This window comes from Ochotona curzoniae, unplaced genomic scaffold (genome assembly GCF_017591425.1).
Source record: "Ochotona curzoniae isolate NIBS_2020 unplaced genomic scaffold, NIBS_Ocur_1.0 scaffold_4505, whole genome shotgun sequence".
Taxonomy (NCBI): Eukaryota; Metazoa; Chordata; class Mammalia; order Lagomorpha; family Ochotonidae; genus Ochotona; species Ochotona curzoniae.
Window position 1 is genome coordinate 35,659,639 of NW_024467118.1, and position 144,179 is coordinate 35,803,817.

The 144,179-nt window shown below is 38.9% G+C and overlaps 2 protein-coding genes across 2 annotated transcripts; both read right to left on the reverse strand.

Moving 5' to 3' along the window:
* Positions 1-25,567: 25,567 nt before the first annotated feature.
* Positions 25,568-38,540, reverse strand: ADAMDEC1 (ADAM like decysin 1). The gene is made up of 13 exons (XM_040965751.1): positions 38,453-38,540; positions 35,130-35,248; positions 34,208-34,284; positions 33,466-33,544; positions 32,047-32,123; positions 31,121-31,307; positions 30,683-30,745; positions 29,883-29,954; positions 29,411-29,580; positions 28,984-29,065; positions 27,856-27,986; positions 26,944-27,118; positions 25,568-25,654 (listed from the first exon to the last, which is right to left on the reverse strand). The coding sequence occupies exons 1-13, from the start codon at positions 38,538-38,540 to the stop codon at positions 25,568-25,570; spliced, it is 1,407 nt and encodes a 468-aa protein (XP_040821685.1).
* Positions 38,541-49,008: 10,468 nt separating this feature from the next.
* On the reverse strand, positions 49,009-93,717 carry ADAM28 (ADAM metallopeptidase domain 28). Its single transcript, XM_040965752.1, has 24 exons — positions 93,666-93,717; positions 90,410-90,493; positions 86,597-86,700; positions 83,819-83,895; positions 80,931-81,009; positions 79,729-79,805; positions 77,968-78,160; positions 75,134-75,205; positions 74,216-74,287; positions 73,019-73,188; positions 72,081-72,165; positions 70,009-70,139; positions 69,391-69,568; positions 67,747-67,836; positions 66,348-66,543; positions 62,880-62,982; positions 61,976-62,135; positions 59,870-59,950; positions 59,449-59,527; positions 56,764-56,872; positions 56,011-56,089; positions 55,115-55,180; positions 54,348-54,431; positions 49,009-49,029 (listed from the first exon to the last, which is right to left on the reverse strand). Exons 1-24 carry the CDS (start codon positions 93,715-93,717, stop codon positions 49,009-49,011), a joined length of 2,442 nt encoding a protein of 813 aa, XP_040821686.1.
* Positions 93,718-144,179: the final 50,462 nt, after the last annotated feature.

Here is a 144,179-nt window from a genome sequence, read left to right on the forward strand (position 1 = left end):
TCAGCTCATCTCTCTCTCTGTTGTATTACTGGAAGTTAGACACATACACATAATCACTTGTTCTATCTTTAAGAAATATGTCTTCTTTTACGTCTCTCTCCCAGATGTCTATCCATTGTAATACATTCTTGGCTTCTTTTCACAGGAAATCTTACATGGTGCTATAGTAAATGGCTTAATTTTATTTGAAAGTGAGGAATGAATAGAAGGAATGCAAGAGGCAGAGAGAGAGAGAGAGAGAGAGAGAGAGAGAGAGAGAGAGAGAGAGAGAGAGATTGAGATTGGTCTTCATCCACTGGTTCACTCCCCAAATGTCCATGATAGCTGGTCTGCATCAGCCTGAAGACAGCAACCTGAAACTCCATCCAGGTCTCATGTGAAAGTAGTGGAGACCCAAGGACTTGAATTATCACTTGCTGCCTTCAAGGGTATGCATTAGTAGGAAACAAAAGTCAATAATAGTGCAAGAACTCTGAGACGGGATGCAGGCATTCCAAGTGGTGCCTTAATGGATGCACCAGACATCTACCTACAGGAAAGTTTTTTGAAGGATGATTACAGATTGTTTCCATTCCCTCCTTATTTGCTCTTGAAGTTACTCTGTCAGAATGTTTATCCTTTTCTCTGTAAAACAGTTCTTGTCAATGTTAACAATGGTATTCCCCGCTGCCTGCTTCACTGGTTGAGTCTCTCAGTTCTGAGTCATTTGATGTTGTGGCAACATTTGATATAGTGGATCACATTCATCCTGAGGGGAAACTTTAGCTCACCACTTAAGGTGCATCTTCTTCATGCTTTCTCACTGCTTCCTTTTTGTCTCTTGTATAGAATTTTCCCCAGCGTCCAGATGTTCCAGATTCCCAGGACAATTATGAAACTTTTCTCTATGTACAGTCACTCACATTTTAGTTTTCACCAGACTTATAGCTGAGATATCATGTAAAATTATAGCTACAAAATTTTTCTAGCCTAAGTTTTCTTGAAGATCCAGTTCACAGAAGGAACTGTCTTCTCTGTATACTCACTTCCAGGTCTAATGGTTGTCTCAAAGACAAATAGAAAGCCAAATTTCTGTTCTCAAGTCCTCTAAACTTGGTATTTCCAGTCTTTTCCAGCCTAATATATTGCTATTTCTGTCTTAGGATGTGGCATTACTTACAGTTATCACAGGCGAACTAACCACGAAGTTAAACAAAATATTTAAAAAATAAATAAATAAAAGTAAGCCAGTGCTGGCATTGTGGTACAGTGGGTTAAACTGGTTCTGATCCCAGATTGCCCCACTTCTGATGCATCTGTCTGCTAATGTGCCTGAGAATGCAGTGGATGATAGCTAAGTACAGAGGACCTTGACCCATGTGAGACACCTGCATGGAGCTCTTAGCGCCTGGCTTCAGCCTGGCTCCAGTCCTGATCCTTGTGGCTCTTTGAGGAGTGAATCAAACTGTTGGAAGTTCTCTCTTTTCCTCTGCCTGTAACTCTGCCTTAACTTTACAGTAAATAAATACATCTTAGAAAAATTGAGCTCCAGAATATGCCACACTCTAAATAGAATCAGCTATATAATACTGGAGGTGGAAATTAAAAGAAAATTTCTACCTGCCTCGTGTTGTTTGTATTATCCAAAGAATCTCATTTTAAACAAGAGGAAAAACAATTTTTTTTCCTGACAATTATGCTGTAATCAGTCATTCTAACATGAAGAACAGTATCCCTAAGCTCTAAACTTTAACAGGTCATTAATAAAGTACAGTGAAAAATGAATATTTTATAAGTTGTCTATAATCTATTCTTACTGTCAGGTCATGGCTTCCTGGATTTAAATTAGAAGATCAATAAAAGGCTTCTTCAAAAAAAGTGATTTCAACTTCAAAGGAACTTTTTGAAGTTTAAATGTCACACAAAAGCAGATTTTAGAGAAGATTAAACAAGTATGAGAATGTGTTGTTCTTCTTTATTGCCTATAAATTACTAAAACAACCTGTGTAATTCAATTTTTATCTTGATTGTTGAGAGGAGTTTTGAGGTTGCACATTCTTGGGGACCTTCTTTATCACCCTTGGGATCAGATCTTTGTAAATTAGTCCACCAGCCGTGTTTGTCTTGGAGCCCGCCCACCCTTGTCCACAACTTGCCTTCTGAACTCTCCCACATGCAGGATACCTTATCAGACCTGACCTGCTCAGCTGCGTTTTCTCTCTTCTTCCTTCATCCTAGCTGTCTCTTTCATCTTGCATAGCAACTTGGAAAACAACATATTGGGTTTTTGTCCCCTGGACTTCAAGGATTGGATTCATAGTGGTGGAAATCTATGAAAAATGTATTCCAAGTAAGGAATGGAAGGCAGCCCTTTTGGGGATCCAAACTACTTTCTCTGAATAACCCTTGTGAGAAAAACATAAAGCAGAACAAACTATGATCCACTCCAGTGAATGAAGAAAAATTATATTTGTAAAGCTGAAAGATCATTAGAGAATACTGACCTAAAATTAAAACATTTAGTCTCATCAGCAAATGGTGTTTGGAGAACTGGAACACTACATTTAGAAGTATGAAATAAGACCCCTACCTTATGTAAAAATCAAATTACAATAATCAGGGACCTAATCCCAGGATCTAAAACCATCAAATAAATGCAAAATAGACAGAATTACATAAAGCTAAGAGTTTTTTCACAGCAAAGGAATACTCAACGTACAGGTAACCAACAGAACTGGAGAAAAACATTTGCAAAGTGTATACTTTGATTAATGCTAAGAATAAATAAAGAGTTCAAGAAATAAACAACAACAAAACAATCCACTTAACAAATGGTCAAGAACATGAACAAGCATTTTTCTAAGGATATGATACTCATGAAAAGTTGTTCAGTATTATTAACCATCAGAGAAATGCATGCAAATCCACAGTGAGGTTTCACCTAATTCCAGTTAAAATGGCCATCATTCAAAAAAAAAAAAAAGGTCAATGCTGGTGAGGAAGGCAGGGAGGGGAGTACCCTGGTGCACTGTTGGTGGGAATGTAAATTAGAACAACCAGTTGGTAGATAGCATGGAAATTCCTCAGAAACTTAAAAATAGATTTACCATATGACCAAGCCATCCCACTCCTGGGAATTCACCCAAAGGAAATGGAATCAATTTATGAAAGATTTATGTCCCCATGCTTGTAGCAGCTCAGCTCACAGTAACCAAGTCATGGAATCAGCCCTGATGTCCCTCGACTGATAACTGATAAAGAATTTTTGGTATATATACATGATGCAATACTACTTTGCCATCAAAAAGAATGAAGTCTTGTGTTTCACAACAAAGTGGATGCAGTGGAGACAATTATGCCCAGTGAAATAACCCAAACCCCCAAAAGAAATACCATATTTTCTCAAATTTCAGGTAGCTAATATACAGAGTACAAAAAATATTATATGTGAATGAATTGATATTGTGAGATTTAAAATTTTTTTTGAAAGGCAGTTTTACAGAGAGAAGGGGAGAGAGAAAGAGAGAGAGAGATTTTCCATCTGCTGGTTCACTTCCCAGATGTCCACACCAGCAAGCTGAGCTGATCTGAACTCAGGAGTCAGGAGCCCAATCCGGGTTTCCCAAGTGGACACAGAGGCCCAGGACCTGGAGAAGCTGAGACTAGACCTGGCAATCACATGGGATACCAGCGGTGCCAGGCAAAGAACTAGCCTGTTGAGCCTCTGTACCAGCTCAGTATTGTGAGATTTGATTATTGTTTGTAGTCTAGTTATTGTTTGCGTCTCTAAAACTGAGGAACAATGGCTTTTCTAAAGACTACTAGCTGAATTCTTTATTTAGTGGAGGATGAAATTTGTAATTGTAGATTAAATTGAAATTACGTCATGGGAAAAATTAAAAGAAATATGGGAAGGAGGAGGCAGGGTGAGAGGTGGGGAGAGAGGAAGGATAAGGTGAAACATACCACTGTATATGGGGCCTGATACGGTAGCCTAGAGGCTAAAGTCCTCACCTTGAACGTGCTGGGATCTCCTGGGTGCCAGCTCAAATCCCAGCGGTCCCGCTTCCCATCCAGCTCCCTGCTTGTGGCCTGGGAAAGCAATAGAGGACGACCCAAAGTCTCGGAACCCTGCATCTGTGTGGGAGACCCGAAAGAGCTTCCAGGCTCATGGCTTTGGATCAACGCAGCTCCGGCTGTTGCAGCTGCTTGGGGAATGCATTGACGGGAAGATCTTCCTCTCTGTGTATCATAAAAAGAAAAGAAAAGTATATATGAAGCATATGAAATTTGTTTCTTTTAAATAAATTTAAAAATTTTAAAGAAATATCATTGTGTAGTGCTCTAAAGTCACAGTACTCAAGGGCAACTTGTAATTCTCCTTGTAGATGAAGAAGTTGATTTCAGGCCATCGATTATACTTTAATTTCACCAGAAAGATCACCAGAGTCAATATCAGGAGCCCTGTGTTCTGTCGCAGACTCACCTTCCTCAGAAAGCCACTTCTGTGTCTGGTCCATGTGCCTTATTTATGAATTTAGACTTTCAAAAAATATATTTGATCTATAAGATCCTTTTAACATCGAGAAGAAATATTTTCTGGCTTTTACCAATTTTACCACTTCTTAGACTTCTGTTATTTTAAGTAGATATTTTCACTTGAATAATAAAAAATTAAATAAAATGAAAAATTGGGATCTTTATGACTATATTTTCCATTTTAAGTAACAAATGTATCAGCTAGCATGGATAGTAACATCATGTAATGATTATGATAATTATAAAATATGAACGCACTCTGCCACCCAATAGGAAGATGTGATTCCTGAGGAATGGAAACACCAGAGCAAACAGAATAGATAATACTATCAACTTTAAATCAGGTAATTACATTATTCAGCCCGTGATATCAGATTTGTCAGCATTATTAGAGCCTTTGTTTCCTCATCATAAAGTTGGGACAACAGTGAGGATTTGTGCAGGATTACGGTGTAATTTAAATAAGATGAATAAATAATTCATAATACATATATAATTCTCTATTTTATTAAAAACTGACATCTTTGATTATTTGTAATATTATTTCCAGTCAGCTTTAATATATACAGTAAGTTCAGTGAAAACAAAATTGTTTACACAGCACAGATTTAACACCAAATACTGACAGGACATGAAATGCAGTATAATTAAATCCCCCCTTTTAGATGAGTCATAGTATTCATTATTCATGCCTTGAGTCTCATGTTCCTACAAAACTATGTTACATCTTCTCACTCTTCAACTCTTCCCTCCCCAATCTCTAATCCGAATTAATGACCTTATATGCTATTTACTAGGCAACACGCACACACCCATACAGCAAAATAAAACAAAACAAGAGGCCATCAAGGAGCCTCTTGAAGCTCTGTCACATCCATCAACCTAGCTAACTGCATTTATATGCTCTCAGTGTTTTATAGGTACTGTGGGTGAAGTAACTATACATCTATGGAATGGTGATGAGTGGTGATGTATCCATTTGTACAGTAGACCTCAGTTCTTGTCCAAATGAAGACCACTGCAGCAACAAGTAGCACACTTCCTATTTCATCCCTTCTTTGTCCTGAAGCAGTTCTGAGTACAAGTTGTGACTTTTTTTTTTTTCATCTGCTAAAAAATTGTAGTAACTCCCTTGAACTCACCTTCTCAATCTCAACAGCTTTCTAATCCCTTCACAACTAAATTCACTCATAATTGTTTCTGGTTCTTTGCCTAATCTCTCTTGAAGTCATGCTCTCTGTTTTTCATCCCCACTACCCCGCTGAAACTAATCTTCTAGGGAACCAAGGGTTTATAATTTTAACTTCAATCTCCAGTCGTAAGAGTCCTGACTCATTTGGAGCTCTCAGCATATCTGATTTCTTACTAATGATCAGGGTGTTTTGTATACTTCTTTACTTGAACGTCAGTCTAGATGATTTTTCTCGCTTACATGCTCCTTGTTTTTGGATTTTGCTCCAAACATTTCTCCTCATTCCTCAGATGTTAAAGATGGGTGTGTCCTGTGGCCACTCTCCTTTCACTTAATCTCTTTTCTGCATTCTCTTCCTCTTTGGGGAGGTTTTGTTGTTTTTAGTCACATCTTAAAACTGAAAATATTGGGCTCAGTGCAGTAGCCCAGCGGCTGAACTTCTCGCCTTGCAGGCACTGGGGTCCCAAATGGGCACCGGTTTGTGTCCCAGCTTCTCTACTTCTCATCCAGTTCCCTGCCTGTGGCCTGGGAAATCAGTTGAGAATGGCCCAAGGGCTAGGGTCCCTACAGCTGTAAGGGAGATCTGGAGGAGGCTCTGGGTACCTGGATTCAGAATGACTCAATTCTGGCCATTGTGGCCACTTGGGGAGTGAACCAGTAAGTGGAAACTCTTTCTGTCTCTCCTTCCCTCTGTAAATCATCTTTCCAAGAAAAATAAAATCTTTTTTTTTTTAGTATTGGTTTTCAAATTCATGAAATCTAGTTATCTGCCATTTTCCTTTTGATCTCCAGTAAGCATCTCAAATTTGCTATCTATGTTATACAAACTTTCAATCATCATAATCATCGTTCCCAAGATTCTTCTGGCTAAAAACATCCTCGTTTAAGAGAAATGACTGTGCTGCAGCTATAGCTGTTCAAATCAAACTCTTCATGCTCCAGTGCTGTCAGCTTGAGCCCAGGTATCTAAGCCTCCCCCAGCAATGGCGTCATTCCAAGTGCTTGAGCTAGCATCCAAGCCTGCAGCCTGACATGGGATGCCACCATCAGAAAGTGCAGACTCAGTCTGCTGTGCCACAGCACTGCCCCCAATATATTTCTTTACTGTCACTTTTTATCAGAATTCTGGTATTTTTCAAGAGAACCAGGTATTTCTCGCCCAATGTTAGATTGCATCTGCATTCCGTTTTACAAGCACGCATCTAGGTACTCCTTGTCTCTCTTCTTTTTTCGTTTATTTATTCTTTTGTTATGTGATTTTTAGTTTCTGGCCAATGCAGATTTTACTTATGTTTTTGATTTAATTATTGTGTGCTAGAATGCCAGGTAGAGATTTGTATCTATTGTTCAGATAAAAATGCCACATCCCTAGTTTCTAGAGTAATCTCACATACAAGGTTGCTTCAAAACACTTGAGAAAAATAAAATAAAATATACGCTAACAAAATAAAAGATTACGCATAGAACTTCAAAATCCATGTGTAAGTTTTCATCTCTCAAATTGTACCTGAACATCTTGAAGACACTTTGTAGAGTAGGCTCTCCGTAAATGTAGTGTGAATTAACCATTTATTTAGAGAAGGCCTTATAGGTATTATACATTAAGGGTGGAGATCCCCGACTCCTCTGCCATTCTGAAGAAGTTATCCTGGTATCATGATGGCCAAATATAAGGAGACTAAGGTATCATGTCCAGTTACCCTTTACATAACTTTTTTAAATCCTCAAGGAAAAAAAAAAGGAGTTCATCGTTTTCCCTTTGGTCAGCTGGTCATTGGACTGGTTGACCTGCTCAGTGCTTATGCTCTCTGTACTTCATTGGCTCACCTGTGCAGATCTACTGTGTCATTCTTCCTTTTCTTCTTCCCACAGATTTAACAAAAATATCTTTTTCACGGTTGACTGAAAAGAACTTTGAGTCTTATGGTCACAATCATAATCACTCAATAACCACCCTTTTCCAGTTGGACAGGAGGTAAATCTCTCTCTGGGGTGAGGGTTTCTCTCCTTCCACCCTTCCCAGAATAACATTCCTCTACCTTCTTCTTGGTGACACTTCTGAAATCCTTTCTTGAACTTAAAAGCTAGCTGCCAGTGCCCTACAGCCAATGTTGGTGCATGAGATTTCTTGAGCGGATTTTTCTCTTAAGTTGCTCTGTTGCTGTGGAATAGTTCTATTTTGTCTTCAGAAATAGTAAGGTCTTTCAAGATAGAAGCCGTGCTTAATATTCATATGTCACTTGGAGGGTATAAGTAGATCTTGTACGTTGTTAGGATTCAATAAATTGTAGTGCTAAGACGATTCATTTATTAAAATTTTATTATGATGCTCGGTTTAGACAATAGGTGATCAATGTTACGGGTTTTCTGTGACTGAAGAGCTTTCCCCTAAAACCCTTATTTTTTTAGCAATCATAAATAGTACGTTAGAGCTTTAGTTAGCCTAAGGTAGCTTAAAATCCCCAGAGTTACATATCACTATGAGCAATTCATGGACCATCAAATAGTAGGAGTTGAGGTCATAGTAATAGTTGTAATAATTTTGAAACTGTATTTATTCTGAAAATGGAAATTCATATGATAGAATCTTTTTCAGTCTGCACATCTAAACTCTGTAGGTTGCCTTCACCCACAACTGTACTTTCAAGCACAGCTAGATCTTTGGTGCTTGAACCAGTAGCACCCCATTAGCCATGGATCAGAGGGCTAGTCTAACCCTCAAGTCTGTGCCACAAATGCCTGACTACTCTGCAAGTTCGCCAGTTCTAGTGATAAAATAAATCTGATACCTGTAGCAGCCATTCTATTCGGCACATGCACATTGAGTTTTATATGTAAAGAGTTTTGAGGAAGTTATAATATGAAATATTATAAGCGAATAATATGAAAAATGCATGGACTTAAAACATTTTGTAACAAACTTGTCTTTCAATTTTACAAGTACTTTGGCCTATGGTATTTATTATCTATCCATTTTACAAATGTGAAAATGGGGGCAGAAGAAATTCACCTGCTCCTGAACAACCAGAATTTACTGAAGCTTTGGCAAAGCCCACGTGTCTTGGATAAATTTATGACCTTTCTGCCATTCCAGCATATCTCTCACTCTGAGCACTGCATTAAACTTCCTTACCAATGATAATCCCCAAACAATTTTTTTCTTATAATATAGACAGCACTTGAAAAGGTTTGAAATTAAAAGATATACTTCCTCACGATTACCATTATTCCAACCATAACAAAGGGAACACCTGGAATTCTCACCATTTGAAACAAAATTTGCATTGAACTATTTGAGATTACATAGAGGGCTCCCATTGCAGGAGGGGGTGTATTGGTAGTACAGGACTAGAACAGTCTGTCTGCTGCTGAATTGGGCTTGCTACGCAGTGCTACTTTTCAACCACTGATGTTATCAGCCAGGATCCTGGAACTCTGCTGGGCACTGGATTCTGTCCAGAGGCTCAAGCTGAAAGCACTGGGCCCTTAGAATCCATTCAGTTTGGGTTTTATCAGCCTGACACCGATTCACAAAATACATCTGTATTTCTTTACTGTTTCTCAAGGCCACAGAAAGGATGATAGAGACAGCTTCTTGGCCCCTAGGCAAGTTCTATGTGAGTCACACCTGGGTCCCACGGTCACCAGTCACTGGATCTACTTGAGCGTACACACCAGGCATCCAAGAGTCTGAGAGTGATCGATACTTGGAGGCAGAGGATTAGCCAATGAGCCATCACACCAGACCCAGAATTATATGCTGCTGAAGAAACATGAACATAATAAGTAGTAGAAATCAACTATGTCCTAGACAAACTTTTCTGTAAAATTAGATCTAAATCCATTACGCTTATTTGTGTATTGAAGTCTTCTTCTAAGTCTAAAATATTTTGTTTCTAATAGGGAGATCTAACTTCTACCCATGCCCTGGCAGGACAGGGAGACTTGTTTTACTCAAAGGAGTACAATTATAAGAATATTTCAAATCATCCTAATGAATTTATTCCCCTAATTTGCCTCAAAATATTTTGGTTCTCTAATTTTACAAAGCTTATTTTAACTTTCCAGATGGCAGTCAAATGAAAACAAAACCAAAATAGCCATAAATTTTGGAGTAGAAATAATGGATTTGATTTTCTTATTTGTTTTCCATGTGTATCCATGTCTGTCTGTGAAGTTGTTTAGACAGTTAGCTTGGAAACTGTTTTCTGTGATACACTAGAACATAGAATTTCAAGGGCTTTTCTTAAGGCAACTTCATGGCTACTTTCCTTGCAAACACAATTTTTGCAACCTAACCATTTATTTCTTTGTAAAGTTAAAAAAAGTTATGTTTCAATAGTTTTGAGGATTTATGAATAAAATTTGCAAAAATTTAAAACTGTAGACTAATATAAAGACCTGGAAACTTAATTGACCTGGAAACGTAATTGATAGTGGTATAGGTAATGGGACATATGTTATGTCCCTGAAAAATGTTCCCAACTCTGAAGATATGAGTTTATGTTTCATGGGAAAATGATGCTCATGTAAGCTGGAATCCCTGGGACATACCTGGCATTCAGTATAGTATAACCTGTCTCCAACAACCAAAGTTGTTTGTTTCTTCCATGTCATTCTACTAAATATAAACAACAGCAGCAACAACAAATCAATTTTTCCCCAATCTATTGAGTGTCTAACCACCCAAATATGGAATTTGTTTATCTCAGATTCATTAAGTTGTCTTAGGATGAGAACTGGAGAGATGGAGTCAGTAATTATTATCATGAAAATATCCATAATATTGCTACAAACTATAATACCTCATATAATTTGAGGATAAAATAAGCAATGATGAGTACTAAAATTCGAAAAATCATTTTTCATAGTCCTCTCCTTGAAATTCAGGTGTACTTTTTGTTATGGTTCATTGTAATTTATATTAACATACATTAAGCTTGCAGTGTAGGGGCAAGGAGATAGATAAGTTTACAACTTAGAAAATAGATACAGAGATAGACTTGGAGCAACATGTTAAGCATCCTGCTTGGATGTCCGTCCTGACTTGTCCATCACATAAGTGATATAAGAAAAACAAACAACTGTAGATAATAAACCTTTCAATTTAGCTATGGTAAATTAAATATTTGACTATGTTAATTAGATAGTTTATTACTTTTCTTAATAACATGTATTCAAGTATTCCATATCTCTGTAAAATTAAAAGCAAATGATTTTACATAAGAAATCAAGGCATGTAATACTAAAGCTGCTAGTTCTTGTTGCTTTAAGCTCTTTTTAGTTTGCTGCCACAAACTGAAACACCAAACACAGCATGCGATGCAGGAGATTTTATCCCAGCAGGAATGAAGGCTGCAGGGATGGGAGTGGAGGCAGAGAGAGAGGGAGAGAGATGCCTTTACTTTTCTTTTTTTTATTTTTTTTATTTTTTTTTAAGATTTATTTTTATTATTTTTTCATTGGAAAGGCGGATATACAGAGAGGAGAGACAGAGAGGAAGATCTTCCATCCGATGATTCACTCCCCAAGTGAGCGCAACGGCCGATACTATGCCGATCCGAAGCCAGGAGCCTCTTCCGGGTCTCCCACGGGGTGCAGGTTCCCAAAGCTTTGGGCCATCCTTGACTGCTTTCCCAGGCCACGATGCCTTTACTTTTCAGAAGGGGACTCCAAGGGAAGAGGGAGAGAGGGGGACAGCAAGACAAAGGAGGGCAGACACGTGGGGTGTGCCTTTTTGCGGCAGGAGGTAAGCATCGCAGGACCATGAAGCATTGGTGGATAGGGCTGTGGGTGGACCACAAGGATTGTTGCATAGGACTGTTGAGGCCACAGGGGATTGGAGATGTGGTGGTGGGTGAGGACCAGGGGAAAGGGGTACGAGGGGGTTGGTGGTTAGGGCCATTAGGTATGGTGCCATGAGGTTACAGTGGATTGGTGTAAACAGGGTTACAAAATTGCAACAAATTGGCAGATAATAAAATCTGAACCAAATGGCACACAAATCTTAAGGAAGCCAACACTTAGCAGGAGCAGATATTTAAAATGGTACTGCGTCCACAATGGTGGGGGTCTTCAGGGCTGTTATTTGAGTCACTCCTTACATTAGCAACTTCTTAATACAAGAAATTTTTTCTTTGTATGATAATTTTTTCCATCGAGGACACTGAAATTTCAAAAACATGTTTGACATACACAGCTCCATGCCTTTTAAATATGTGTTCCTCACAAACTATGCAAGCCTAATGATAATTTGTGAATGAGTAAAATGGAAATTTTCTTCATGATATAAATTATAAATAATACAACTGGGAAATAATAGGTGATCAGGCCAAGGCATGTAACTGAAAGGTACAAATACTTTTAACAAAAACAAAATGCTTGGGATGAGAAAAGAATAAAAACAAGGGAACATAGAATTCTGGTCTGAATAACCATTTATAAATGAGAGAAATAGAATTTGTAGTTAAAACCTTCCCACAATGAAATCAGAAATGGAGCCGCTAAGGCAGAAACCTGCACCCATTTGGGAATCAGCTTAGCAGGCTGCGTCACTGCGCTGCCCCCTCAATACAAACATTTGATAGCTAAACTATAATTGTTATTTTCTTATCTTCCCTCAAGAGTTTCATATTTATAGGAAATGCCTGCCTGTGACCAGAGAGTAAGTTCTTTATTTCTAACAGCAGGTGTCACAGTTGCCTAATAAAAGAGTCACTTGTTTTCAGTGAGAGAAAGGCCAGAAGCACCTCAAAACATGGCTTGAAAATTGGCATGTTGTAATTGTATTGCTAACGAGTGCATTTTCTAATTGTGTTGTATACCTCCAATTATATTGTCTTCAGAGAGCCGGAGTCCACAGTCCCTGGCCTTCCTGAGCCTCTGAACTTGCAGCTTTCTCAGTTAAGGCATGCCCACCTGTGCGGATACTTGAGTGGGTTCACCTCTGCCCAGCAGCAGCCTAATCACAGCCTGTCTAAATCTGAATCAGGGGGGTAAGTGGAACAGAGGTGGCCATGCTGAGGCCAGACCAGGCAAGAAGGCCCCTCCACTCAGCCAGACCAGCTTGGAGAAGCCCTGCTTCCTGGCTGTGTCGGTGCAAAGGCTGCCTAAATCTGCTTCAGTGTCCTTTCTCTTGTCATCTGGACTTCTAGGCAATGTTATGGGGTAGGCAGCTAATTTAGGATCAGGAGTTAGGAAGTTTATGCATATGAAGATACCAGGTTCGGTTGATTTCTGAGAAATAAGTCCTGCCGATTTGGGTTGTGATGAGATACTGGCAGAATCTGAGGATGGGAAGAGCTGAAAAGTTGTCTTTCATCTTCAGTGGTCAAGAATCTTCCCATCCAGCTCCCTGCTTGTGGCCTGGGAAAGCAGTAGAGGACAGCCCGAAGCCTTGGGATCCTGTACCCGTGTGGGAGACCTGGAGGAAGTTCCTGGCTTCTGGCTTCGGACCAGTACAGCACCGGCCGTTGCGCTCACTTGGGGAGTGAACCAGGATGTTTGAAGGAACAGAAGCTTGGGCCCAGACTCCGGTGTTAACAACCTACAATCAAGCTATTGTCTTCACATGGCCATCTCCTGTCCCTCCTCCCGACATCTTCCAGGTCAAAGGCATCTGCAATGGTAACTGCTGATTAGTTGGATGGTATCTTTCAGACCATCTTTTTCTTGGTTCAGTACACTCACTGAACTGTGTCAGAATGATGCAATCCTACTGGAAGTTGTCTAACTTGCAGTCAGCTATTTCATACAGAAGGTGAGTTAGGTAGCAAACTTGTATCACAAAATACCACTTTAACTCTTCTAAGGTCAAATTTCCCACAGCAGCTGCAGTTTCTTCACCCAATTTTTTTTTTTATTCACCCAGCAAAATAAAGGCCTGTGGAAATTGGTCACTGCTATAAAAACGCACTCATAAAATATCGTGTCTGGGCCTTATCTTCAGGTTAACTTGTGAGAATAAGAAAATTCCTTAAACTGCATTGCATCATTTTGAATTAGGGCTAGAAGCAGGATTTTTTGGTGTCTATGAGCCTCCCTGGTTTCACCAAAAGTCTAACTTTTTACATTTATGTTGGTACCACTTCTTTTAAAATAAAATTAGAGCAAAAAAATCCTGCTTATTTTCTTGCAAACCAAATAATGTATTCAGACACAAACCAGTGTCTAGGAACAAGTAGAGCAACAGTTCAGTTGTGGTGAATCAAACCGTAGGGATATCTTTTTCTTTTCCTTGTGACTCTTTTATTAATGGAGGAGGAGAGCGAATTTCAAATATCATTAATTGGCAGAGTCAACAAATTCTTCATTTATACTTGGGGGGGAAAGAAATGCCATATGTAAGATCCTTTTCGATGTTTAAGTGTTTTTTGTCTTGCAACTCCAACAGATTTTCCACTTTGAGCACACGTGTGGCTGTCAGCTAACCTGTCCTACCTGTTATCTCACTGCATAGGAAGCTTCTGACTGTCAGGGAGAGCCTCTTTCTAACACAGAGAAAGGAACAGCCAACTCTCACAGAAGGAAAAACGAAAAGTGAAGAGGGATGGAGACCACAGAGGCCCACGAGCCTGGCCTCAAGGGCTGCCCGGGCAGCCACAATCCTTCCTTGGTAATTCCCAGCCAAAGCCATGACCCTGTCCACCTATCCTGCCTTGCTGTATCCCTTCTCCATGGCACACAAAGCATCAGTCTTCAGGGAAGATGCTAATGAGCCTCACCTGCCTGGGATGGGAGCCCATCTTGTTTTGGTAATGAGTTAGTCCGCAGCTGTTGCCGTTTGTTGGAGTGACTATTGAGTCTGGCTGCTCCCGCCGCCCAGATGCCTCAAGGGAAGGACGGAAGCCCTCCTACCCGTTTGTGGAACCGGAAGCAGTCTTCCCGGCAGCCTCGGAAGCTGTGGACACACCAGGTTCCCCATTTCGGTCTCTCTCTGCTGGCGCCTCTCTGCAAAAACACAACATGAAGGTATGTGTCCTTAACGCTTCCGTTCAAGCACCCCTATTTATTTCTAAAAGACCATATGTATCAGGCCCGGCACGGTAGCTTAGTGGCTGGAGTCTTTGCCTTGCATGTGCTGGGATCCCATATGGGTACCAGTTTGTGTCCCAGCTGCTCTGCTTCCCTTCCAGTTTGCTACTTGTGGCCTGGAAACGCAGTGGAGGATTTCCCGAAGGCTCTGGGACCGGCACCCTTGTGGGAGGCCCGGAGGAAGCCCCTGCCTCCTGGCTTTGGATCAGCTCGATCACTGTGGCCACTTTTGCAGTGAACCAGCGGATAGAGGCTCTTTCTCTGTCTGCTTTTCTCTGTACATCTGACTTGGCTGTTAAAAAAAGAGAACATATGTATTGGAGCCACCTTTGGATTGTCACTTCTGTGTCATCATCCTGCCCACTGTCCCTTACCCCTTCATATCCCTCTTAGCATAATCCTGAATCCTGCATGGTTTGTAAAGGCGGCAGTTAATACCACAAACAGGGAGAAATCTATGTAAACTTACCTCTCCAAGCCCCCTCTGCAGCCGGACAGCATGTCCTGTTTTCCCACCTTGACATATGTCATTGGAGAAAATTTTATTTTTCATCAGTGGTAACAAAACATTAGGCCAAATATTTTCCTATTTAGAAGCTTCTCTGTCCCTCTCCCCATTCCTTGGCTATTTGCTGCCATTAACAGATCGAAAGTGCCTGATACATGATTCATTCTTTGTGGATTAAAGCCCTGTAATATTGAACTTTTATAAGCAGCATTTTTAACCTCTTGGTGTATACACAAATGCATGATGTACATTTTAGTTCTTTTCTAATGGTTTCTAATATGTATTACCAATATAGTAGGGTAATACAGGGGATGAAAAATATTTTTGTTCCTCATCCTTCGTGAGTTCTTAGCTGGTGATTTCCTGAAACAAAGGAAAGATTAAGATAAAAACAAATTGATATTTAGTAACATGTGTTTTAGTCTACTTTGCTTTGCTCTAACAAAATACTTGAGACGGGGTCACTTATAAAGGAAAGCAGTGTATTTCAACTCGGGCTTGTGGAGACAGGAACCCTTGTGGCCCAGCTCTGACACCTGCTGAGCCTTGGGAGAGAGACTTCTTAGAGAATCTTAACATAGCCGACCACAAGAAAAGAACCAAGAAAGTAGAACTTAATGTTTCTTCCAACCCACTTTGAGAATAAAGCCTCTCCTGCTAAGACTTCCTCCTGTGCGAGCAACCTTAGTGCACTCACCTGGGTGCCTTCGTGACCCCAATTAGGCCTCTCCGCAGCTCTGCTGCATTGAGGATGATGGCTCCAACATATGAACTTTGGGGAGACTTACTGAAACCATAACATGCTTCTGCATACATGGTAGAGGATACAGAGGAATTGTTGGAATAGATCTCAGAGACTTCAAAGAAAGACCCTGCCAGCCACCCCAGTCCTTTTCCTGTTCTGCAAAATTCCCAGTCATTGCTTGCTATAAGCATTCCTTCCCTTAGGTCACCGGTCAGTTTTCTTTTGGGAAGGGAGGGATGGAAGAAAAGAGGCCAGGGGAAGTGAGCAAGGCCAGCTGAAGGAGGATTAGCTGAGGGGGTTGTGGTGAAGGTTTCAGGAACAGCTGAGGGAGGCAGTCCTGGCTGAAGGACTGAGCCAAGAGGGATGGAGGAAGATACTGATGACTACAGTCGTGGAAGAGGTGGGATCAATAAAAGGGGAATTTTCAAATGAAATCTACGTGGAAGCAACCAGGGAACTGTGCAGGATGACAGAATAGTGGAACAGCTTTCAAGTGGAAAAAATGCAGGGCTTTGGTGGCTAAATCCTTGCCGGAATCCCATACGGGCGCCAGTTCATGTCCCGGCTGCTCCATTTCCTGTCCAACCCTCTGCTTGTGCCCTGGGAAAGCCATAGAGCACAGGCCAAAGTCTTGGCACCCTGAAGCTGAATGGGAGACCCAAAAGAAGCTCTTGGATCCAGAGACAGCCTGAAATGCCTGCAACAGGAGATGGCTGTGGTTGGGATTACTTCTGAACATTTTGACTTTCTTTTATAGAAAGAGCATTCCTTGAAGCTGACATTGTGGTGTGGTGTAGTCAGTTAAGCTGCAGTCTGCAGTGCTGGCATCCCATATGGATCCAGTTTGGAGTCCCAGCTGCTCCAGTTCTGCTCCAGCTCCATGCCATGGCATGGAAAACACCAGAGCATGTTCCAAGTGCTTCGACCTCTGGACCCTGGAAGGAAATCAGGAAAAAGCTTCTGACTTAAGCCTGTCTAGGTTGGGGCTGATCATTTGGGGAATAAACAAATGGATGGGAAACCTCTTGCTGTAACTGTTTCAGATAAATCAAACAAATCAGCACCCAAGGAAAACAAGTCTTTACGTGAGAATAGGAGGGAGACTTAATGAAGCTGTAATGGGGCACTCTAATGTCATTGTAGTGTCACTTTTGTCAGCAATACTTCCTCACCCTTTTGGAGCCCCTTCATTTCTCAGGAAAGGTCTTCAAAGTAATGTCCCCTCCATTTCCTAGCTCTAGGTCAGCAGCTATCTTCTTGTTTAAAAAGATTTCTTGATTTGGAAATCCAAATATGGAACTAGAGAAAGAGACCAACCTTCCAGAGCTGAGCCGGAGTGAAACTAGCTGTCAGCAGCTGCTTTCTAGTCTCTTCCAAACACTGGTGCCATCTTCAACTACTCTTAAGGCTTTAGCTGGGAGCCAGATTTAAGTGGAGCAGTTGGGACTCAAACACATTACCTGTGTGGGTTGTTGGTGTTACGGGCAGCAGCGTAATGCACTAAACCACAAAGCTGGTACTGTCACCTGTGCACTTCTTACAGGTAATTGTATATGCTTCCACCATATGCAGCATCCCGGCTCACTCTAACATCCTAAGGCCGCTGGTTGCCCAGAATATCCTGTCGATGTGTCCTGACCTTACTCTGCCTGAAGGGAGCGCTCTGAGCAAATGCACAGAGGCAGACACAGGCCTGAAGTGTCCCTTGGTCGCTGTGGTCTCAGACTTGGTTAGATCACTTTTTTCATCTTTGGTGGCTGTGTTGCAGGTTGTGTGTAGAGCAAATGAGCGATTGTAAAGTTGTGCAATGGGATTTTCAACATTGAGAAGCCTTCTGGGGCTATCTTCATAGTATTGTGTCTACAGTTCATTTCAGCTACTTTACTACTTGAGGCAATGTGATGTTAAAAGGAATTTAGGAGTTACCCACTTTCCAGCCCTGTTTGAGTTCTATTAAGTGAACATTTTTCAAACATACAAATTTAAAAGCATAGTGATTCTTTCCACCCTACACTCCATCCTGCCTACATTCCCCGCCAACCTTATTCCTTCTTTATCATTTTTTTGTAATTTCTAAATGGAATATTTTATCAATTTAAACTTTTTAACATGAGCAGATTTCGTGTATCACACGAATCATATTTCTTCCTCTGCTCATATTCCACACCCACCCACCCTCACTCCTTTTCATATCATAATGTTTACAATGGCATATTTTCATTTCACTTCCTAATCATAGGGTTACAGCTGCATTGTGTAAATAAGTCAACCGCACAAGTAGAAAAAAAAAGACAAGCACTTTTTTTTAGAAGTCCAGACAAACGCTGTAAATAGTAGTTAAATCCCAGGATGGCAATCACAACCATGCAGTACAGTGGTGGCTGTGGGTTTTACATATGGTGCCTTGATTGTGTTGAGGAATGTTTTCTCTGAACCTGATTTTCTTAAGATTTTTATCATGAAAGTATGTTGTGTCAAATGCTTTCTCTGCATTTATTGAGGGAAACATGGTTTTTATTGTACAGTTTGTTAATGTGATGTATCACATTTATTCATTTGCATATGATGAGCCTGCCTGCAAGTCAGAGATAAATCACATTTTGTCTGGGTAAATTTCTTTTGATGTGTTAGATACAATTAGTATTTTGTTAAGGATTTCTGCCTCTATTTTCATCAGGGATACTGGTCTATAATTCTTTTACTGTTGTATCTTTCTCTGGCCTTGGAAATAATGTGATGTTGACCCTATAGAGTTTGGAAGGATTCTGTCATCGGTGATTTTGAAAAGTTCACAAGGAATTGGAATTTAGTTCTTGTTGAAAAGTTTGTTAGAATTGAGGAGTGAAGCTATCCCGCCAGGGCTTTGCTATGCTTTCTTGGAAGGGTCGTTAGTATTGATTCAAGCTCTTAGTTATTGATCTGGTTAGCTTTTCTGTGCCTTCGTGACATCTTAATTTAGGTAGATTGTGTCCAAAAAATCTTTCTACCTCTAGACTTTTAATTTTTGGTATGTAGATGTTTGTAGTAATTCCTCGTGTTTTGTATGTCTGTGGTGTCAACTATTTTATCTTCCTTTTTCTCTGAGTTTATTTTTTGGTTTTCTTTATTTCTGAATATTTTTAATTTAGCTGGAAAAAGAGGTATCAGTTTTTCCTCCCAAAAAAAACCTCTTCAACTAACTGATCTGACATATTTTTCAATTTTTATCCTCATTTTAATAATTTTTGTACTATCTGTGGGCTTTTCTTTCTGGTCCTTTAAGTACATTAGTAGATCATTCATATGATGGACTTTACCTTTTGAATATGCAATAGTTGCTATGAACTTCATATTGGTTTTTACAGGTCTCCATAAATTAAAATACATTGTATTGCCATCTTAATTTGTTTCCAGCAATTTTATTTCCCCTGTGAGTTCTTCTGTGGCCCATTGTTCATTCAGTCACTATGTTCTTGCATTTGTCTAGATTTTCTTGTTGGGTTTCAAACTCCATTCTCTGATGTTCAGAAAATATACATGATATAATTCCAGTTTTTTGTTTTTGTTTGCTGAAGCTTGCATGTAGTCTGTCCTAGAGGAGTAGGTAGCATGAACTAATGAAAAGGATGTGTATTCTGCAACCATGGGATGAAATGTTCTGTATGTCATTGCTTTGGTCTGTTTGATCTATAGTATAGATTACCCTCTTGTTCCTTTGTTCTTCTGTCTAGGTGTTGGAAACCAGGGTGTTGAATTCTCAGTTACTGTATTGGAGTCTTTGTTTCTCTCAGTTCCAATTTCAATTTTTTAAAAAAGATTTATTTTATTTTACTTTTTTATTGGAAAGGCAGATATACAGAGGAGAGACAGAGAGGAAGATCTTCTGTCCGATGATTCACTCCCCAAGTGAGCGCAACAGCCGATGCTATCTATGCCGATCCGAAGCCAGGAGCCTATTCCGGGTCCCCCACACGGGTGCAGGGTCCCAAAGCTTTGGGCCATCCTTGACTGCTTTCCCAGGCCACAGGCAGGGAGCTGGATGGGAAGCGGGACTGCCGGGATTAGAACTGGCGCCCATATGGGATCCCGGGCGTGCAAGGTGAGGACCTTAACCACTGCACCATCGTGCTGGGCCCCCAATTCCAATTTCTTTGAACAGCCAGGTACTGTGTCATTGGTGCATTTCCCTTTAGTCACTTCTTGTGGAATTGAACACTTAATTATTTAATGCCCTCTTCATCTCTGATTAGTTTTTGTGTAACTCTGTTTGTCTGACACTGGAATGGCTATACCTGCTTTTCCTTTCTGTTGGAATAGAATAGCTTTCAATCCTTTCATTCTGTGTGTATGTTGCTGAGGTGTGTTTCTTTTAGGCAGCAAATAGAATGTTATTTTTATCCACCTAGCTGGTCTGTGTCTTTGCATGGAGAGTTTTGGATTATTTGCATTCAGTTATTGAACAGTAATGATTTAGTTCCTACCATATTTCCATAAATACTCTTGGTGTTTGCTTTGGGTTTCTTTGTAACTTTACTAGGAAATTCTCTACCTTCAGTCTTTGATTATGGTGATTATCACTCTATTTGTGTGTGTAGCAATTCCATAAGCATCATTTGTAGGAGTTGGTGAGAACGGACAAATTCTTCCAATTTCTTGTTGTGGAAGCTCTACTTTGCCTTCGTGTATAGATGAGGCTTTTGCTTCTTATAGTGTTATGGGATGGCCATTTCTCTTTTTAGAATGTTCTAAAATGAGAAATCAGCTGTTAGTGCAATTGGAGATGCTTAGAAGTTAACCTGCTGTTTTTCCTCTTGCACATGATAGTTTTACTGGGGAAAATTGGACTTATGGTGTATCGTGGTAAAGATAATTTCTGATTGTATCTGTTGGGAGTTCGTGGTTCTTCCTATACTTGGATGCCCCTTCATATTATCCCTCCAATTTTTATAACTATTCTAAAGTCATTAATAGTGGTTGGTATAACTAGTTATTTTAATTACTTAATTTCTTGTCAAACTCTTTGTGGTTGAAAAATAATCACCCATTTTATTTGAAATACTTGTTATTTCATTTTCTAATTTATACAAAATACTGAAAAGTTAATTTAGGGAAACAAGTACTTAATGTAGAAAATCTAAAATATGTAGCAAATGCTATTTAGGTTTTACTGTTACTTCTGTTTGCTCACTAGTTTAAGAAATGTGCAATAAAAATACCCAATTTTCAAGTTCTAAAAATGCAATATGTCACTCTTGGCTGAGAATGTTGTAACTGAGGAAAATCCCAGCAATCCATTTACTTGCTATTTCTCAAAGGTTTATTCTTCCTGGATGTTAGTATTATGTTCTTAAAATGCCAAAAATATTTGCTGAATTGGAACACATATGAAGAAAATTAAATAAGAATGTGTGCAAAGTACAGGGCATGATATCTGACAGTACACAGTATGTTTCGCCATTCAATAGGCTGTGAATAGCTTTTATCTGTAAGCACGCAGCTTTATGGAAATAACACTTAACACATGGTTACAACTGAGGATGAGGGAGAGACACATTGCTCATTCTTATTTCCTCTTCTCCCTGTGCCTTGACTTCTTTCTCCAATTCATGTTCTTAATTCCAAATTCTGGGCTGTATTTCTTGAATTCCATCATTTCTAAAGAGCCAAGTGAGTCCATACTTCCCTGGAGCTCATCCTAAATTATTTTAGTCACGTGGGTCCCTGTTGCCCTAAATATCCGTAGCTCGAGGCTTGGCCCACATAAGCTGTCACCTAAGCATTTGCTTTCTTATATTTTTCTTATATTTCTTACATTTTTAAATCAGATCTTTCATACACATGTAGCTATTATCTTCAAATGTAGAATTCTTCCAGGGGAAATATTCTCCCCACATCAGACAAAGGTATTAGAGTAATATATTAGATGTACAGCATGTGGTCTGTAAGCTTGACTCTATATTTTTGTTAATTTGTAGGGCTGAAACTATAGTTGACTATATGTGCTATGAGGTTAATATGTGCTAAAGGTTAAATTTGCCCATGTGTAAACAGTTAACAACTTTTAAACAACTGTTAAACAACTTTTAGTTGTTATCTTTTCTTTTCTTTCCTTTTCTTTTCTTTTTTTATTTGAAATGCAAAGTTAAAGGCATGCACACAGGGAGAGAGAATGAAAGATCAAAATTGGCCTTCCGTCTTCTGGTTCATTGCCCAAAATAGCCACAATGGCTTAGGCTGGGCCAGTTTGTATGATTTAGGGATTGGCATTTGAGTTCTATATTTGCCATACATTTGTTGTAGAATCGTAGATAAATGACTTCTCTACTTCTGTGTCCACAGGCTCCTGCCTTACATAGCCGATGTAATACGTTAATCATACCCCATTCAATGATGGGAACAAGCTCTAAGAAATGCATCAGATGGTCCTGTTGCTTTGTGAATATCTGTACTTAAATGATGCAACCCACTGCATGCATAAGCTACAGGGCATATGAATACATGTGGTTTGTTGCAATGTCATATGACATATGATTCTGTTTGTCATGGATGTCTAAATACGAGATGTGAAAATATTTTTTAAAACATGCTAGGAACATGTGTGGTTGTGCTTTTGCTTAAGTTAATACAGAAATCTGCCTTTGAAAAGAATTGCTGGATGTAAAACATCACATCTAATTATTAGACTGCATGTACATTGGCAAGCATCAGAAGAGAAGCATGCAGATGTCGAATACAAACATACCAGACAGCTGGGATTTCCAACAATAGCACTTTTTTCATAGGAATAGGTTGATTTTGTTGTTGTTTCTAGATAATTTTGAGTCTTGACAAGCTCAGTGGAAAACATTGGTGTTAATGCACTATTCAGTGATACATCGATGACCCAAAGGCTTTACCATTTACCAAATTTCTAAGTTGATCTTCCAAAGAAGTGCGTGGATTATTACAAATGAAGAGGCATTTCAACATGGAAATTTTTGTAAATGGACATTTTAGCTGGGCAGTGACTTGGAATGTAGATAACTAGAACCACTTGGCTGAAGATGCCAGCCTCCTCCAGAGTATGCACTGGCTTTTGGTGCTAGGATACTACTAGGTGGATTTGAGGAGCATCCTTCCCACTTCATTCCCATTCCTGGCCACGCATATTCTTATAACTACTTGCTAATAATCCTAATCAATATAAACAAACCAAATTCACAGTATTAATTTTACCATTGTCATTTAAATGCAGTGTTAGTCATCTCCAGCATCCCACTGACTTTATTTTTTGCAGTACAAGGAGCTTTATTCTGAGAGTCCAACACTTGATCATGACTCCAGGAATAAGGATGTCCAAAGAACCCTTTTTAAATTGGAGGAATGGGCTGCTAGTGTGTAGCGACTAAGAGGCAGCTGAGAGCATGGAAAGTCACAGGTGTAGCTGGAGTGCCAGCAATGGCCTACCCCTGGCTTCATCTACAATGCTGCCTTTACAGCGAGGTGACAAAGGGTAGATAGCCAGTATGTGCAGGCAAGTCTTTCCAGGAGAACCTTCATTTCAAAATGCAATGTTTAGAAAAATCTAAATTGCTATTTACCCAAACAAGTATCCTAAGAAACTATTTCCAAAAAAATGTTAAAAAATGTGACACATGATCCACTGGATGTAATTGTTAAGCTGCTGGTTAGGACACATACGTCACATAGAGGAGTGCCTGGGATTGCTTCTGGCTTCTGCTCTGGAGCCTTGCTTTCTGCTAACATGCACCCTGAGAGCAGTGCAGATGAATCGGGTACTTGGGTCCCTGCCACCTACATAGAGATATGGCTAGAGTTCCTGGCTCGCAGCGTCAGAACAGCCTGGTCCAAGCCAGTGAGGGTGTTTGAGAAATAAGTGTATAGGTTTGTGAGCGTTCTGTCCCTACCTTCCACAAGAAACAGTTACAAAAAAAAAAAAAAAAAAAACCTCTGCTAGTCTTTCTGTGACTGGCTTCAAGTCATTTTCAGTTGAGCCATTCATGGATGTTTGTACCCTCCTTTTTTCCTCATCTGTTTATTTTTAAGCAGATTCATTTACTTGTAAGATTGTCAGAAATAGAGAAATCTGGTTCAGTTCCCAAACAGACCCCATGGCCACGGCTGAATAAGGCAGGAGTCGGGGACTTTATCACGTGTCCCATGTACCAGGCTGTCACCTGCTGCCTTCCCAGGTGCTTTAGTAGGGAATTGCTGTGAAGCAGAGCACCCCAGATTCCAACCAAGCCTACACTTTATGGGACACTGGTTGAGGCATATCCCACTGATTGACAATGCTGGCCCCTGTCCTCAGGGTCTCTATGGCAATACCGGTTACTAGCTAATGACAAAATATCTTAATTATGAAAGAATTTGTCAACAAAGTAAATGGACAGGGCTTGAAGATATTTTTTGGCAATGATCACACAAAAAAGCATCAAGAAGTTACATTTTTATTGGCTTGAATGGCCCGTTAAATCAATGCATGTAGGAAGCGTTTCTGGCAGGCTCCATTACATGAAGTAAACAATACAGACTTCTCAAACTTTATATGTTGCAGTGCAAGATTATAGGTGATAAAGTAAAACAATCTTTATAGTAATTATTTTTGACATAGGAAAATGCTGTTTTACAAGAATGAGGCAAATTTAACACTGGTATGTAAAAGAAGGCTTCAGTATACTCCGCTTTGTGCCAAAAGTTCCTTCAACCTGCAGGCTTCTTGTTTTTTCACGTGCTAAAGTACACGTTATTTCCAATTTACAGTTTAGCATTGACTCTGAGTAATAGTGGTTTTGTTTTTCCACTGCATCGGTCAAAGGTTGTTTTCTTTCATTCTCAAACAGCAGAGCTAAGCTGTAGCTTCATTGTCCTTAAAAATAGGCAGTGTTTCTAATTGCATCCATTTACCTGATACTTGATTTAAAAATTTGAAAAGTAGAATGACAACGAGAAAAATGCAAGTGTAGAAAATCTAATAAAACACAGGGTCCACGGCATGGCGAGTGTTGTTGAGTTACCCTTGGTCAGCTTGCGTCTCCTCGAAGCAGGATTTGCTTCATTTTCTGAGTAAAAGCAAAACAGGGTGTTTGGAAACAAGGGTTATTATAACTTATCTAATAGAATAGTCATAAACACTTTCTAGAACTTAATGTAACATCTCTGTGAGATCACATGTTTCCTTGCATTTTAGAGATGACAAAATTTAGCTATGAGGCTGTAAGGCAAGTTATTTGTTGTGGGCAGAGCTAAAAATAAAATTTTTCCATACTCACTATTCAAACTTAATTTACTCTTAGCGTTAAAAAATGCACTTTTATTCTCCACTCAGTTTTTTTAAACCAAATTTATATCGTAACAGGAATGCAGATGATGGTTAGCCGAAATGTGAGAAGTCCTGATCCCCACATATCATAGATGCCACTCCTCTCAATACTCAATACAGACGCTCCCGAGGTATTTTTTGTCCATAAGCTTGTTTTCTGCCCCAAATTGAGTCACTTTAAAAATATTAAATTTTGTTTTAGCATGTGATAGAACACAGTGGCACATCTTTAAATATGACAAAAATATTTGAGTACTGGGAAGAAAAACCTTACGTGACAGGCTTTCGAGTGTCTCCACAATCAGTTCCAGGTTTGAATTTGCACGTCCTGGCCTCGCAGCAAGCATTGGTACAAGCCTGCGAAGCACACAGTGCAATGAAAGTGGGTTCAGCAGTATCTCCCTGTAGAGTGAATCGAATTCTGGCACAAGTTGGCAATGAATTTTTTCTTTTTGAACAAAATTACTCTTTTGTGCACATTTGCATGAAAATGATGCAGATAACTTAAGGAGAAGAAATGTTCTGGGAAATAAAATCTACTTAAAGGCCCCAAATAGAATTTCCCCAAAATTGCCCTAAGTAAATTTAGCATTGAAAATATTATGTACAGACTACTTTATGACTTCAGAAATGTTTCTGTGCTACTGAAATGATTTGGAAATACAGAAAAAAATCTTAAAATATCTAATTTGCTTTACTAAGATTTCATGTCCAGTACAATGACTGATAAAGCACCCATAGTTCTTTATGACTAGAAATGCAAGAGCTTAAATAAATACTAGAAAGATCTATTAGTCAAACAGCTGTGTAACATTTAAGTGAAATTTTCTTCAAAACAAACATTATGGAATAAATATAAAGCCATTATATTAAGAGACCTAGGGGGAAGATACAACAAATGCTTGAATGACAAAAATTAGTTGTTTAAAAATTCAACAGCCATTATGAAATTGTTGAAGCATATAGCAAATAAACTGAACAGGATAATGAGATTTTCATATGCATCATGGCATTCATGTAGCCAATAATACAAAGTATAAGATAAGCATGATTTTTTTATATTTTTACAGAAATTCCAACAAATATCATGCATGAAAAAATACAAAAGTCTAATAATTGAGAAGAAAAAAAATCGCTTTCACTTAAAATGTGATATTTTGCTACTCAAAAATATAAGAATCAATTATTTAATTTTTAAAGATATCAAAAGTAGTAGTGATTCAGTCTAAACTATAGTAAAATAATGCACAGCATGAAGAAAAACAAGAAAATACTTTCGAGTTCAAATTCAAAATGTGGGAAAACATTAATTTTACTTATGACTTTCCATAGAAATGTGAAGGGAATCTCATGTTTTAGGATAACATTTTATGTTCTGAAGATGTCACAGGCCTTTAGAAAAAAAATATTGATATTGGGTATTTCAATGGAATCTTAGTTGTATTTGTGGCAAACATATTTTATAAAACACCAGTTATATTATGGAAAAACTGCTATACAAATTCTGAAAAATAATTCCAAGGCACCAAAACTATGAAAAGATTTACCATAAAAATGCTTTGTAAACTTATAATCAATAACATAGCGTGGTGTGTTTCAGAAATATGTGGACAAGTGAATATGATTACTGTAAAAGAATCTCTTACCCTAGGAGAGCCACAATCACAGTCTTCTCCCACTTCCAGTAGTTGGTTCCCACACACTGAGATTGTCCCATTTCTAGGAGCTGATAGTTGCAACAGGCACTTCGGTTTTTGAGATAAAAGGTAACTTTCAAAATGTGTGCGGCAGATTGTACTGAAATCCTTTGGGAATTTTGAACTGTAAGCAGAAGAAAAGTTTGGTCTATGATACTGCTAGTTGTGTATGATTTATAAGAATCTGACTTACATAACTGGTTCAAAAGAAATTTCAAGTTCAGTAATTACAGGCATATTCAGAGAGTGATCAAGCATGCATATTCCGTGACTAAGAATGTTTCCCATAGATCTAGCTGTTGCTCTAGAATAATTTAAATCACTGTGTGCATTTAGTACCATCTTAAATGATAACAGTGATGAATATGTGGTTTGTTATCATCCACTTACCTTTCCTAGAAGTAGAGGTAAGTGACTTCAGAATGAAGGAGTGAAGGGAAATGATCAGGGTTCTAGGCTCTAAGGACATCTTCTCCTCCTTAATTTATGAACACCTCAGAATGTTTAGCTCTATCCTCTGTTCCAAGCCATTGCAAAGTGGCTAACAATAATATAAATAATCGTGTAAAGTAGGGTGATTGATCCATAGAAATATGAAGAAAATTTTGGTGCCTTTATTAGGCTAATCGATGGTGATATTAATCAATAAATTCTTTTAAAACATAGTTCACATACTTATAAATATTTGGGAATATTTGGAAATCTTGTAGGAGCTCTATAATTTATGGAACACCTATGTATAAAGAGGCTAGTGTTTGAGCAACATACAGGCTTGGGTCTGAAATTCATGCAAAACATGAATACATAGACAAACATCTGAAGAATTGGTAATATTTCTTCTCTAGCATGACATAGTCTCACCTCAGATACTGATTCATTACACAGCTGCCAGAGGGACACTTGGTGTCATATGGGATATCAGGCATGCCAAGTACATGGCCCAACTCATGTGACATCACTCCCACAAGAGCTACGTTATTCTTTCTTTCAGCCTGGAAAAAAGCAATATTTATTTCATTTCTCATTTTTTTTTGCCAGTGTACAGTGTTTAAACACATAGTGTGAGAGATGACAAACACAAGCCCTAAGGCTCTTTCCCTGTTTTCCCCACCTCTACTTATTACAATGAAACTGTTAATGTGTTTTGACAATATGCGGATGAACTTTGTATCATTGTCTAGACTTACAATGTCATGATTCACTTAAATAGCAAAAGGGGAGTCCTTTTATTTTGGAGTAGAGATGCATTCCACAACACATCTTTACATCCAGTTTACTGGTTTTCATTGCACAGTTTATCTATGAAAATATATGTATATAATGTTTACCCATATAGCTATTTCATTTATATTTTGTATTAATGTTGTCTTGTGTCACAGAACATATTTGTTCTTTTTGAATTGGCTTATTTCACTGAGCATAGTGAATTGGGACCATTTTATTGCAAGCAATAGGATTTGATTGTTTTTGGCGGCTGAGTAGTGTTCCATAGAAGGATGTAACAGTTTCTTTGACCATGTCTCAATGTCAGGATGCACCTAAATAGCAAAATGATGCACTTGTGACTGAAGAACTCTCCTGTTGCTATTGAGGAAAACAGTGATGGGAGGAGGATGGGACTTTGAAAAAGGAAATCCCTGAGCCTAAGGAACCATACCATGAAAAATAAAAATTAAAAAAAAAAAAAGAATGAAAAAAACCTAAGTTGTTGAATGATGATTTGAAGTGATTGAGTCCTGTAAACACAATCACAGAATCCATGATTAATTGTTTGTATAGCCAGTTACCATACGTTTCCAGTGAACCATGCAGTAAAGGGTGAAGTCTTCTAGCAGAGCTGTTGTGAGGGGGATATTCTGTTCAATAAGCCAAGAAATCTTTTTAGAATATATTGATTGCTCTGGCACATCCTCACTGTGCCAACTCTGCATTTGGCATTATTCATTGAAGATACAGAACCACAGGGAGACATATTACAAGCTTACAAACCTCAATAACAGCAACCGAAGATGAAGAACACAAGGAGTTTGAGGCTGCCATTCCAACACGCCGGTTGTTGAAGGCGACTCCACTGTGTGAAAGTCAGACACACGCTCAGTCTCAGGCTTTAGAACCATTAGCCTTTGTTAGGCTGTACGTTTCCCTTGTTGACCCATGCTTTTCCTTTGCCCCAAGCCTCAGGAAAGCTTCTATCATCCCAGAGCATTATAGGGATCAGAGCTGGCTATCTTACATTAAAGAGCCCATTTTATTGATTTGATAGGGGCCGCTGGAGGGAATTGTTAAAGGCAGAATGTCAGGCAGTTGATACATAAATGAGGAGAAAGAATTGAGTGGAAATCCCTGCGGAGGAATCTGGAGGATGACCGTTCCCTCAGCCTACTTAGGACCCCACCAGGGCCGTGCAGATGCTCACCTGAGAAGTTGAGCATGGTCATGTACCATCTTTTTCCCCAGGTTAGATTTATGCCATTCCAGGAAGTTGTTAAACGTGGTGCCTATTTTGGACTCCACCTTGATCTTATCACTGTCAGACCAGATTTCCATACCCACCAAGGTCACTTCAACATCTATGGTATTGTAAATCTGTGGAAAGAGCAGTTTTCTTCATGAAAATCTTGCCTGTTTCCTAGTTGTTTGAGTTGGGATTGATCAGTGATGGGGTGGCTAAGTGATGAGAACTACAAATGATAAACTTCCATTTTGAACATGGAAACCGAGAACTTGCTTTTGCTGCTCATTTGTGTGATTTTAACTTGACGTTGAGACTTCTCATGCTAAAATTTACCAGAACTGTTGGCCATAAGGCGCTGTGATCCTTACTGATGAGAGCAAGTGGAACCCACAGGCCCAAGTAAAAACACAAGTTTACATTAACAATGTCTTACCACATTGAGTAGGTTCAGCACATCGAACACAAAGCTTCTCATGCGAGTTATATTTCCCTCATGTATCTTGTACTGTAAAATACAAAGCAAGAAGTAAAAATACAAAATTAAAGTGAGAAAGCTAATGGGATACAGTTTCACGTTTGAATAAAAAATGTTACATGTTAATATACTTCATTATATATTGTTAAGGGCTATAATTAAGGGCTCTGTTTCCATTAATTCTCTTTTAAGCGAATCTTGGTAAGAGAAATTGAGACATTAATATAAAATTGTTTTTAACTTTTCAGTTGAATGTTATTTGTGTAATATTTATATTAATATATTCATACTTAATGCTAAAATATTCTACCATTCTTAATGTCTATTTTTAGATAATTCCTTATAGCTATATATTAACTTTTTGTAGGCCCCTTATGCCTGTTTATGGAACCTGAAATTAAGATATTTTATTTGTTGCAAGAACATTTTGAAATCCATGTCTACAAGGGGTCTTCAAAAATTCATGGAGAATGTATACTATTAAAAACCTATACATACATGTAAAATTTGTTTTCTCACAAAGCAAACATCTTTTAATTATATTTTGCATTAGGTTTTTAAGGTCCGTTGGTATATTACTGGTTCTCAATATTTGATAGATAGCTATTTCATGGAACAAGAGTACAAATATTGCTGAAAAGGCAGAATTTCCAGTATGTTCAAGTTTGCCTTATTAGCAAAAATCACTCATTGTTTGCTTCAGCTTAAGTTACTTCAGCGTGGACTAAACTGGCCCAAGTTTAACATCTCATACTTACAAAGGTATTATCGAGCACCAAAAACAGGTCAAGGTATTTTTGTGCCTGAAGAAAGTCTTCTTGCTTTATGGAGGATAAAAGAACATTATAAAGTTACTTTGATTCTGAAAGACCCAAAAGCTTACAAAGAGATCTAGTCTCATATATATAGCCTTTACTCAAAAACCTTTCATTGAAATAAGACCTCTTATTGAAATTAAAGTTTGTCAGTATTAAAGCCTATATTATTTACTCAAAATCTCAACAAGGATTATAAAGACAAATTCGAGATTTGCATTATGAACCATGTGAATATTTTCCATTAATTTCTCCAGAGCAAAATTAATCTACAGATAATTTACAGCATGTACACCTGTTATGTGTTGCTAAGCACATCAATAGATCTATGTGATGATGAACCCCTTGGAATACAAGATGATACAGGAAAACCCTGCTTACCTTTGCACTTGTGGGTGACCTAGACTTTCGAATAGGACCACGTTTCCTGCCAACATGTCTCACCCCACACGTGTAGTTGGCTGTGTGCAGTTCCTCATTATTGTATGTAAAGATAGCATGTTCTGCCTGATCCGTGCCTTTCAGAGGCTGTATCAGATAGCTTTGATGGTGGTGTGTGAAGTATCCTCTGAAATACACAGACCCGTATCTCAGGATTCCCTGGCACACAGTGTTGCAATGCTCAGCAGTGGTTGACAACGCTGCCAATCCATCCCAGTCTCACAGTACAGCCTTCACTCGTAGGCATCTCAACTACCTCTTAGTAAATTATAATTGGTATTTGTCACTGTTGGAGCCTATCTTATTTACTCAGAGAAATCTGGAACAGGATTACCAGGGGAAATTTGAGATTTACACCATAAGCTTGGTAAATAGGTTTTCATTATCCATGTAACAAACACTTATTGGTATATCTAAGAATATGATGAGAAACACAGTATGGGCATATCTAGATAATAAGTTCAGAAAAGAAAAAAATCTTAGTGGTTAACCCTGAGGGCTACAGTTAGTGTTAGTAGTAGTTTAAACAATCTGTTTTGCTTGGCAGTTAGAATGCCCATGTCTTATACTAAAGCACTTGAATTTTGAGACCAGGCTGTGGTCCTAACTTCACCCTTCTCCTCTTGCAGACCCCAGGTGCAGTTATGATATGTGGATTTTTTTGCAAAGTACATGGAGACCTGGATTTGAGTTCCCAGCCCTCGGCTTTGTCCTGATCCATTATGGATATTTAGGGAGAGAAACAGTGTTTAAGTGATTGTTTTAATAAAAAGTACCATAATATTAAGCAATATAAGTAATACTCAGACTGATCCCTGTGTAGCAAAATGATGCTTGCTCTGTACTTGTTTTATTGTGGTTCTCACCTCAGCCCATCACAGGTGCTGATGCTTGCCACAGAATCCTTCTCATTTAGGATGCGTCCTTCATAGTAACAATACTCCTGGAGTTGGAAAAAGACTGAATTCAATCTCTCTGTGTACACACATGTATAGTATGTATATACACACACACACTTCAAGGATGAGAATACACCAGAGTTATGCAGAAAAATGCTATCACGACTATACAGGACAGTTCAAGTAATAGTTATGGCCAAGCCAGTTTCCAGAAACAAAGAGCATGAGAACCTCAGGATTTTCTGAATCGCTCCGTAGCTGAGCTGGAAAACTACATGTTTAGAGGCCAAGATGCTTTTCTGGCACTACTTTGTCCCTCAGGAAAGTCCAGAGCTATTGAACCCGAGTGGGTCCATGATGAAGGAAGATGTTACCTCTGACAAGTACCCAATTCCCCTGGGATTTACAGTACTACTATGGGAATCTTGGAATTATTTTTCTGTTCAAGAGCCCAAGGGCTCTGTGCATCACCCAGGAGTAGAAAGAGGAATTCATATTCCAAGACTTTGTAGATCATCAGAGGCAATACTGCCACTGCTGAGCATACCGAACTAACCAATTTGGTCCTCCAGTTTAATTGGTCTTTTAAGGGAATTTCTTTGGCAGTCTCAAAAATCCACACATGCTTTGAGTCTATCAGCAAAGTAGGGGCCACAAAGTTAATCAACAACCACTCATTCAAAAAGAGTAGGCTTGTCTCGATGCCTGAGATTTTGTCTGTGCATCTGACTGTTTTATACCTTGGAAGAAAACATGTCATCAGAAACGTTTTCTGTGGAAGACTTGGGAAAGAGTATTATGTTCATGTGTTCTTAGCTGTTTACCCTTGAGTATAAATTTATTAGGCATTTTCCTCTGAAGACAATATGGGAAAACCCTACCTATCTACAAAACCAAAATTTTGAAAAATTTTTACAAGGGAGACATGATTAACAGCATAGATTAAATTATTTTGTGCTTGCTTCTTGTTCTCTGATGTTTGTCATGTTTCTCTATGGTTTATATCTACCATGGCCTTGGAACCTGATGATGGTGAAAAGAATAACAATCTGAGCAAACAAAATTTTAATATCTTGTTGTTAATGCCATGAAAAAATGCTGTTTATCTTCAGAAAATAAAACATGAAGTCTCAGATTCCTAATATTGTTTCTGATCTATGGATAAAGTTGTTTAGGGGCCAGTAGATGTCTATATTATTCTAGAACTATGAACCTTGAAAGATTCTGAAAACAAGCTTGTAAATGCTGAGTGCAACTTTCTATCTGCTATTTCATTAGTCACACAGGAGCATCTTGTTTTCAAATACTGATTTTTAAATGATTATTTGATGAGATTAAACAGTTAGCAGAGCCCATAAAATGTTCCAGAAAGCATGGATACCGTACCAGGTCAGGAGGGCTGGTGATGATTTCCTCCCCTCTCGGTGAATAGAAAGTTTCAGTGTAGTTTGGTCCCAGGAGATGCCTGTAGGAAGTGGAAAGGCGCAAGGTACAAATAAAGGCTTATGTTTCTGCCATGCCCTTCAGTACTGAAGGAATAATAATGTCTAATGACATGGTTGACATTCTGACCCATGACCCTGTCCCAAAATTGGAACAATGCTGCTGAAATATAAAGTATACCTCTCAGATCTGATGGGAGAAATCTTCTGTTTCAAACAAGTGACTTTGCGATGCTTCACACCATGACTACAACCTTTTTGGTTATGGTCATGTCATCATGGACTATTACCTACAGGGTAGGATTTGCTAAATGCTTAGATCTGCACAGAACTTCATTTCCTGACACACCGCTTAAGGCTGTGAATACTGAATCAGCCTTGGACATAAGTCCTTCTAAAAGTAATGTGAACTGCTCCAAAGTTTCAGGTGTATATGAGCATAAAGGATGATCAGCACGTTCTCAGGTTGAGGGAAAATGTCACTTATATTTGGAATTCTCTGTTTATACTTTGTATATGATTTGTTGAGAGTGTAAACATCTTAGATTATTTCAGACAAAGCAAAATCAATTAAGACTCAAATGCTTCAGGTCTTCTGTCTAAAACTACACCAACTGGGGTCAAGATTTTTTTTCCCCACATTTTAATGCAAGGAAGTGATGACCCTTCTAGAAAACACAACTTACTTGGTTTTCTGTAGCTGAAGAATGATTTCTTCTCCTTTTAAGCTAATCTGATATTTAATTTCAGATTCATACTTTTCCTGGAAATATTTAATGAAATCATTAAGTCAAACAATTTATATTCTGAGCCTGTCAAAAATAACCATGACATATTTAACATATTTCAGGATAATAATTGCAAAAGCATAGGTTGTAAAAGAAGCTGTTTTATGCCTTTACAGTAGTATAAGATACAACTTAAATTTTATTGAGATGAACTTTGAAAGAAACTAGTTTCATTGTAATAACCCATATTGATTAAATTGTGGTATGAATTGTAGGAATTTATAATTTGATTTAGTGAAGGATATACTGTCTTGTGAACCCAACTAAATCACCAGTAGTTCTGTGGTATAATAAAAAGACATACATTTTTCTCATTTTAAAAGAAAACCAAACACATTGAAGGAAAGCAACCAAAATGCTATTAAGAATCAAATGTCATAGTCAAAATGTTAAATATACTTTACTTCATAAATTAAAAAACCTTGATTATTAAGTGTTAGTTCGTCATAAATGATAAAATGGTTGAGAAAAAGCATTTCTGCAGGGGGAGAAGGGTTGGAGCAAAAGGGAAAATGTGGGTTTGGCGAGCTGGAAGGGAACACGTGCTGATAGAAATGGCTCTGTTTCCTGGACACTTTTTTTTCCCATTCTCTCCTTCAGAAATGTCGAAGCAGCTTTAGCCTTTCTTAATTTGCTTGCCTGTAAAAGCTTTGGAAGAAATTGTGTGTTCTCTCCTGACGGAAGGGAGCTACATAAATGGGCTTGCAGATGAAGCTGGCAGATTCCACGTTGACAGTGACGCCGCTTCTACAAGTGGAAGCCTCCTTTACTGTTTCTTCTGAAATGACAAGGTTTCCCACAGGGCGTGCTCTGTGCTTACCTCATCCCCGTGCCTTTGTGTCCCGTTGCTCTCAATCTCTCTTTTGTGTAAACTGTGTAGTTTTCTGGGATGGACTACTTCATAGAGCGTTAATTCAGATGTTTGTTTTGAGCCTAATGCTAGAGGAAGAGAGAGCATTGATGTAAAGGATTTTAAGATTATAGTTTTTGAACTTTTGTGTTTTCTTTCTTTTTTTGGAAAAAAGCAGTGAAGACTGAATTGCCAGTCAGATAACACGCATTTAGAAGGCAGTTCCCCGCGTTGGTTTTTTGTTTTGTTTTTTACATTTGCTTATTTTTAATGGAAAGTCAGATTTACAGAGAAAAGGAGATTCAGAGAAAGATCTTCAGTCTGCTGGTTCATTCTCCAAGTGGCTGTAACAGCCAGAGCTGAGCTAATCTGAAGCAAGTAGCTTCTTCCAGGTGTCTCACGTAGCTGCCCAAGGCCTTGGGCTATCCTCTTCTGCTTTGCCAGGCAACAAGCAGGGAGCTGAAAGCAAGGTGGAGCAGCCAGGATATGAACTGGTGCCCATGTGGGATCCCGGCACATGCAAGGCAAGGACTTCAGCCACGAGGCTACTTGCTCCCCCTAATCCTCCATATTAGTTTTTTGACAATTTTTTTTTAATCTCTCCTCCCACAGTGGAAAAGCATGATGAAACAATTCTTTGGGCGTTCTTTCATCATGTGCAAACTCTGGACTTGGAAAGGTAAGTCTCAGATTAAGAACAGGGGTCGTGGGAGCCTGGACCTGCCTTCCTTATTACATTATCTCTACATTTATCGTGCTTTTCGAACTTGTGGATTTTATCTCAATGTCCTCAGATTTCTGCTTTACTTCGAAATGTCTTTGCGTTTCACCTGTGTGGTAAAACCCCTTGAGTACTCAGCTCACTCTAGGCAAGCTTCTTGTTAATTCCCCAGTACAATAATGATTCGTGATGCTGTTTTTCGCATTTTCATTTTTCTCTGAAGACTTAAATTTCACAATAAGATTGTAGTATATTCTCCTAGAGACTTTTTAAAGTATAAAAGTAATAAAAGTATAAAGTATAAATGTGTCAAAGTATGGAAGTATAAAAATGTTTATAGACAGTATTAACATACTAAAAATTAGCGTTTGTTAGACAACTTCTCGTTAACAGTAGAGAAAGAATGGTTCATGAAGCCAACATTGTCTTATATCCTCACTAAATGATCCTGTAGAAGGCACTTTACCTTTGAGTTACTTGTTACTAAGATAATTTTGGTGAAAAACTTGTATAAGAAAACATAAAAATATTTAGTGCCATTCTAGGAAGATGAAAGCATATCTTTATTTTTCTTTTAATTGCTCAATCACCTACTTAAGATCTGTCATATTTTTAAACACATTTCATACCGCAGTGTGCTTGAGGCAGTTTCATTGTAACAGAGTGAACTTAGGGACACAGTGATTATACCCTTGTTTGATACAGGGAGACTCTGAAGGACAATCATAAAGCTATGATTCTTTCTTCATTAGTTCTCTAGATTTGCTGCCCTGAGAGCAGCTGCCCTGAGAAAGGTTCATTACATATTAAGGCAGAAAATATAGACAAGTATTAGTAACTGCTCTTTTATCAAAAGGTATTCTGAATCCAGCAATGGAGTGGTAATGGACTTGAAATTAGAGTGAATTTTCATAATACCTCATGATCACTCTAGCAATGACTTGTAATTTTGGAAAAGCCCCAGAATGTTTTCCAACCTCTCTACAAACGCTGACTTTAGGGGCACCTTGTAAGAACAGACTACAGTGTTGTTTACCAAAGGCCTCTTAAGGTTTCATAAAGCAAAACATAAATCCAATAGTATCTTTTAATGAATAAAAGATGAAAGTCAAGACCAGTCTAGTGAAAGTTAACTTTTTAATACTCAAAAACTTTTAGAGATAATGGATCAGCACTATACTTTTACTTAACTATATTGTCTCAAATCACTGCCTGATTTTTTAACATACGGCAAAAATAATGTAGCATTATATTTTTAGGCAGCGAGCAAATTACAGTTAATCTTAGGTTCTTTTTCTGAATATAAAACTGAAATATTCTTCAACACACACTTATTGAAGTGTAACTTAGCTTGAAGTTGTCAAATAAAATCAATAGAGTACATTGTGTTACCTACCCCTTTGGAATTTAACTCAATTGGGAAAATACCTATTGAATATAAAATATCCATTACATGTGTTGCCATAATCAAATCAGCAAGTTAGATGGTTGCAAATGCCAGGATGATTAAATATACTAGAGCTAAGGGATTCTGGATCTTTGGGCACAGGTGAGAGGTATAGTTCTAAAATGGGCAGGCATTTGTCTTTTCTCCTGAGGAGTTGCAGGTTGAAGTTTTGGTGGTGGTGGCCCTTTCTGCTTGCTCTGTGTTGATCCCTTTACCTAACAGAGTGCTGAGCCTAAAATGGAATGAAAATATGCTGTTTGAATATTAGGAAAAAAGAAATCGGCATTTGATGTTTTACGTGTTTTTAACTAGTGATAATCTATCCAGTAGTAAGGTGATAAAATCAGTATGCCTCGTTTGCAAGTAAAATAAGTGTGTGTATGGGGTTATCAGATGAATAATCCCCAGAAACTGTTATTTTCCAGGACTGCTCATTTTGACCCTGTCATTTGTGAAAAACGTTTCTCAAGGAAATTCTTATAGTAGATTTTTAAAACCTTAAAAAGATGCAGTGATTGGAATAATATTTTGTGTTGATTTATTTTGGAAAATATTCCAACTTATTTTGAAACATACTAATTTGAAAATTATGCCAAGTTTTAGAATATTTTATATAATTAGAATTTTCATCAAAGATATTGGCAGATATACAGAATGGAGATAGGGAGGCCAGTATATAACAGATTGACAGATAAATTCTCAATACTCAACATCATGGAAGATTGATTTCAGGATACTCGTCAAATACCAAAATTTATGCTTGGTCAAGTTTCTTAGGTAAAACGTCATTTAAACTATGCTCACCTTCCCCTACATCTTAAATAACTTCTAGAAAATTTCTGATATCTAATACTATGCAAACAGCTTCACATTGTACCATTTGGGGAACCAGGACAAGAAGTATTTGTTCAGTAGAGATATAATTAGTTTTTTGAATATTTTTGATCTAAGGTTGGTTGAATAAGCAGATACAGAGCACATGGCTGCAGGGAACCGACTGGACGTAACTTGCTTGAACAGAGAATAGACCAAAGCACGAGCAGCATGTGTCCTCAGACAAGGCTGCTTCAAGCACTGATGCGGTCATTGACTTTTGCATTAAAATGCCAGTAGAGCTGTACTTACCTTGAGTTTGGAAGATGAGCCAGAGCACAGAGAGCAGGACCCAAGTCATGCTGGCAACTGCAGGTAGCTGAGACATCGCACAGAGCATGAAAACGAGGTTGTCCAAGCTGTTTTTATCTGCCTCCACTGCCCTTTGGATGTTCAAAAACAAAAAAAAAACTTCAATCTTAATGAGATTCGGGAATTTTTTTAATGGTATTCGGAAATGAACAAGAAATTGCAATGTCAAGACCTGAGGATGTTTTTCGTTTATGAGACGTATTTATATCTGGTTATAGCTCACTAAGGACTTGCATCTGGACAACTGCTTATCCTGGATGTGGTTGCAAGTACTAGGAATTTATGAGCTGAGGTTGAATATTTATATCCTAACCCAAACTGAACCGTCTCTACTCTTGTATCCTTATATTGATACTAGTATGTGCATTTAAAAAATACCTGGATGTGTTGTACACATTTTGTGAAGCTAGCACAGAGAGCACCAACTCGAAAAGACCTTAGCCAAGTCTTACAATCCATAATGTGTGACTGTCTCTGAATCTCAGTGTCTTTATGTGTAAGAAGGGATTAAACTCCTTAGGTTTTATCTAAAATCATATACACTTTCACATACAGACATTTCTAAACAAAATTGTAAAGAAATGTTCAAATTATCTTTGACAGTGTTAACATTAAGTTACACAGCAAAGAAAGGATGTTTGAAGTGTGCTATGAGTTCTGCTTCAGAAAGACAGCAATACTTTTCTACTTCCAGAAAAATGATATTTGGGTATTAGAAAAATTATACATTTTCATGATCATAATTGTCAAAAGAATACAGAAAGGAGTCACCAAATGACTCCACATTAAAAAAATGACTTCAGTGCACCAGTCTTTGGCCTACCAGTTAACAGTCTGGTTTAAGGTCTCCACATCTTTCTTTAGAATATGATGGTTCAGTTCCCAGCTCCAGTGCCTACTGCAATATCTTGCCAATGTGAACCCCAGAGATATTAATATGGCTCAAATAATTGGCTCTGTGCACGCATATGAGAGACTGAATTCCTGGTCCTTGCCTTCTGTTGCAGCCCAGTATTGGATGCTGTGGAATTTGGAAAATGATTAGTTAGATAGGAACTCTGTTTATCTGTTTTTTCCTCTTTACTACCACTCTGCATCCAAAATACAAACACAGTAAAATTTAACCTTTGGACAATGTTTTCACATTTTATGCACTAATAAAAAGTGAGTTGATACAGGGTTCAAATAATAATCTTTAGCACAGCAGAACAAACATTTCCAAAATGTTGAAACCCACTAAGGCATCATTTCTTTAGCATATGGATTTGTGTGTGTGTTATATATGATTACATGTAGTAATTTGGATTTGCAGAACGTCAGTGACAATGTAGATGTCTGTGATGGGACTTTCTTGGTGTAAGAATCAGCCTTCCAACTGGCCATCATGATGTCTTGCTAAGGCACATGGGAATCTTCTAGCATCTGATTCCAAATTTTAAAATCCTCTTTCTAGGGCTGTTCATCCTTTTCTCCTCCCATGCTTTGGATTAACAGGGATTTTTTCTCCCCTGTATTTTGTATGTATTTTAGGGGTTCAAAAATAGCTTACTTACGTCCTTTACAAGTTGCTGTTAAAATTTAATGAGCCTAACTTGTATCTCTATTATCAAATAATACAGTGCTGCAGGTAGCTTAATTTGTACCTGTGTTTTTACCCTTTGCCACCTCCACCTTACATTGTTGTAATGACATATATTAATTTTACCCATGTTTTCATTCTCAGTGTTTACTCTTTTAGTATTTTATACTCACTATTTATTCAGTAGCATTAAATCTCCATGTGTTTATATATTTTCTAGAATTTTTTGAATTGTGGACTGCAGGCTTCATTCCCTGGTGGTCAGTTATGTAGCATTGCTTCAGGATCTTTACATTTTCTGAGGCTTGATGTATGGCCCGGTGTGTGGTCTATCCTAGAGTAGGTTCCGTGAGCTGATCCAAAAAAATGTGTATTCTGCATTTGTGGAAGGAAGTGCTGTGTAGATGTGAATAGGTCCTTTCGGCCCTCGGTATAGATTAACCCTGTTGACTTCTTTGTTAATTTTCTGTCTAGTAAATCTGAGTATTAATGAAATTAGGGTGTTGACGTCTCCAATATTATTGTATTGCAGACAGTGTATGTCTTAGCTCCATCCACGATTGGTTTAAATAGCAGATTCCCTGGCATTGGTGCACATACATTTACTATTGCCACTTCTTGTGGAATTGGTCCAGTAACCATCATGGACTGCCCTTCTTAGTCGCTTGTGTGAGCTTTTGTGTTAATGTCTCTTTGCTATCATTTCATTCTTTCACTGCCGTGATTATCATTCGCCATTTCTGTGTGTAGCAAATCCTTAAAACATCATTTTTTAGGTTTGTATGGATGGTGGCAAATACTTCCGATTTCTGTTTGTTTTGGTAAAGTTACTTATTTCACCTTTGTGAATAAGAGTTGTGTAGGTTACAGTATTCTGGGTGTGCAGTTTCTTTTAGGTCATGGACTGTGGCATTCCATTCTTGTGTAACCTGTAGGGTTTCGGAGGAGCAGTCACCTGTAAGTCTGATTGAAGATCTTCTGATAATCACCTGGGTCTTTCCCATATGCATTTGAAAATCTTTGCTTTGCCAAGAAAAATGACTATAGTGTGTGCCATGGTAAAGATGTTTTCTGGCCATGCCTGTAGGGAGTTCTTCTGCTTCCTCCTCTTGGATACTCCTTTCTTGCACCATGTTGGGGAAGTCCTCGCTTACTATTTCATTGAATAGGTCCTCTTTCAGCAGCAGATTCCTTAGTAAGTCCTTCATTAGAGTTTTTTTGCATATCCTTTATATTTCATGTTTTTCCTTTTTTTTTTGAAATTTCTTTCATCCTTACTGTTAGTGACAAAGAGCAGGTTTCGGATTAGAATCTAATTTTTAAGTGTTTTGAATGAATTTCATGTATTTCACAACACAGATTGAACAGCATACCAGTATTTTTCCTTCTTCCTCATTTATTTTGTCCTTACATTTTGTAAATGTCACTTTTTTCTTTTCAAAAATCACCAACTTAACACTCCAATAGGTACGATTGAGTCCCATATGAGGTAGAAAAGAATCTATTTCTCAGGAATTTTTACTAAGGCTACAGCAACAACAATTCCAAGAATTTCTACCTCACTAATATAAATTGAATTTTTGGTACCCTTTGTTTTTATCACAGATCAGGGAATATATATGATATTTGTCTTTCGGGGACTGGCTTATTTGAGCATAATGATTTCCAGTTGTCTACATTTAGTTACAAAGACCAGATTTCATGCCTTTTTATGGTGTTTTATGGCTAAGTATTATTCCATATTGCTCACGTGCACACACACACAAACACACAAACACACACACACACACACACACACACATCACATTTCCATTATCCAGTCGTAAGTTGATGGGCATCTGGCTTAATACCATATCTTAGCTATCATGAAATGAGCTGCTATAAGCATAGGGGTACAGATAGCTCTCTTATATGCTTACTTCATTTCGTTTAGAGAAATTTCAGGAGTAAGATGGCTGGGTCAATGGCAGATCTATTTTCAGATGTCTAAGGAATACCTATATTGTGCTTCATGATGGTTGCACTAGCTTTCATTCCAAACAACTATGGAAAAGATGCCTCTTTCCCCACATTGTCTTCAGCATTTATTGTTTTCTGATTTCTGTATGATAGCCCTTCTAACAAGGGTGAGGTAAACCTCTCTAGGGATTTTATTTTCACTACTGGTTTATAAAGTTGAGAATTTTTTCATATGTATCCATTGCTCATTTGAATTCCACCCCTTGGAAAATGCCTGTGCATGTCATGCTTGTTTTGTTCTTGAATTTCTTGAATTCATGAAATATCCTGGAGCTTAATCTTCTATCAATTGCCTAATTTGCAAATATTTTCCCCTATTCTGATGGCTACCCTTCAGCTTGTTGATGGTTTCCTTTGCAGTGTACATGCATCTTAGCTCGATGTAATTCCCATTTCTTTATTTTTGCTTTTATTGCCTGTGCTTCTGTGGTTGTTTCAAAGAAATCTTTGCCTAGGACTATGTCTTTCAGAGTGCTCCCATTGTTTTCTTCTATTTCTTTGGCATCAGATCTTGGATTTAGATACTGAAATCCATTTAGAGTTGACGTTTGCGTAAAGTGTAAGGCAGGGATTTTATTTCACATTTCTGTATACCTATGGCAATTTCCCCAGCACCATTTGTTGAAGAAATTACCCTTTCCCTTGGGATTGGTTTAGATTTACTTGTCAAAAGTTTCTTGGCCGTAGATGTGTGGGTTCATGTTAGAGATGAACCAACAGAGAACATGAAAGGTCATGCAGAACTTTTATTATTATAGCAGGGTGGCCATCATCTCGCAGGATGACTCATTGAAACAAAGTGAGAGGTTTTTATACTTTTACAAAAACGTAGTGCAAGTGCTGGGAAAGCAGGTGTCCAGAGCACAAATTAGCACAAATTAGTTTCCACAAGGTTAGTGTAGCCCATAACAGGTCCAAGCAAAGGGCAAATCAATAGCTCTCCTGTGGGGAGAAAAGAATTAGGACACATTCCAAGAGACAACAAAACATGAGACTGAGTTCAGGTCTTCCATGACTCAGGCCTGTGTACAGCCCTGTGTGTGCCCAGGGCAGCCTCTGCTGCATGTCTCCTGGAATGCCTGCCAGGCATCTGCATCAGGTCATTTCTGTGACCTCTATGCTGTGTCATTGATGCTCTGGCCTGTTTTGTGCCAGTGTCAGGGAATTTTGATTACTGTCATCCAGAAGTAATCGAAATGCCTAAAGTCTGATCATAGTAATAGCTCTAGCTTTGTTTGTTCTTTCAGTTTGCTTTAGCCATCCTGGACCTTTTGTGTTTCCATGTAAATGTTAACATTGTTGTGTATCAGATCATACAGTATGTTTCTTAGCCATGTAATTGTATAAACAGGGCATTGATCTGTGTGTGTGGGAGTTCTGTATTTCCTTTACTCAAATTTCTGTTTCAAGTTTTCAGCTGCTATTCCACTGAATAGGTCTTCTAATCCATTCTTCCCCTGCCTTCAGGAACTCCTCAGACACATCATTTGATGACATCACATAATTTTTGGCACAGTTTTTGTTATTGCTCATTTTTTTTCTTGATCTTCGAGACTTTTGAAGATTTGTTTTCTAGGTCACACATTCTTCTGCATCACCCAGTATGTTTTCTGGCTTCTCACTGCATTTTTTTATTTGGTATATTAAATTCTTTACTTCTGATACATCAGTTTTACTTTTCTTAAATCTAAAATCACAGGAGCATTTCTCATCCATGTTGTATATGGATTTTTTAAAGATTTATTTTTTATTGGAAAGGCAGATATACAGAGAAGAGGAGAGACAGAAGAAAATCTTCAGTCTGCTGATTCACTCCCCAAGTGGCTATAATGACTGAAGCTGAATCAATCCAGAGCCAGGAGCCAAGAGCTTCCTCCTGGTCTGCCATGCAGGTGCAGGGTCCCAAGGCTTTGGGCCATCCTCCACTGCTTTCCCAGGCCACAAGCAGGGAACTGGGTGGGAAGCGGGGCCACCGGAACATGAACTGGAGTCCATGTGGGATCCTGGACATGCAAGGCGAGGACTTTAGCCACTAGGCTACTGCATTGGGCCCTGGATTGCTTTTTTAACTCACACATTTGTTTCTCACTTTTCAGTAATACCATTAAGTTCATTTTCAGGCATTTCATCAATCTCTTCATTTCTCATTCTAATATTAAGTTCTGTTGTGTTCTTTTGGAGGAGTTATAGTTTCTGGTTTTTGTGTGTTGCTGGGATGCTCCTATTTTTCCCCTCTAGTGGTTTTTATCACTAAACTATTCCTCTTTGACTTGATGGAGTTACTTCTCCTTAAGTGGATATCTGAAATGTGTGTTAGCTCTGGGTAGCATATTCTGCTCTGTGCTCAATGGATGAAAGTCCAGGAGACACCCAAGGGTGTGACGCATCTTTTCTTTTGTCAGTTTAGTGGAATCACTGCCTCTTTTCTTCTCTTTTCAAGGTTATCAGTGCCTGAGTTGTGGCCCGAATTGGCTATAACCCCCTACTAGCACATGAATGGCACAAAAACCTGTGCACTTCTCCGTGCGCCCAGCAACAGAGCTACACTGCACACACTGTCACATAGTCGTCACAGGACTTCCGCAGTCTGTGCACAGGTTTCTCACAGTCACAGGGTGTTGAGGTTCCCTCGGCCCTGTGAGTCAGCCTCACCATGCAACGGCCTGCCCGGCAGCAGCTGTGCCTGAAAGCGTTGCCTTGGTAGCTGTGCTTTTGTACCTGCCTTCTGGGATCCTGGAATGGTGAGGGTTTGTACACATCTGCGGTCCCAGAGGTGTGCGCCACCCCCTGACATCACAGTCAGCGTGGGGCATACTGTTTATCGTTTGAACAAAATGGCTTAGCTGTATGCACCTGTGACTTTAGTTTGTCTCCTGCCTGTGTTTATCTAACACCAGTAAAGGTTCCTGGGAGAATCAAAATGATGGTTTCCTCCCACTGGTCCTGGAGTTTAGCAGGACAGTGGGATAAAGCAGTGTGCCCCCAGCCCGTGGTGACCCACTAGAACCCGTTCCTCACTGAGGCTCCTGTGTGGACCTGCGTTCAGGTGTGAGCCGTGAGCTCCTGTGCCGCCCAGTGCCACCCAGTGTTTGGCTCTCCTTATCAGGATCTGCCCAACGCACAGCATAGTGTGTCTTATTCAGGGTGGTGATGAGCGAAGGCTCACAGCCTGTGGATGATGTCGGGGCATCATCTGATGATTTCTGAGCTCTGTTAGCTTGTGTTTTAGAGCTTTCACTGTTTTTGGTTTATTTTGTTTTGTTTGCCAAAATTTTATCTGTTTCAAAATGCTGTCTTTGCTTCGTTCTTTTCATGTCCCAGCGTAGCCTGAGATAGCTTGGCCACACCTAGTCAGCTCTCTTGGATCTTCAGGATGAGAATTAATGCTACAAATTGTTCCTGTCTTTGGGCAGCTGCTGTTGCTAATGACAGCTCCAGTTAATTTGTATAATGGATATTATTTTTATTTATTATAGAATTAGTATTATCCTGTCACTTAAACACTGAGAGGATACAAGGTTTGATTTCCTAGTAGTTATTACATTTTTTTTCTTGGGCATTCCATGTGGACTTTGATGCTAGGTTGCCAATAAGCTATTTCTAAAATAAACTCTAATTATAAGGCCGCACCCACAGATGGTCTTTATAAATGGAACATGTTTGCTCATTGTGGTGGTGGACTGTGGAAGGGGAAGCACAACTGGATAGTTTGAGAAAGTTAAAATCGGGTAAATCCATAGGTGTGTACCAAGTCAGAATTCATGTGCTATGATGTGTTCCTCATTACTTGAACATAAAATCACTAACACATCCGGGATAAAAAGGGTGATAGCATCCACAAGTCAAGTTACAGGAGGGAGACAGTGCTAACAACCTTGAAGAAAAAGGTATGCATGGGAGAGATACCTTGCTCGCAATGTTTTCGTACTTGCTGATTGATGAGCTACTGAGGGAGGGAGGGGAGTCGGGAATGAGTTCTTGGGTTCAGCTTGTGCAAGTGTTACTTTTGTAGATGATAGCTTATATTACCTGTCAGCCTTATAGGTAATTTTTGTTCAGTTAAACACTGAACAAAAATACATTTTGGAATAAATTTTATGCCATTGTCACAGTGAATTTAAATATTTCAAAATGTTCTAGTCATTCATCTGTTACATCTCAGAAGGATAAACTTCAGTTTATTTATTTCAAAATTGCCTATAGTGCATATACATTGCTCAATTTAAGTTTTTGTAAGTGTTTAATGCATAGGAGGATGGAACATAATGGGTTAAAGATGTTTATTTGTGGAACATGTTTACCATGAAAAGATTTGAAAACTGTTTTCTGTGGTGCTGGTTTTATGTGTCAGATAACTTATTATCAGCCTGCAAATTAAAGCTGTGGAAATGACAGTGGAGACAGTGCTTACTCAGTACATCTGGATAAAATAAATGGCAAGTATGTGGAGACTAAGAAATACAACTTTCAGGAATAACAAAACATAGAACTTAAGTCATGACCATAAAACTAAGATTTTGTGGTCAACATCCTGATTACAAAAATTTTGGTCCCATAAAGTGTGCAACTTAACATTTTGCAGTGTTTCATAAGCAAGTATTTTTTACTTTGGGCACATGTTCAAGTGCTATGCTCCTGGAAGTTAAAACAATAACACAGACTGAAGTTAGGGTAAGCCCTTGTACAAGAGAATTTTTCATAAATCCTTACTTGGTCATCACCACAGGACATAAGTAGTCAAATAACCTCTTAAAAGTATATACTTCTCATTTTTTAGGTGACTCAGTGGTTAAATGATTTATTTGATGTGGTTAATTTCAAAATACCTAGAGTCTCTTGTATATTTCCTAAGTCATTTCCCATTTTATCTATTTTTTTTAAAGATTTATTTTTTTGGAAAGTCAGATATACAGAGAGGAGAGACAGGAAGATCTTCCGTCCGATGATTCACTCCCCAAGTGAGCGCAATGGCCGGTGCTATGCCGATCCGAAGCCAGGATCCAGGAACTTCTTTCCAGGTCCCCAACATGCATGCAGGGTCCCCAGGCTTTGGGCTATCCTTGACTGCTTTCTCAGGCCACAGGCAGAGAGCTGGATGGGAGGTGGAGCTGCCGGGATTAGAATTGGCACCCATATGGGATCCTGGCGCATTGAAGGAGAGGACCTTAACCATTATGCTATCACACCGGGCCTATTTTTTAATCTATGCTTTAAAAAAAGGATAAGGCAAGTCTATGGGTGGAGATAAATTAAAACAAAGAAATCAAAAGTAGCAAAGAATTACAGGTTCATTACAAGTAGAGTATAGCCCTACAGGAAACAAGATTTCTGTCTTAAGAGCTGTTCTTGTGCTACTCACACATGGAAAGGTCCCAGGGGTGAAAGTGAATTGATAAGTAGCCTTTGCATTTGCTACGAACTAAATTTGGCTTTTGAGTCCAGGGTGAGCTTATCTAGACATCTGTACTGCAAGGCTAAATGACCTGCTTCTGCATGAAATTTCTCATGAAAACATGGTGATGGCAATGGGAAAGTAGAGCAGGTAAAGGAAAAGTTCAGCAATGATAGTTGTAAGCAAGCAACGTTTATTAGCTGTGTATATTTCATTATCACCTGTAAGAGAAAACTCAGCTGTCTTCTAAACAATGAGATAAAACTATGACAAAGTCCCAGCCGGTAGCTGCAGGAATGAATATACTAGTTGGACAATATCATTGACAAGACCATTCTTTGTCGGCACTCACACTCAGCAGATATTTGTTGCACTGGATATGGCTCTGGCAATATGAGGTAGGATGGCCATGTGTCAGGCATGCAGAGAAGGATGAGTAAGTATCTTCCAGGAAGTTCCATCATAGTTCTTCTCAACCCAGAGGTGAATGGGGAGACAGTTTTACTCTTATCTCCCAATAAAACACTGGTAAGGAAAGTGAGACTCTTCTGACTTAATGAAAGAGATTAACATACGATATGCAATGGACAGCTGAAGAGAAATTTGGGGTCTGAAGGAAAGGAAAGGTTGGCAGATAGCAACCACACTACCACTGGCTCACTATCAGCTATCGCCAATATTTTTTTCAGTGTTGAAAAGTCATAATTTTTAAAAACAGACTTTGGATGTTTATGCAAGATCTCGCAACTTTTAAGTACTGGTCATGCATTCAAAACATCTTAAAATACTGTGTGACCAACATCATCCAGGGCATCAGTTTGCAACTATTCTTTTATAGTTTATTTAACTTATTAACTTATTTAAGAAATTAGAGTTTTAGTAAATGAACTACTTAAATGTTAAATTAATTTTACTGTAACTTCAACAATAATTGAATTATACACATGTATGATAAAAAATATTTTATTTCATATTTGGAGGAAAACTCAGATGATATAGCTAACAAGGGCTTCAAAGGACAATGTAAGAAAAGGATATATAAAACAGTGTTTCCATAATTTTGTTTTTAAACTGAAAGTTCTGACTTGACAAATGAGTAGCAAGATCTTGATGTTTTTAATTAATAAATATACAAATTTTCCTTGTTTGGAGGATGATTCCTTGTCAAACAAATCGATGCTTGGAAAATATTGAAGAAATAATAATCGACATCACAGGAAATGGGTGTGTCCAGGAAAATTAGAATCAATGGCAAGTAAAATGATTTTTTAAAATCTAAGCTTATATCTATAATAGAGAATAGATTTTTAAACCATTTAGACCCTCAAGAGTATATCTATTTGTAAAAATTGTACTTAATTTAATCTCCTTCAAATACAAGTTTTAAAAACTGGTTAATCTCCCCAGAATTTAAAGTAGTCACAGTAAGCAAGTATTTCTCTTCCGTGCAGGTTGTCCATTATCCGCTCTGATCATTTACCCTTCCAGCCTGGTGCACTTGTTGCCTCACACTTTCAGATTCGAATCCTAAAAGAGACAAAAGGTCTTAGAGGATTAATGTTTCCTGAAAAATTAGATACTCTACATGATATAACTTTTAAATATCGAGAAATTAAAATCAAGTAGAGAACTAGACACGCATCAAGGGAAGGAATGAGAAATACCACGTGCAGTATTGCTATCCTGGTAACTGGCATTGTATGACCAGCATGACATCCAGAAGACTATTAAGACATAGGTGACTTTTCGATGAGACATGTCTTCTATTTTTTGCAGTACTTAGGGGATTTTGGAAAAAATGAAGAATGTACAGCTTATTATTGCTTTCTAGCAAGATTCTTCTGTCTCCCTCTTCTTGGTTAGTAGCCAAACTTGAAGCAAGACAATGTTAGAACCCAACCCACAACCCTGCAGGAGTCCTACAGATGTGTGCTTCAAAAAAGACATGGTATTTCTCTTCCTGTTGCTAGGCATGCTATAATGTTATAATTTGAGTATGAATCTTACCTTACATGTAGATTTTTGTTTATCCTTGAAAAAAGTAGAAAAATTGTTTTTATGTCTGTGCCATATTAGATGCAAAAATAATGTTAGGACGTTAGCAATGCTGTATTTTCCATCTTAGCTGTACTACTTTCAGTGAACGTACTCTTACTCATTCCAGTTTATCTATGTAAAGTGAAAAACTGCACATATTTCATGATAGATTTAGAAACACTGATAATTCGAAGCATATTCTTCCTGTAGTCTGCATTCCTCAACCGCTCATTGTCCTGCCTGATTTCCTGCCCCCTCCACCACCTCCTGTTTTTAAGTGGCTTGGTTTCATTGCACTTCCAGAAACAGAGGAATAACACTCCTTTGGGTAAAGATAGCAGCACAGAGCAAGTAGGAAAAAAAAAAAAGCCTAATGATCCTCAGTATAAAGAAAGGGAGGAAGCAATGATCAGATTCCAGGATGTCAGTCATATTTGGATAGATGACGTTTTTGAACACTGTTACTTGTCTATTTGAGACTGGATTCTTAATGTATAATGGTTTCCAGTTGCATAACACTAATTTCATTCTATTTTTATGGCTGAGAAGTGTTCTACATAGTGTGTATACCATGTTTTCTGTAGTCATCAGTTGGACACATGGGTTGATTCCATATCCCAGCTATTGTGAATTAAGCTGCCACTCTGTCACATGCTGATTTTATTTTGTTTCGCTAAATTCTCAGGAGTGGGATGTCTGGGTCATACGATGGGTCTATTTTCAGGTAACAGAAAAATCAGTACTATATTGCATAATGGCTGCAGTACGTACATTGCCACCCACAGTGGATTGGGTGCCTCTTTCCCCACATCTTCACTCGCAGTCACTGATTTCTGTATGATAATCATTTTCATTGAGGGGAGAGGAAACCTCACTGTAGCTTTTATTTGCATTTCCTTATGGCTAGTGAACCTGAGTATTTTTTTCATATCTCTTTGGGCCATTTCAGTTCAATCCTTTGAAAAACACCTGTTCGTGTCCTTTTCTCTTTTTGTAACTGGATTCTTTTGTTCTTGTTGAGTTTTGGAGTATTGGTAAATCCTGGGTAAGTATTCTTTATCTGTTGCATAGATTACAAATATTTTTCTCAATCTGTTGAAGCTTCTTCACTGGTTGTAATCCCATTTGTTATTTTTACTGTAATTACTTGGGTTTTGGGGGCCTTTCAAGGACAGTTTTTGTCCATGTCTATTTTTTATAGAGTGTTCCCACTGTTTTATTTCAGTAATTTGGTGATATCAGGTCACAGATTTAATCCATAATCCATTTTGGGTAAGCTGTAAAGTAGGGTCTAGTCCCATAGTCGTGTAGAGACCCAATTTTTCCAGCATCATTTATTGGAGAGACTCATCTCTCATGGAACTGATTTTGGTTCACTTGTCACAAATCACTTGTCCATAGATGTGTATGTTACTGGGATTTCTATGCCATCCTGTTGGTCTCTGCATCTGTATTGGCTTTCAACTGCTTCTAATACATCCTGAAGGCTGGTACTGTGATGCCTCCCGCTGTGTTAAGGATTGTTGCAGTGTTATGATTCCATATAGATCTGAGAATGTCATAGGTATTTTGATAGGGATCACATTAAACCCATGAACTTCAGAATACATATCAAGATCTCCTTATTACTGCAATCTCGAAGCATCAGATTTTTCCATTTTTGATGTTCTGTAATTTTTGAGATCCCACACTTGCTTAAATTCATCCCGAGATACTTAGATTTTTGTAGCTGTTGTGAATGTGAGTAATCTTACAAGATCTTTCTCACCCATGGAATTGTTTATGTATACAAAGAATACGGACCTTGATATTTATTTTATTTCTAGCAATTTTGCCAAACTCTTAGGCATCCCGCTAGTCTTAGTAGAACACCTTGTTCATGTTAGCTGCCATCAAAGGGATAGCTTGACTTCCTTATTTCCAATTTGTGTCTTTTTGATTTATTTTTCTCTCCTAATCAGTCTTGCTAAAATGGACTATATTGAATATCAGCTGTGAAAATGGACATCCTTGACTAATTCCTCAACTCTGTGGGAATATCTCCAGCTCTTATCCCATTCAGTATTACGCTAGCTGTGGGTTTTTGTATATTGCCTTGATTGTATTAATGTTCCTTTATACCCAATCTCCTTAAGGTTTTTATCATGAAAGAGGTTGTCTTATCAGATTTTGTACGTGTGCAGATCATTACTTGTCTTTTCACCGTGATAATATACTGAATCGTACTGATTCATTTGCACACAGGAAAGGTCCCTGCATTCCAGGGATAAATCTTACGTAGTCCCAGTGAGTGATCTCTGTCGTGTGTTGTTCGATTAGCTAGGATTTTGTTTAGGATTTTTGGGTCTGCACTGGCTTTATACAATGAATTTGGGACAGTCTCCGCCATTTTAATTGAATCGTTTGAGAAGAACTGGAATTAGTTCTTCTTGAAAAGTTTACTAGACTCCAGCAATAAAACCCATCTGGTCCTGCACTATGAATTATTGCTGAGGAGTCTTTATTTTGGATTCATTCTGTCTTAATTATTGCTCTATTTATATTTTCTTTCATTATTATTCAATTTAGGCAGATTGTACATGATCCAATCTATCCATTTCTTTAAGGTTTTCAAATTTGCTGGCATCTAGCAGTAGTAATTCTTGTTGAGTTTGCATGTCTACAGTGCCCAGTTCATTTCCTTTCAAATCTTTAATTCACTTGTCTTTTCCCCCATTTTTTGGTTAATTGGGCCAATGGTATATTGAATTTTTGTAAAAACAAAACAGCGCTTCAATTCACCGATTTTATATATTTAAAATTTTGTCTGTTCCCTAATTTTGATATTTCTTCATGAATTTGGTTTTTTTTTTAAGTGCTTGGGATGCATTCATGGGTTACTCATTTGATGCTTCTGACTTATTGATGCAGGCACTAATTATTGTGATCTTCCCTATTAACACTTCTCTTGCGGCAGTCCATATGTTTGGATATATAGATCAGGTCACAGACTTAATCGATGTTATGAATTTCATTTCCCATAGTTTTGTTTTTCCTTTTGATTTCTTCTGTGACTCACTATACTTCCAGCAGCAATGCTGTCAAGTTCCCCTGTGTTTTCAGCTGCCAAGCACAATGATATTCAATTCATACATATTTACAACAGTCATTTCTTGTTGAATTGATCCTGAAATTATTGCCTAATGCACTCTTCGCCTCTTGTTTGTGGTAAAGTTTATCTGATATAGAATGATTACACTAGCTCATTTTTCCTTTCATTTTTTGTGAATCTTTGTTAATAGGGTGCATAACAAAGAGAATTTATGCAATTTATTATCAGATTCATTAGCAAGGCAACAACTTGGTCCTACCATTTTTTCAAAACTATTCCCATTGTTTGGAATTAATTTGTATCTGTACTAGATTTTCTACCTTTGCATTCTTTCACTGTGATTATTGTTCTATTTCTGTGTGTAGCATATTCTCAAGCTTCATTTTTAGGACTGGGCAGGTAGTGGCAAATGTTTTCCATTTGTTTTTTGGAAGGTCTTCATTTCATGTCTGAGCTCAAATGAGAGCTTTTGGTATTCTGGGTTGGAAGAATACTATACCCAGAAATGCTCTCCTTGGCCCCAGCGATGGAAAGCACTGCCGTTACCAGAACCAGCTCCCTCTGAGTGCTCCACCTAGTGGCTTGCAGAAGGCTGAGGCTATGTGCTTGTCTCGCAATCCTGGATACAAGGGCTGCCCTGGCCAGACTCAAACAGGTAGGGAACACAGATTTATTTTTCTAACAGAACCTGCTAACCGCATGCCTCCACACCAGGCCAGGTCCACACCAGGGTTGCTGTACTTGACAACCTTGGCCTGTGTCTCACCAGTTGTCCTTCCTGGAAGGTCTAGGCTGCCTCCAAAATGTGGTTTGTGCCTGTTGGTCTGGGTGCTTGGTAGGAAAATGACATGCCAAGTCCCTTTCCCTACTCTGGTTCCTGCCCAGAGTCAGTGTAGTCCATAGGACTACACCAGGTCATGATACCAGAGGCTTTTTTTATCTGCTAGAGACTCTTGCAGTTGTCTATTCTCACCTGTCTGCAGTGGGGATTAAGGATAACAGCCGATGTAGGTGAGCTGCACCTCAGTACTGGCCCACAGAGTTAATTGTAAGCAGTGTTTCCAGGCTCCATCTTGTCTGTCAGAGTTCTGAAAACAGTTTTTCCTTCATCCCAGAGCAGCCTCAGTCAGTGCTACACTCTCCTAGTTAGTCATCTTGGATCCACTAAGGCACTTCAGGCTCCTTTCAATTTTACCCAAGTTTTGTGATCCAGTTCAAATTGCATCTACTCAGTGGGTCTTCTTGTTCGGTTGAAACCTGAAGCCATTCACTTTTTCCTCATGTTTTTCTCAGTATCCATCACTTAGCTAACAAATTCTTCAAATATTATTTGTATCAAACAATTTGACATTTTTAGTGAGCAGTTACTCATTTGCACACAATTTTCCTAGATAATCTTTTTTATACCCTCCTCTTACAGAAAAATAACTCAGTTTTAAGTTTAGTTATTTTTCTAACAAATTACATTATTTTAGAAGGAAATCTGTAATAAAATTAATGCCTTAAATCAATTAAAGGAGACATTTACTTTTTATAGTTACCTAAAAGAACCATTATTGTTAATATAACTATAAAACATATGACGATTAAATAGTTGGTAAACTTTGCTTTTTGAGATCCTCTAAAATAAATGTAATTTTAGACCTGAGGACATGTCCTGATAAACTATGTATTTAGAAGACATGTTCTCACTGGGTGCAGGCATTGAAAAACTCACCAGTGGCCAGCTGATATTTGCAAGGAAAGAAGATGACACAGATGTAGGAATTGGCGGTGGTGGAAAATCTGGCTTTGTAATTAGCTAGTAAGAAGATAAAAAATTTAAACTCAAAGATGACCCTGCCCATGATATTCTAAACATGGAAATGATTCCTTTCATTTAGATGCACACATACACTTCACATGTCTGCTGACACTAAATTTCTATGTGAAGAAGAGGATTATTGTGGACTAACTGTTCTGCCCTGTGAAAATTCATGTGCTGAAGCCCTAATCCCCAGTGATTTTGCAGATACTCACTTGTTGAAGGAGGAGCTCTCAGGATAGGATTAACCCATCATAAAGAGAAGCACTCTCTCATGGAAGACACACCAAGAAAGCAGCTGTTGATAAACGATGAAGCTGCTCTCTTTGCATCTGCCAGTCTCCTGAATTTGAAATTCCAGGTGTCCAGAATAGTGAGAAATAACTGTTGATGGTTTAAGCCTTCGATTTCATGGAAATTGTTCATCAGCCTGAGCTGTCTAAAACAGTGTTACTCAGTTTCTTTTTCCTAAATAACAGCAGCTTCCCAGGTACGGAGTGGACAGAGAAGAGACATGTGGTCTTAGGGCTTGCATTTTCAAAATATCTTTAGAAGACTTAGTATTTAATGATATGCATGTCTCAGCATTTTTTTTCTAAAGAAATGATTGTACAGCATGTGTTCTCTCTAACTAGCATTTCCTTGAACATGAACTTGGGACATAGAATTTGTCAACTCACAAAAGAAACTGGAGGCTCATTGCAGTCTGCGGCTTGATCAGACACATGGAGCTTCATCTGACTCATCTAAAAACAAGAAACATCATTGCTTAATGCAGCGATCAGTTGCCTAAATGCAGCTTCCAAATAGGTACTTTCTCAAAGTTTGGAACTGATACCAAGAGGCCAGACAATAAATTGCTTGACTCAACTAGTCAATTGCTCTAGAGTAATAGCCCTGTAGAATGAACTCTTGTCTCCATCAGAGGTATTACTACCAACATTTTCATTAACACCTTTAACTAAAATATTTAGTCTGACAAATTTTAGAATATAAAGGTGATACACATTGCTACACACAGATAGCATTTTATCTGTAGGGAAATTTACTTAATGAGGGATGAAGAGTTAGAATTACATGTAGAGACTGAAGACCCACATCTGTATTGCTCCTTATTTTGTTTTCCTAGATTTATTTATTTCTGAAAATCAGAAGATCAATTTTCCATCTGTCCACTGGTTCACTCTCCAGAAAACCAAAAATAAAAGCCTCTTGCAGGTCTCCCATGTGGATAACAGGTGCCCATGAACATGGGCCACCTGCTGCTGCTTTCCCAGGCCATTACCATGGAGCAGCTGGGGCACATATAGCATGGCGGCACCACAGCCAGCAGTCACACCCACTATGCAACAATGCTGGATCATGTTTTCTTTGTTATTTTGTATTCCATGAATCCCAGGAAAGTAGCCTCTATATATTTTTGGCAATCTTCTATTTCACAGGAAGGAAATGATATCTTTAGAGCCAGTCATCCCTACTATATCTAAAGCAAATGGAGAAATTTCAAGCTCCACAGCATATGAGTACAAAATTTTAAACTGGTACTGCAGCAAATACAGGTCAAAGTATAACTCACCTCTTGAGGTCGAACAGCCTTTGCCATTTGTGGTTTCCTCTTCTGCTTGGGCGGCTTACTGCCAGTGGTAGGTAGTGGCCTGTCAGTTAAAATGTCACATTTAGCAGTTCCTCTAGCATGATCGGAAAATGCAACAGATGATGGCCAATTTCCTTTCCCCTTACAACGTCCTTAGCCACTGACTGAAATTGCTTGGGCCTCAACAGCTTCTTCCATTGTTCTGGAATTCATAATCTACACATATTCATGCTCCTGTTTATTAAAAACTGGATGAATAAGGGAATTTTTAAAGGTGCTAAAATGATGTGTTCAAGACCATGATTTTAAGTCAGATCGAGGATTAAGGCTGTCTGTCATTTTCTGGGGCAGTAAACATATTTGTGACCCTCACTTATTCTGTTTGTTCCCTAACTTAACAGATTAAAGCGTGATTTAAATGAACCCTTAATCTTGTAAAGTGCTTCATAAGTTACTGTGATTTATGCTTATGAAGACAAGATGATACAGAAAAGTTTAGTATGATGCTTATCGCACAGCTCAATAAATGATATTGTTTTGTGATAATAAAGTAAAATTACTTATTAGTCACCTTACTTGTAACTAATTAACAGCAGACAAAAAAATTTCATGTCTTACCCTTGGGTTCAAAAATAATGTATGTGTATGTACTTCAATACTTAAAGTGAAGGCCGTGTCTCTGAATTTGAGGTAAAATATGGGCCAGGGAGTCCCCAGAGCACAGGAAAGGCTTACTTCTGCACCTTCTTTCGTTTTCCTCGGGCACTTTGGTGTCGGATTACAATAGCAACCACCACGAATATGACTGCCAGTGGGAACAGCACCCCAATGATGATGGAGAAGTCTGCAACAAAAAGAACGTAGTAAACAAATGAGTAAAGGAAAAATAGTCTTGATTCATCTAACAATTACTTTAAAATCCTATTTGGAGTGTGTGTGTGAAAATAAAGCTATGGATCCGCTGAGGTTAAAAATTATTTGTTACAAGCATATGTATTCCCAAAAGGCTAAATTTTCATGAAACCAAAAATGTCAGGAAAAATACAATATAATGAGAGACTCAAAAAGAAATTTAAACCCTGGTGCTGGTAAGTACTATAAAATTTGAGTATGCAACATAAGACATTCAACACAGTTTGCTGTGAAATGAACTGTTACTTCCATTTTGCATTGTATAGAAGGCATAACTCAGAAAAGGGAAGCAAAAAGGATTTAAATTGCTAAGTATAGAGAAGAATTTTTTTCTGAAATAAAATGTTTAGATATTCAGAATATAGAGAATTTAGACAAGTTAGTTAGACCTTGTACAAAATGTCAAAAATCATTGTACAAAACCAGTTGAATTTATATTCTATGAAACTTTTTCAATAAATGATTGAGTATATAATAAAAATCAAATTCCTAGAAACAATTGTGGCCCTATATACATTTCTAAAACAAATTCAAGGAGACTGAGTAAATGAAAAGCTGTTTTATGTTCATAAATTAAAAATGAAAAATTTACATGTGTTCAATTTGCCTCAGATTTGTTTATACATGTAATTTATCCCTAATTAAACTCCTAATGGGAATTATCTGCTGTAGAATCTGATAAGACATGCAAATAGTAAAGGGTAATAGCCAAAGACATCCTCAAGAGGAACAAGCTTAAACAAAAATATTACAAAATTTGCATTACGTGTAGTAAAGCAAAGTATTAAAATAGTGCTAGGAGCCAGTGTTGTGGCACAGTGGTGTACGCTGCTATGCTGGACACCAGGATTCCTCGTCATCGTGCAGTTGGAAATCCTTGCTACACTACTTCCTCCTCCCCTCCCAGCCACACTGAACAGCCAGGTGGAATTCTGTCTCCTGACTTCCACAGGGTCTGCTGTTATGGTTGGTTACCATTTCATTAGTGAACCCCAGTGGGGGGAAAAAAATCTCCTTGCCACTCCTTTCCTGTCGCTCAAATAAATCTTAAACATTAGGCTAGCACAAATACAAAATAATAGGTATCTCCAAGACACATGGGGATAGTTGCTTTTTGAAGAAAGCATCACAAAAGAGAATGATCCAGGAGAATTATGCATTCTTCCACAATGAAAATGTAATTGTACCCTCATATCATCTACAAAGCCATTCCGATATTATAGAATAAAATTAGAAATGGTAATACAAGAATCCTAGAGGATAATGCACAGGTATGGGCTCACAACTTAGTAACCTCCAAGAAAAATGATTAGTAAGTCGGTTGCTTTATAATGAAAATCTGTCAATCACATGACACAGTCAGGAATATGAAAAGAGAACAGGATGAGGGAAGAAATTTGCATAAATGTAACCGAGAAAAGCTAATATGAGCAGATCAAGAACATTAACACCTAAAAAGATAAATGGAAAGTAGACAACCTTACAGAACATAAAAATGCTTGAACTAATACTTCAAGAAAGAGAAAATCCAAATAACATAAAAAGGAATACATTGCATTTTATTGTTAGTTATATAGAAATGTAGATTTATAAACCTTAATGTACCATCACTGCTAAACTGCCAGAACGGCTTGATTTGGTAAGTCTACTAATTCAAAATGGTATAGCAGTTGGAAACCATGGGTGTTTAATTCACTGCTGCTGAAAGTATGAATTTGTACAATCTCTTTGAAGTAATGATTTAGTAAAGTAAAATATGCTGGAATATGATAGTTATAATAGTCTTAAAACAGCCATAAAAGCAGTAAAAAACAAAGGTCATATATTTATAAATTATGCTAATTATATATACAATATCGTAGCATGCCTTGCACGATAAAATATGTGCTACAAAAATTAACTAACTCCTGCCGCATGCTAGAACACTGAAGTCATTCAAATAGAGGGGAGGAAGAGTTTCAATCATCTTAAATACATCAAGTTCAAAAATAGAAAACCCGAAGCATACTGTTCAGGAATATCTTTAAAAAAAGAACACTGTAAAGAAAATAGCCAATGTGTTCTAATGATTTTGTTATCAGTTGGCTTTTAGAAGGAAGAGGTTAGCACTGGAAAGGGGCTGGAGGGCGGGGGGAAGGTCTGAAGGTGTGTGCTGTGGGAAAGGTGTGTTTGGGGCATTTCATGGGTGTTTGGGGCATTTCATGGGTGCTTATTTTAGGATAATAATTGGGTTTTCCTGACTGTCTTCCTGTGTCCTTTTTCACACTCAAAATATGATATTAAAGTAAGCCCAGTTGCCGATAGTTGTGTGTGACAAAACAAAGTAGCATTCTTAATTTGATTCAAATCAAGGGATTCTTGGTATTGGAAGCTCATATCTTGGATTTAATATCTAAAACACAGAAATTACAACAGGAAAGAAGAGGCAATAGGGTCTTACATAATACAAAAGAAAAGCTTGGAAGGAGAGAGCAATTTTTTCATGCTAGATGTGTCATTGTTACCTACGGGAGACCATGGAGGAGTCATCGCAGTCGGGAGGCGCCCATCCTTCCATACACTGACACTGGAGCTCGTGGTCACACACCTAGGGGAGCATTGGTCTTGTTAGTTTCCCTTAGATTGGCCCCAAAGGTCAAGGCTCTGTTCCTTCACACTATATTGCATTCTGACAGAGGGATAACTGCCAGTCTCCAGGCTTCCACCTGTCTCTGTGATGTCACTCTTGGTACTCGGTAGAAATTTATTACTGAGCAGTGTTACTGAGGATCTAGACCAACTTATTTCTGAATATTCTAATGTATATTAGAAATTATGTATTATATACATTACATATATAATTGTAATGCTGAAAATATTAGTTTAGCTTTACAAAATTGATCTAAGAGAAGACTCTGCAAACTTGCAGCAATGTATTTAGAGAACTCACAGCGTGTCCTTTGCACTTGGCGGAGCAATTGGTGGATTTGTAGGCTCTCTCAACATCCATGCATTCTGCATTTATGCAGACCTGAAAGTAATGTGGCAAATACACACTGACATTAGTAGGCGGTAACTTCAGTCCTACCACTGACGCACTGCAGGTTCTCCCTCTTTGTCAGGACTGCTGTTGTGAAACTCACCTTTTTAGTAGGGGAAGTCTCAATGTATTTTTTAAAGGAAGATGGGTTCTACATCATTTTGGTAATAAACTTAGCAAGCCAGCTTTAATGAAGATTTCCGTTACCGCGTAAGTCACTGGCTCCAGTACTTGTGTCCCTGCCATCTTCACCGAAGACCTCAATGGCGATTCGGATTCCTGGCTTCAGCTTAGCCCAGCGCTGGCTGTTGGGGCCACTTTGGGAGTGAACCAAAAGATGCTAGATTTCTCTCCGTTTCCACTATTCTCTCTGTGACTAATTCATTCTTGCAAATGTCTTTTTTCTTAAGATTTTTTTTCCGGGGCTTGGTGTGGTGACCTAACAGATGAATTCTTTGGCTGCAACATTAAAATCCATGTTCCCTGGCTGTAGTCCTAGCTGCTCTATTACCCATCTTAGGAAAGCAGAAAATGTCACGAGGCCTTACACCCCGGGACCCATATGGTAAACTGGAAAAAGCTCCTTGCTCCCAGCTTCAGATTGGCCTAGCTCTGGCCATTGTGACTATCTGAGGTGTGAACCAGTGGATGAGACATCTCTCTTTGTCACTCCTTCAAGTAAAGTAAAATCAATCTAAAAAAAATTTTACTCATTTGAACGGCAGAGAGAGAAAGAGCTCTTCCATCTGCTTGTTCACTTCCCAAATGGTCACAACAACCAATAGGTCAAGAGCCCAAGCACTCAGGCCATTTCCCATTGCTTTCCTGGGTGCATTACCAGGCATCTGTGTCAGAACAGCCTTGACTTGGACGGGTGCTCAAATGGGATGCCAGTCTGACAGACATCGGCTTTATCCACCATGCCACAGTACCAGCCCTAAGTATTTTTTTTTGAAAGCTTCTCAGAAAATGATATGCATTCTAACTATTTTGGATGGCTAAAATTTCCAAAGTTTAACTATCCAGAGCTGAGTAAATAGTAGCCACTTAAAGATTATTCAAAAAATTCACATATGCATGAATGAGTTGCAAAAGCACTACTTTGAAACCATGCTCCAAAGGAACACATGGAGGCAGCCACCAGCTGGAGCGTGGTTCCTTTCCCACAGTCTACTCTCCAAAAAGGAGCTCTACTTTTATTTTGTGCTTTTTGGTTTCCTCATGTAATTGCATTTGAATAAAATGTTCCACTGCCACAAGTCAGAGTGAAAACAGTAAATATCCAACTGTACTGAAGCTTCTATTCAAATTCCAAATTTCTTACCTTGCATGGGGATGATGTAGCTTGCCAAAAGCATCTGAATGTTTCAGAAGCACATGAGTGTTCACCTTGTCAGAGTGACCAGCTTCTTCCCAGTTTTAAGAGGGAGTGACAGCCTTCTCCCATCCCCCACACCCAGTGTCTAACATGTATAAAGGACCTGTGCTATATACCCTGAGCAGCCACTTCCCTCATAGGGTCACCCCACCATGAGCAAGTAGGTCCAGGCCTTCTCCCACCAGACACTCTCCCTTAACAAAAGCCTTTGCCAGGAGTAAAAGCTCTTCTCTAGTGCCTTGGAACCTGGCAACTTTCATCTCCTATGGGTGATGAATCTCCTCATTATCAAAGCCTGTGGCTTATCTAAAGCCCATCACAGCATGGACTTTCATTGGTTTTGCAGACTTCATTTAGGAAAATAAAATATATTCTGCTATCTGTTATCAGCATCTTCTTAAACTCAACATTTTCAAATTCCATCTTAATATTTGAAAATATTCATATTGCCTAGTCTTGCTGTTCACTATTCCCTGTCATTTGGTGTCCCAAATTTGAGTCCCTAATTGTGATACCAAAACATGGAGAACACAATAGCTGGAAAATAAAGCAGCTAGGGAACACCTGAGAAGCAAAAGAACAGAATACAGAGTACAACACAGAGACTATCTTGAGTAGAAGCCAAATTTCCCACTTACCTTGTTAGTCCCACACTTAGTTCCATTGGCCACCATCCCTATGTCTTGGCTTGGGTCCTCGGGGTCAAATGTTTTACATGTCAGGAATGTGACTATCCGTCCTTTCCAGGGCAGATTATCAGAGCCCCCTTGACAGAACAGTTTTCCACACATGGCATCACTAAGGAAAACAGCAAAATGTATAACAGAACTCACACTGCAGTGTATACAAATGCAAAAAGGCTCCATGGCTCTCAGTATTTAATCACAGTTCTCCCCATAGCAGAAACTTCCAGTCATATATTCTCTTAGCCCTCAGTATTAGAAACCCTGGGTATTAGCAAACTATATTGTGATACAAATAGAGCCCTCATGTGAGCTTTCGATGTTTCCTCTTACTGTATCCTTGATGTACTTCAGTCACAAGTCTTAACCAAACAATGCAAGGATTGTACTGGCCATTAATCTGATAGATAAACATTTCTTCTCCAAGATTTATAAAGAAAATTCTATTGAGAATATGAGTAGAGTACACCAGAAAGTCCAAGGACAGATCACCCATCAGGCCTATGTTCGGGTGCATATTCCATCACAAAAGTTCATCATGGCTTCATAGTGACTATTTGATAATATCAGTGAGGGAGATGAAGAAAGGGATCAGCAGTGGGACCCTGGAGTGTTAGGGAAATACATGGTTGCTCAATAAACGTTTCAGAGATACCCACACTCATTTTGCCAATTTGCTTCATAGTTAATACCTAGCCCAAAGCATGGCACGCAGTCTCTCAGTGAATGTTTTCAGAAGACTGGTGTCCAAATTTCCACCCTCTTAGGTTAAAATAAACCAGTTAGTTAAAATTTGTGACTGGAAGTATGCCATTGCCCTAGTCTCTGAACACAAGTCACACTCAGCAAGTTTGCTTACTTTGCTTTGCAGGGAATGAGTGTGTCGTCCACTTTGCGACAGTATCCGTACTTTGACCCACCTTCATTCCGGCTATAACAGGACTTATCTGAAACTTTGGTTCCTGGTTCAGTAGGATCATATTTGAAAAGAAAGATAAGAAATTCAATGCTGAAAAGGATTAATCAAATATACAATAGGAAAAGTATTATTTTGACATAATTCTATTGACCATTCTCAGAAATGAAGCTTCTGACTTGAAATCAAAGGAACTGTCTGGATCTAAAAATAATCATTTAACTATTTTGTTATTAAAAACAGGAAAAAATTTTGCTATGGCTTCATGGTTATTTAAATGTTTGGGAACATCTGCATGATTTGCTGCCAGTAAGAAATCTGTGTAAATATGAATCCCAAGCCAGAGACACTGCAGTAATGTTAACAGTGTCTAAGCAGATAATCCATTGCTGGCTTGCTGCTCTGAGCTACCAAGACAACCATCAGCCATGCTTTGTGAAACTCCTCCCATTTGGCAGACACAGGCTTCGGTACCGTTTACTTCATTTTCCACGTAAGCATCCCAGAGTCCCATCAGCAGGCAACGGAACACAGAAGAACTCAGGATTTAAGCAACACTGAGCAGCAGCTTGGACTTGGAAGTGACTACCCCACTAGGTTTGCTCATGTATGAAATTAGCATTGATAACAGTGCTTACCTGATAGAGTTGTTAAGGATTAAGTACACATGAATTTATATGAGCTGTAGATACAGTGCGTGGTTAATAGCATGGACTTGGTAATTATTTGCCATTTTTTTCAATTTATTGGTAAGAAAACTGAGAATCATTAAGTCACAGAGAACTATAAACCCGGCTTGCTGTTCCATTCTGTCTCCTGGGCCTTCATTAGCAGGAAGTTGGAACCAGGAGCTGGAACTAGGCATCCAGCTCTGGGACTTGTTGCTGAACGTGGGTGTCCTAACTGGCATCTAAAACATGAAGCCCCATGCCTGCCCCCAATATTATTTCTTGTAATAATAATAAGCTCAAGATATTTAAACTTTATTGGACATTTGTCTTTTCCATGATGAATTGCCAGTTTATGCCTTAGCCACATTTTTTTTCTTGGAATTTCAGCTGATTTGTACAAGTGATTTTATATGGAGAAAAATCATGATTTTTATCACTTGGATATGTTAGAAAACTTCTCAAACTTTGCAGATCCTTTTAAAATAAACTTGTGTGCTCTTATGAAGAGTAAACATTGTAATTGTATTTTGCAAATCTACTTCTCTGGTCTTTATAATTTCCTTTTAGTGCATGATTTTAAGTATCTTTCCCATATCAATATCAGATATTCAATATTAACTCACAAATGGAACATTAATTCGTCATTTTTGCACATTTCCTAAAAGAAGGCTCTATGGGTTGGACTCACTGGCAATGTAGCTGTGAACAAGATTGTACTAGGAAGTTCACATGGAGAAGACAGATCACTTTTTCTTTTGCCTCACTCCACTAACATTAATTTACTGCACTCACTTCATGCAAGATCATACAAGAGATATTCAGAACTTCACCCTGCTGCTAAGAACCGTCCCTGCCCTCAGGGTTTGGTGAGCCAAAAAAGCACTGGGTCTTTAACCAGAAAGCCAATTTTATTGTCACTTTTAATTTAGTATATCCGTCCCCAGGAACTCTAAACAGGAAGGCTGAGGCTGGATTCCAAGGCACCAACGCACTTCCTGACATGCCGGTGGCGTTGATCTTTGCTCCTGCAGTTGTGTCAGCCTGCCTTCGCTGGACACGGAGTCTCACCGAGGAACTTGCTAGGATGTCATCTGCTTAATAACTGAAATTTATTTTTTTCTATGTGTACTGCTGTTTTCCTTGATCTTACTTTAGGTGTATTTATAGGAATTATGAAAAATTTTTAGCATGGCATGATTCGTTTCAACCATTTTAGAAATACATATTTTCACTGATATAAAAATCTTTCATTTCAACAAGAATCTTAAAGTATAAGCAGAGAAAGAAACGACAAACAGATGTAAACAGTACATCTGCCTCATACTTAGGAATTTTAAATACTCTGCATTTTAGATTGACTTCATCAAATTGAAATTTTACTCTTTTAGAACATGCCCACAGTCATACCCACTTGGAAAGTACTGGTCTATTCTCTGCTTCTGAGTGTTCAGCGTGATTCGTTTCCCACACTGATGATCATATGACATAGACTTACCCTTCTAACCGAGTTACTTAAGACAATTTATACTTCAGATTATATCTTCTAGAGCTCTGTAAGTTATAAACTTATTTTAAAAGTTTTCTTCTTGGTATCTTCTTGTTTTCCACAATTCTGGTAAACAAAGTGACATCTTCCCTCATAGTTCTATATTCCTGCTCCTCGCTCTTCCCCCTTCTTACCTCCTGTCCCCTCAGCCACCAAGGTAAACACCAGTCCAGAGAGACAGACACACAGACACACACACACACACACACCCCTTTCCACCTCCCCTTCCAGGGATCTACTTAGGTGAAAAAGATGCTGCTTTTGCTAGGTAAAATAGAGCATACCCAGTTTAATTTGAATTTCATATGAATGAAGTTGGGTTCGTTTCGTCTTGTAAAAATATACATCAAATATTGCATCGGATATTCTGTTAAGAAAACAGGAGTTTGGTTTACTTTGAAATTAAATTTCTTTAGATTTATTTACTTGAGATCCAGAGAGTCAGAAAGAGAAAGGGAAGAGGGGAGAGAGAGTTCTCATTCACTGATTTGCTCCCTAATCGAACAGAACAGCTGGGGCTACTCCAGAACGCAGCTGGGAGCAGGCAGCTGGTTCCTGATCACCCAGGTGCGTGGCTGGGACTCTACTTGAATCATCACCGGCTGTCTCCCAGAGTGGACAGTAGCAGGGAGCTGCAGTCAGGGGCGGAGCAGGCACTCAAACACGGGATACAGTACCCAACCAGCATCAGCCACTAGGCCACTCACTCTGCTCAGTATCTAACAGAGACATCCTTATTTTTACCTGGTAAATCTAACAACTCTAAAACTAACCATCAGTCTTACTACTGTTTTTTTTTTTAAATATTTTATTTATTTGAAAGGCAGAAAGAGAGAATGTGTTTCCAACCTCTGGTTCAGTCCCCATGTATCTGCAACTGCTGGGGCTGGGCCAGGCTGAAGCTAAGAACCTGCTACTCCATCCAGGTCTCCCACACAGCTGGCAGGGGCCCCAAACACTTCGGCCATCTTCTGCTTTTCCAAGAACATTAGCTGGGAGCTGGAGCAGAAGGAGAGTGTCCGAGACTTGTACATGGGCTCATGTAAGAGGCCAACACTGCACGTGATGACTGAACCTGCTGTGCCACAATGCCAGCCCCTATTCGTAAGTGTTAACGTGCACAGCTTCTAAGAAAGGGAAAAGGATAGTTCTTTGCCCACAATTAATGGAGGAGAGAGGGGTTTGTCACCTTACCTGCTCCCCACAGGTCCGTGCACTGCTTCTGCAGTGTGGGACAAGTTCCCATCAGACAGTAACCCTGCCCATTCTGGCAAGGAGAGCCATTGACTTGGAATCTGTCTTTGGGGCAACCAGTGGATTGACCATCACACATTTCAGGCAGGTCACACTCATCTTTCGCTGGTCTGCAAACTACCCCAGCCTTTTTAAGCTATAAGAAAACAGAAAGAGGGGGGTTATTTGTCAGTACCACATTTACCACCTCAAATTCATACAAATAACATTTTCCATTTGGCCTTTTTGGCCGTGGTACTGGGATGTCGTTTTATGCCAGTTTAACTTGCAGTCCATCTCCTATCACATCGCTTCTGTTGATTTACTGCTGCCCTAAGTTCAGACAGTTTATGTTTCCTCAGCAATTATCCTACAAGTTCAGAAATACTAGGTAAAGTTAAAAAGTAAAGAAGAAAAATCCAACACTGTCATGCAGAGCAGGTAGCTGCTTCTCTTTTGTTGAATGCATCTTTGTTGGGATTTTCAAAGAAGATTTAAATCTATATTTTCAGATTTGCTAGTGAAGTGAATCCTCTGTATTAAAGAAGGTAAATGTGTAAACACCAGATCTGCCACACTCAGACGCTTTCCCAGGCACCTGCATTTCTACTCTTTCTTTATAGTCGCAGATATTTATTTAAACTCAGTTATTCCCATGACACAATTTTTCAAGAGAGAGAAGGTTAAATATTCATTTAAAGTATCAATTTTATTGTGACTTATTATTGCAAATGGCTTTTGTTTTCTAAGAAAAAAAAACCATAGTAAAACTAATTCTGACACTCCTGTCTGGGGACACACATATATCCCTAGCTGCTGTGAGCACACGTGTTGTCATTACAGCCACAGTCAATGTCCCCATAGCAGTTACAGCAGCACCCCAAAGCTGCGGCTGGAGCTTGCAACACCCTCCTTATTCAAACTCTAGCGCTCCAGCCAAACCAGCTATCTCCTCATTAGAAAATTCCTTCCCTTTATTTCTAAATCAGAATCAAGGCTTGATTTGATTGATTTTTTTGTTCATAAGGTCTCCCCGGTTGCTCCACATTCAATATAATTCCCTGCTAATGTGCCTGGGGAAGCAGCCCAAGGCCGTATCAAATCCTTGGGGCCCTGCTCACATGTGAGAAACCTGGAAGAAGCTCCTGGCTACAGGTGTAGGCATGGCCCAGCCTGGCCATTTCAGTGTCGTGAATTGAACCAACAGATAGAAACTTCAACACTTCTTTTCAAATACATAAATAAAATCCTTTCAAAATACTTAAGAAAAACATTGTTTTGCACATATCCTTTAACATAAGCACTGACCATAAGCAAAACCAACCATACTTATTAAAATGGAATAAGATGGTAATCTTACTTGGCATTTTTCACAGCATTCTCCAAAAGCACATTGAAAACCTGCCTTGATTTTACATGTTTTAGCTTCACAGCAAATGTTGGTACATTCCTAAGAGATCAGAAACAAATTTAAATGCTGGATTTCTCTTTGGTCCTAGTTCAGTACAAGTCATAATGTAATGTTTTCATCACCTAACATACTTTGGAAGAGTTTGAAATTATGTTAGTTGAGAAAAACAAAAAGTTTAACATTAAGAGAAACAGATTCTGGAGCAACTAACGGTTTGTTGTTTATCTTTATTCTACCTTTACCTTTAAAATAAGCTTAAATGTCTTTTCTAGATCCTTCAGTCCCATAGTAATAATAAAGATGAAGATGAGGGAAAATGAAATAAAAAGGATCATATGAAAATAGAAATCACATAATTATAGAATATAATTATTTCAGCTCATTACTAGTAAATTGTCTCTATGTGAAATTTTGACATATAGTTTTAAATTCTGCTTAAAACAATGCATACCAACTTGGTCTCCCTGTCTTGAGCAATCAGAAACCTACATGCATAAGACACTGGAGGAATTCCTATTTAAAATCTCTCCGCTTCAGCTGTCTGGATTCCTACAGAAGACTGATATTTTTAGAATTATAACATTTAAGATGAATACTTTTGCCTTTAATGCAAATAAATGTACCATGTGTAAAATTTAGTCTTTCTCATAGGATAAATACTTTTGTGAGTCTACTTCAAAATTAGGGGAACAATCCACTGAGGGCTTGATATGTCAGTCATATGAATCGTTAGCAAGGGGAGGACAATGTCTACCCAGCACCTCTGTGAGAAGAGATGGAATCAGGTTAGTTTCTTCTACTGGGTCATGAGCTACCAAAAAGTACTACTTCCCCGTGCTCGCTGATGTTGGGACTCCAGAAGCAGACACTTGATCCACCTCTTGATTCCTCCATTGGTTATCTCTGTGCATTTGAATAAGGAAGCCATTGATGCTCTTTGAACATTATCACAGTGCTGTGCTTGAGGCATAAAGAATATGCTGTGGCCTGTAGTGTCAACATCACATATGGGTGTGGACTGGAGTCTGAGCTACTCTACTTCCAATCTAGCTCACTGCTAATGTACTTTGTAAAGGCAGAAAAATGGTCCAATTCCTTGGGCCCCTGTGCCCAGCTGGGAGACCCAGATGAAGCTTCAGACTCTTGCCTTTTTATGGCCCCAGTCACAGGCAATACAGCCAACACAGCTATTTTGGGATGAACCAGTAGATAGAAGACTTCTCCCTCTCTATCTCTGTAACTGCTATTCAAATAAATAAATAAATAGATCTTTAAAAAAAAGAAAGAAGTCATGTTCTCCTAAGATCCTTGAAAACTTAGCTAAAAAGGAAGAAATGAGGACTCAAGAGCCAAGTTGGTATGTGGTCCTTTAAACAGGAGGGAAGATGGAACAGGGTCCTGAGAGGGAAATTAATGCAGTCTGTTAAATAGTGTAGAGTTCCTGATCATGAAACTACCTGGACAAATATCTCCAAGTAAACATAACCTAAGTCACAAGAGACATCTAACTGTAGAGTGAACCACGCATTTCTCTTATGGCTGATCTCCCTAGTAATTTAAAGCTAGTTCATTTTAAGAAATAAATGGTAATACCTCAGGGGTCCCACAGTCGCAGTCCTCTCCTAATTCTACCAATTGGTTGCCACAGATCGGTGTGGATATAATATCTTTCGGGGATGGAACATTAAAGATGCAATCTGATAACTTGTCTTCAAAGAACTTGTCATAGCTGACACGGCTGCAGGAACTGAAGTCTGTGGGGATATAGAAGCTGCGGAGATAAGAGAATGCCTCATGTCATGCTGTGCGTGTGGGCAGCAGTGTCCCACTCTGGGTTATAGTCATAACGAGCTGCCAAAGACTGAGTCCAATCTACTGACAACTGCTAAATCGTGAGTCCATTTTCTATACAAACTAATCTCTGAGGGTGGATACACTCTGGATTCAAAAGAAAATGCTCCAATATACCAAAGTGTAGCATCCAGCCCACTTTGAATAAAATTTATTTAAATAACCTTGGTCGTCCTTAGCTCATTTGGATGCTTGTAAATACCTGAGGATAGAAACATTTTTTATGATAGTGAATGCACTTCACTTTGAAGGAATTCATATTAACAATATTTCTTCATCCTACACACAAAAAATGTTCTAATGTCTGGACAATGTGCTGAATCAAAAACACACACATTGCATGTTCCCAGAGGGCCTCACCTTAGTGATCTGTCCATCACACATATTGTAGAAGGGCACTTGCACACGTAGGTGTCATGATACATTCCAAAGTTGTGGCCCATTTCATGGGCCATTGTCCCTGCCACTCTGAGAAGGTTGTCACTGTGATCCTGAAGGGAAGGGCAGAAAAGCAGATGTTCTCATTTTCAAAGGGCATTAGTTATGTGTCTACTTTTCATTATTGTTTCTATTGTTAAGTATGGGGGCTGCTTTTAGCTGAAACCTTCTCACACCCCCTTTCTCTCTCTCTCTCTCTCTCTCTCTCTCTCTCTCTCTCTCTCTCTCTCTCACACACACACACACACACACTCCCTCCTGGTACTGAGCATTTATAATGTCTGTATTGATGGCCTTTAATACATGCAGTGATGGTCTTTTCCCCAATGAGTAGATTCTGTACTGAGGAAAACTGGTTTCTTGCTATCAAGCAGATTTTCTTCAATAATAAGTTATTAAGAAAAAAAACTTTAAAACAGTGATTCATTTCCTTTCTCCTTGGCATGCATCGATACCGCCAACTTAATTTTAGATGTCTTTGATGTGTTATGCTAATGGGAATCTAAAATTTGTCATTACGTCTTACACCTTCACCAACATCACTCTCAGTTCTATCGCTGCCAAGAGGGGTCTGTGGTTCTAAGTGATGCTGGAGCAACAAAGCAAGCGATGTAGGAGAAAGACCTCTGCTTTTTGTTTTTGTTTTTCAGTTTTTGTTGGGGCGGTGACAGGAATGTGTCAGTAACATCCGATTCCTGAGGCAGTGCTGGCTTTGTGGCACTGTGGGTTAATCCTGTACTAGTGAAGCCCACACCTCAAAGTACCATTCAAATCCTGGCTGCTCTGCTTTGCATACAATTTCCTGCTAAGAAAGCTAGGAAAGCAATTTGCTCCCTGCTATGAACATGAGACACCTAAATGGAAGTCCTGTCTCCCGGCTTTGACCAGCCCTGTCATGGCCATTACAGCCATTTAGGATGAAAGCAGTGGGTGGAAGATCAGTCTCTGCTCTCCTCCCTCCCGCCCCTCCTAGGATTTAAAAGAGCTAAATACTGTAGATTAACACAATTAACATATATAGCATTTTGCAGTCAGCCTCAGAAGATTTACTTTTCACATTAAGTGGCACACTGACCAAGAATAAACCTCAAAAAACATTTAGAATACTGAATTAGTGAAAATAATCATTAATGGGAATCGATCAAAAATAAATTAGAATATATTTTTATCTTTAATGTAAGTATAAAAGATTTGAAACACTGGGTGCAGGTAGCTCATAGGAAATTTAAATGCAGAGTAAAAAGGAAGAAAATAAAAGCAGAAGTCAGTGAAATTGAGGCCAGGAAAACCTTAGAGAACATTAATGAACCAAAATGTATTTTTTTGACAGGACCAATAAAATGGATGAATACAGAGCTGCTGTGACAGTAACAACAATGACAAACAACAAACATATCATCACAAAGAGATTCTACAGATGCTGAAAGGATAGCAACTAATGTTACTGACAAACTAGTTCCAACTTAAATAATGGGCGGCTTTCCTTTAAACGAATTCCTAAGGCTCCCTCAAATAGGACTGGACAATTTAAATAGCAATCTCTTGAAGAAAGAACACTTATATAAAGACCTTTCAATGAAGAAAACTCCACACCCATGTGCTCTTATTTGTATAATATATCAAACACTCTAGGAAGGAATAATAGTAAATCAATTTCCTGTAAAATCAGAGTTGAGAACATAATTCATTTTGTGTGGCCAATTTTACTATGATAACAAAGCCTAAAACTCAGTAACACAAAAACCCATTTTACAGAAATGGAAACTGCAGATTAATATCCTACATGAACTTGGGTGCAGAGACTCTGAAGATAACATCAGCATGTTGAACAATATTTTGAAAAAATTAACATGTTTTGGCTAAGCTGAGTTTATCCTGAAATGAAAAATGAGAAACATCATAGGAATAAAATAACTGGCAAAGTACAGTGATCTTCCTAGATTCCAGAAAATAAGAACTATGAATGAGAATCAGCTGCTCATCTTCAAACAGACCTGAACAATCCCAACAGAATGATATGGAGAGCACATGGTGGACATGAAAGCAAGACCCACAGTTGTTCCTGAAAGTTCTTTTGCCCTGCAGGAAAGGCGAATGGATATAATACATTATTCTCAGTCATATATTTATAGACAATTCATGTAGAGCGCTAAACAGCAGAGAAATACATTGTTAACCATATACAATTAAAACTGTCTTCTTTCAATATCTCAATTTGTGGGAGGCATTTTTTTCCTTGGAATGGCTTGCAGATCAGCTGAAACCCAAGCAACTGGTGTAAGATGTCATTGCATTCATTCACATTGATCATATGTAGAATGTAACCCTTGTCTGGGGCCAGCATGGTGTAGTAGGCTAAGCTCTCGCCTGCATCCCTCACACCCCATAAGAGCATGGGTTCTAATCCTGGCTGCTTGACTTCTGTTCCCAAGCTCCAGCTATATCAGCCGGGTGGCCTGGCTTGTGAATGAAGAAACCCAATGAAAGCCATGATTTTTGCGCTGATTTTTAATACAAGTAATACAAGTAAATAAATCTTTAAATGACCTTTTCAGCACAATAGAGTAAGTGTGGCATTAAAACAGTAATTTTCCTTGAAACCTGCTACTCTCTCTTTACTAGACCCTAAAGTCAACCCTTCTAAAAAACAAACTGAATTTAAGCCCCTTTCTATTAATTAAACTTACTTTGGTAGTCAATAAAAGCACATTTAGGAATCATTGCTAAATTATCACCAATCTTTAAAAAGAAAAAATTAGATAAAAGGATCGCATTTACACAAGAAAATGAGTGTAGTTTACACTTATAACCCCCTATGTGTATATTCTGTCCACATAACTCTGTAGATTAAGACACCACTTAATTTTGCCAAGACTTTTGAAATGCTTCTGTTAAGTATCATGGGTACATGAAGGGGAAAGTCTGTACATACGTGATTAACTGAGCAATATCATGATGCTTTCTTCCTAAGAGGACGTTAGCTCTCCATGTAGAAAAATTTTCCAAAGTGAAACTTGCATTTGAAGATATTTTTATCTTATCTTTATCACTCCAGATTTCCACACCAACCAAGGCCACATGAGTATTGAGCTTTTTATAAAGCTGTTCAGAGGGAACACGTAATAATGACATTAATTTTTTAATATTTCCAATGTGTCTTATATTTTCAAACCTTCATAACAGCACTGTAAAAAAAACCCACTTGTTTCCAAATATAACTTAAATAGAAATTACATTCTCTTCTTGCAGGTACTAAAATACGCATAGAAAATGAAAGGCAAACCCCGCAAAATATTTTGAGTCTGTAAATTTTGCTTGCTTATTTTAACAGCCAGGACAAACTGAGACAAGCTTTCCTTGTATATGAATTCACCAAATTCCATGAATTAGTGCTAGCAGTTCATTCCTCTGGCTTTCCATTTAGTGTGTTTACTCATTGTTTCCTCAATTTTCTTTAAGTTCTTGGCATAGCAGGATTAGCCAACATGGGTCAGTGCTGCTGTGAGCATTAGAAATGTAGCATGCTCCATGAAAATGTCCTCAGCTGGGAACTATGCCAGCACATGGCAGATCTCTTGTCTGCCTCTGTTTCTTCCTTTTCAGAACAGATGAAATAGATCTCATCCGTGGTTACATAATTGAAATGAGATCTGATGGTCTATATCCACATCTTAACTGTTATTTTCTACCTTTATGATTATAAGCAAGTTGTTTTTACTTCTCAGAATGTAATCCCACGGTTGCATGTTAGATCCCAGGAATGCCTTAGTTAAGGTTGTTCTGAGAATTAATGCATACAAAAGGTTTTAGTGAGTCAGAGGTTGACATTTTTTTTATGGTTTTTTCCCCCCTTCTCTGAAAAAGTTTTCTATTTGGGATTTCATTTCATCACTTTCTCGTTGCAGCTCAGGAGAACAAAAGCTTCCCAACAAATCATCTTGAATATTGCCATGGATAGATGTATAGTGGTGGCTAAAACATGAGAAAAGTCTCTGCAGTGGGATAACAAAATTAAACTGAGACACAAAGTTGTGCTCCTCCTGCAGGACCAGGCAAGTTCATGTGCATTCATGAAAAACCCAGTAGTGCATCCCAGTCAGCTGTTTATATTTCATACGGTATATCATACCATGTTGACGTAATTGGCCATCTCAAATACCCTTTTTCTTATTTCCTCTTGGTTTCCTTTGTACTTTTTAAACTAAAAAATATTAAAGTGGAACATGTGCATTAAAAGAAATTGATACAGTTTTTACGGCATAAAGAATCATGCTTATGGTAATCAGTGGTTACAATTAAGGATTGATTATTAAACACTTAAAAGTCAAACATTGAATTCTTAAAGCACTTTATGAGTGGAAATAATGATTTCTTTTGTTAATGTCTTTGTTCAGTGTAAAACTATGTAGTTGTTTAGAATACATTTCTCTCAATTCCATGATTTTAAGCTCCATATAATCATTGCAAGGAATAGCATATTCAGGTTAAAATGATAAATAAAATGATAAATTCTGTACAATAAGAGGACCACCGATTTAAGACATGAACTAATTAATGTATTCACATAGCTCAAGATTTTTCTTTTGAAGATTATACCTGTGGACTTTTTATTGAGAAAATTCAATATATGAAAAAGTGTTCTTACAAAAGAAGCTAAAATAGTAACTGCCAGGCACGATTTGCCTTTTTTCAGAAGATTCCGTTCCTTTTATGTTTAGCACTCATGCTGAGCATAAATTGTAATAAATAGGTGAGTTACATGTTCACAAAGGATGAGGTGGTCAAAGAAGTCAAAAGAAAGTGAAATTTAGATTTTCAGACATCAAGATTAGAATGGCATATGGTTAACAATTCAATTTATGCATATCATAGCAGTAGCCTATTCCTGGAAAGAAAAAAATCATATCAACTTAATTATGAATGTCAAATTTCATAGGCTAAAAATAATTTATAACCACAAATCATATTATTTTTAAAATATGACTCAGACATTTATCACAAAATGACTAATCTTATGTAGAGGGGCATTTTAAAAATACATACTTACCTCACCATTATCCAGGACCACATAATATTCTATATATTTCTTACGCTCTTGACCTTTCTTGTTATCCGATTTCTGAAACAGAGAGTTACTATAGCAACATCTTTCTCTATAAATCCTTTTATTTGATACATGTAACTTTATCAGAGATATGTTGATGTTTAGGAATAAAGGCAAACATTTTTAACTCTAAATGAGCAACAAGGGTTATTTATGGACAAGGGGTTCAAAATGTTGGAGCCAGAAAGAGCATCAATAATATTCTTCCTTGAAAGAAAGGATGTACATGATAACTTAAGTAAGCAAGGGGATCTGAACTTGAACTTCAGGTATGCTTGAACATTAATCCCATCACAAAACTGTAATTTTTGCCTATATCCAGGGTTTTCCTTATAACCTTTTGGTGCTATCTTGGTAAATAGCCCATTTTGGCCATGCAGAGTGTCCATACACTGCTGTATCTGATCTCTCCTCAGACTGGTTTCTTTCCCACATCCCACACTTTCCTGCTTTCTGTCCCTTCATACCAGCACCTCCCAAATTAAAGCATGAAACTCTTCATAGTGGATTGCCCCACTGAAAAGTAGCAAATTCACCATTCCTCAAAAATAGTACATTGTCAAAGATAATGTTAAGTTTTGTTTCTGGAAATGCTTATCTTTTACCAGATGAGTAAGCTTCCTTACTTTGAACAAATCATTGAAGGCAGACTGATATTATTGAACAAACTTAACCTCTCACTCCCCACAGGTACAAAATATTTGTTAGTCTTACTATGCACTGCTACTGCTCTGACAACTAGGAATGCAGCAATGAAATAGACATGATCCATCTGTGTAGTATATTCACAACATGCATACAAATTCAGATATACCAGATGGTAACAAGTTCTATGGGGCAGTTTACATGGGTGACAATGTTGAATGACTAGGTAATACTTCATGGTTAGAGAATGCTTTTCCAAATTGTTATCTCTTAAGCAAATCACGTAAAAAAGAAAAAAAAAAAAAAGGAAAGCCAAGCGAGAGAAAATTCTAACCATGACCAAAATAATTCAAAAGATTCTAGAGTCCATTGATATGAGTTTGAAATATAACAAAGCATTTCTATTGGTTAGAGCATAAGGAAGGTGGTTAATCAAGAAATGGAACCTACAGCGTAGTAAGATGCTTGAGCTGCAGGTGGGGCCCTAACCCCATGGGGGTTTGTAACTTATAGTAAGGTGGCTTTTCTACTAAATGCAAGGGAAACCATTAGAAGACTTTAAGTAATACAAAAAAATAATATGAGTTTCCGGGAATAAAGCATGTCATTATAAAAATTAAAAAGAGAAAAAAGGGGAGAGGGTGAGGGATGTATAGGAGGGAGGATAGAGTGGGATGTATCACTACGCTCCTAAACCTGTATTGCAAAGTATGTGAAAGTTGGTCACTTTATATAAATAAATTAAAACTTTTTATAAGATACAATTATCAGGACCTGATGTGTAGAGGATGGTTCTTACTGAGAAGGGAAAGGAGGATAAAAACATTAGTAGAGGCTTTGGCCATGATTGTTTTGGGTAGTAGTTAGGAACACTTAGAAAAAAGGATACAGCAAGAGACCTGGAATTTGTGTTGAGGCACTTGCTGATGGATACTCTATGAGAAGGAATGGAATAAACAGAAATCAATGGTGCTATTTTTGGATTTGTACTTAAAGCAGTACTCAAACTGGAGGAATAGAAAGAGAAGTGAGTTTCATTCGGTTCTGCAAATTTGTGGGGTTTTTGTTGTTGTTAACCATATTCAGGTTGTCATATTAGATATTTTTTGGATACATTAAACCAGTTAACCATGCACATCTGACTTTTAAGTAAGAGCTCAGGGCTGGAGGTATACATCTGATGGTGATGAGTGTGTGGTTGCTATTAAATGTGACAAGGAAGAGAATTACTCAGGGAAAATGCATTGAGAAAGCAAAGAAATGGACCAAGGACTGAACTTTGTGAAGTTCCAGCGGTCAGTCAGAGAAAGGTTCACAGAAAGAAATTGAGAAGGCATAGCACTAATGATGGGGGAAGCCAAAACAGTGGGACATGATGAAAGGAAAGCTACTTCCATGTCATCCTCGAGCCAGGTGGCCCCGACCAAGGTGAGTCAGGAGGTTGACAGGCACATTAACATGTAGCCACGACTGGTTCTCCTTAAAAATCACTGATGGCATTCAAAGCTACAACAAAATAAAATTTTATTCAAACCAATTTTAGGAAGTTCTAAATAGATTCTAATTTATTGAATGAATATGGCGAGATTTGAAGTAGATGCTGAAGAAAATCTAAGTATTAATGATAACGGTATCTTAATATAGACCTTACATTTTAAATCATACAACTGTACCCCTTTTGTTCTGTGACTAGAAATAGCTATATGTAAAAGAATATTGTAAGAATCTAAGAAAATAGATCCCATGTCTATTTTCTTTACAATATGGCCCCAGTACCTGAAAAAATACGTTGAGAGTATTGTTGGACATATTCTTTAAAGACCCAACAAGATTCTTAATTTTAAAATAATAATACCTTACAGTTTTCTGATTTCCTTTAGGTGATACAGAAAATTATGACAGTTGTCTTGATGTGCATAAATGATATACTTCTTAATCCTTGTACATTGCATATAGAAGAGATGAATCAGAAACGTATAGCATTATTTCATGATAAACATCTCTATAACCTACTGATGCGGTAATGGACTATACAGTGGCTTTCAGTGGTGTTGTTAAGTTCTGGAACCCAGGGTACCCAGAAGATGATACGGAAGTGAATTACAAAGAACAAAAAACAGAGTTATACATACGACCAGCCTGACAGCAGGTAGGTCCCCATTCTGGTGTGATCCAGGTGCCTGCAACACATCCTTCACTCCACAGGAGCTTTGAGTCTTGTTTTCATCAGCATCATACTTGGAGAGTGCGTGCGCCTGTTCATCATGGTTTGTGGGACTTAAGGGTTCAATGAAGTACCTTTCGTCTCCTTGGCTGAAGTAACCCCTGAAGAATATATAGGCATTCAGACATCTTTAAAAACACCGCATCCTTAGGGGCTGATATTGTGGTGCAGCTGGTCAAGCCACAGCTCTGACATCAGCATCCCATATGATTACTGACTTGAGTCCCAGCTACTTCATGTCTGAACTAGCTCCCTGCTCATGTCCATAGGAAGGCAACTGGAGGGTGGTCCAAGTGTTTGGGCTCTTCCAACTCTGCAGGAGATCAGGAGGGCAATCCAAGTTCCTGGCTTTACATTTGGTTTGCATTGATTCCATTTTCAAAATAAGAGCCCCTGTAGAATTTCTAATCAATGCTGCAACAGCTTAACTCTTGCATGGAGACTACTGTGAACTTGCAGCAGAAGGTGCCTTTGGAAATTATTGAAATTTGTTTTCTCTGTAAGAAAATGGAACCTTTCAAGGAGAAGTGACTCCTGTAATGTTAAATGGCTAATCCATGTCATTTTTAGCACAAGAAAGGACACGACCTGTGTGCTACATGTTTTCATGCTGTATCTAGGCTAAAGGTACACTGCAAATTGAAGTGAGTTTGTAGTATCACAAGAGAGAAAACCCAGATTCTATCACTGTTGGCTGTGATAACATGGGAAAGTGACTTAAACTCCTATAACTTTGGGTTGTGCATATATAGAATGAGAATGACAAATGTCTGCCTAAATAGAACAATGGTAGAGATTTAAACAGCATGAAATGCACATGATCAATGCATAATATCAGTTTCTTCTCAACTCCCATTGCTGAAGCCCTGGAGCAGGATTTATTCAGTGTCTATTTGTTCCTCACTCACTATTCTTGAAGCAGTGAACTGAAGGCATGTGGTTAAAAACAATACTATGTGGACCCCATGTTCAAGTGAGGACAAGAATGAATGAGTACTAAAAAATAAAAGGCAGTTGGTGTAGCAGTTAAGACACCACGGCAGCCAACATCAGAGTGCCTGAGTTCAGTGCCTGGCAGCAGCATCTGATTCCAGCTTCCTGGCAATGCAGAGCCCGGGAGGCAGCAGAAGATGGCACTGGTGACCTGGGAGATGGGGAGTGACCTTAGCCCTGGCCTGGCCCCCAGTGCAGCAGGCATCTGCAGAGTCAATCAGTGGATGGGAGTTCTGTCTCTGTCCACCCTTCTCTCTTTCTGCCTTTTGAATAAATCTTTGTTCTCCTCCCCCCCACAAAAATTCCCAGAATGTGTACAATCGTATAGTAAATCCATAATACTTATGAAGCATTAATTGGCATAAAGAAAAATTAGAACATGTACATACAGGAAGAACTGAATACCATATTTATGGATGGTGAGTACCAGAGAGGGACGGTTATCTAAAGATTCTCACACTAGGATTTAGACACCCACATTTTAAGAAACAAGTAACTAAAGACAGTTCACATGTTCAATGGACAGACTTCTGTCAAAACAAGTATCATTTGTTTCACATTCCAAAATTGTGTTGCCATTACAGTTCGCCTCCACTAATTATACTTGCGCTCTTTCAGGCATTATATAATCACATACATAATCACAGATACATACAATACATTCATGGAGCTTTACCTCAGACCCCTGCACGTGCTGATGCTGGCATCCGAAAATTTTTCATTAAGGATGTGTCCATGATAGTAACAGTCATCCTAAAGGGAAAGAGGAAAGCATCCTGTAAAGGAAAATTCATGTGATTTTTGCACTAAGTATTAAATTTGAAGTCTAACCTATGGTGATGTCATACCATTGTCAGCTGAGTAAGTCAATGCATGTTAAATATTTCGTTATGTAAAAACTCCATTAGGAGTTGCTGGTGCAGGTTAGAAGTATATATATATATATATATATTTTTTTTTTTTTTTTAGGAAAAAATGGTTTTACTTGTGAAAGTTTAAAATAGGAACCCGCCAAACAGTTTGTACTTAATTCTCCCCCTTTGCTGGCTGCTTATTAAAATTTTTCCTGGGACTGATGTGGTAGCCTAGTTGCTTAAGTCTTCACCTTGCTTACACCTGGATCTCATATGAGCTCCAATTCTAATCCTAGCAATCCCATTTCCCATCCAGCTCCCTGCTCGTGGCCTGGGAAAGCAGTCAAGGATGGCCCAAAGCCTTGGGACCCTGCACCCATGTGGGAGACCTGGAAAAGAGGCTCCTGGCACCTGGCTTCGGAGATCGGCGCAGCTCCGGCTGTTGTGGCTGCTTAAGAGTGAATCATCGGACAGAGGATCTTCCTCTCTGTTTCTCCTCCTCTCTGTATATGTGACTTTCCAACAAAACTAAATCTTAAAAAACATTTTTTTCCCGTAACGAAGACCTACAAGCTTTTTCCAAATGGATGTTACTCTGATTGTTTTTTTATTTATTTTTTGATGAATGCAAATGTTACAATTAATTCTGGATTAGCGCCATGTGGGTTACTTCCGTTTGGAACAAAATGCTCATTCTAACAGTTTTCCCAGTGGGTGTTCCTCGATGGCGCTTCCTGTGTTGAGGCACTCCCACACACGGCCATCTGCTTCACGGCAAAAGAAATTAAGACAGCAAGCCCCTTCCAGCTGCTCTGCAGTGGGGCATCCTTAGGCATAGTAGTCAATGAATTGCTTTATCTGTGTCACAGTGTTTAAAAACAAAGTATGCATTAAGTAGTCACTACCCAAGAAACAAGCACCAATGCTGTAAATGCAGTTTTATTTCCACTATTTATTTGCTTGACAACGACAGTGTGTTTAGGCATGTCACACAGCAAGGAGGACCCTAAGGGGACTGTAATACCATGATTTGTGGACTCGTGTTGACTGCTTTTCCACTGGAATTATAGTATGTCTCTGTGTAGCCTGGGGCAAGGAGGTTCCTGGAGGAGGGAAGAAAGAAAACATGGTGCTGGTTATTTATGTAAAGAGCAAAGTCCAACAGTCACAGCGAGAGTTTCCAGTGTGTGTTTTTGGAAAAGTTTTGATGGAGAACTTCCCTCTAAACCCTAACACACATCCAAGGGTGAAACAGATACTTGAAATGGAGAAGCAGAGAGGGGTGGGGACATTCCTACACGGTGCGGAATGATAACTTTTTTTTTAATTTCTTCATACGTGCTTCTGTGTCCTTGTCTGAGGAGTGGCTTTGGGGAGAAGCAAAACTGAGAAAGTGCAAGCTGATACCAGTGAACGACGCACACGATCCTTGCCGCTTTGGGATAAGTGCATGTCAGCCAGTTCTTTTCAGTTAGAAGTGACAAATAACCATCGTGACAGCAGGGTCATTATGAAAAACGACTTGAATTTCATCCTGTCTTTCCGGCATTTTCACTAAGCTTTATTTCAGTTACTAGAAAAAAAGGCTGAAAAATAATTGATGTAATTGGCTATATATATGTATATATTCAGGAGTATTTTATCTATATATAATTTACTTCTCTAAGGTGTAACTGACCAATAAAACTAGTATATATTTAACGTCTGCAATGTGGTTGTTTGATATAGTTACTATTAGTGTGGGGGGGGGAGGGAAGATATTTTCATACACTCATCGAATTTCAAATATACAGTACATTTTTATTAACCATAATCAGTGTGTTATATATTAAGCCTATTACTTTTATAACCAAAAAAATGTGTTACTTTTATAGCTGAGAGTTTGTATGCTGTGGAAAATTCTCGACGGGGAGCATCCCATGATTTCCTCCCTCCGGCCCTACCCCTGGCAACCAACATGCTACTCTTACATGTATTCTCTTCTTTTGGAGTCCACAGAAGATTAGGCAGTCTGTGTCTTTCTGTGCCTGGTTAATTTCACTTTCCATAATGTCCTCTGGGTTCATGCCTATTGTTACAGATGGCAGCGTGTCCTTCTGTTGAAACTAAGTAACATCCCGTTGTGTGTGTCTGCATATGTTCACACATACACACATGCACACAACACAATTCCTTTATATATGGCTCTTTCTAAAGACACTCAGGTTGTTTTCATGTTTTGGCTACAGTGAATCAGTTTATATTTCAAAGAAACAGAGCCAAGAGAACCTAACTAATTTATATGCATAAAATCTCATCTCTGGTAGGCATGTTAATAATATGATAGGCATTATTTAATCTAATTCTGAAAAACATTCTATGAGAGAATATTTCTCTCTGTTTTCAGAAGAGATTAAATAATTCAGAACACCGGGCCCAGCGGCATGGCCTAGCGGCTTAAGTCCTCGCCTTGAACACGCCAGGATCCCATATGGGCGCCGATTCTAATCCTGGCAGCTCTACTTCCCATCCAGCTCCCTACTTGTGGCCTGGGAAAGCAGTCGAGGACAGCCCAAAGCTTTGGGACCCTGCACTTGTGTGGGATACCCGGAAGAAGTTCCTGAATCCCGGCTTCAGATCGGCATAGCATTGGCTGTTGCACTCACTTGGGGAGTGAATCAATGGATGGAAGATCTTCCTCCCTGTCTCTCCTCCTCTCTGTATATCTGACTTTCCAATAAATAAATGAATCTTTAAAAAAGTAATTCAGAATGCCAAGTATCATATTCAGATCTGTTTGAATCCAAAGCCTTTTGTGCTGATACCACAAACTACAGCCAATTGTTACACAAAAGATATTAATCTTGGGACGAGGGAGAAAACTTAATCCTACATAGGATGATGATGCAGAGATTGAAGCATTAAACATGGAATTTGAAAATATATATATATATATCTTCTTTCCAATAGTTTAGAAATAGGATGATCAAAATCTGGATGGGAACTGCAGGAATGAACTTTGAGGAGAAATATTGTTATGGACCAAATGAAGACAATTAAGGAAAAAAGAGGACAAATGCAATAATTCAGAAAAATGACAGCTCAAGGGGCACCTTGGAAGAGGGGTAACTATTGTTGGGACCAGGTCTGGTTTTTATCATATACATTTTAGTTGTCCTGGAATATGAATTTATCACTAGATAGTTTGTTTTTCTAGTAGAAAATGCTATTTTGTTTGAGTTTTATCAAAGGAAGAGAGAGTGAGAGAGATGGATGGAGGGAGAGATTCCATGACCACGTCCGTTCCCCAAGCAACTGTGTAACATCAAGAAACTGGGCTGTGGATGAAGCTTGATGTGACCAAAACCAGGATCCCTGAACTCACTCTGGGTCTCCCACATGGGTGGCAGGGACCCAAGTACTTGAGTCGTTACTTTCGTCACCACAGATGCACATAAGCACCAAGCTGCAATCAGGGACAAAGCTGGGACTGGAACCCCAACGGTCTGACATGAGACAGACACCCCTATACTGATACATGGACACTGGCCAGCACAAATGGTCTTAAAATCTACTGTTTTGACGTTGTAACAACACACTGTAGTAATACAGAAGAAAATATAGAAGTTATATTTAAGTATACCAGATCCTTTCTGCTATGCCAAGAATAAATGAAACTAGTATCTACCCATACTGCATTCTTGGGTTTTAGTCCTAAAATACCCAAATACTGTACTAGTAAACTGTTGTTTTACCCAGTGTACTTCTGCTTCAGCAGAAACATTCATTGAAACCCTTGGATCAGTTGAGAGCAAAAGCTGAAATGGAATAGTTCAGTTTGTGAGAACTGTATGTAATAACACCCAATTAGGACACTTCGCACAACATAACTTTACTGTTGGTGAGGAGAGCATGAGCGCTAAAGACACTTACTTGTTTTTTTTCAAATAGAGCACTGCGACTTTTCCATTGACTGTCATTTTATACTTTAATTCAGTTTCAAATTTTCCCTGCAAAAATGCACAAATATTTACTGGTGACTTAAAAACATGCAAACATTTATTTCGCTTTGTTTATTCACTTGGCTATGTTTATCACTTTAATGATTACCAAAAAATGTCTGCTTTTCTTTAGCACTAGCCAAATGTTTGTTTATTCCTGTTTTAACAGATTGAACAGCTTTGGCAACAACACTGGATATGTTATCTGACACTCCTATCCATGCCATTCCACGTGTATCGTTTGAGTGCTGGTTACATGAGAAATTAGAAATGCAACTCTATGCAAGAAAAAGTGTTCCCTGCTGTCAGAGTGCTCACAGCCTTAAGTCATAATCATGACAAATGTGTGTGATAAGACACCTAGTATTTTAAATGCAAGGAAGGCTTCCTTGAGGCTGCAACATTTCACAGAGATGGCAATTACCTGAGTGAAGTGGGAAGCTCAAGTTCATCTAAAAAAGAAAAGTTTATGTACATACATGAAAACCTCAATCATGTCTCATGGATGCTGGGTTTTTTTTCCAGAAAAAAAATATATTTATTCATTTTGAAAGTCAGAGGATGAGACAGAAAAGGAGATCTTTTATCTGTTTGTTGATTCACTAGATGTTAGCTGCCACACCTCAAACTGGGCCAGGTTACAGTCTCTCACATAGGTTTCAGTGGCCATTATCTTGGAGCTAGATGAGAAGTAGAGCAGCTGGGAAGTGAACTAGCACCCATGTGGGATGCTGATATTGCCAGCAGCAGCTTTACCCACTATGTACAGTGCCAGCCTTGATGATTCTTTATGTTGAGGACAATTTAAGACTCTGGAGGAAGGGCTGGCTTTGTGGTATAGCAGGTTAAGGCATGATCTGCAATGCTGGCATCACATGCGGATACTGGTTAGTGTCCCAGCTCCTGCACTTCCCATGCAGTTCTGTGTTGGTGTGCTTGGGAAAGTAACTGGAAATGGAGCCATTAGCTGGACCCCTGCTACCTGTGTGGGAGACCTGGCTAAGGCTCCTGGAATGCAGCCTGACCCAGCCCAGGCTACTGTGTCCACCTGGGGAGAGAACCAGCAACATGAAATTTTGTCCTGCTTCTCTGACTCTTCCTCTCTAGCTGTAACTTTTTCTTTTGGACAAATACATGTGTTGTTTCATTTTGTTTTTTAAAGAGTATGTGAAGCTGATAATATGAGTATCACAGTAGGAGTGGGGAAAATCATCAGGAATAAACGACAGTCTCAGACCTTTAGCAAAGAGAAATATCTCATATAAGCAATGTGGAAAAGGGGAATTGTTTCAAGTGCAGACTAAGAGGAGTCCATAGTTCTACTGACTTGAGAAATGGTTACTCTAGAGTGAGATTTACAAAGTATTTATGGGGTGCAGGGATTGCCTTCATTATATGGTAGTCAGGTGTGTTAACATTTTTGGATGTTTTGTTCATTGAATCTTTACAACCTTCATGTAGAAACCACAATAACTTGTAAGAACTTGCACCTTAAAGTCAGCATTATTATGAGAAAACGTGCTGGAGAGAAGATACACTTTTAATGGAAAAAATACATTAGTTTTGTGGCAAAAATATAATTCCTCTATCCATTCTTCAGATAAGTATGATATGAAAAAATTAGGTAATCTTGAAGGGCAAGACTGAAGTGTCAGACACACAGCAAAGGGGGCACAGATCTAAAAATGTGGAGGGTGAGGGAATCATGGAAAAGATAACTAGGGCTGAATTCTGAATGGTTATAGATAGATGTCAAAAGTCACATAAAACTGCCATACAAAATAGAACACATTAATTATATTTGAATTTCAAATAAACAGCAAATATTTTATATGCAAATCTTAATGTAACATTTAGGACATGCTTATACTAAAAACATATTTGCTCTTTACCTAAAATTCAAATATAACTGGGTATTCTTGGCTTCTCTTTGCAAAATGTGGCAACCCTTACATGGAAGATTATATAAGACTGGGAGAAAGCCTGGGGTTCAGTGAAGAAAGGAGATGAAATTCCACCAGCGGGGAAAGTCAAATGAATTATTTTGGAATATAGGAAGAAAAAAATGTGGGACATGAAGCCACAGTCAACCTTGAAAATTTATCATAGGAAGTAGAATATTGTGGGCTGCATAGGGTCACATTACAGCATTCTTGAGCAGGGCGTTGATACTTATTTCCTGATTCAAGTTTCATAGGCATTATTGCAAGTTTTCATCATGTACTGTAAGAATTCTCATTTTTATCTCTAAGAATTTAAAGGGATCGTTTTGTGCATCTAAATTTACAGAGAGACTTGGCGAAGCGAAGATATGAACATAAAGCTGCCCTCTGAATTAATTGTTGCCTCCCTGTGATGACAAGGTGATAGACCAGACAGCAAGGAAGAAAGAAATTGCATTGAATTTTTTTTTCAGGTACATAGGATAAAGTCTCATAAAAGATTAAAATATTTATCTGCAATCCTGGAGAGCTTATTTTATGTCGCAGATCACTAACTTGTTACATGAAGCTAAGAGTAGAACTCTGGGTAAAAGTGAAGTCTGAAGAAAAGGATAAAAAAATATATAACAGTATCACTTCAAAATGTAATAGTCACAAAGTCCACCTGATCCATTAAAATATAACCATATAGACATCTCACTTGCATCTCTCATTCCCCATTTTTAATGTATATCAAATCAAGATTCTTTGATAGATCAAAGCTGTACCTGTTGCTCTGGATCTTTGAGTTCCCTTTTATGGACTGGATGAAGTCTTACTGGATAAACCACTTCATACTTCTTTATCACAGGAAGTTCTTTTATAGCATTTACTGAGATGGGGGGAACGGGGGCAGGGGAAGAGGGAGAGAAAAGAACAGACTTAGCTATTCAAAAGAGAAGTTCTTGGCTAGTTGGTTATGATAATCCTTCTTTGCATTCCAAGTGATCAAAGCCACCAGCATGCTTTGAGTGATTAGTTGCAGTTATTCACATACTGATACTTTAAAAAAATCAATACAAACACAAATCAAAACCCTTCTCTTTCTCTTAAGTCTTGAACCTGTATTCTTTTTAGCAGAAACAACACTTTTTAAAAAAAAGATTTATTTACATGCAAGGCAGAGTTACACACAGCAGAAAAGGCAGTCACCAGCTCATTCCCAAATAACTGCAGTAGCTGCAACTAAGGCAGGGTGAAGCCTGGAGCCTAGAACCCCATCCAGGTACACCACATGGGTCCCAGGCGCTTGCACCATTTGCTGCTGCCTTCCCAGGTGCACCAGCGGAGAGCGCTTTCAGAAATTTAGCATCTGAGAATGGAAGCAGTGACCATTGACCTCCTGCACCACAACTGTGGCCCACAAAACCATCTCTTGAATTTCCCCATTTCAGTGGTATATAGCAATGGGCTGCCATATGAGGACATAGCAGTAGTTTATACATACACAAATATCATCATCATCATCAAGGCAGTAGCAAAATAACCTACTATGAAGCCAATCAGTCCCAAAAGAACTGCATAGAAGCACCATGTAAGCCAAAGTCCTCAAAATAAAATAATGCACGCCATCTCTGATTCTAACACATCATCTTAGATTTGCCAACAACAATGGCATATATCAAGACACCAAGTAACTATAAGAGCCTTTTTAAATTTTTAAAAATATTTCTTAAAGGATTTGAAAGGTGGAGTTGCAGAGAGAAAGGGAGAGAAGAGAGATTAAAAAAATTTTTTTTTAAATTTTCATTGGAAAATCAGACCCACAGAGAGAAGCAAAGACAGAAAGAAAGATCCTCCATCCACTGGCTCATCCTCCAGTTGGCTGCAACAGCTGAAGCTGAGCTAGCTGCTCAGAAGCCAGGAGCTTCCTCTAGGTCTCCTATGTAGGTACAGGTCCCAAGGCCTTGGTAGGGGAGAGAAAGAGCAGAGAGAGCAGGAGTGGGGGTGGGAGGGAGGGAAGGAGGGAGATTGCGAGGGAGGGAGGAAGAGATTAAAGAGAGAGAAGGAGAGAGAGGTGCAGAGGGAGAGAGATTGAAGAGAGAAGGAGAGAGTCTTCTGTGCAATTGTTGCACTCCTCAAATGATTCCAGCAGTGAAGGCTTAGCTGTTCACTGTCCAGCAGCAATGGACTCGGTGCACAGAACCGATAACAATACATGTGGACTACTGACTGATGGTCAATAGCCAAAATTTATAACAGCATCAGACTTTTAAAAGTAGGTTGTCAGGCCCGGCGCGGTGGCGCAAGTGGTTAAGGTCCTCGCCTTGCACGCCCGGGATCCCATATGGGCGCCGGTTCTAGTCCTGGCAGCTCCACTTCCCTTCCAGCTCCCTGCCTGTGGCCCGGGAGGGCAGTGGAGGACGGCCCAAAGCTTTGGGACCCTGCACCCGCGTGGGAGACCCAGAAGAGGTTCCTGGCTTCGGACTGGCATAGTATCAGCCGTTGCGCTCACTTGGGGAGTGAATCATCAGTGAATCATTGGACAGAAGATCTTCCTCTCTGTTTCTCCTCTCTGTGTATCCGCCTTTCCAATAAAAAAATAATAAAAATAAATCTTTTTTTTAAAAAAAGTAGGTTGTCATATAGGAATCAGAGGATGGTGTTCCAATCCATTTCCATTTCAACAGCAAGAGATAGCTCCCAGTACACAATCAGTTCCTCTAGCAAGTCCTTTATCTAAACCTGTAGACCAGGAAGTTTGCTGTCCATCTCTGTATCAACTGCTCCAGGCCTTCCAAAGGAGATTCAACTAGCCTTTTGCAAAAGATTCAAGATGTCTTCCCACCCTTAGCCATGCTGAAGCCAGCAGCCACAGGACATCAGGGGACCAGCAACTCAGTTCATCTGCCAGTGCTTTCCCAGGCTCATTAGCATGTTACTGGATTTGATATGGGGTGGCCAGGACACAAATGGACATCCATTTAGGATGTCAGTATTGCAGCTTGACCCGTTTTACCACACTACTTTGGCCTGCAAGAGGTTCTAATAGTACATTAAAGAATGGCTTGGCATTAGCAATGGAATAAACTTTTTTTTCTTTTTTTTTTTGCAAAATATAAAAACGAACATTAGAGAAGTACAACCACTGGCCTGGAAGCTTTCTTTTGGTAGTGGTTTGTTTAATTTTGAACCTGCAACCATCAGTTAGGTATGACTTCAGTAGGAACAAGAGCATAGGGCTAAAACTCTGTGTCAAAAATGGGGTGTTAAACTAATAAACAAAATAGCTTTCTTGCAGTTTAAGATTTATTCTGAAACAGTTTCAAAAATATTTAGGGCCTGGCGCGATAGTGTAATAGTTAAGGTCCTTGTCTTGAACGCACCAGGATCCCATATGGGTGCCGGTTCTAGTCCTGGCAGCTCCACTTCCCATCTAGCTCCCTGCTTGTAGCCTGGGAAGGCAGTTGAGGACGGCCCAAAGCTTTGGGACCCTACACCCATGTCGGAGACCCGGAAAGAAGTTCCTGGCTCCTCGCTTCAGATTGGCACAGCACCGGCCATTGCGGTCACTTGGGGAGTGAACCATTGGAGGAAAGATCTTCCTTTCTGTCTCTCTTCCTCTCTGTGTATCTGCCTTTCCAATAAAATAAATAAATCTTTAAAAAAATATTTAAAGGCATGGCCCTGGTACCAGAATACTTTAGTTTTTTTTTAATTTGGTTTATATTTTCTGTTTGAAAGGAGGGAGCATAGAAATTGGTCTTTAATTAATGTAGTTTATAATATTATGTGAATAAAGACTCCAGTATAACCACTTGGAAAAGGCCATGGTCAATTGAAGAGGTCAACATTACTAGTGTGATAAAATGCTCTTATTTGTCACACTTCAAATATGACATCACAGGTTTGCTGAGTTACTTATTTCCTGTTGTCACTGGATACCTGTTATTACCACTAACTTTGATAGCGGAAAATAATAAAAATTATAGGAATTTTTATAACAGAAGCTCAACAGTGTAAAGGAATATTAAGTTTGTCCTTTTACATTTAGTGTAACATTTCAAGTTATTTCGCAACAGTAAGATGTCAAGAGGTAAGAAAATTACTCTTGCCAGAAATTTAACTGATGATGCTGGCACAATTTCCTGCTGCCTGTTTTAATTCAGAGACAGGAAACAGGCACACCATAAGGCACCAACATGCTGCCCAGTGTCTTACAGTGTTTAATCAGCACAATTAATAAAGAACACATGAAAGTCCAGTTTCACCAACATTGAAGCCAGAGCAACTCTTTAAAATACTGCATTCCTGGTTTCCATCCATAACATCAGGAAACAATCAATGCTGCCTGTAGGTCACAAATAATAAGCCACCTAATTCTTTGCATAAAAGCAGAAAATGGTAATATACTATGCCTAGTTCAGAAAGAGTGTGAAGGAAAAGTGTGTTGGTCTAGCTAACACATTTCCTAATATGCACACTAATTTCCATGTTTCCGGCTTAGTGTCTGTATCTTAATGTTTCATGAAATCAGAAATTATTAACTGATTTTTAACACTGAACTCAAGATATGTAAACTAGTCGTCAAATTTACACACAGCTCACTGACAGCAAACACTTGCAAGTGGCAATCAGACAGAACCAAAGTTCACAGCAAAACGATTTAGTAAAAGGTACAACATCTGCATTGAAAATCCTCAGCCCATGCCCCCTTCCTTAGTCTGAATGGATGCCCAGCTCTTTCTATACCCTTCCAACAGGATGGATTATTTAAAGAGAACAGACACAGTTTCTGGTAGAGACCCCTACTGTCCTGAAGAAAAGATCTCTGAAATAATGAGACTTGACATATAGCAAATTTCCTGGCAATTATGGGGATATTGCAAGCCAATATTTTTTGGTTAGTTCATCCTCAAATTAAATGGAGATGATGCAGCCTTTTCCCAGCAGAAAAACATCGGGGCTAATTATCCTGAACACTGCAAAACAAATGCTGCTAACTGCTACCCAGGGATTATACAGATCCAAGGTGTAACACAATATGTTCTATTAATCTATTTTAATGCTTGCTTTTCCTCTCCTACAGAACTCATGTGAAATTGATTTAAGCAGCAAAAATGAACCAAGATAAAAAAAAATGTTAGTTTTGAATTGGATAGCTATTCTTTCATGTATCATTAGTTTTAGAAAATTTAAAAGCAAGATTAATATAACAAATTTATTTTGGTCTGTACTTCTAATTTGATATGTTTTGGGGGCCATTTTGGAGATTAGGACATTATTGGTACATACTACTGGAATTTTTACATGTATTTGAATTTGTCCAAAATGGTGTAAGGGAATATTTTTCCTAACTGAACACCCGACATTAAACATGGTGAAAGGTTTATACAATAACACTGACTTTCTGTATTATTCCAATTTTAGTGTATGTTCTGCCAAAGCCAGTATACTGACTGACTTTCTATGACTCTGCAACCTCTTAAAGTACCTTAATATTTTGGAACCAGTGTAATGCACCACAGGCATCCCCTATGGGTGCTGGTTCAGGTTCTAGCTACTCTACTCCCAGTCTTGCCGTCTGTCAACGTGCCTGGGAAAGCAGTCGCATATGGTCCAAGGACCTAGACCCCTGCATTCAGATGGGAGACCAGGAAGAAGCCCCTGGTTCCTGGCTATCCACTGGCTAAGAACCAGCCATTGTGGACCTTTGGGGAGTTAACCCTTAGAAGGAAGATCTCCCTATTTTTCTCTGTGTTTCTGCCTCTCTGTAACTGTGCCTTCCAAGTAATAAATTAAGCAAGCACTTGGTATTTTAAACTTCATTCAGTAAAACTGAGAAAAAAAACCTGATGAAGATATAAATCCTAATTTATTACCTAGGAAGATTAAATTGTACTCTGAGTGTTGGAGTCTGATGGGAAGGCAAGAAAGAGACTGTGAAAAGGCCTGTCCACTCTGGATTTTCTTCATGAGTACCACCAGCCTCTCCCATTTGTTGTTTTACTTCTTCCTACACAATAACCCATCACAGCCTTTTAAATATGTGTTCCTTTTCTTCTCCTAGAATGAAATCCCATAAGCCATTTTCACCAGGGGATTGTGAAGATCCTGACAAGCAGCTGGCCTTGTTTCGCATCATTATTTTACTTCAGTACACAAGAATTGGGTAGAAGTCACAGTCAGTGGAGCATATGTATATTTTTTTTGGATGACTAGGGGAAAGGACCAAAGAGGAAGAGGAGGGTGTTGGAAACTGCTTCGCTTCTTCCATTCTGATTAGAAAATAAGCCACATAAAAAAATGAGGGATAATAATAAGACTGATATTTCAGTGGCCAAGGAAATATCTGAAATTAGAAGGTAGGAGCTCAAAGGGGGAACAGTTTTCCATTCAGGACGGAAGATAAAGTAAGGCACAGCTCCCTTGATCTACCAGTTCTAGCACTTGTTTCCACACCGTGTGGGTGGAGTTATGCCACACTTCTAGATAACAATTCTGAGACATTGTGCCTCTTGGTGCCATACTGTGAATGTGTACTGCAGTGAAGCAGAAAAATAGATTTGGGGGGGGGACGTTGAGAGGGAGGTTAGGAATGGAGAACAACTTCACAGAGAAAGCTGTGCTATGTGCAGACCCCAGTAGACTCAGCTGATCCTTACTCTCCCGACAGAAACCTAGCATTCGTGAATCATCAGAGGGAAGATCTTCCTCTCTGTCTTTCCTCCTCTCTGTATATCTGACTTTGCAATACAAAATAAATCTTTAAAAAAAAAAGAGGAAGAAAACCAACATTGAGGCAGTTCTTACGCATCAGCCAGGAGTGGGGTCTCAAAATGTTGTTCCTACAATTTTGAGGAATATGTGAGAAAGGAACCCTCCCACTAAGATGGGCTCACAAAGTAGGAATTTTAAATCAATAATTGAAATAGCTACAATCAGCTCAATATTTAGAAATACTAGGAAGGAGGGATAGAAAAATCATTTTTAGTTACCAAGTATGGAATGGGTACAAGGGGGGAGGAAAATCGTTGTTAATTTGTGTTTATTCCCAGGTCAACACAGATATTTCAGACTCTGCTTTGCCAGGAAAAGGTACCCAAGGAATGTAGCTAATGTGCCGGCTGAAATCAACTCTTGTAATAGAAATACACTGAAGAAATATATTGCCCCATCTAATGTAACAAATCTAATTTTGACCATTTACCAGAAGTGAAGAGACATTCCAGATGTAATGGGAAGTAGTAGTATTCAACTCTTACATTCAACATTTGATATAAAAATAGAGGTGAATTATCAATTTAAGTGCAGTACTACTTTTTAAGTTTCACAGTGATTTATTAGTACAATATTGGTGAACTGTTTGATTAGTCACACCTGTTATCACCAGTACCTAAAGGACTGTGCAGAAAAATGTGCAATCCAAAGAAATGGGAGCCCACCTTGCTCCAGTAATAGTATGTTTCAAAAATTTACACGCGGTGCTATGCGATCAGATCTGTTGCCTCTTTGACATATTCTCTTGCCAGAGTGAATTTTAACCAAGTCATTTTTTGTCTCAAATATTATTATTTAGGTTATACCGCTTAACATCTTCCTTTTCATTTCTGTATATTCTCAAACAGCAAATCAAGACCTCTCATTTCCTTTCCTTCATTTTGTATTTGTGCCCCTGTTTTGCCCCCAAAACAACAGATCAGAAACCAGTCCAACTGGTTGGGAACATGGGTGGGAAAAACAGAACTAAATCCCGACTAGTACAAAATATCCCAGACAATGAAACTACCAGGAGAAGACACTAAGCCAGAAGCTCACTGCCTTGCTTAACCAACCCCGAAAGAGCCCCATGCCTACCTGATGCCACAGAGAGGGCGATGGTGAGTGTCAGCAGCAGCCCTGGCCCCATGCCGGTGCTTCCAGAAGCTCCTTGCATGCCCTTCTTCACTCTCAGACCTGTGCGGCTCATCTGCCCCTGTCTCCTCTCAAGTGAGACACAGTGAAACTCCCTGCTTCACTCTTGCCTGGGCTTCAGGAAGTGTTTACCAAAGGTGTTACTCAACCTGCAGGCTGTGGTCCTGCAGCAGTGGCACGGCAGGCGGAAATCCCAGCCACCTCCTGCCTCTCAGGTTTCTTTATCATAAACTGCTGGGATTTTTTTTTTTCTTTCCTTCTGTGTACTCCCTTACTCCAAAGTAGCAGTCCTCCACTATATGACTAAAGCTCAGTAAGTCACAGAGAGCCAGCTGGGGTGAGTGTCTGAACAAATATGCCCTCTATTTATCAGCCATCCTGGGTGTGTTATATATGCAATATATATGTGCAAGTCTGTATATACCCTTATACACATGTGGTTTCATAAATCGATTTCTAATTATCTTAGGTTTTGTTCCAGCACGGCGAGGCTCCCGGGGCTCCTAAAGCATGCTGAAATAAAAATCTCTGATAGACAAAAGCGGCAGCAGCCTTTCAGGCCCTCGGGGATATCCGTGTATTGTAACTGAGAACCAGAGAAAGGGAAAAGGCCTTCAAGACCCAACGTAGGAAATCTCCAAAGAAATTTCAGGATCTGTCACTGTGTTCCTGAGACTCAACTGTCAAGGCCCAGGACTCACACTGCAACTAACAAAATAGCTAATAATAAACGGCCTGCTTACTAAATGTAGGTAGTTCCCCAGCCTAGTATGCTTGTAATCATAATGATTCTTTTGACACTTCTGTGTTATAAATATCATTTCTCTCCTGTTTTGTAGATGGAAAAACTTGCGTTTAAAAAGATTTTAAAAATTCAAAAGATAAGGAGTCAGTGGTATTTTCTGTATGGATTGTATGGATTTACAAGATTAAGCAGCTTGCTCAACTCATTCTAGCAAAGGGCAGAAACAGAATCTGTATCAAGCGTAGCCTGAGGACTCAGTCATTTTCTCCAATGCTTCCCCACTGCTTCAGCTGACTGATACATCCATTCTTATTCTTACTGATAAAATTAGTCTGAAATAGAAATGACTGCAAGAATAAGGTATTACTATAAGCTGCGTCTATGGTCAGCAAAACTGCATCCCATCTCCTCTGAAGCACATTCTCACAACAGAGTTATTTCAATGGAAAGAACTACTTCTCATGCTCATGAAAGCAAGGGCCAACAACCAAAGTGGAATTCCAAATCTAGTTACTGAACATTTCAAACATCAGGACTAAAACTTCTATACATTTCTTGCCTTTTCCACCCAACCTCAATGGCTTTGTCTTTCAAAAATAACAATAGAGACACATCTTTTAATTATTACATATGGTGTGTCCATTAATTCAACGCATGTGGATTTCAAATTTTTTTGTACTGCAATAAATTCCTTTTTTTCATTTTACTTGGATATTTTAAAATAGCCCTAGATGCATGGTTATTGGACTCGTCTTTGGAGTGGAGGAACCAGGAACCCAGAAGTAAAAGGATGAAGGAAAGGAAACAAAGGCCCAGCTGGGGCAATTGCCTAAGATTCACAGATTGGATCTGATTAAACAGATGTAATTGCTGTGTTGTCTTTCCTATTTATTTTATTCTAAGACTTAAAAGTAATATTTAAAGTAACGATTTCAAACCATTAATTTATAAGAATGAAGTATCTGGTCTTAAAAACTTTTTAGGATGGGCAAGGATGGAAGCAACAGAAGAACCTCCAGGAGACACTGCTTCAGCTACACAACCAAGACAGCAACCCTCCCAAGGCCTCCACTCACTAAGGGTAGTTGAGGGAGCTGCACATGAGTAAGATTATAACCTGTCTTAGGGGACTTCACAAGCATCTCCTTCCCTCCCTGAATCTTCACTCTTCTTTCCCCAGTTGGATTATTCCAAAGAATACCTCATAAAATAAACAGCCAATGGGGTTGGTTCTCAGGACTGCCAATGGAAGAAAATAATTTAGACCCTATCTGCTATCTCCAGATTCAGGCCAAGGGGAAAGAAGGAAACCAGTGACTGATCGGATACTAAAATGGGTATGTTGGTTTGCACTGACACTCGCCAATCTGCAGAACACGTTGGAGAAGGACGGATCACCCAAGAGAATGGGTCCTTTCTGAGTTCTCTGACCACTGTAAGAGATTACAGTGCATTAGATTCTTGAGTCATGTTTTATTTCACTACAATATTATTCTTGAAATTGGTCCTTTTTAAGTAGCTAATAACTGAATGTGAAGATTGGGCAAGTTATAAAGAAAGGAGCTTTGTCTAGCTCACAGTTCTGGGGGTTCTGAGGACTGTCCCTGCTGAAAGCCTTGTGGCTAGCACGGCTGAGGCAGAAGAGGCAGCATGCACGCACTTTTGCCTCTATATCCTCTGCTCTCCCTCCTGTTTCTTTTAAAGTCAATGATAGGGTACCACCTGATGAACACCTCCCAAGGGATCTGCCTCTAAACACTGGAATAGCTCTGGATGTAACAGGGATGGGATTTAAACACGCAGATCCAAGCCTGGCACTATGCTCTGAGAACTGCCCCTGGAACAGAGAAACACCATTTGCTCAACCCAGTGGCAGTCAGTGAATGCTGAAGCACATATTTGTTTTCCAAGAACCCAAAAATACCCTAAAATGGAGTCAGCATTGGCTTTTATGAAACCTAGGCTCTATCATGACTGACTGAATTCCTTCTTGCTGCTCTACACACACGTCATATGTGTGTTGAAAATGTATATGATCATGCTTTATTTACACCTAGAATAACACAATAAACAAAATGCAAACTTAGAGTTTGAGATTAATGTCCAAAGTAGATTAATTTCAAAGTTAAGATTTTAGCATATTTTCTTATATTGTAAATAAATACTTGAACCTCCAAGTATCTTCCTAATGAAGATATCTGGAAAAAAAAGAGTGGCCTTAATGCATCAAGATGACATTAGTGATAGAAGATAAAGCTGAAAACTTACAAAATATGAAGATGAGTATATGAATTATTACAAAAATAGTCAAATATTAGTTCATAAATCTATAAGCTCCCATATTTTATAAAGCTGAACTATTCTATTAGAGCAAAACTGAGGAAATAAAGTTATATATAAAATGAAACTAAATACAAACTTTAGAAACCTACTTGAGAACAAAACAAAACAAATCCTAATATATTTAAAGAAGCTATTCTTGTGTGGTGGGAATAAAAGTAGTTTTATCATTTATGCTATGTTAAATTTAAACAGCCATCAGTATTTTATAGTTTAACAATTATGCAAAAATAAACATGAAGGAGTAAATATTGTACAAAAGTACTCAGACAAGTTTTCCTGTCCTACGCTGATAACTCTCTTTAGGACATGGCAGTTATTGTTAAATCCTCAAGACTTCAACACAGGGCCTAGACGATAGTAGCTACTGAACCAACATTTACACACCAAACTAATGACTGAGTGAGAAAGGATCATTCTTCATAAAGCAAACAAGCCCTTGAAACCACAAGTCAGGCTTGGTGATCTTCAGAGAAGGAGAAAGAGTAACCTCCAGGTCTTTTGTGAACAACCAGTTTAAAGTCTAGGGCTTACTATTTTAAATTATCATGTTCCCACCTGTGGTAACGCATAGTGTGATCCAAAGAAAAGCCAGGAATTTGTTTTTAAGCTTGGTAAACACATTTTCACAAAAGAATGGCAAAGGATTTGAGTATCACCTTCCCATTACTATGTTTATATAAGGTCTGTTTTCTTGAGTAGGTATTGATGTAATGATCAAAAACTGCTCTAATCCTGAATTGTTAGCATGTCTTTAAGACATAATCTAGCAGATGCTTGGGACATGAAGGGATCTTTCCTCTTATCACACTGCATCTAAGTTTAAAAGCAATGAATAATCTGATCAAAGTGGATGTACCAATTGCCTAATCTAATTCAAGCAAAGCCTTATAGATCCAAACAGAATGAGGACAGTTATTTCCTATCTTTATACATGTCGTTCTATGATTTCTGTACTCTTTACACTGACTCTTGCTCCCATATGATGTAAGGACGGAAATGATAAGCTAGTATGTGTGTCTTGACATGTCAGGAAAATTTAGGTGGGTCTGGAATGTCTCCCCCAAATCCTATTCTTCATTCTGCTGTCATGGGTAAAATCTTCTCAAATAGCTCTCATTACACAGCCCAGGCACAGTTCCTGCTTAGCCCTGAGTAGTGAGCTTCAGTTCTCACATACAGAATTGCTCCTGTGAGCCAATCACATACATACACAGGAAACAGCAGGCACCTCGCCCATTTAATACTACAATGTCTGCCAAATTGGCTCAAATGGCTAATTCTCCCCTTCCAAGTGTCGCATCCTGGCTGTTCCACTTGGGATCCAGCTCCCTGCTTATGGCCTGGGAAGGCTGTGGAAGATGGCTCAATGCCTTAGAACCCCTACCCATGTAGGAGGCCTGGAAAAAGCTTCTGGCTTCTAGCTCAGCTCCACCCTTTGCAGCCATTTGGGCAGTGAACCAATGAACAGAAGACCTCTGTCTTTCCTTCTCTCTGTAAATTGTTTTTTCTAATAAAAATAAGTGTATCTTCAAAAAATACTACAAAGTCCAAGTCCTATAACTCTGACTGTTCACTGTGCTCAAGAGCAAGGCTAATGTGCCTCTGCATGATATATGGCGTCCTCTTTCTCTGTACTGTGAGAATTTGTGGCATAAACTGTCATCAATATCATCTGCCAAGTCCATGTGTCATTGTGTTCAGCCATGCCACAACCCTATGATGGGAATCCCTCTCTCACAACAGGAAAACAAATAAAACCAAGATATCCTGACACATGCACATGTACACCTGCAGAGGCAGCGATCTCTTTCTATTGGCTGTGCATCATGTTTGACTTCACAGGTGGACTTTCCACAGAGAAATCTCAATTCTCCCATTTATAAATCATAGTGCAAAGAGGTTTAGGTTTACCATCCCTATCTCCCTGCCTATGAAAATCTGTTCTGACCACAACTCTTCACCATCTCAATTAACCTCCGCAGCTTGAATTTAAATTCCATGAGGATAGGTAATTTTTCAGTAATTATTCACCTCTAGCTACTTTAATTTCTCATCTCTTGCTCCTTTAACTGCACAGTGCAGTGTTACTCCTCAATTTTTATTAACGATTGTTAATATAATGATTTACAATTTTGGCAATATTTTATACTCATTATAATTATACACACACACACACACCCCTTTTACAATGTTATTAGTAACCCATTGGGTCCCTTGTATCCTATTAGCAAGTAGCTCATCACAGCCCTTTAACAGACCCTTTCACTTTGGGGATTATTCAACAACTGTTATGTATTCACATAGTCAAGGAATGCCATGCCTTTCTAAAATACTGAGGAGGGTGGGGAGGAGGGAGAGAGAGAAACGGAGAGGGAGAAAGAGTGCTGGATTCTTACTGAGCTGTTTTTGTAATTGCTTTGTCACATGGAAGGAAACTGACTTATCATTGCAGAAGTATTTATAGCATCTGGACCTTTCATGTCAGAAAAGGTGATTCAAACACTGCACTAAGGTGCTTAGTGCATTTAAAGAATTTCTTTAGTTTTGTTTGTTTGAAAGGTATACAGCAGAGAGAAAGAGTTCTTTCATATGCTGACTCACTTCTCAAATTCCTACAATAGCCTGGGCTGCACCAAGGACTTCATCTTACTCTTCCATGTGGATGACAGGGAAACAAGCAGTTAGATAACCAGCTTACAATATCAGGAAGCTGGGTCACACTTAGTGGAACCGGGCCCCAAAGCAGCACTCTGATGTGGAGTGTGGATCTGCCAAGCCCTGACTTTACCACGGCACCATAATTCTAGCCCCACTTAGTTCACATTGACACGACTGGTTATTATTAACCTCAGCTTGCTCACTGTGGTACACCTGGGTCTAACGGAGCTACCAATAGGAACTAAGTATTATTTCATGTCTGAGGCTTCTCTCAGTTTCACAGAAGTGTTGTTTAATTTTTTTAATCTAAATTCCAGATATTCAGCATCAGTTTCCATTATCTTCACATTATTTAACTAACAGCTTTTGTAATTGATCATTAGACCCTGAAATATTTCCTAAGTTTGCTTATTGGGGTCTTATATCATTAATGGGTCTCCCAGGAATAAGATATATTACTATATGAACTCATAGAAAAACATGATTGAAATTTTTATATTTTTCAAGAATTAAGTTACACAAAACTACAGAATATGCTGACCAGTGGGAGATCTAGGAAAGCACTGATATTACATCCCATTTGCCGTGGTATTCCTTTGGCAAAATTCTTTCTTTCTTGGAGGTTAATCTTTCTATTCAGGCCTTTAACTGAACAGATTTGGCCCAATCACATTACAGAGAATAGTGTAGTCTACTTTGCTCCTGTTCTACTGCTTCAAAATGTTGACCTCACCTGAAAACTACCTTCACAGACACATCTAGAAATTTTTCGAAATAACACTTTTAGATATAGTACCCTATCAAAATGATGCATAAAAGTAACTATCAGAGATGCAATTTTTTAACTTAAGGCTTTAGAATAATCTAAAAAGATTTTTCTTTCCATACTCAAAATATGTTGAAGTTATTTTATTTAAAAAAAACATAGCAAAAATATATGCTTACTCCATCTACTTTTTCATAATTAAGAAAATCCTCCCATTTGTGGGCACATCTGAATGTAGCTTGGAAGAGAAATGTAACTAAATGTCAAAGAACTGATAAACAGTTTGAAGGATGTAAGATTTGGACTCCTAAAAATTTTTGATGATGAGTTGTATATGTAAGCATAGCTCAGTTGTAATACTGAAATGTTTGTTCACACACTATTCTAGATACTGGTAAGGTGTACTTTTAGATGAGATTTACCATTAATTATATAGACTATGAATAAAGCATGTTACCCTCCATCATGTGAATGGGTGGTATCTGATTAGTTGAAGGCCTTAGTACAACAGAGAATGACCTCCACTGGGTTAAATTAGTCCTTCCAGAAGACTGCTAGATGTCCAGCCTGACTACCTACCCTACCCTGTGGACTGCAGACTTACACAGTGACACTGCCATGTAAACCAGTTCCTTAACATTAATGTCTCTTCGCACTGCTCCCACCCCCAGACTACTGGTCCTGTTCCTCTGGAGAGTTGGGACAAATACCAAGTTTATCTTTGTTATAGCATTCCAACAGCAGTTTAACATATTCCTCGTTCTACCAAGGCATAATGAAAACAGAAATTATCCAAATAGCCGTGCAAATGTTTTTTCCAAGAGTTGGGAAAAACAAAAATTATTCCAGTAAATATGTTTAGTAGTCTATGCTTATACAATAGAAATGACAGGTCTCATAAAACCAAACATATAACAGCTGTACACAATTAATACAAACATTAAAAACTCGACCCAGAATGCTGAGAGGAGTGACAGACATCCAGGGAGCTATTTTTGTAGAAGAGAATCTCAAAATAAATTCATTGACCATCAGCACTAAATATATCTTTCATATTAACTATAATAACCATAAAGTGGTTTTTGTTTTTAGCAATGAAGTCATGGGTAATTTCAATGATATATAGGCAGAGATATGTAGCTAGAGCTGAGTAGAGTATGCATAGAAATACACTGCTTAAAGAAGATGTACTTTGAGTAAAAGGGGATGTATCAGGGTAAATTTTCCTAAAAGTAAAATGAGCTGCTTTATAGATTCAAGGAAAAGGGAGTAAATTCCAGAGTGAGAATTTTCTCACTGGAACTTAGATGAACTGAGATTGAGAAAATGATGAATTACAAATGATTACATGTATAGGATAATCAAATACCGAGTTGCAGTGAAGACATACACACATAATGGAAAGCACTTTTCTACAAACTACGAGTACAGTCATCTAACAGGAGTGAAGGCTTAGGGCTAGGAGAGGTATTTTAGGAGTAAACTGGATGTCTTTGCCAACATATTTAATAGGTAAAACCAGAAGCAGGAATAAACCTTTCCATCCAAGTTGAACAAATGCAAAATAATGAACTTAGAGTTGCTGAAAATGTATGTAAAACTGAAAGAATGAACTACTGCTCTGAAGTGGTCAAAAAGAAAAGCAAAGCAAAAAGAAAGCATGTCAGCAAAAATAACCCCATGAATGGTATGTCAAATGATTAGGAGGCATATATGGCTCCTCAAAATATTTTTCTTTTAAAAAACCATATAGTAAGCAGAGAAAATCATAAGGAAGGAACATACGGGTGTCTATGGATGTCAAGGGTATGTTTTTGTAAGCAAAACATGCATTGGAAAACCTGTGGTGATATTATGTGAACATACTGAGGTATCATTTTTGTTAAATTCTGTTTCTGGCCCTTGGAAATCCAAAAATCTCCAACTTGCATGACTTAAAACACAGTTACTGACCTGCAGGTTACATTGTCAATTATTAATCAGGAGATATAGGTCATCAAAGAGAGCTTCCATTTAAACTGTGGGAGGTTATGTCAAATTGTGTGTCCCTTCTTCAGACCATTCAAAATCAAAACCTGACAACTTTTAACAGCCACCCATGCAGCTATTTCCCATCTGGTTGTACCAGTGTGGGCTACAGTTGGTGCTTTACACAGATACACAAAAAAAGCACAAATTTGTATCTATATATTAGTATTTGCATGGCAATGTGTCAGTGTAAGGGAGGAAAATTCAGGTAAATGTCTAGAAGGCTAGGCAGATAATATTCATATGAGTGATAAATATCAGAATAAGAACATATTCAAGTATTTATCAATCATGAAAAATTTGCCAAAATGAAAAATAGTAATTTTACAAAATGAATTAGAAATCAAAAGCTCTTTAAGATGTATCATGCAAAGGTGGAATATTTTAGGACCATAAGCAGGTCAAACATGAATCCATTTCTGGGTAGCTTAAGAAGACACAGTATAAATACTACCAAGTGTCAAGGATCTGAGAGAGAAAAGCTTTGCTATTGGGTTACACAGGTTTTGTCTTTGCTACAGATGATCTCAGGAAAGAGGGTTTGGAAGAGAAAAGTCTGTGAAATGACTTCTAAATGCTGAGAAATCTGCAGTACCAGCTTAGAAGTCACACAAATAAGAAAGAATAAGTCGCACTTCATAAGAAAGAAATGTTTACACACAGAGAGTAAAATACAGGAATGCAATAAGAAACAGAACAATTGAACAGTGTTTCTCAATCCTGTTATGTAAACACTTGGTACCACAAGAGTTGTGAACCATAAGCCAGCAGGTATATGTTGTTCTTGGCATAAATGAGCAAACAGGACGTGGTGCTAAATGAGGCAAGTTTTGTGAACATTCATTATGGAAGGCATGGTGAGAAAGCTAGAAGACAGAACAGTGGTGTGTTGGTTTTCAGATAAGAGTTTAGGATGGACCAAAGTCATTTCTATCTATTCCATGAAAGATAATCAAGGATGCTGACATGCTTGAGAGGACATATAAAGGTCTATGAGTTAATGCTGTTGGGAATAAGAATTTAGAAATTGAAAGGGAGAAGACAGACCTAAGGAAAGTAAAGACTAAACTAGGAAAATAAAACCTGCTGCTTTTCTAGGTTATATGAACCACAGAAGAAATGCTATCTAGTGTGGCAAAGGTCCACAGAAGAGCTACTTGGGTGGGAACAAACTGCAGTCAGTCTAATGACTAGGGCAACGACTTAGTAGGAGCTTAGTAACTACATGGAAAAGGAAGAGATAAACTTATAGTTCTTACTCAATGTGTTAATTGCAAATGCTTAACAACTAATTTTTTTAAAAAATGAATATATAAATTTAAGATAATATCTATGTATTGGCATGTACCATGTACATATAATTCTTTAAAATATCTGATACTGTCTAGAAATTCTTCAGCAATTCAGTTGATTTTTTTTTCCTCTACGATGAATTTTGTTGCACTCTTGATTAGTAGAGCTTTATACTGAATATTTGTGTTTAAACAACACTAGCGGAAATGATTCATCATTAAGCTAATCCCACTCTTGCCAAAGTGGGCAACACACAGGCTTGCAGCCAAACTACAAATACCAGATGTTAAATAAATTATGTTGAAGAATGTTACTTGAGCCCAAGTTGTATGAAGTCTAAACAAAACATAGGAAAGTAAATAATTTACTACATGGTGGTACTGTGAGGACTTGGAGAGGGGGAATACACATTTATGGGAATTTCCATAGACCATACAGCAGTCCCCTGCAGGATATCACATAGAGAACAAAAATATAAGCATGGGAACTCAGTTCTCACCCATTACTTCAGTGCAGAACCTCCTCTCTGTCAGAACTTTGCAATCAAGAATCAGAAGACGAATCAGAAGATACAGGTTTAATGACATTTCATAGGGAAGAAGATGGCACGGCACTCAGGAGATTTTATTTAGTCCTTTGGTCCAAGCAAAGAACAGCTGTCGTGGTACCACATGTTAAGCTGCCCTTGAGACAACCACATTCTAGCAGGTGAGGGCTCAGACGGTTGTGCTTCTGCTACCACTGTTGGAGTCCTGGATGGAACCTTCTCCCAGCTTGACTCTGGCCCAGCAATATCTGCTGTGGACGTTTGGGGGAGTGAATCAGCAGATATAAAATCTCTTCCCCTCCCTGTCACTCACACTTTCAAGTAAAAATAAACACAATTTTGAAATGGCTCCTTTTAAGACACAACAGCTCAGGATGAAGACATAAAGAGAACACATCTGCTGGTTACTCCTCACTTGTATACAGGAATGAAGCCTGAGAGAGGAGTCAGGAAATGAGAAGGCACTGAGAATTCAGCACTGACACAAGGGGAAGGGTGTCTGGGGACTTCCAAAGCTGGTAGTTCCTGCCGCTTCCAGATGGGAGAGAAGGACTTCACATGCCCTGTATGCGCACAGGAGGAAGTAGTTGGTGTGAGACTACAAAGTGAGTCATGACTAGGTCATGTTTTATCACTTCTTGCCAAAGCTCCGTCTCAGAATCCATTGTTTATCACACCCACAATTTTCTCCCGAAGCCTCCCTATGTGCTACCCTCTCTACCCTCTCTGTGCTCTTTACTGGGGTTCTAGTTTCACTTCAGCCTGTTAATGTTCCCTCTGCCTGAATTTCAGATGACACTTTGCATGAGTATGGTCTTCAAGGTCAGAACGGATCGTCAGGAGACCTCTAGCAGATCACTGGAGCTGAAGCTAACCGGAAACCGGAATTTCACTCTGTTGCTGCCAGATGTGCTGGTGTGACTGGGTTCTGTCTTGCTTATCTAAACATCATTTTTGAAGACTTATTTGTCAATTTGAAAGGCAGAGAAACAGAGGGAGAGAGATGGGAAGTAATCTTCCATCTGTTGGTTCACTCCCCAACTAACCTAAATGTCTCAGTGGAGCCAGAACGTCTTCTGAGTCTTGCTCAGGGTTGGAATGAGCCAATTCTCTGATCATCACCATCTACCTCCCTGGAAGCATCAGCAGGAAACTGCATTGGAAGTGCAGCAGTTCACACTAATACTGATGCTCTGATACCAGAAGCCGGCACAGAAGGTAGTGGCTTAATCTCTACTGTGCCACTTCAGTCCACTCAAACCCATTCTTAACATGAAGGTTTTCGATAGTCCAGATTGGACCATGTTTAATACAGACCAGAAGTTTTTATTCATGTTGACAATGTCTATTTTGTCAAAATTACAAGGACTGCAATGCATCTAAAAGCATAAATCTAACTTTTGCTGGTGTATTTACTAACCATCTGCAATACCAAGTTTAAATTTAAGAATTTTTACATTATTTTAAATCAATTTTTAAAATTTATTTTTAAAATCTGCACAATATAAATTGTGATTTTTCTCCCAGATTTTTTACCGAAAATGTTGGGAGAGAACAGTGTCATTGAATATGCCTATTAAACTATGTCAAATATATTAACATAAAACCAGAAATTTGACCAACAATATTCTCCTATGCCTGATGACAAGCACACATAGAATATAGAGCTTTCAGAAAACATTTGATTTTTTAACTATTTGGGGTAGAAGAAAGTGAACCACGTTTGCTATCCATTTCTGCCTGGCAAATTACTCCTTTTGAATGAAGCAATTGAAACAACTATCTGTGAGCTTTGTTCCCTTTCAAAGTGTGGAGGTTTTCTTGGACTTAGCTAGAGCATTCTTTCCCGGGTCTCTCATGAAGATGCAGTCAGACAGGGTTCCTTCTCTTCCATGTCTGGAGGCTGACCGCTGGCTATAGCTGAAATCCAGCCAAATCAGGCATCGCCTGAATCTGAGGACATTTTCAAAGTATTGCATCCTTTTAGGGAACGTTTCTCAGAATACACTTTGGGAAATTTAAACTAACTTTAGGGCCCAGTGAGGTGGCCTAGCAGCTAAAGTCCTCACCTTAAATGTGCCCGGATCCCATATGAACACCAGTTCTAATCCGAGCAGCCCCACTTCCCATTCACCTCCCTGCTTGTGGCTTCGGAAATTAGTCAAGGACAGCCCAAAGCCTTGGGACCCTACACACATGTTGGAGACCTGGAAAGAAGTTCCTGGATCTTGGCTTCTTTGCAATAAAAATGAATCATAAAAAAAATTTTAAGCTAACTTGTCCAAATCTTACAGTGATACAGTACTATTACTTCTCATTTTAATTCTGTTAGCTGTCTGAAAAAGTAATGTACAAAAAAGATCTTCAAAATGATCATGGAAAATATAGTATGAAAAAATTAAGTATCAAATTCAGCACTTTGCCCAAACTCAACATGTTTTAATTCCATTTTCCATAAACTTTTAAAAATAGCCTCATATTTAGGTACTTTGTCACCTCCTGTATTACCACAGCTTGATGGGTACATGAACACAAACCTCTACTTTCCCACCGTCTAGACTAATGTTTATCATGAACTGGGCCAACCCTGGAATCTTCTTGAACTCTTTCTTGCTCACTGGTTGAACACCATTCCTGGGATGTCTATACATCTCAGTTTGTGACAACTTCTACCAGCCTCACCTAGTTGTAGAAAGCACCATCAAGGATGGTAAATTACTCACTAAATCTAGCACTGGCAAGACTTCCTCTCCAGATGCACTTTTTATATCATGTTTATTCCTTTTCAATATTTTTCGCAATGGCCAGACTTCAGGAATGTTCCAGTCTAAATATTCATTCCTCTAAGTGTTCTCTTTTATGGTGAACTCCGTGTTCCTCACTCAGGTGGATCTTTTTCAAACATCAATTTAATCTCTTTTTGTAAGATTTCAGCAAGCGTTCTGCTGATCTCCTATAGGCTCAATCCGTCCTGTGCAGCAAATACGTCAGTACTAAACATTGTAGGATACACATGACAGTCAGTTTTTCTCCACATCTAGTAGACGTTATTAGGTGTCACTGTTTCAACAGCAAGTGACATTGTCTGCCTACTGGAGTCATGGTATCTTCAGTTTGCTTTCTAGAGCTTTGTGTTGCCAAAGTTGTGTTTTCAACATATTTTATGGCTGCATAATCCTTTACCAGCCATAAGCCAACATCCAGTGCCTTTAGATTGTGAATATTATGGGGAGGAAGCAAAGGGTATGCTCTGATGTCTGCCTCAGTACCTCTTCCTTTGCTAAAGGAAAGGGAAAATGATTGGGCATAGCCATTCTAATATGATACAAATTAGACTTTACAAAAACCCTTAAAATAGACAAAGGAGGGCATTATATAAACAGATAAATTCAATAAGAAATCTCTATAATAAATGTATAAACACCAAATGCCAGGGCACCTGTTTATGCAAAACAAATTTAATGGATCTAATGGGAGACCTAGACTCCACTACACTAATAATGGGGGATTTCAATGTTCCACTATCATTATTCAGCAGATCAAACAGACAAAAACTCAGTAAAGAAAAAAAGAGCTTACTACACCATAGATAAAATGGTCCTAATTGATATCACAAGAGTGTTTCATCCCACAAATGGAAAATACACATTATTTTCAACAGTGCATAGAATCTACTCTAGGATACACCACCTGATATGCCATAAAGCAAACCTCAGCAAGTTCAAAAGAATTAGAATCATACCATTTACCTTCTATGATCATCATGGAAAGAAGCTGAAAACCACCAAATTCAAGAAGCTCCAAACAACCTGCAGCCATGTACGAACTATACAACATGCCAGTAAATGAACAGTGAATCACAGAATGAAGCAAAGGGGAATTTTTAACAAGTCATGAAATTGGGCCCGGCATGGTGGCCCAGTGGTTAAGGTCCTCGCCTTGCACGCCCGGGATCCCATATGGGCGCCACTTCTATCCCGGCAGCCCCGCTTCCCTTCCAGCTCCCTGCCTGTGGCCCGGGAAAGCAGTCAAGGACGGCCCAAAGCTTTGGGACCCTGCACCCGCGTGGTAGACCCGGAAGAGGCTCCTGGCTTCGGATCGGCGTGGTATCGGCCGTTGCGCTCACTTGGGGAGTGAATCATCAGACGGAAGATCTTCCTCTCTGTCTCTCCTCTCTGTATATCTGCCTTTCCAATAAAAAAATAATAAAAATAAATCTTAAAAAAAAAGTCATGGAATCAAATGCAGATGACAACATAAAAAAATCTAAACATGGGGTACAACAAAAGCAGTGCTAGGAAGGAAGGACATGCTAGTTGGTGCCTATATTAAGAAGTTAGGACTTCATCAATAAGTGATCTGTCAGTGCATCTTAAAGATCAATAAAAACAATTGTAAACCAAACACATAATTAGCTAAAAGAAATAGGTATAATTTAAGAAGTAAACACAATTGAAACAAAATGATGCTTGAGTGAATTGAGAAAAAACTGCTAAAACAATATGCCATTAGCCCAGCTAACGAAAGCCAAACCAAAACAGAAAACCAAAAAAGCCAGAATCAATAAAATCAAAGAGGGAAAATGTAACCAATAACACAACCACAAATGTACAAAGAATCATCAAGAATTACCACAAACAGTTGCATGCCAATAAATTGGAAAAATCAAGAAGAAATGAATGTACATCTGGACACGCACTTTCAACTGAAACAATCATGAGGCCATCCAAAAAAAAAAAAAAAAAAAAAAACCAGCCCTAAGTGTACCCAATAACTAGGAGAGAGACTGACTCGGTCATGAAGACTAAGATTGGACAGCTTTACTGCTAAATGCTACCAAACCTTTCAAGAAGAAGTAATTCTAATTCTTCATAATGTATTCAAAATAATGAAAAGGGAGGCGATCTTTTCAAACTCCTTCTAGGAGGCAGCCTTACCTTACTTCTAAAACCAGAAATAGAACAAGGAAAGAATTATAGACCCATATCCCTGAAGAACAAAGTTGCAAAAATCTGTAACAAAGTAATAGCTAACTGAGTCTAACAATATATTAGAAAAATCATCCTCCAACACCAGGTGGGATTTATTCCTGGTATGCCGGGATGATTCAACATATGCAAAACAATAAATGTGAAATACCCCATTAGCAAGCTGAAGAATAAAAACCATAAGCTTATCTCAGTAGTTGCAAAGAAAGCATTCATTAAAAAAGATCATCCTTTCATGTTAAAAATATTAAATTGGCTATAGTAGGATGACACTTCAACACAATCAAGACCATATATGAAAACCCATTGTCAGCAATGTATTGGCTAGGAAAAGTTGGAGGCATTTCTGCTAAAATCCAGAACCTGGCAAGGATGCTCAATGTCACCTCTGTTGTTCAATACAATCCTAGAAGTTTCACCCAGAGCCAATAGGCAAGAAAAAGAAAGTATACAAATTGGAAAGAAGAAGTCCAGCTATCCTTGTTTGCAGATGACATGATCCTCTATGTAGGAGAACCAAAAGACTGCCAAGTGACTATGGAGCTTATAGGAAGTTTGACAAGGTTGCACAATTTAAATAAACACACAAAAATCAGTGGTCTTTGTAAAAACAAACAATTCAATGGATGAGAAAGAACTTGTAAGATCAGTTGCACTCACTGTTGTAGCTAAATAACCTAGAAATAGGGATTGATGCAGTGGCAAAGCAGACTAATCTGCCTGTAGCACCAGAATCCCATCTAGCCAGCAATTCTAGTTTTGATTGCTCCATGTATGAACCAGCTCCCTGTCTATGGATTGGGATAGCAGCAGAGGACAGCTCAAGTCCTTGGACCCCTACAATCACATAGGATATCCAGAAGAAGCTTCTGACTCCTGGTTTCAGATCGACTGAGCTCTAGCTATTGTGGCCATTTGGAGAAATAATTAGAAGACAGAATATCTATTTCTATCTTTCCTTCTTTCTGCAATGTTTGGCGGGGTGGGAGGATCAGCAAGATAGCTAGACAGGCTAATCATCTGCAGTGCTGGCATCCCATATGGCCATTGGTTCATCTCCCAGTCACCACTTCCCATCCAGCCTATGGTCTGGGAAAGCAATGGAGCATGGCCCAAAGCCTTGGGACCCTGCACCAGCGTGGGAGACCCTGAAGAGGCTCCTGGCTTCAGATTGGCTCAGTCCCGGAGTGAACCAGGAGATGGAAGATCTTTGTCTCCATTTCTCCTCTCTGTAAATCTCCCTTTGTCCAACCCTGATGAGGAAGTACCCTGTGGTGTGGCAGTCCATCTGGAGACAAATCTAAGAATGCTCAAGATGCCACTGTTCTTTCCCTTGGTATTGAAATTGCAGGTGGACTCATGACTGACCTCATCAAGCTAACTACTACTAACCTTAACAAGCACATGCAGACTGTCCCTATTTACTCTGACAATCAAAGTGGTGTACTCATTCAGTTATATGAAGGTGAGTATGCTATGACCAAGGATAACAACCTGCTTGGCAAATTTGAACTCACAGGCATACTTCCTGCACCGTGTGATATTTCTCAGATTCAAAGTCATTTCTGATATTGATACCAGTGGCATCCTTAACATCTCTGCTGTGAATAGCAGTACAGGAAAAGAGAACAAGATTCTTTCCATGCCTTTGCTATTATAGATTATGCTGCCATAAACATAGGATTACAGATCCCTTTCTCATATGAAGACTTTATTTCCTTTGGATATATTCCAGAAGTGGGATAGCTGGATCATATGGCAGGTCTATTTTCAGTTCTCTTAGCACTCTCCATACTGACTTCCAGAATGGTTGTATTAGCCTACACTCCCACCAACAGTGGGACTATGGAATTGTATCACAAAATAATCCAAAAAACAAGATCAGAATTCTTTCTTGCCATGTACTATCCCACTTGGTGGTATCTACTGTAGACACCTGAGCTCTAACAATACTCAAACTCCTATCCCACTTCAAGCTGCCCCTCCATCCTCTTTCTTGGCCTCATAAGCACACCTTCTCTGCACCTAAGTGCCCCACTCCCCAAAACTCCATGTTCTCTAAAAGCTAAATGAATGAATCCTGGAAGAGAACTATATTCTTACCAGGCATTAATGATGTTGACTTTAAAGACAGAAAGGCAAGGAGCCAAGGAATGTTGAGGACATCCTCTCATTCTCCAAGCCAAAGCTGGGAGCAGCTGGTCCACCCTCAGCCCTCAGCTCAGATCAACAGAAGAGTAGGTGGAAGATTGCTTTAGGTACTAGTTATACCTCAATGGAGCATAAATAGCTTTAAGTGTTTCTTCCTTGAAGATAGTCTTTGAAGACGAAAAAGAAACATAATGCTAAGTATCTGAAATTGGAGGTGAGAATGAGAATGGAATATTGTCAATGATGGCTGAAGATCTGATTGGAAATATCAAGGATGGAAAGATCAATTACACAGAAGTCCCTTTAGAGACCTAGATCAGTGATATTTAGCTGTTCTTTGATTCATCAAATTCTTAGTAAATATGAAGACTTTAACCCACATAAAAGATTCTGCATAGCTTTCATGTAGTCTCTCAGTCTCTTGAAGTATGGTAGTTTAAGTGGTTCTTGGCTCCGTTTCAAAAAGCAGTGTTCTAGAACATATGCTGATTCCTGAGATCAAAAGTGGCTCTAATCATGTTGGCAAGGAGTTCTACCCAACCGTGTTACAATTGCTGTCATCACCCCCTCAGCCTAACCACCTGAAACAGAAAAAGGCCTTGACCTCTGCGAGCCTCCTACATCAATTGTGTTTGTCAGGAAGCCTTGCCAGATCATAGAATGGATACGGGAACATTTCCCCCATTTCCTAGAACACGATCTTCCTAATCTGCATTGACTTTACCAAATGTCAAAGTCAGGCAGGGAAGACGACGGAGAAAGAACAGACTTCAAGTTGAAGATCTGGATGCTGGCTGGGAATCTACACAACTGCATGACCCAAAGAATTCATTTAAGCTCTTCACATCTGATTTCTTTTCTGTAAAATGAAAGTCACATGTGCCTTAATTTTCCTGTCCGTATTTTAAATGTCTACAAAGTTGTTGGTATCACCTAGAGACTGAAGTGTATTGGTAGATAACCAAACGAGGAGAGTCAATTCAATCAACTTTTTAAGTTTCAAAGTTAAGAGCTGGCTCTAAAATTTTTCATAAATCCTATGTTCAACCATCCCTGCATACCATAGATAAATCCCACCTGGTCTAGGTGAGCATTGGCTGTTTCTGTTGATAGAAATTTAAGCTAGTATAACCACACTGCAAGACAATATGGAGATTCATCTGTTATCAGGAAACAGATCTACCATATGACCCAGCCATTCGACTCCTGGGAATATATCCTAAAGAAATAAAATCCACATTGGTGAGTTGCTGGTAACTCCATATTTATGCCAGCACAATGCATAATGGTTCAGATGTGAAATAAATCCAAATACGCATCAAGTCTTGACTGGGTAAAGAAATGTGGTACATATACACTATGACTACTCAGCCATAAAAAATAAAATCATATCATTTGCAACTAAATGGACCCAGCTGGAAACCACATTATGCTCAGGGAAATCACCCAGTTTCAGAAAGTCAAATACATATTCTCCGGATCTATGACAACTAATACACAATGAGTACAAAAACAATCTCCCTGAATAAGATTGGCATATTAGGAATTAACTGCTGTATTCAGGAGTCTATGTTTATGAGTAATAGGATTTTCATTTTACTTCCTCTAATTGCTATGCCATGATATCTTTAAATGCTGGAGAGTTAAGCTTGTTGCTGTGAGGTGAATGAATATACTATTGTAATAACTTGAAAAAAGAATAACAATTAGGGATGTTAGTGAAAAATATGAAATGACCATGTTTCTATAATATATGTTGAAGAATGTGGATTCTATTCCTTTTACTTAAAAATAACAGTAAAAATATGTCCATAAGGCAAAAGGCATAAGAATTCAACTTGATTTAAAGAGTTGGGGCATGCTAATTTGAAAAATATGCCTTCCATTTGAATTTATTCTAGGGACAGCAAGTCCAGTTGTTCTACTTCCTATCCAGCTCCCAGCTAATGCGCCTGAGGAAACAGAGGATGACCCAATACACGGACCCCTAGCACCCACATGGGACGACACCCAGAAGGAGTTCCTGGTGTTGGCCTGGCCCAGTCCCAGTCTTTGCAGACATTTGGGGAATACACCAATAGATAGATGCTCTCTCTCTCCCTCTTTCTGTATGTATACATGTGTATATATTACTTTTTCATATTAAAAAGAATGCATTACAGAATATTAAACATCTGCTAAAAACAGGCTTGTCACACGTATGTTTAACTCATTTTCATAGTATTCCCAACATGTCATGCTGGATAATTCTGGGTACTCTGTCTTATTTTTCTAAATTTAACTCTTTACGTTTCTAACAGAGCAACAGACACCTCAATCTAAGGCTATTACAGTGATGATAATTAAATCTGTTACATAACTATTTCTGTGTAAATTGTGTTTGTACCTTTACATAAACTCATATGTAACATAAAGTTCATCCATTTTGAGCTGATCTAAATTCTCCAATATTACTATATTAAAAAATAATGCCTTGCATATATATATCTTTATAGTTACACAAAGTTCTATCACTAACTTTTTTTATTATGTTCATGAAATACATGTCTGATAGTGAATTCTAAATTTTGAACCCTCCTTTGTAGGTTTAAAGCCACAATAAAAATCAAGGAAATTAGTATCTACTTAAAAATTCATTCAAGGGCAGGCATAATGTTACAGTGGGAAGCCACTGTGTAATATGCTTGGATCTCATTTCAAAGTGCTTGCTTCTGGATTCAAGCAATCCCCTACTTGAATCTAATTAAGTATGCTACTAATGAGCTCCCTGAGAGACACAAGACGACTGTTCAAGTACTTGGGTCCATGGCACCCACAGGGGAGACCCAGGAGTTCTTGGCTGCTAGACTCACCCTGCCTAATGCCCACTGCTACAGCATTTGGGGTTTCACTGAGGGGATCTAAAGCTTCCTCCTCTCTTGCCTCTCATATTTCTGTGTCTCTGTCTCTCTTTCTTGCTCCAGCTTTTAAATAAAGAAAAATAAACAAGCAAATGACTGTAAAATGTTCATTGAAATTAGGATTAGAAACTTTATATTCTAAGGTTTTTAATGATGTGTTTCTAGTTTTACACATGGCTGGTATAATCAGTAAACCACACCAGCACATTCATTTTCAGCAAAGGATTGCATTGAAAAAATGCAATTTAATTCCCAGTCCTGCAGTGAATGGAGACTATCCGCTTACGGACTAATCATTGTATGAGGATATAATATGTTGGCAATAAAAGAAAGAAACTGGATTTTCTTGATGAGCCAACATTTTCAGTCATGTTGCTGGAGGCAGTGCCAGTCAAACTAATGGAAAACAGAATGAAACCAGCCATGAAAATCAACCAGAAGAATAGTGGCCGATTCTAAGACAATCCAATTTCAAGGTAAAATTGGAAGTCCTGGAATTTAATGGAAATTTCATAATAGTAATTCTAAGTTTCACGAGGAACTTTCCAAAGTTGGAAGCCAGCTTCCTTAAGGTTTACATTTCCATAATTCTTGGCTCACACTGCTTTAAAATCTCTCAACTCTTTTCTGGCTCTTCTCATACCACTTCCAATCATGTTTCAAACAGCAAGCAATTCCTTAGAGCTTGTCTTGAAATCAGTGTTTGTCTTTATCAACTAACTGTTGTTACTACCAACATTTATCATAGAATTAAACTGTTCACATTTCAAAAGTGACCCAACTCATATTTCTGGAAGAATTCTCAGAATGAACAGGTAAGCTAAACTTGTAGGGCTTACTAGTCATGAAGAAAAAAAAATTGAGAAACAGGAGGTAGTAATGAAGGGGAAAATATGTATTTTTGTGTTAATTTCATGTTCCATTTTCTTAAAGATACCACAGCTATGTCTAGGCTTAGAAATAAAAGTCAGCAAGTAAGGCTTTTTACAATCTTTTTGCTCTGTTGACAGCAACTCAACCATTCAAATTTTTTTTCATATTCTATATTAAGTACTAAATATATTTATGAACATAGTGAATATTCATTGGTTAACTACTATATAGGAAATGTATTAGAGGGTTTTTTTGTAAGATTTATTTATTTAAAGAGGCAGATTTTTGGGGGGAGAGAGAGAGAGAGAGAGAGAGAGAGAGAGAGAATGTTCAATATGCTGGTTCATTCCCCAAGCAGCCACAATAACCAGAGCTGAGCAGATCCAAATCTGGGAGCCAAGAGCTTCTCCAGGTCTTACACATGGGTGCAAGAACCTCAGGCCTGAACCACTGTCCACTATTCTCCTAGGCCATAAACAGAGAGCTGGATCAAAAGCAGAGCTGCTGGGACATAAACCAGAGTGCATATGGGATGGCAGCATTTATACACAGAGAATTCACTGACTGTAGTACCACACTGGCACCAGTGTTACAGGTTCCTGATGAACGAACCAGTGTTGTAGCATCCTGAGTCATGCCATGGCTTGGGATGCTAGCATTCCATATGGGCACTGTTCCATGTTCTGACTGCTCCACCACTGATCCGACTCCCTGCTAGCGGCCTGGTTTTCAGCCTGGCCCAGCCCTGGCCACTGCAGACATCTAGGGAGTGAACTGGCACATGGCGGATCTCTTTCTCCCCTCCTCTCCCTCCCTTTGTAACACAATAAAAATAAGAATAAAACAATAGGTATCCTGTAAAGTATTTTTGACAAAGGAGATTTCTGATAAGACAGAGATAAACAGCACATAGTTGTTGCTAAAGCTTAATCTTAAGACAATTTTTATTTATTTTAAATATATGTGAGAAGCAAAGACAAAGACAGGCAGACAAGTTCCCTCTAAATGCTGTAACAGCTGTTGTGTGCCCAGGCCAGAGCCAGAGGCCAGAAACACAACTCAGTCTTCCCTCTGGGTGGTATGATTCTAGTTATTTGAGCCAGCACTCTTGATGAATCTAACTGCCCTGTGCCACAAAATTGCTGTGTGCCGCAAAATTGAAAGGTACTTAAGGTAAAAAACAATGAGATCTTGTACGAAGGAATTTCATGGAACTGGATCCACAGCAGAGCAACTGGGACTTAGATCTACACTCTACTACGGGACGCCAGTGTTGTAGGTAGCATCTTAACCCAACGCACAATGCCAGCCCCATTGTTACATGCTTGTTTCTTCAGCATTCCACTGTAATTCAGAGATGATATTCAGCTATGTCCTAAAAGCATATGAGATTAATAGTGTGATCAATTAACGTTGGAAGAGTTCGTTAAAGTACCATTAGTATTTTTTGGTGACCATAGCACCTATCTCCTTATCCTAACATGTAAGATGCAGCTGTGTTCCTACTTGCAGATTTGCTCAACTCACAATTTCTGGACATATCTGTAGGTTTCATCACCCACGCTCAGCATTGCAAGCTTGTCAATATTGCAGAAAATGCTGCAAAAAGCTGCCTACCACACTCCTATCCTCACCCTCCACATAGTGCCATTTTCACCTTTAAGAAGTTGATGAATGACAACGCTGGACAGTCCTCCAGCTAAGAACTTTGGCTAATCTTTAACCTTAGAAGAACCCACTGTGTAATTCTGTTTTTTTACTTAAGACGAGTGAATACTACTGCAACAGTTATTACTACCTGGAGAATTTGAGAAATGTTATGGAAGTATCACAATAAAGAGCAAACCTTTTTTTGGTGATTTAAATATCTGATTAAATGTGGTGTTTTACTGTGTCTGTGTGAAAACTGAGGCAAGTTAAAGATCTGTTAATCCACACTTTCATCAGAAACCTGAGTACAAATAAAATGCACTTCATCTATGAATTTATCTTTAAAATTATTTTTAAAAATTTATGTGAGAAACAAACCTACAGAACGGACAGCCTGCTTCCCTCTATTGGTACCCCTCATAAATGCTCTCAATGATCAGAACTGGCCGAAGGAAGCTGGGACTCAGTGCAAGGCTCCCATGTGGGTGGCAAGAACATAGCTACTTGAATCATTCTGCATCTCGGCGTCTGTTTCAGTGCGAAGCTGTAGTCAGGAGCCAGATGTAGGACTCAAAATCAGGATACCAATGTGGGAGGTAGGCACCAGGCTAAGCATCTGTTCCAATATGTATTTCTCATTAAGGAGTTCAGATAAACATTGAGGTTCGTAATTCCAATCAGGGCTGCGCGTTAGAATCACCTGGAGAGCTATTAAAAAAACACCAGTGCCCACATGCTACCCCAAGCCAATTAAATCTGATGCCCTAGGGATGGGGCCCGCGGCCAGTGTTTGTTCAAAGCTTCCTGGTGACTGCAACGCACCAGACTTGAGAAGCGCTGATCCCAGCCGCTCATGCCATGAGGCCGCTTGTTCAGTTATCTGAAAAAAATGCTTCCTTTAGGGCGGTTGTCTTCCCTGCTTCTCCACTTTGTTTTGTAAATCACCCCCTTGTCTTTGAGTAGATTGTTCCCACTTCCCTGTTTCACCATTGCCATTGTTTTCCTGCGTAGGGCCAACAAGTTTTATAATAAGAAGTGACTCATTTTTGATAAATATTGCAATAAAGCAAAAGTCCATTCTTTAAATGCGTCTGAGAAAGCCACCCACTGGAAACCGAATACCAAAACCTAAGAGCATCTGGCTCAAAGCGGATAAACAACAAGCTGTCTTACAGGAAATGTTTATCAACACTTTTAGGAGAAACATTCAGGAAGGTTCAAGTGTTGTCCGTGCTGACGCCTTCCCAGTCAATAGCCTTCATTCCACAATAGAAAAGATCTGTCACAATTCAGTCAAGTAGCAATATGTATTTTTGATATCTGTCATGCACATTTCAAAGTGGATTTTGTTAAATCAATGTATAAGAATAAAAGTACAGCTGATGTTAATTCAAATTTGCATGGAGCCTTTGCAAAACACGAAGGCAAAGAAAATCAATTGCTTCTTGTAAGTCACTTCCTCATATCTGATTGTAACCTACTGAAGCTTGATCCCTATTTAAAATTTTGTGTTATCCTTGGAATCATCAAAACCAGAGAACACTGGATTATCTGTAAAAATTAGAAAAGGAAGGAACACAGGTAGTGACCAAATGCCCCAGCTGGCTCCCCACTGTCATTGAGTCACATCACAGGTACACAGCTGGGTAATAATAATATGCACATTCATAATGTTTCATACAACCCTGCTTCAGAAAGTTCCCATTAAACTGAGATGTTCTGTCAAGACCCTGTTTTTACAGGACATATTATTTGACTATCCAAATCCCACACTGATTTTTCTTTCTCTTAGGAATATCTCAGAACAATAAGTTCAAGTTATTTTAAACATCAATGATCTCCCCACATATCTATCTTATTCCAAACCAACACCTACTATTTATATAACTTCTATTTGCCTCAGTTTTCTCATGAAAGTAATGAGAGCTGTATCACTAATTTACTCTCTAAATTCAGTGAGAATCTAGCATACAGATTAAGAAATGGTAGTAATAACTTCAATTAAACCGAGGACTTTTAAGTGGTTTAGTTATTCCCTAGTATCTATCACGGTATGTATATTTTCTGATTTACATTTTAAACAAGAATGATTGATTCTATCTTCTCGCATCCTGGAGACCTAAGAAGAATAAATGCATTTGTGTTACTTAAAATTTATTAATTACTTGAAGGGGAAGATGGAGAAAGAGCTGCCCATCTATCCACAGTTTCATTCCCCAAGTTGGAGCATGGCTTGGGCCAGGGACACTGCTTTGGGAGTGGAGAACTCCATCGCAGTGCCTCTGGGAACTGGTGGGAGGAGCAACTATTTGAGCCATTTTCACTGCCTCCCACAGTCTGCAGCAGAGGAAGCTGGACTCAGGAAATGGACCAGGACTTGAACCCCGGTCCTCTAATGTGGGATACAAATGTCTTTACTTCTAGGCCATCAGGCAACTACCATTTGTGTCACCGTAGTCCTGACTTTTGATGTAAATGTGGGCATTGGTTTTGAGAAGTGCAACTTTACGGTGAATGACTATGTCTCAAAGTGAGCAAAAAATGAAATTACCAGCAACACTTTTGAGAAAAACATAAAGTGAATATGTTGGCCTCTGGCTATGAAACCCAGGCTAATAGAATAGTTTAATAGGCAGATGACACAGCAGATAGCTACTTAATATGACTAAGAATATAATTGACTTTTGTTCCCAGCTCAGAACAAAGCAAAATTTCTACTAATAATTAAAATCTATTTAGAAAAACCTTATCATACAGAATAAAACCTTCCTTTTATTACAACCACCACCTAATATGTAACAAATAGAATCTCTGTCTAAAATTCTTTCCTCTCTAAAATTCACAAGGGACAGGCATTGTGGCACAGTACATTAAGCTGCTGAATGGGGTGCCGATTTCTCGCTTACTGCTCCTCTTTCAGTCCAGCTTCCTCCTACGATGCCCTGGGAGCCAACAGAAGATGGCGTGAGTGCATGGCCTGCTGCTACCCATGTGGGAGACGCAGACATCTGGGCTCCTGGATTCAGGCTATCCTAGTCCCAAACCTTGAAGGCAATTTGTGGAGAGAACAAGTACGTGGAAGTCTCTTGCTTGCTCGCACACTCTTGCTCTCCCCCACCTTTCTCTAATGGTTGAGGGAAAAGAAAAGATATTTAAAAAGGTCATACAGAAGGAGAAAATTCTTACACATTCCCTGTGTAGTTTGTGTTTGTTAAACCATGTCCTTCAGAAGACTGGAGATCTGCCTAACTGTGCTGCTACACCCACCGATAAGCTCACGACCAGGGGTAGTGGGCAGGGGTAGGCCAGGCCAGACCACTGCACCCACCACCAGCATGCATGAGAACCAGACCTGGGAACAGCACAGTTCCCTAGTTCCTTGTTGGGGTCATCCCAACAAGACCGCTCTACCTGACCCCCAACCTCAGGGAATATCACACTGACCTATGGTCCAGCCTTTGAACACATGTTCCACCAAGTACCTGAGGCCGTGGACAAACTGAAATAAACATGGACAGTCAACACACATTCGAATAACTTCTCAGCCAACCACAGCTCAAAACAATCAAGACTGCTTAAGTAACACCCTCAGAACACTGTTATCCCACAGGGTACCTGGGACAACACACGGAGATGACCTTTGTCCTTGGCACTAACGTGCTATGGCAGCAAGGAGCAGTGCAGCATCTTCCTTCCCCCCTCCTCCAAGCTCCCTGCCGCTTCCAGGTCACAGGAGGGCGGGCAGGGGCTCTCCCTCACCCACCTTCCTCTGTGCCCCATCCCTCTCCCTTCCACTCAGTGGCCAACACAGGTCATCAAACCCCTCACCTTCATAACATACATTAAAAGTCAATAAATATACCAAAAAGGTACCATTTCCATTATATTACTTATTCCTTCATATTGAAGAACAGATGATGTTAAAGTTTGCCATGCCATCTGCAGTGGTAATGGAACTCAGCATGAGCAAGGAGGCTGTGTTGGCCTACTGAGTGTGTACTGAACAGGAGGGGCAAAGAGGACAGGGATGGCTCAAAGTCACAATGCCAGCATCTTGAAATCTAGCAGTCATCACCGACTTCCTATGCGACGATCACAGGTCTCATTCTGATTTCATTTCTTCCAAATACAGTGGGGATAACATACTATTTACATGTCTCCGACATAGAAGAAAAGGCATACATCATCATGACAAAGTAGGTAGATTTTACAAATTAAACCATGTAAGGTTTTTTATCCAAAGAAAAGCAAAATACCTTATGTAAGATCTGTGTTAACCACCATCTTGCTGCCTTATGAGCACTGGATTAATTGGAATTGGTGTTTCGATTCTTTGCATGAATTACTGATTTCTAGAGAGGAATAAATTGTAGGCTGTTTGGTGAACACTCCCAAACTTCAAATTTGTAAGATATTGTTATGATCTAACTCAATAATATGTTTCTGCCAATCATCCAAACCATCAAGATTTAACTTACTCTGGGCCATACTTTCACTATGATCCTATTTTTGTCCAACTCAATGTCTACGTTGTATTGAATAATTCATCACTGGATAAATAAATATGTGAGTATGGAACTGTGCAACTCATAAGTGGTAAATACAGTAACTTACTTGATGGTCTTCACGATTGCTGAGAAAAGTCATATATTCTTTTTCTAGTGAGTGGAAAAACATTAAACATCTTATTTTAGTAGTGCTATGCAAGGCACAATGATAATTCAAGTATTTGTCAAACAACTGATCATAAAACTGGATACAATGTTTTGTTGTCACTGCACCTAGACTGTTGCCAGCAGTCCAATGCCTCAACATGACAGCATTCCTCAGTTACATACAATAAACCTGCTTTTCTCCAACTGGGCTTTATTTTCATGATTACTCACTGCTCCATTATTTTCTACAATTATTAGTCAATTTGCCACTTGTTCATATCTTAAATGCTGCCATTCCTGACATTCGTATAAAAATGTATCATTTATTGAGCTTCATTCTAGCGTCTGTTAGCAACTTTCTTTCCTCTGTTTCCTATTGATCCTAAAATCATGAGAATATATATATACACACACAGAAGAAAGGGAATCACTCCACAACTATATAACTAACGAGAAATTAGCAACTAATAGAAATTAACTATTCAACCTGTGTTTAAATTAAGGATTTCTTTTAATCAGTAACTGGATGCTTTGAGATTTAAGGAGAAAAGTTCTGAAATTAGGAGACATTTATAAGAAAAGGAAATTACTTCTTGCTTTATTGTATAAATAATTTAATTCCTGCACTTTATGATATTGTTTATAAGGTGTATTAATAAAAGTCATTACATTTGATACTAAGTGGTTATTTTTCTCTTATTAACTTCAATTATTTTACATGTAAATGAGGTAGGTTTATAAACATTAAAGTATTCAAAGAAAATTTAGCTGATATATCAAAAAATAGTCCTCAATGAAACAAATACATTAATAATTTATGTTCATGTTATGAGAAAATTGCATCCAGAAATTGTACCATATCTTTCTGAAAGAGGAGAAAATGTCAAAGAAATTTCTAGAATAGAATAATATATTCAAGTGCGTAGCAGGCAGGATACAACATATTTAATGTAAGTTATTGAGAAGCAAGTTTGGAAAATCATCCTAGATTTCAAAAGAAAAATACAGAGAAGAAAAAGTGAAACAAAAGTTGACCTATTTGATAAAAAATGAGCAAAAAAACAGGAAGAAAAATATTCACTGAATAAAAGGATTTATACTAGTTAAAATGGAATCAGGATTGTATCTTATGAAAAAGTTAAAATGAGAAGTGAGATAATGGAATATTATATTTAAATGGAATTACATTAAATAATTATGTAATGCATGACAACCTGAAATAGTCATACTACATGCTGAATTATAAAGCAAAGTATAGGGTGACAATGGAAACGCCCAGGTCAGGGCCCAGCTCCTCTGCTTGGGATCCAGTTTCTTGTCAGTGTGCACACTGGCCAGTGGCAAAGGATAGACGAACCCCATGGGTTCTCGCCCGACGTGGTAGACCAGATGCATTTGCTGCTCCTGACTCTGACCTGGTTCAGCTACTGCAGGTGTGTGGGGTGTGAACTAGCACCTGAAAGCTCTTCCTGTTTCTCTCTCTGACTTTAAAATGCAAACAAATAGAAATGATATGTTACATAGGACTCGGTTATAAAAAGTGGTTGCAACCTCCTTCCTCAAGGGTGATAAATTATTCACAAATGTATTTTCCTTGGGAACGAAGAACTATGTCAGTTTCATTCAAGCTAATTGTTCACAGAGAAGGCTGGAGAAAAAGGAAGTTTGAAAACATGATGACGGAAAATTGCAAAAGTGATTGAAAATATCAAAGTTTTGTTACAGGGATAATGAACAGATAAGGGTGGTACTGGAGCAAGGCCGTGAAATAACCAAGCCAGCATGTGCTAGGTACCGAATCCTCTTCCAGTTACCAACATGAATGAAATCTCTGGATTTTGTTATCTGGCATGTAGACTGTAATCTTCAATAACAAACCTCAAAGGGACTAGACTGACATGATGTGGCTAAGCTCCTTTTCCTGGATGTTCATATAATTAGTCTGTTACTGTCAACTGAGAATCCATGTAAGGAAACACACCCACACCTGATTTTTACCACAGAGGCTTAGTCTACTATTCTGCGGTTGCCAATCCCCAGGTGAACCCATCTTACATCTTATAATCTTATGTCTTGTCTGATTTGTTTCACAATAAGGAACTTCTCATTTAGACCAAAAGGAAAACAAACGGTAGAATTCTCTCTGGTCCCAGAGGGGCTGAGTGTTGGTAGGTGAGATAGCTCACCCTCCCCTGTATCACCAGCATCCCATATGGGCTCTGGTTTGTGAATTCAGAAATATTTCAGTGAAAATATTTGAAATTCCTGAATGACGTGCCAGCAGTACTTCTGAGGTAAGAGGAAAACCACGGCTTTTTGTCATTTGTTTCAGCTATGAAATAGTCTTGGCGGCAGGTAGGGACCAACAGCAGCAGCCCTTAGGAAGCTGTGTAAAAGCCAAGGGCAGATCCTCAGCATCTTTCCCTACACACTGCTGCCACCTAGTGATCAAAACGCCATGTGAAACACCAACAGACGTGAAATTTAAGAATTCTCAAATACATACATGTTTAGCTTTAGGTCTGTATATACACACTAGGTCCTTAATGAGAAAGGAGGGGATTGAAATTCCGAACTCATCATACATTTGAGTCTTAAGATAAGCAAACACTATCCCTTAGAAAGCTTGTAACCTGTTAACAAAACTGAAAATATACAATATAACACGAGTGGGACGTGAGTTCTCCTATTTCCACTCCTGCTTCAGTAGTTTTGAGATCCTTACATATGTAAGAACTACCATTTACAAGATGTCTTTGTGTGGCTCAAGTCTAAAAATCTATACGATACTGACATCAAATTATCACGGAGAAGTGTTTGCCTTAATTGTTCTAATGATACTCTGACACTCTTCTAAATAATGTCCTGAGATTTTTGAGTTGACTTTAGAACCAATTTAATAACCACCATTCTATTTTTTAAGCTTCATACATTATTTTATTTATCTGAAAATATCTGGATGAGAATAAATGGGTACATGAATTAATGCCCAAATACTATCTGCAAAGTCATGGACATTGCCAACAAGTCTTCACAAACTATTCTAGCTTCTGTTAAAGGCTAAATAGAAAAAATTCTGCAGTGAAGTAGAAACCTCCAAGAAAAGCACATATCAAGGGCTTTTTGCCTCCCAGAAGTAAAACTCATTCTATTTTAACTAGTCTCAAGGGATATGTTAATTTCTTTAAAAAAAATCATCCCCCAAACAGAGATATGGCAAGGATTATTTTTGATGCAGTAAAAATAGAACTCATTGAAAAATGTTATAGCCTTGCTAAAGAAAAACAGAAAAGTATGCACACCTATATAATTGAAAAAGTAAAAATAAAATTCACGGAAGGAAAAGCTACAGATAACATAAAAATATCCTGAAAGCAGAAAATAAATTTAATGAATGATAATAGAAAATGGCTTTACAAAATACAAACTGGCTTTGTAGACAATCATCTAAAAGGAGTCTCGAATGGCAAAATACACAATTATTTTTATATACAACTTATATGATACTCAGATTGCATTAAGAAGGCAGAAAGCTTGTTTTTGGGACAAACAAGTCACGGTAAAATTGCTTTGGTTTATGATGGTTTTCAAAATCTGTTTTTATGAGGAATGTTGAAAAATTATTCTATCCATCATTGTTACAGTAGTCATTTTGGAGCATATGGTATCTTCTAATAGGTTTGCTTGTTATTTCCTTGGTGACTTCATGTTAAGTATCAAATTTGTGCACTGTAGCCATTTACTCAAAACCTTCTTTGGTAACATGTTTATGGAAATTCCATTCCTATTTTATATTTTATTTCATTTTCAACTTGTGTTACATGAGAATTTGTCAGTTGAGTTCCTATTTGTGGGAGGCATCACAACACTTTACTTCGAAGCACACTACACAAAGCTGTAGTAATTCAAAAAGCGTGGTTCTGCCATAAAAACTGCTAAGTTGGAGCAGAACAGAGAGCCCAGAAACGAATACATGTACATTAGCCAACTGATGTTTGACTAAAACTTTCAGATCATGCAATGGAGCAAGACTAATCTCATCAACGAATTGTGCTGGCAGAAATGCCTACATATATATAAACAAGTGAGATTAGATTCAGACCTCTCACCATATACAAAAATAAACTCAAGGTGGATCAGAGACCTAAATTTAGGATCCGAGACTGTGAAGTTGCTGGGAAAACAAATGTAAAGGAAACACTCTAAGACATTCGTATATGGGGCAACTTCTTGGACAGGATCCCCAAAGAACAGATAACAAAAGCAAAACTGAAAGTATGGGATTATACCAAACCCAGAAATTTTTGCAAAGCGAAGGAAATGACAGAATGAAAAGACTAATAGAACAAGAAAAGATATTTGTAAGCTAACTATCCAAAAAAGGTAAGAACTGGAATGGGTTTGGGCCAGTTGGACAAGGACAATGTTCCTGACAGGACAAGAGGTGGACAAAGTCAACCCAGGTCAAGGATTCACTGGTTTGCACAAGATCTGCCACTGGGAGGAAGCCTGACAGAGGAGCTTTAGAAAGTCCTTTGTCAGGACACAGTTCCTGCAGGTGAATGGAAGAACCAAGGCAAGGATGAACCCAGACTAGGCCAGGTTACAGTACCTACCAGCATACATGTGGGTTGGGTCTAGGGGCAGAAAAGGCTGGGCCAGTTCATAATATTCACTGGTAGATTTGAGAACAAGGATGGGGTGCAGCAGGGGTGGGGTTGAGGCACAATACAAGCCGGTTCACATTAGGGCCAAAATAGGAGACGGGCTGGGCTGGGCTGGGCTGGGCTGGGCTGGGCTGGGCTGGGCTGTAGCACCCACCAGCAGGAGCTAGAACCAGGGGTAGGCTAGATCAAGCCAGACTGTGCAATGCACTGGTGGCTACCAAGGTGAGGTGAGCATGCTAGTCTGAGGGCTGTGGATGCTAGGTCTGTGAGCCCCAGAGGTATAAGGTCTTACAGGACCCTGTTACCTGGCCCTTCCCCTTTGGGCCTGCCTGCATGGTAGGTGCCAAGTTCATGAGCCCAGGGGTAGGGGGTGGCAGGGTGGTGGTGGTCCAGCAGGGTCCCGGTCATCTGGCCCAGGTCCTTGCGCCTACCTGCGAGAACAGGTCCTCAGTGGAAAAGACAGAGTATTAGATGACAGGCCGTGATATGCATGGAGGATATGGCAGCTCACTGGGGCCTGCAGAGGACATCTGGTACCATAGCAGAGGACGAAGAACATAACAAATTGGACAACTACCCCAGCCAAATGATTAGAGCAAAACTCTGGACAAACGGAGACTCTAAGTTTGACTGTGTCCATCAGTGGACATTGGGAGGGCTTCCTTATCCTTGGATCAGCAAAACTGACAGCATTTTAGAACTATCCAAAGCACTTGGGCAGAACCCTCTGAGCATGCAGCACATCAGGACCCTGGGCTGATTCTGGGTGGCCATTCCCCATCCTTGCTTACTGGGGCAGCTGGAAGCTGGGTATGGTTTTCCCACTTATCTCACCAGAGACAGGAAGAAGAAATAGAAAATTTGGAAACAATGGTCACACCTACTTTTCCCTAACTCAATACTTCCCACCATAATGAACTATGTAAAATCATCCAATATAAAAATAAGGAAAATATTCCACTTTAAAAGTTATGGGAGGAAAAAAGAAGAAGGATGAGTGTGGGAAGCAGGAAGGAAGGAGGCTAGGGTGCAGTATCACCATCCTCTAAAACTGTGAAACTGAGAAATTCTCATTTCATATACATTTTTAGGAAGAAAAAAATTAAAGTATGACTATGGATTGACAAGATACAAACACCACCTTGGTTGTAGTAGGTCATAATAAATTTTGTTTTTGAAAAACATCTGCAAATATTTATTCAGATTGTCTTATCTGTTCAATTTCTAGTGTCATCCAAGTGAGATTTAAGAGCATCAAAACTGTGGCAAACACACATGAGCTTTTGAATTATTAAATTCTTTAATTTTATTTCTTTAAAATCAATTGAGTAATAAAGCAGTAACAATGAAAATGAAAGCTTTATAATGTATACACACACACACGATGTTACATCAGCAAGATGGTACACAAGGAGTTTACAGCCTTGTTTCTCTACTGAAACACTAACTTTGACAACCAGCAAATGGTGACAGCAGCTTTCCAGAAGCCCACAGCTTAGGTGGAGAGATCCTAGCACGTTGCTGGAATGAAGGGGAGAAGTGAGAACCTGAGGAGCTCATAGCTCATGAATGCTGATGAAGTCATTGAGGGCCACAGCCACTTCTCTCACACGCGTAGGACACGGAGGGCAAGCATCTTCTCAGTAGAAGAAAAGTAACTGGGGTTCCCAGGAACTCGGATGCAGAGCTCAAACGGCTGTGAGTTCTACCTAGCACCTCAAGAACCTTAGAGAATCAGTCATTAGAGGACCCTTCCTTGGCTAGTCCATTTATCATACCTCTACACTGTGAAATTGTGGAATGATCAGCATAATCATCAATCAATAATCAAACTCATTAACATGTCCACCTCCTCACAAAGTTACCCTGCTTTGGAAGCGAAATGGAAACACTCCAGATTTTAACCAATTTCAAGTAAATCATATATACCATAATTGCCTCTAATCCCCATATTAATTAATTCATAGGTAAGCTATCCAGTACTTACTCATCTCAAAATTCAAACTTTGAACACATGGCCACCATTTTGCTATCTCCAAAATGTCAGACCTTGACAACTGCCATGCCTCTCTTGTTTAGGAGTTAGACTTTATTTATATTCCATATACAAATGAGAGTGTGTAAAAGTGTAAGAGTACTTCACAACAGTATGGAACATAAAACTAAAAGACAAGTGCAAAAACAGTTAAATATCCCTGCCGTTTATCACAAGCAGTTTCTACACATCCTTGAAGACCCCTCATACTATCCAATTATTATGATGTAGTTTATTCTAGCTCTAAAAATTCGTGCTAATTGGATCACCCCTCAAGTTCATCAACGTTTTTGTCAAAATTCAGCATCAAACATCTGATATTCAAGTATGCTGGACTGAATAGAATTATTGGTAAATCCTTAGTTTCCTAAGCTTGAGGAAGGACAGGAGTTTTGGAAGTTCGTATTTTCTTTCCACTATCTTTGTGCACATGTTGAAATTAAAATGAAAATTAAAAAAACCCTAGAGAGCAGAAAAGTTAAATTTTAAGCATCTACTAGCTGTTTAAGAAATACTCAAGAATTTTAACTGAAGCTTAAAGAATAGAGATTGTTCATAAAAATGTATCTCAAGTTTGCCACCATAGTACTCTGCTGTGTTCCAACGGCGCGACAGGAACCTTTGCAAGAACTAAAAGAGGTTTTAATACAGCTGAACTGCATGGATTTCCACCTTGTTTTAGGGTTTTAGGAATTTTTTTTAGCAGAAGAAGATGCTAGTTGTACTGAAGCAGCTGGTAGTATCAACACACTGCTGTGGTTCAGCATTCTCCGTTTAGGCAGGGTGACTTCTGAGTCAGCTGGGACAAGCACGTGGCTGACCTCAGCTAGCCAGCTTGTGGCATGGATCTAGGAGCAAACACAGATTTGGGATGCATTTATGAAGCACTAGCTGCCTGGAGTCTCCATATATTCCCAAGCCATCAATAACAATTTTCTTCCTAATAACTTGCTGGGTGATTAGGTTATCAAAGAAAAATATTTATTGTACTTTCCCCATTCAGATGTAATGTTTTCTCATTTGAATGTGATGCTAATGTTATTTTAAAACATGTTAAAGATTGTATGGGTTTTTTTTTTACAAATTGAAACAATTTTGTTTGTAAATATTAACCAAAAAGACCTGCATGTGCTTAGCATATATAATCTGTACGTTCATGAGAATGATTTTTGTCATACACTGACTCCATGGCCCAATGTTTACACAGAGACACCACTTGAGGGCGCCAAAGTCATTGTTCTCAAACCTGAATCCTTTTGGAGGCGGCTGTGCTTTCCATCTCATTGTAAAAGTGCAGGATGTGGGTGGGGAAGCCCAAGGTCTGGGAAAATGACCATAATAACAGTACCTCGTGTTTATATAGCACCTTTCTTCAATTAGCTCAGCATGTTTGGATATGATTATTCAGCTGGGAGCTTCCAGTTGTGGGAAATGAGGCACAAGGCAAACACGTGGCCTTGGTGGGACACAGGGTAAGACTAATTTTTATTCATTTCAAATGCCCATTCATTATTTTCACTCTAAAAATCTCATGTGTGGCTTTTCCTGGCCATTTCCTTAGAAACAATGAACTGAGAATTTAGCATCCCAGGCACAAATACATTCCATGGGAAGACTTGCAGGTTCTAGGAAAGAAAGGCTTAGAGGCCTCAGAGCCAAGAAGAAATGAAAAAGAACTTTCAAAGCTGCGAAAGTCTGGTTTGAGGAGGCCAATCTGAATGTGCCATTTCCAAAAACACGTCCTGAAAACAGTTCAAATGTTCCCCAGTTGTAGCTGACTTTTTAAGCAAATATACACAGATCACCCCTCAGATCATCCAAACTTTGTTGGAGTCATGAGAAAGGTAATACACACAAGTAACTTCTACTTAAAAACTATTATCTTACACTAGAAAATTCTATCCCAGAGTTGAATGTGTGAAAGAAATGTGCCAACAAGCTTTAGTAGAGAAGCATCCTGACCAAGCATTCAAGTCCGTGACCCAGTCACCAACTCTGAATACTGCTCTGCTGACCGTTTCCAGCGAGACCATTTACAAAGAATGACGTGACACACACGATTCGGGTGACACCCACCCCATTTCTAACAGTCATTTAAGCTCTCACCTGCTAAAGCAAGGTCTTGAACTTTTGCAAAGTGTCTTCAACAATACACTTAGGCTACATTTACCTCTGTGTATTTGGAGCTCATTATCACTTCAAAGCTTTAAGGTTGACACATTTACCCTGCAGGGCCTTTTGCTTTCAAACATTTGAATATTAATTCCCTAACAGCTTAAATGATTTTCATGCACACTTAGTGGATGAACATGCACACATTTCTTCATTTTGTGGAAATACAGAGACACTAAATGTCCTGAGCTAGAAATCAAACCGCAGTCCCTTCCTGGTTACTCAGATCTTTCCCTTCCTCAGACTATGCTGAAACTAAGAAACACCAGTAATTTATTGTTTCAGGAGGAAATATTTGTTTTTACCTTAACCATTTGGGTACCTATCCGAAATATCTACATTTCTAAGACCAATGTAATGTGATCTGTAAAAACTGAGTAAGGAGTCCAGAGCTGTGACGTAGCGACTCAAGCCACTGAATGCAATGCTGGCCTTCTAGGTGGGTGCCTAGTCATATCCTGGCAGCTTCAGCCCTAATCCAGCTGTCTGGTAATGGCCTTGGAAAGCAGGTGATGGCTCAGCTGTTTCAGACCCTGCCACGTTTGTAGGAGACTTGGAAAAGCAGCTTCACGCTTCTGGATTTAGCTTGCGACTGTCGCCATCTGGGCAGCGACCCAGAAGACCTCTCACTTATTCTCTCTCACTGTGATTTTCAAATAGGCAGAAATTTCTTTTTTTCTAAACAAATGGCTATAAAGTTGTACACTTTCCCCTCTTAAATAATGCAAACCTGACTTGGCTGCGGATATCAGGAGTTTTATGCACATCTAACAAAACCCAAAGTGCCACTACTTTAAATTTGTGCTTAGCGCCACCCAATTCCTTTTTTGAAATCACCTATTCCTCCAATTGTAGGTCTGCCGAAGCCGTCCATTATTTGTTACCTTCATGAAGCTTTACATTCCATGTGAAACTCAAACTTACACAGAAAAACTGGGGTAAGATCTCAGTTCTATTAAAACAGTCGGTAAAACAGTTCCGTTTTGTTTCATAACTATTTCTGAGGTGCTAATATTGTGTGTGGCTTTCTGCTCAACACAGAAATTAACACAGTGTTTAACCTCAGAACTATTTCTTACATTTTCTAATTACTTTAAAGAAACAAAGAAAAACCAAACAATGGTATGTGTAAATTTTCATTATTAGAAATGTTTTCATAGTCCGGAAGACTCCTGTGCACTATGAAATAAACAACGGCCACTTCTCCTGATCGTTTTTCTTCAGGATAGCTTTCCTTTACAGTGCTTGCAAAGGTACATCTAGACATGCAACCTTTCCCTAAAAATTACACTTTGACATCTTCAGATATTTATAAAGTTTCATATTTTAAGACTGATTTTAGGAAAACAACTTTGATCACTGAATGTCTACACATTTCTATTTGAATTTTGCCTTTCCAACCAGTCTGGTTTCTGTGAAGAGAGATTTTATCTTATTCATTCGCTTTTCCTATAGCACTAAGAAGAATGAAAATGTATGATAAAAAATGGCTAGAGGCATGAATAGTTGAATGTTACAATACGAGGTCACTTAAGGACAGAGAAGAGGATAAGATGGAAAATGAACAAGGAGAAAAATTTAAGGATCAACCACACTTAGGTCACTGTAAAAAAGAAAAGATGTTGGAGAAAAAAAAATACGATAAACAGAGCTCGGGAAAGAAGCTATTGGTATACTGTGTTTGTGGAAAACAAAGAGGAAAGTTTTAGAAGTGTGGGTTGGCAATAATGCTAAAGGTTAAAAATGATAGGAAATGTGGTAGTTATTAAAACAGTGCATAAATATTCCAGCTCGCTCTCCTCTTTCTGGTACATTAAAGATTATGTTTCCCAGACTTGTTTAGGCTAATGAAACAGAATTGGAAGTGATGTGTGCTATTTTCCATTGAAAGCTTTGAGAACTGGTGAGAATATCCCATTTGTTTCTTCGGGGATTGTGACTAAACGTTTAGATAATCTTCATTAGTTTGGCCCCTGTGTGGGATAAAACCCTGCCTTTCCACAGCATGAATGAGAAATGTGTCTTAAAACTGCTTAAATGGCTAGATTGAGGAGTTCTTAGTACAGCGTAGTCTTTCCTGACTGGAACAGAACATAATTTTACTTTTACATAAGAATTGATTAAATGGCTAGAAAATTGATTTTAAGACTTAGTGTATCAGAAAGCTTGAATCGTGGGCTCAAACCAAAGAGTAGCAACAACTGGAACAAATGGACTGAGACCTCTGCTACCTTTACAGTGAAATCTGCAATCAGAAGGAGGAGGGAACTCAAGGACCAAGCGAGGAGCCATTTATGAGAACTCAGCAGCTTGTGATGGGTTGGTATCAAATATATATAACAAGAAAAATGAAAGAAAATATTCAGTACATAAAAAGGGACTAGCCTTTACTTCAATTTTTTTTAAATGTTAGAATAAAGGGACACAGTGTGTGTCAACAGTGTAAAGAAGGGAACAGTTCCACCAATATGCAAACACTTCACATATTGTTGGAACATAAGATTGGAGCGTTGGGTGTTGGGATGCAGCGAGTTGACTCATCATGTCAGTGCACTGGGTTTGAGGTCAGCTCTGCTTCTATTCTAGAGTATTGCTAATATGCACCCTAGGACCTAACAGATGATGGCTCCTGTACTTTGGTTCCTGCCACCCATGTGGAAGACCTGGATGGAGTTCCTGACTTCTGTCTGGTTTTAGCCCAGCCCTGACTGTTGTAAGCATTTGGGGAGTAAACCAGTGGATGAAATCCTCACTCCCTCACTTCTTCTCTAACATTTTGTCTTTCTAATATAGAAATTTTGAAAAATAAAGAATGTAAGATATAAGCCTCTGGTGAAACAGGATTGATGGATTTACTGAGTGGCCTTCTGTTCCTCACACAACAGAAAATTCTGGAGAAAATAGCGCTCACTACCTTGTAGAACTTCTCTTCCAGGGTAAGGTATAAAATGCTCGGGGACTGTTGCTTGTAGCCCAGTGAGTTAAGACACCAGCTATAACATCAGCATTCGAAGTGGGAGCCAGTTGGTGTCCTGGCTGTCCCACTTTTGACCAACTCCTTGCTGGAAAAGCAACAGAGGATGTTTCAGGTACTTGGACCCCTAAACTGACATGGCAAACCTGGAAGAAAATCCAGGCACTTGGCTTCAGCCTGACCCATCCTTGACTGTTATGGCCATTTGGGGAGTGAATCAGTGGATGGAAGAGATCTCTCTCTCTCTTTCTCTCTCTGCCTTTTGAGTAAATAAAAAAATTTTTTAATCATGTACTGTAAGTAAAGAGTTCTTGGGAGGCAATTAGTAAAAGTCTTTTCATTGTCATTGGTGTCCTGGAGAAGTAGAGACTTTTCTTATAAAGTCACTCTTGAACTTGGAATAAGAACTTATCTTTGAAAATCCTTCTGTATGCTCATTCTGTTTGATCGTGAGCAAGCATTCTTCCTATCACTGGCTCACTTCCTAAATGTCTGAGTCCCAGAGTTCTCAAACTACTGCAAACTGAACAACAGTGGGACTCAGAGAAAGCAAACAGTGATCCAAGCTGAAGAAATCAATCAGAGGCCACACTTTCGAGCTTACCTGCAACAAAAACCTAGCAACTAGCCACTACCTTTCATCTGAGCAAGAGTTTCTGCAATGACAGAAAAACTGTGAAGAACGAACTGTTGGAGCAGATGTGCAGATGTCACCTCAGGGATGCAGGACACACACAGAAGCAAGGACACATGAAACCTCCAAAAGTAAAACCCCAGAAATGGACACTATCTCAAAAAACTCATGAAATTTCCAAGAAAGAATTCAAAATAATTGTTGCAGAGAGAGAGCACACAGACACAAGTGTAGGATGTTAGGAGGAGTCTTTCTTGGCCACACCTGGAGGCGGCAGCTCCTGCTACACTCCAGGAATCACTGCACCAATGGCTGAAGCCAAGGGTTTTTGAGCTCTCATTAGTACCCAGAAGCCAGGGATTTCAAACCAACTCAGGTGCTACAAACCAATCACCTTGCCTCTGAAGCCAATCAAGTACAAAAGCAGATAGCTGTGTTTAGCCATGCGGGGAACAGCACTGCCTTGGGGTGCCATTAGTCAGCTGCACCCAACTACATTCCCCACTGGTGTGCTAAACCTCGTGTTCTAACACTTGAGTCAAATCATTGACTCAATCTCATATCCAGGGGAACATTATCTGATCGGTACCTTGATTTCCACATAAGGAGGTTTAGGACTCAAGCCTGCCAGCAATATTCCACAAGGGGTTTGGAAGTCTTATGACAGGCCCAATAGGGGAGCGGACTACGGAGGACTTAACTGGCTTTTATTGAATCATAAGCCTTGCCCCAGGTTCTTGCCCTTGTATGCATTATCTTACTCCCCATGTTTTCCCAGATCCCGATCTGACCTTGACCAATATGGGTAGTCAGATCATAAATCATCCTGAACACTGGCTGGGGTCCTGGTGGTTAAATCCATAACACTTGCATCCTGGTCCCTTAAAGACAAGACAAAGAATAAGAGTCTTATCTTTAAAGGACCTCCAATTTGTTGAACATTTTTTTTTTTTTTGTTCAGATCTGGCCTTCTTTAGCTGGAAACGGTGAACCCATGGGTTGATTCTGGCCACCCTCATGGTTCTGGGGGTGCTCAGGATCAGAGGATAAAGCTTTTTCCAGGGAGGTTCTTAGACACAGGTCTCTTAACCTATATTACTTCCCTAGGCTGCTATACAGGAGTGTGATTCCGTCAGTGTACATTGAGGGCTGGAGAGCCAGAGCTGGGGAGGGGTCTACTGTGCCACCTGATGGGTCCTGAGTTGCCTGTTGTAATTTTATCCACCTCTGGTCCTATCTGATCTGTCAAACCAGGACTGGGCCCAGAGAAGGCTGTGACCAGCACCCTGGAAGGCCCCACTGGTGTTAGGGCCACTTTCTTGGCTGTTGTATCAGTATGGTAGCTGCCCTTTGGCTGGATTAACTTCACATACTGGTTTCCCAGAGGGATCTGGGAGTAAGGTGGCTGAATTAGTATCTCCAGGTTAGGCAGAAATGAACCAGTTAAAATGAGCTGGTCTCACATTCTTCCGCCAATCTTAGGTGACAATGTCCAGATCTTATAGCAAGATTTTGAATCAATATGCCTAGCCCTAATCAATCCTTCCTTCTTTAATGTTTTTTTTTTTATTGGAAAGTCAGATATAAAGAGAGGAGGAGAGACAGAGAAGAAGATATTCCATCTGCTGGCTCACTTCCCAAATGGCCGCAACGGCAGAGCTGAGCTGATCTGAAGCAAGGAGGCAGGAGCTTCTTCTGGGTCTCCTATGTGGGTGCAGGATCCCAAGATTTTGGGCTGTCCTCGACTGCCTTCCCAGACTACAAGCAAGCTGGATCGGAAATGGGGCTGCTGGGATTAGAACCAGTATCCATATGGGGTCCCAGCACATTTAAGGCGAGGATTTTAGCCACTGCGCTACCACGTCATACCCCAATTCTTACTTCTTAAACAAAAGAGATCAGAGTTTCCTCAGTACCTCACTATGATTGCTATACGTAGATTCTAGCACAGTACTGGAAGTACTCATAGCTAGCACCTCTTTAAATGAGGATGATCTCTAGGGGATAGGTTCAACAACCACACATAAAAACCCTTCCTGACCTCTTGGCTTCAACCAGTTTGGTTTAGGGTGGATACCTATATCTTGAGTTTTATGCACTCCGTGCAATGAAGATCCATTTTCAAAATCAAAGCTGATCAAGTATGTTCATGCTGTATTTGTTATTCATTGCCAGGTTGGGTTTGATCCAGTTGCTGATCCAGTCCCACTTTGGGAGGGAAATGTTTGATGACAAGAAAACAGTGTCAAACCCTTTTAGGCCATATGTAGCAAAAAGTTTTTAGAAGGAATGGTCCTTACACTAACCTCAACTGATGCTTACTGTCATTTATTCTACAGACATGGGTTACCATGTGAGAGTACTAAGCCAGCGTTACCTTGCTAGGAATTGCACTTCTGTATAATTCTGACAGGCCACAGACAAAAATCAACATAAACATTATCAAATCAAGTTTGCTTTGACTATAGGACAAGTTTAGTTCTGGGTTCAAGACTTCCAACTCTAGCTAGCCACTGCCAACAGCAAGATCCATCATATTATCATGTTAGTTGCCAAGGAAGCAGTGGCTCATATGATAGAAGTATAACTTTAGGAAGAATGCATTTCCCTGAATAACATTATAGCTAGTCCCAAACTACAGTGGTATTCGGTGCTTACATCCACTGTAGCCATATACACAGGTGTCTGTGCCTTGTAAATGACTGAGAACCAGCACGATGCTAGTTACTGGTGTCAGGAATGAACATGCCGTTCGCAGTAAGAGACAACATGCAACTTTATGGAAAAAGGTGTACTACAGTTTGCCACATGACTAATCTACATTAAGTACACATAATCACAGATTGAGAGGCAAAACGCTAATCTAAGGCACATGTAGATTTTTGTAGACAATGCTGGACAATGTCATTAATCAAAGCTAGATTTTCTATGGTGTGCTTTCCAGGTGTCACAAATATAGCATAATCAACATCTTGGCAATACTTAGCATATGATCCAAATGGCCACATTCATTTTTACCTTTACCAGAAGAAAGATCTGACTTTCACATCTTGTCACTTTGAGACACCCAGAGGCCCATCAGGAAGTCGCAAAGTCAGAGGAACCAAACCTGTCAAATCTACCAGGAGACCTTATCCAAAACCATCCTTTACTCTTAAAACTTGGCTCTTCCCAAGCAATCAGAACTTGAAAGCTTCATCTTATGTTTTCAAAGTTAGACATCAATTAATTCCAATTCTCAAGTCTGTAAATATTTTCAAGCAATCCAAAAACATTCCATCTGCCAATTTCCTTAATATTGGAGCTGGCTGGGAAATCAACAGAATTTACCATTTGAAATAATCTTTTAGTCCTCATTCAATTTCAAGGAGCATTGAGGCCAAATAATGTTATTGTAAAACAACACCTTTAACTGTACCAAGATGACTTAGGAACATATATCAGATAAGCACATCTACCCTTTTCAAACAACTTCCTGTTATTAAAATTCACCATAGGGGAATACTAGAACAGAGCTATGATTACCGCTTGTTATCTCAGCACCAGAGCTGGTAAATCAGTTTTAACACAGACAATTGGCCACCACACTCTCACAATTCCATGTTCAGGACTCAGAATTAGACAAAACTCAGAACAAAACACACAACAATGAATTTCATGAACACAAGTGCCCAACACTCTCATCAGTGGTCACCACAACACAAACCTGAAGGTAACCCAAAAAATCCAGGGACCCAAACCCTATGAGACCATAATGACGTCCCATACAGACGTTGTCTCGAGAAATAATGTCATGCCCAGCTTTCTGAAGAATCCCAGACGAGTATTCAAAACAGAAACAGAAAGTGAGATAGAAACTCACCTATGACTGGCATCCAGACAACTCCTCCTCCGAAAGGGAAGTGTGAATCCCACGGCCAGGAAGCTGGGGCTCGGCTGCTGGGCTGTGCTAAGTCTATTCATGGTGGCCTTCCCAGACTACTGAGCTGGGTTCCAGAGCACAGGCTGGCTACCGTCCTTTGACTGAGACCTCAGTCTCAACAGAGCCTCCAAAATTCTGTGAAGAGAAAGATCACACAGGACACAAGTGTAGGATGTTAGGAGGAGTCTTTCTTGGCCACGCCTGGAGGCGGCAGCTCCTGCTACACTCCAGGAATCACTGCACCAATGGCTGAAGCCAAGGGTTTTTGAGCTCTCATTAGTACCCAGAAGCCAGGGATTTCAAACCAACTCAGGTGCTACAAATCAATCACCTTGCCTCTGAAGCCAATCAAGTACAAAAGCAGATAGCTGTGTTTAGCCATGCGGGGAACAGCACTGCCTTGGGGTGCCATTAGTCAGCTGCACCCAACTACATAATAATCCTAAGGAAATTCAAGGGGATGCAAGAGAATACACGGAAAAGAAACGAGGCAAAAATGAATGACAGGAATGAGAAATTCAACGAGAAATAAATCATTAAAAAAATCAGGAGATTCTTGAGTTGAAAATTTCAATCAGTGAAATGAAAATGAAATACTACTGAGGTTTAACAACAAAATAGACCAAGTGGAAGAATTTTTAATCTTAGAAGCAAAACTTTTGAAATAACTCAAATGAAAATAAAGAGAAAATGATTTAAAAGAACAATTAAAGCCTGTGGAAGTGAAGGATACCATTAAATGAACAAGTATTCACATTTATAGTTTCCTAAAGGAGAAGAAAACTGGTATTGAGAACATATTTACCAAAATAATAGTTGACAATTTCCCAAGTACTGAAAAAGATTTAGGATTTAGACATCCAGATAGACAAGTCTCGAAGTTCCTTGACAGAGTCCATCAAAGGACATTCTTCAAGGCATATATTAGTCCAATTGTAAAAAGCTAAGCACCGTGATAGAGCCCTAAAGAAAGGGAAAGAAAAGGGCCCAGTACAATGGCCTAGTGGCTCAATCCTCGCTTTGCAAATATGCATGCTGGTTCATGTCCTAGCTGCTCCACTTCCCTGCTTGTGGCCTGCGAAAGTAGTAGAGGATGGCCCAAAGCCTTGTTACCCTGTACCTGTGTAGGAGACCTGGAGGAGGCTCTTGGCTCCTGGCTTCAGATTAACTTGGCTCTGGCCACTGTAGCCACTTGGAGAGTGAACCAGAGAATAGAAAATTTTCTCTCTGCATCTCTTTCTCTCTGTATATCTGCCTTTCCAATAAAAATAAATAAAAGTTTTTTTTAAAAAAAGGATTATAAATTGTAATCAGGAGGGATTTGTTCCAGGGAAGTAAAAAGTATTCAAATCCAAAAATTAATAAATATAATAAAGTACATCAATAAAATGAACAGGAATCATATATAAACAGAAATAATAATAGTAATCAAGTTGGAGGAATCTACCTGATTTCCAAATACCTTACAAAGCTACAGCCGTTACAAGAGCATAGCACTGGCGTAAGAACAAACGCTGGTCTGAATCAGGAGATGGAGGAACATCTATACACTGTTGGTGGGTATATGTGTTAAGACAGTTACCGTGGAAACTATTATGGAGATTCCTTTTACAAACTAAAACCACAACTGCCATTTGATTTGTCAATCTCACAACTGGTTACATATCCAAAAGACATCAGATTAGTGTCATGAATGAGATCTTTGTTCTGCCACGTCTACTGCAGCGCTGTTCAAAGTAACCAAGATATGAAATCAACCAAGATGTCCATAATCAGAGGACAGGATAAAGAAAATAACATACATACACAAACCTGCATGCAATGTAATATGACCCAAAGTTAAAACTTAATGGAATCCTGTCATTTGAAGTCAAATGTGTGGAACCAGAGTTAAGTGAAATAAGTGAGACACAGAAAGATAAATGTCATATATTATATCTCTATGTGGAAGCTAAAAATAAATCTGAATACAGAATGGTGATTATTGGAGATTCAGCATGGTGGGGGGCAGGGAGAGGGATGTGGTAGTTTTGCTAAGGGGGACCAAGTCAGAATTAGACTAAAGCAGCAAATTTCTAGTATTACACAGCACAGTGGAGGGATTAGAGTTCACAATACTCTGGTCAATTGTACACAAACAAATAGGACATAAAAGCTCCAATCATAAAGCAATGTAAAAGCAAGGGAAATGTTGATTGCCACTTTGCCCATTATTCATTATATACACATACTGAAATCTCACACAAAAGCCATAACTATGTACAGTTGTTATTAATATTTATAAATAGTTAATAAAAATATTACAAGTGCATATCATCAAAAACAAATATCTAACATTCAGTATCATTTGACTTGCTATCTTTATCTAGCAATAAAGATAGTAAGTGATAAAGATAGTAAGTCACAAACTATAGCTATACATATTTAAAGAAATAGAGCACGTATTCATAAAATTTAAAAGAACAAGTATGACAATGTGTGAACATTTTAAGTAGATTGTGATTTCTCCCTAGAATCAAAAAGCCAACATATTGACATTTACTTTCAATAAGGTTCCAACCAATCCTCCCCCTGAGGTGTAGTCCTTACTTACTAAGCAGTAGACTTCAGGTTTCTTTGCCAGTCCACAGAATTTTTCAGGGATGTCAACCACACTGCTTCTGTGAAACAGAGGTACCACATCACTCCGCTACCATGAAGTGGGTACCCACCACTCCTCATTGCTCATTGCATTCGTGAGCATGCCTCCCATGCAGCAGTGCAAAGCCTGCTATTGATAACCATCATTGACCTTAGATGTGCAGTGATGGGGCCATATGTTTAACCCTCAGATGGATTGAAATGTCACCCTCACCAATGAGGAGTCTAACAAACAAAAAAAGCAAAGGTTCAGATAAAATATAGGATTACTAATGTTTTAGATAAGAAATTAGTTGGTGGACTCTAATGAAAAAATTAAGTCGATTTTATTAAGAAACACATTTCTTCTTACTAAACAGAAGAAAGGGAAGATAGAACAGGTGGTGACTCAGCTATGCCTTTGCCGGATAGCTTGAGATCCAGAAGTAATGATTAAGAGTTGGACTTATGAAATGGAATCATCAGAATAGTTCAGCCTACCAGTAGCATAATTCCCAACTAAAAGTATTTAAAGGCAATTAAGTCTTAAAGTGGGCAGTTCCAGGAAAATAAAAGGCAATAGGAAAAATATTTTTCTTTCTTTCTCTGGTGTACACACATACACACACAATTATTGGAATCGTATATCCTTTGCTATCCCATAAGGGCACTGGTATACAGCACAGGTGCTCTGTCTTAGGACCAGCTTCCTGCTAGTAGCCTGGGAAAAGCACTGGGAAACAGTCCAACTGTTTGGACCCTTCTACTTACATGGGAGACGAGGATACAACTCCTGGATACTGGCTTTGGCCTGGCCAATCCATGACTGTTACGGATATTGAAGGAGTTGACCAGTAGATGGAAGATATCTCTTTCTCTCTCTCTAGGTCATTCTCTCTGTAACTCTGACTTTCATATAAATAAGTATTTTAAAAAGGTTACATATAAGATATATAAAGGATATTTATATGGAGAAACTTCTATAAAGAGATATAATATGTATATGGATACATATATAATAATCAACCATATATAAGAAATATATATATGAGGATGTTTGCTAATGACTTCTGGAAAAAATTTACATATCACCTAGATAAATAGACATAAAATCCCCTGTATGCATGGATTTCATTTTTTTTGCACCAAAAGTTGAATTTTGCTTGAATTCTTTGAAGTATCCTCAAAGAGAACATTGTGTCCCAGATTTGAGACTTTGTTTGGTAGCAAGTACAGTTTAGAATCAGAAGGAAATTAATCTGAGGAATTTGAAAGAAAATAAGAACATTAGGCTATTTAAACAAAAGGTATTGAATGGCTTGTCATATAGCTGAAACTTCGGGAAGTAATAGAGTTCACCATTATTTCAAGATTTAAGAAACACAGCAGTATGGTTCTGGACATTCAGAAATCAGAATCAAGAGGCAGGGTAAAGGAAATAAAGAAATTTTCTAACTAAAAATTAACTCACACTCATTGCTATTCAGAATCATTTTGTCTCAAAGTGAAGATATGGCAGGACACTTGAGAAAGCTGAACTCTAAAGTCAGTGAATGCAAGGAGGCTAATTTAGATTTCAATTATTTAACAGAAAAGAATGGTAAGACTACTGCATGTTTTTTTTTATTTCCTTGTCTTGTATTGCCAGCTGGTTTTCTTTCCGTGTCTAGAAGCACATTTTATGCTTCATTCTTGATCTAATCTAAGAACAGAGTGAGGAGTGGTGACAGCCCAAAGTGACATCAGACACAGTCTTCCAGGGTGTAAGTCTGACAGGGCTTCAAACATCCAGGACCATGTCAAGTGTGAGTGCATTCTTAGATTTTACATACATTCTTGGGTTTCACCTATTTAAATGCATCAGGCAAAGAGTTCATCGCAATACCTTTGCTAGAGGTATTATATCTGTGTATGTCTCTCTTCACTTTCCACTCTCCTTGTCTACCAGTGATACATAGCTCCAAAATATGACAATGGGTAGGCCAAGAATATGCAAGTGTTAGCAGACCTGCTGTACATGAAAGAGTAGTGTTTTAGTGAGCTTTTCCATTATTTTAAAATACCTGGAAAGAGCTTTTTAGGAAAGAAGATGGTTTATTTCTGTTCAGAGTTTTGGGTGTTCATGGTCCGAGATCAGGCAGCCTCATTGGGTCAGGTCTCTGAAGAGGCAGGAGGACAGCCACAAGATCACCCCACTGTGCGTCAGGAGACAGACACACAGGGACACATCCTAGAGCAGCTAGCTATGCGGTCTCTCCCTCTATTCCAAAATACAAGTCACTAGCACCCAAATCCAATCAAATCCAACCCAATCAGCTTGTAAGGGTGTATCTTTCAACATTATAGTTCAATAAACTGCATCCTCATTCCATGAATACAAGATTTTAGGGATCAAAGCTATAACATATTAGTAATTTAGGCCTTTAAAGAACACCTAAATTATTTCCCAAGTCCTAAAAACCAGTTAGATATGTGTGACCAGAAAGGTATTGAAAAATAGGAAGCTTTGCAAAACTACATTCAAGGGATTGAATTAATTGTAATGTCTATACAAATCAGCATCCAATAACCAGAATATGGTGTTTTAAATTTGTTCACTAAAAGCACTATGTAACTTAAAATTAATGCTTTCACACATGTAGAATACACAAAATACTTGCTTCTAATGAAAATGAATAATTTTAAAATAACTTTTAGAATTTTATCATACTTCCACAATACCAGAATAGAAGTATTTTTGAGATACATCTGAAAGGCAGGAGGTACATCTGAAGTGAAAACGTTGAATGCCAATTATTCATCCTCTAAAAACCTGAGAGTATTTTCTTCTAGGTAAGCAGGCGGTGGAATCAGCGGCTGAGTCACTAGTTCATATAACATCATTTCCTGTTTGGGACTGGGGCCAGAATGGTAGTCTCACCCAGACACTGTTTTACGTAAATATTATACCGGGCTCTTCCTAAGGCTGTTTTTTCTCTTTGCCCTTTCAAAAAGCTGATGCTTTATCATCCTGCTGATGTCCTCTAGATTGTTTAATTAAAGATATGCCACGTTGGTCAAGATGACTCTGAGCTCATCCTTAGTCACGCTGGCTGAATCAATCACAAGTGCTTGGGTTTTAAGGGGGACTCAACGAGAAGTAGTGAGTGAAGCTGAGAGGACCCTCTCTCTGTAAGGTGCCTTGCCTTCTGCAACACAGTGAATACCACAGGTAGCTCACCCATGGGTACAAGCATATGAATAACCTTAAATCACAGAAGCAATAGCTACGGATGATTCCATTCAGTATATTTCTATAGTGTGCTATTCTTTCAGCCCTCTTGAACCTGTTTTTCCATTCTCAGGATTCTATCTTTAAGATGTCAGAGATTGCCAAGGATCATCTATCTGTCTCTTCAGAACATTAGCCACTTTTTATTTTTCCCAGCAGGTGATGAAATTCTAATCACAGGTCTCTCTACAAATGCTCAGTGTTCTTAGATCCTATACAACCCTCTCTACTGGCTCTAGTGTGTCCTGATCCCAGTTTCTGAATGTCAGGCTCTTAGAGTTCTGTATCTTGGCATACTCAAGCCATTTTTCCTGGACAAGCCAAAAGCGTTAGGTTCCTGGACAACTGGCCTTTGTGGTAGCCCACAGTTGAAGATGGATGGGACAGCAGAAAATCCCAATTATCTTGCCTCTAGGAGGACAAACTTTATCACAAATTTTAGCATTATTCTCAAGTTGCCTTTACCAGTGGAGAAGAAGGCAAAACTTCACTTGAAAACTGCATCTTTGCTCAACTTTTTTCCCCTGCTAGCTTTTTCCCTCTATTAACTTCTGATGCTCCTAGAG

Excerpts from the sequence above, each read along its gene's own strand:
- ADAMDEC1 (XM_040965751.1), bottom strand. The coding sequence starts at position 38,540 with ATGCTCTGTGCGATGTCTCAGCTACCTGCAGTTGCCAGCATGACTTGG. Across the intron at positions 32,124-33,465 it reads TCACCAGCCCTCCTGACCTG|GAGTATTGTTACTATGAAGG; the intron begins GTACGGTATCCA and ends TTCCAACTCCAG. Across the intron at positions 27,987-28,983 it reads CTTCGGTTGCTGTTATTGAG|GCTGAAAGAAAGAATAACGT; the intron begins GTTTGTAAGCTT and ends GCTTTTTTCCAG.
- ADAM28 (XM_040965752.1), bottom strand. The coding sequence starts at position 93,717 with ATGGGGCCAGGGCTGCTGCTGACACTCACCATCGCCCTCTCTGTGGCA. Across the intron at positions 72,166-73,018 it reads GATATTGCTCAGTTAATCAC|GGCAAAAGAACTTTCAGGAA; the intron begins GTATGTACAGAC and ends CCTTTCCTGCAG. Across the intron at positions 56,090-56,763 it reads AAACGAAAGAAGGTGCAGAA|GCCACTACCTACCACTGGCA; the intron begins GTAAGCCTTTCC and ends TTTAACTGACAG.